Source organism: Lathyrus oleraceus, chromosome 1 (assembly GCF_024323335.1).
Source record: "Lathyrus oleraceus cultivar Zhongwan6 chromosome 1, CAAS_Psat_ZW6_1.0, whole genome shotgun sequence".
In the NCBI taxonomy this organism is placed as follows: Eukaryota; Viridiplantae; Streptophyta; class Magnoliopsida; order Fabales; family Fabaceae; genus Lathyrus; species Lathyrus oleraceus.
The window spans coordinates 71,086,120-71,230,298 of NC_066579.1; the positions used below are offsets into that span (position 1 = coordinate 71,086,120).

General features: G+C 36.3%; 1 protein-coding gene across 1 annotated transcript; it reads right to left on the minus strand.

Annotated features, from left to right (window-relative positions):
* Positions 1–77,345: 77,345 nt before the first annotated feature.
* LOC127115900 (protein ASPARTIC PROTEASE IN GUARD CELL 1) lies at positions 77,346–79,255 on the minus strand. The gene has a single exon (XM_051047321.1). The coding sequence runs from the start codon at positions 79,149–79,151 to the stop codon at positions 77,652–77,654; it is 1,500 nt and encodes a 499-aa protein (XP_050903278.1). The 5' UTR covers positions 79,152–79,255; the 3' UTR covers positions 77,346–77,651.
* Positions 79,256–144,179: the final 64,924 nt, after the last annotated feature.

Sequence of the window (144,179 nt, forward strand, 5' to 3'; positions counted from 1 at the left end):
AATATATGTAAAAGATGTGAATATGGACAACCTCAACATAATATGTATATGCAGATGATTTACTCATCACAAGAAACAATTGCAATTGGATTGAAAATCTTATATTAAGTATGATAAGTTAATTTGATATGTGTGACTTAGGAGGCCTAACTTATTTCACTGGCCTCAAATTTGATGCAGACGTGAAAGGCTAGGTAATTCACTAGAGAAAGACCATCATGGATATCTTGAAGAGATTTATTATGCTGAACTACAACTCATAAAGTACTCCTATGAAAACAAATTCAAAATTAAGCAAAAAAGAAGATGAAAAATGATCTTATCCATACCTAAGTATCCAAATAGTGAGTTGGAAATTAATAAGATAACAATGTCCAGTAACACTTAGTCTGCGAGTGCTTCTTCTTAGTTTGAAGGTGTGATTTAGGGTGGTACGTGCAAAACACTTTAATACCAGTAAATAAATGAATAAGGCAAGCAATAATCCTTTTAGGTTTTTAAGAGCATATACTTTGGTTTTATCGCAGATACCCTTTATATAAGGGTATTGTTAGTGTTTTCGATGACCTTCGTTCTTCAGGTCCAATTATGACCGTCCAGGTCGACAGATGCCAGTATCTAACTTCTTCTATCATCTGACGACCCTTCTTCAATTTTCTCTTTGAATCAAGTGTTTTTAGGGAAGGTTTATGCATTATCCTTAAGTTATAAAGCCTTTTGCTTTAGCAACAATTATTTCAATATGTATTTTACTTTCCCCCCTTATTTTGACACTACTTTTATTGCAAACATATTTCCTCAAATCCTTAAAACATTTTGCACCAGTGATTTGAGACAATCAAATTAGTGATAGTTGCAGTCAACTTCTTGTAATGGAATCTTATTCAACTAGACTTCAAGTCTACATTTCTCAGCAGATTTCTTGAAGCGGATGTTAAACATCCTTAGGAATTCAATGAGAAATATGAAGAAGATATGGTCTCAAAGTTTAATAAGGTTCTCTATGTCTTGAATTTTTTTTAAGAGTATGGAGTATGAGGATTGCTAAATTTATAAAGCAAAATAGTTATTCCAAGTAAACAATTGAACATGGAATATATGTGAAAGATGTGAATCTGGGAAACCTCAACATAATGTGTATATGTAGATGATTTACTCATCACGAGAACAATTGCAATTGAATTGAGAATCTTAAATTAAGCATGACCACTTAATTTGATATGTGTAACTTGGGAGATCTAAGTTATTTCCTTGGCCTCAAATTTGATGCAGTCATGAAAGGATTTGTAATTCACCAGAGAAAGTACATCTTGGATATCTTGAAGATACTTATTATGCTTAACTGCAACTCATCATGTACTCCTGTGAAAGCAAATTCAAAAGTGATTAAATAAGAAGATGAAAAATGATCTTATTCAAACCGATGTATCCCAACAGAGAGTTGGAAATTCATAAGATGACAATGTCCGATAACATTTAGTCTGTGAAAGCTTCTTCTCGGTTTGGAGGTGTGATTGATAGTGGTACCTGCAAAACACTTTGACACCAGTAAATGAATGAATAAGGCAAGGAGTAATCCTTTTAGACTTTTAAGAGTATATACTCTGGTTTTATGGCAGAGACCCTTTATATAAGAGTATTGTTAGGGTTTTCTATGACCTTCATGTAGTTGCATGTCCCTTATGCATTTAGGGGGAGCACCACAATACGGTATTATGTTGCTTTACTATTGATTTCATTTTGATTTACTTTCGACTATTGAGTCTCCTTCGTGATTCCACCTCTCTGGATCAATTTTTGAAATGATTAGTTTTTAGCATACATAAAGCATTGGTTAGGTTTAAACTTAATCATGCCGCTTTTAATCAGTTGCATGATCCAGTGGAATAGGCGCCATATATGTTATTGATTCAATTTAGGTGGAAAGAAAAATCTCAATTTTTTTTAAAATTATGAAAGTTTGGAATTTTGGGTGTTTGATTTGAATCAAGCATAAATCCTGATTCAAATCATTTTGGACAGAGATAAACCCTCAATTTTCAATAAATTTGATTTGAATCAAATTTTACACATGATTAGAATCACCCAACTTTGGTCCACCTCTGTCAGAATTGATTCAAATCAATTTATACACCTGATTTGAATCAGACAAATTTTCTATGTTTTTCATTTGGCTCAGCCTTTTTGATTTGAATCAGAAGTAACACATGATTTGAATCACCGAATCTTTGATTTGAATTATAATTTTCTCTTAATTCGAATCAACTAAAAAATGGGTCAAAAATCTATTTTTATTTTATTCCATTTCACTTGTTCATTTGATTCAAATCATGAAATGCTCTTTATTCAAATCTAACTAACATTTTCAACCATTTTTATTGCTTAATCTCAAGCACATATAAAATCTATTTTTCATCATTTCTCATGTAACAAATCAACAAATTCATATTCATTTTTGTATGATTATGTGAAAAATAAATACCCTTTGTTTTTGAAAGTTCAAGTTCTTGCTTTAACATTCTTATAAATCAGCTTCAATTTGATTCAAATCTTGATAACGAAATATTTTTAATTGATTGAAGGAGACACACTCTTGAAACTAATTGTTCTTGAAGAATTGGTGATATTTTTAGGTAGTTTGCAATATTGAGGTGATTGTCATTGGTGTTGACAAATTCAAAAGAAAAGTAGGAAGTTCTTCTCTCCAGATTGCCTTAATAGTGATTGTGTGGAAGGCTACGGACAAGGCGGAGTACTTCTTAAACCTTCAGAAAATTCATTGCTCAAGGAATCGGTAAGTTCAATAGATTGATTGCTACACACAAAGGCTTGGAGAAGATTAGTGATATTGGAGGATTTAAGAAACATTAATCGAGTAAAGATTACACATAAGAGTTTGACATTACATTGTATACAAGTCAAGATCCAGATAATAGATTTTATTTTTCTCAGCATTATTGTGGATTGGAGATTGTATGAACTCTTGCAAATATTTTCAAACAAAAAGGAACAGTGCAAGTTCTAATGGGAAACCATTTAAGAGTGCACGTAGGTAAAGCGATGACGAACGTCAAAGCACTATAAATCTCGATGTCATCTCTCTCTCTCTCTCTCTCTCACACACACACACACACACACACACACACACACACACACTCTCTTGCATTTAATTTTCGTAGAATTTGCATGCTTAGGTATTTCAATTCTAGCATAGTTTATCGTTTATTCAATTGGTATCGGTTTATTACATATGCTTAGGTTTTGTTAGAATTGGGTACCTTATCGAGCTGACCTATATCATTTTTTACACATAACATACAAATTATGTGACAAAATCAGATCATTTGTATTTTATACAGAACATAACACAAAATACCAAATTTACATTGTTTACAAAACCAAATGTACAATGCTTACAATACTTACAATGACATTTGGGATACACATAACTTCTACAAAGAGAACCTATACATATTTGCATATATAATGATAAAACATCTATACAATGCTTACAACAACCAAGAAAAACTATTGTTTATGAGATTCATGATAAGATAGGAAGGCATCGGCCCAACGTGATCGAATATTATCTACATCTTCTTGTGGGAATGATGTTTCGTCGCCAAACCCCTATGATTTGAACAAAATTTAAATTATGATAAAATAACAAAATCAACATTAACTTAACAAATATACATAAATTACATATATATGGATAACATTAATACCTTAAGTCATCCATTGATAGTGCTCCTGAAGACAATATTAAACATATGTCTCATAACATAGTATCCATATTCAAAGCTTTCAGGTTCTTTTCGCGACTATAAATAATGTTCATATAGGTACTAATTAGCACAAATAATACATTAGAGAAAATAAAAGAATATCAAAAATCATAAGTAATACTTACATGTGGTTTTATGAACTTTGACTTTCTACCTTGTAGATTACGTTTCATAAAATTGTATACCTTCATAGTTTTACATGTTGATAAAAATTAAACATGAATACAAATTATTCAAAACTAAAGGTAAAATTTGAGTATTACAAATAATATCACTTACCCGCTCAAAACCGTTTACATATTTTCATCAAGTTTATAGTGTAACGAGCATAACATGACCACAATATTTTTCTTCGAACATAAAATGATTAGTTTCCATTGGTTCCTACATAAACACTCAGAATAATTAATAATGTGTGTAAAATTGATTTATAAATGAAAACACAAATTAAAGCATATACTTACTTATGGAAAAACGATGCTAGATAGAATTCTTTATTCTCACTAACCAACTTATTTGTATGTACATTTGGATAGTGTTTGTTGCATTACCTCAAAACTGAATGTTCAATGTATCTAAGAAACAATATTGTTTCAATTTCCTTTGAACACACATTTCATGCAAGACCCTAATTAAAAGTTAATGCAAAAGTCAAATTTTTATGTTAAAGCATGAGAGCAAAGAATATAAATTGAAATCACCATAAAAATTATACTTACGAGTATCACAATTGTATTACAGGTATGCCCAACCAATCATCTGTCTTCAAAAATTCTACAAGGAAAATATTATGAAGTATAAAAGATTGTTGTGGTTCATGTTTTAATTTGAACTCAGTGAGTTCTGGAATCTCGTCTATCATTCTTGATAGTCTCCGAGTGTTATCTGCTTGCGGTGGTGTGGTATTAATATTCTGATGCGAGACATAACAACTATCTTTCATACTTGTACCACTCATAACAACTTTCTCAACTACTTTCTCATGCATGTCTAACTAATTTAGAATTGGGTGGTTGAGCACACCCATTGATTTCAATTTTTGCATCATAAAAACAACTGAAATACAATATAAAAGTTAAAATACACAAACATTAACAAGAACATAGGACACACATATTTTAAATTAGACTTATACCTCAATCACATCACTAGTACACTTCTTTCATTCAACCTTAGCCAACCTCTCTCGCTCCACTCACATCTCCTGCAACATCTTCTCCTGCTCCTCCTATGATATCCTCTCTTTCTCCTCCCACAAATACTGCAACATCCTCTCTCGCTTATGCTTCAACACCCTCTCCCGCTTCTCAAGATGCACCCTCTCACGTTCCTCCCGAGTCCAATTATCCATCGCCTCTTCAGTCCACTTCTCCCGCTTCTGTCCTAATACCTCACCTATCTTTTCAATAACTATCTCTTCAATTTATCTCCTACTGTTTACTTCGTTAATTGGTTGTAATGGTCCAAAAAAAACTTCAAGCCGACCCTTCTTCCAAGACCAAATACACGCTGTAGCGATAAATTCATGATCATCAAGCTATGGATAAGCTAGACGTCAATAAAACTAGAGTTGCCACCGCGCTTTTATTGTTTCCAAAGGAAAAGGGATAAGTACGAACAAAACCCAAAAAATAAGAAGTTTTCAAATCAAAACTAATTAAATGCCAGAGATTACAGGTAAGGGGGTTGGTTACACAGAGGGAAGGTGTTAGCACCCAAAGTGTCCTAGGTACTCCTAGGGAGCCCTTTCTTGTGTGCATATGTGTTTTTGTACAAAATGATGTTTGCAATAAATAGAGTGGAGAGATGAGAAAATAATTCATTAATTATATTTTTTGTGTTTGACAAGACCTTCGGACTTGTGCCTACGTACCAACATAAAATGAGGGATCAAAACCTCGTAGTTCGTGGTATCAATTTCAAGAGTTGCTTTTAACAAAATTTTACGTTTGAAATAGGCACAAAGGGCCTAAAAATGTTTGAATGAGTGTTAGTTCTTTTTGGCTTTTGAAATTTTAAGTCGAGTATAGTTAAGTTCATTTACGAGTTTGTTTAAGAAAGAGAGTTAAAAAATGCAATGGCATAAGGCTAAAGTTTCTAATTTGCAATAAATCTAAGCTTAGAAATCACAAGCAAAGAAGATTTTAAAAAGGAGGGAGAGATTTTGAAATTAAAGAAATGGGGAGGAGATGAAGAGACTAATCCTAAGCACAAATTTAAAAGATGAGAGTTGAAAAGATCTGACCAATGGGCTATAATTCAATAAACAAGAATGTCATATAGAAACCCAAATTTACCTTGGAATTTAGAATCAAGCAATATCAATACACAAATAGAAATATGAAGAACAAGACATCAAATAAAGATAGCCATATCCAAGCTTAGCAACTCCATGATTTTCTTTAAAGTTTCCCATGTATCAGATGACTTCAAAGGTAGGCATTAGACACAGGTTCAAAATAACAACTTCAATATGATCATGTTGCAGATGAACTCAAATGGATCTTCAATATTATATCAGATGACTGTTCACTTCACAAGCACTTGGTTTTCATGAAAGTTGGCATTGGCCAAGTCCTTTGCATAGGGAGTGTTGCCTAATTCTAAGTCCATTGTCTCAGATCAAATCCAACAGTCCATACAAAAATGTTTTTTAAGGTTTTTGTTCTTATTATGTACATTAAGAATAAAAGACCACAAACACAAAACAAGTATATACAAACACAATATATTCACAAAGTATGGCTCAAGTGAGCACAGTGAAAATGACATTAAAATAAACAAATTGAATGGTATGAATAATGGCAAATGAATAAAGGCTTGAAATTAAAGTGCATAAAAGTAAATGGCCTGAAATTAAATGTTAGTTGTTAGTTGATTAGAAGTTAGTATTGATTTTGCTTTTGTATTGTTTAAGTCATTCTTTGGAGAACACTCAACCTACTTATCACAAGCATGGATCCTTGAACTAAGAAATCTTCCAAAGGAAGGAAAAAAGGCCAAGTTTCCACACAATACCATGAAAGAGGGGAGACTTACAATCTCACTTACTAGAATGATATGCCTTTTGTGTTACAAATTTAGCGCTATGTTAAGCAATCGTAATTAGACTTATGTAGAAGTCACAACTATTTGAGGTCGGACAATAGAATTTTGGTGTTAATGCATGTTAGAGACATAATATAATGGACTATCCTCATAAAACATACCACACACAAAAAGAATATGCAAAGTGGTGGACCTAATCTCATCCATACTCATGTTGATTTTGCAATCAACTAGCCTTAGGATATTGAGATATCATAGGTCCATGACATGAATGAATAAAGAAGGGGAATGAGATGAAGAGGGAGGGAGAATGGAATCAACACAAATTGGTCAAAGGAGGACTTTTACCAAATTAAGATCATTCATTCATTTTGGGAGATGAAATGTACATTTCATTAATCCCCTAAATTCAATGGTCTTAACTCAACAAAGTCAAATCAGCCTTGACCAAGGCCCAACAACACAAGTCAAACTCAACAAGTCAATAATAGAAGCTCAACACAATTTATTTGACATGTAATCAATTAAAAACAATTAAAAAATGCATTAAATTAAATTATGGTTTGCCAAATTCCTAAATCCTCATCAAAACACCAAAGAAATGGCAATGAGATTTATCATAGGTCAAATAAGGTCAAAGGACCTTGGAGAAAAAATTTCATTAGTTTTTGAAACTTAAAACTATTTTTAAATAATTAAAAATATTCAAAAAAATCAATTAAATCATGAAAAATATTAATAATGATCCAAAAAATAATTTTAATTCAGAAAATAAAAGAGAAATTTATTTAAATTTTTTTGGTGAAACTCTCATATTTTTTGGATCAATATTAAAATTAATATGAATTAATGAAAATAACACAAATAAAATGAAAATCAAATAATAAGAAAAAACGTGGACCACTTGATCTCCCTCATTAATTGACGTGGCAGATCAAGTGGCCACAAACGCGCAATCCATGATGGACTCTAGTCAGCACGCCACAAACAAGGTCATTCAAACCAACACATGTGATTAGATTAATTCAAACAGATCATGTGGCTCTGGACCTTGCCAACTCATCCCCGGAGCAAAGCTCTGGTCTCCTTCTCAGGCGAGCCTCGCCGGACTGGTCCAATCATAACCATCACTAGAATTAAAAATAAGGACATGATTTTAAAGTAAAAATGGCAGTGAGAACGAATCTGGCCTCAATTCATCCTAACTCCAAGTATATTGAGAGATACAAGGAGTTGAAATTTGAGGTGCATGATCTGAGTTGCTTCGATTTGACCTCAAAGCAACTCAATCTTGTTGCCTACATTGGTAGGACTTCAGACAACCAAGGATCCAAGAGAATTATGGAGAATTGAGTGAGAATCGAAGAGATGAAGTTTTCTGAAAAATACCTTCAATGCAGATCTGGATTCAATTATTCTTGCTTTGGCTCATTCTTGATCTTGCTAAGGATGCTTGCAAAAGTAGATTAGAATGCATAAAAGGTATTGGATTCCTGGAGTTTTGAATCTCAAAACAGTGAGATTCCAACTCAATTTCCAAAGGAAATTCTCAGGTTTATCCTCTCAAATGGAAGGGTTTGGTGTTTGGGATCAAAGCTGGCGCGAAGGAGTCCTAATTTCTGATGCATATGGTCTCTATTTATAGCTGAATCAAGTGATATTTGCACCCTTGAAGTGAGTTTCCAATTTTGGCAATGAGTGATGCATGGGTGCACGGGCGTGTACAGGCCCATGAGATCATTCCATTTGGTCCATAATTGAATGTCAATAAGTCTAAAATTAAATTGGAATGCTAGGCAATTGTGCATGGATGCTTGAAGTTTGATCTTTGCCAAATGATGATGCAATGTTCAAGCCATACGCAGGCCATTCAAATCTTGTCCAAAATGGATGAATTTGGACTTTTTGGAAAGGTTAGATCAAGAGGAACAACTTTCATGTTGAACACTTTTTCATTTGAAGCTTTCATCATGATGGATTTTGAGGTGGAAGTTTGGAAATTTAAACATATAAATTTTTTTCCTAAGTGTCAAGCCATATGTTCACTTGTTCCACCTTGGCTAACTTTTTATGTGAGCTTCAAATGAGAAAAGTTCCTTCATCAAAGTTGTATCTATTTCAAACTACTTAAAAATGGTAACATATTTGACCTCATTTGGATTTGATATGAAGGAGTTATGCATTTTTGAAGTTGAGGAAAATCACTTGTTCAATGGTATTGTTCCAAAATGACCTATAATGTATCCTCATATCACATGCTCATAAAAGTTGAATTAGCTCTTCCTCCAAACATAAAAGTTGAAGTAGAAACCTTGAATTTTATTGTGAAACTTGGAAATATTTCACATCATAAAATATGAGCAAGTTATGGTCTTGGGAAGTTGACCTCCAAATTAGGGTTTAGACAAAATAACCTATAATCTTTCACCATAAAAAATGAATTTCCAAGAAAAACTAGCTCTAGACCTCAACATGAAAGTTGTTTGGAATAGGATTTAGAGTAAAGTTTCTTTTGGAATAATTTTAATATGATAAAAATTGTAGGAGATAGGGTCTTGGGGACCCCAGTTTTGATCAGATGAATTCCTCTGGTCAACCATCATCAACCAACTTGCTAGCTTACAATTATCTTGACTTTTGGGACTCATGGGAGATTATATATGCATAATATGATGAAATTTGAAGTGTCACTTGAAATATTTTATTAATTGTTGAAGAAGCTTGGTGAAGAAGTTACACAAGACATCCATATGAATTAGGGTTTCCACTGCAAACCAATTCCAAACTCTTAATGAATTCTTGATCAAAATATTATGTGAAGCTCATGGGGATCCATATATGATGTCTAAAGCTATTTTAGATCAAATCTTGATTGAGCTCCTTTCCATGAGGGTTTTGAACCCTAGATATGAGCTTGATAGATCAAAGGTGATCATGTGCCTCACCTACAAAAGAGTTAGACAAATCCAAATACATGTTTTTGGTATTTTGGTTAGTAAAGATGATAAAATACAAAGTATGATACAACCAAATTGTGCTTGGTGACCTCTCCCAATGTAAACCCAATGGGTGAGGGGTAAGGAGGATGCCAAGGTGTGATCCCAATGCTAATGCATATGATGAGATAGCATGAGGGATCTTAGGGTTAAAATTGGGGTCTTACAGCTGCCCCTATTTAAGAATGTTCTAACTGAGGAGATGAAGGTTGAAATCTTCGCATCGACTCAGTAGAATGAGCTTAAATAACAACATAAAAGCAAATTTTGGTCCCTAAGAGACCTCATGATGCGTACGATATGAATGTTAAAAATAATTCTTTGTGGGAAAATATTGTCCCAAAGGAAAAGAATCCGGAGAGACCTAAGGTCCGCAGGAGCATAATGCATTCTATAAGGAAAACTCACTGGGGAGACAAAGACTTTGAGGGGATAAAAGGTTGTGCGTAGGCCAGACTACGACTTAAAAACTTCTGGGGGACTCGAGGGATTCCACGAAAATAAATCAATGGAAAGACTCAGCCGGGGAATAAAAGGAATGTCTGCAAGGGAAACGGGTAGATCAGAACAAAATTGAAATACTCGAACCAAGCAGGAACAACGATTTCACTAAGGAAATACACACTTAAACTCGACTGGGGAAGAAAAGATCTTTAACACATGAGGAGCAGAAATAGATTACCCATTACCGGTTACTGGGTACGGGGATAACAAAGTCTGATATGGAGGACATCCGTTACCGGTTAGGGAAAACATATCAAGGATGACTCACTGAGGGCCGCCAGGAGGTGTATTCATTACCGGTTAATGGGTAAGAATAACTGTTGGGGAAAGACAAAATAGGATTTACAACTACCAGTTACTGGGCAGAAGACCAAAGAGAGAGAATATTCGTCACCGGTTAAAGTGAAAATATCAAGGATAGACTCAGAGGAAAGAAAATGTGTCATCAATTAAGATGAACATATCAATGATTAACTTGCCTGGGGATGTTAAGGAGGATACCCGTCATCGGTTAAGATGAACATATCAAGGATAAACTCTGCAAAGGAGAGAAAAGCAAGATTTACAACTATCGGTTACTGGGCAGAAGACCACAAAGAAAAGGAAACCTGTCATCGGTTAGGATGAACATATCAAGGATTAACTCTCTGGGGGGAACAAATAGGGATTACAACTACCTTTTTACTGGGTAGAATACCAAAGAGAGAATATCCGTCACCGGTTAAGATAAACATATCAAGGATAAACTCAAAGCAGGGGGAGAAAATATTGGTTAGGATGAACATATCAAGGATAAACTTCCTGGGAAACGTGAAAACGATTCCGCTGGGGAGAAAGGGGTTACTTTTGCCGAGTATTGGGCAAGAAGTAACAAACTGCAAACTAAGGAGAATACTACCAGTTACTGGGTAATAAACTCTTAGGAGACCAAAAGCATCTATCTAGAAAGAAACGGTCAATCAAGACTCAAACCAATGAGGTAATAACTCAAGGGGAGTGGTTCCATCCAGATACTCAATTGGGGAGGAAACTGAAATAATAATCATCCACGAGGAAATAACTCAGTGGGGAAAAGGAGGAAGGTTAAAGTCTTTCTGCTTAAGGGGCTAACACTCTACAATTGAAGGAGGGAAGACACGCCGAACATGCACGGGGATAAAGGACCACCAAAGCAGAGAGTTCAAAAATGCAATAATGCAATAATGGAAGCTATATGAGTGTATATGTATATGTATATGTATATGTATATGTATATATATACGTATATGTATATGTATATGTATATGTATATGTATAGGTATATGTATATGTATATGTATATGTATATGTATATGTATATGTATATGTATATGTATATATGATGATTATGCTGACAAAACGATCACAAAGGATAGAAAATGTCATTGGTTTGAATCATCGATACAATTTCTAGCCAATCCACAAAGGAGGGAAACAACTGCTGGAGAAAAGATCAGGAATCTCAATGGCTCAAACCTAGTTGGGGAAGAAAGGAGGAGATCTGCTGAGGAAATTGCTATCAACTCCGCGGGGAATTTTAGGTCAAATCCATATCAAATGGGAGACAACCCTGCAGGGGATCAACACAAATAGCTGCTCAAAAACCAGGAGGAAACTCTGACTGGGGATGAATCTGATGGCGACTTGTGGGGAACCAGAGTTCTGCCGAAACCATGCAAACTGCTGCAATGCAATGCCTACAACTTGAGGGAGGACGATCATAAACTCAGCTGGAGAAGATGAATAACTCGGCTGGGGACATCAACAAACACCGAATGCTAACACGCTACCGAGGATGAAAGAGGAATCACATCAACTGCTTGGGGAGAACCAATAATTCTCCTCATTTATGGCTTACTTCTTTCAAACCACTGTTGATATTCCTTTTAATGAAATCGATTTGCTTAAAATTAATGCTTTTATATGTTTAAGAAAAATATGATTTTGATTAAAATTTTAATTTCAAAAATGATCATAATAAAATTTAAATCTATTTGGCTGAATTAAACAAGAGTAGAAACAATTGGATAAAAGTTTAACTATATTTAATAGAATGGTAGTCTGTAAATGACAAGACTCCATAGATCTTTACAAAAGTTTGAAAAATGGTAATTTACATGTAAAAGGGATACATTGAATACAATAATCACTAATCCTTCTACCAACTCTTGATATCCACTGTGCTCTTGGCCGCTACTGGGGATTAGAATCCGACAATATGCTCAAGAAGGTCTTCAAAACTGAAGATCCGCAGGATGCAATTACTTGCCATAATCCCTAATTTTTGCATAAATTGCCCCAAGGTGGGGTACTCAATTTATCGGGACAATTCTTTTCTGTTTTATGTCTCTAACTTTTGCCTGGATCGCCCTTTTGGGTTTCCAATCCACCGAGATGCTCCCTTTTTGCCTAAGCCGCCCTTTAGGGTTTTCAACTTAGCGAGTTGTTCTTTTCTTTTTTAGGCAAAGTATTTCTTGACTGCATCTGCGTTCACAAGACGAGTGAACTCTTCACCATCCATATTTGTAAGAATCAAAGCACCGCCTGAAAAGTCTCTCTTAACAACATATGAACCTTCATAATTAGGAGTCCATTTGCCCCTAGAATCTGGTTTGAAAGATAGGATCTTCTTGAGCACAAGGTCACCTTCTCTGAACACACGAGGTATAACCTTCTTGTCAAAGGCTTTCTTCATCCTTTACTGATATAATTGACCATGACACATGGCCGTCAACTTCTTCTCTTCAATCAAATTCAACTGGTCATATCTAGTCTGACACCATTCAACTTTGGTCAACTTGGCTTCCATCAGCACACGTAGTGATGGGATCTCAACCTCTACGGGGAGTACAACTTCCATGCCATAAACAAGTGAGAAAAGGGTTGCCCCTATTGAAATGCGGATGGCTGTACAATACCAGTGCAAAGAAAATGGGAGCATCTCATGCCAATCCTTATATGTCACAACCATTTTCTGGATGATCTTCTTGATGTTCTTATTTGCAGCTTCAACAACCCCATTCATCTTAGGTCTGTAGGGAGAATAATTATGATGTGCAATCTTAAAGTCTTTGCAAAGAGCTTCTACCATATTATTATTCAAGTTAGATCCATTATCAGTAATGATCTTACTTGGCACACCATAACGACATATAATCTGATTCTTGATAAACCTCAAAACAACTTGCTTGGTTACATTCGCATAAGATACCGCTTCAACCCATTTCGTGAAGTAGTCAATAGCCACCAAAATGAAACGATGTCCATTCGACGCTTTGGGCTCAATCATGCCAATCATATCAATTCCCTACATGGAGAAGGGGCATGGGGAGGAAATGACGTTCAACAGTGTCGGAGGAACATGAATTTTATCTGCATATATTTGACACTTGTGGCATTTCTTCACAAACTTGCAACAATCAGATTCCATTATCAGTCAATAGTAACCTGCTCGCAACGTCTTCTTTGCCATAGCATGTCCATTGGAATGAGTACCAAAGGAACCTTCATGGACTTCTGTCATCAACAAGTCTGCTTTCTGTCTATTCACGCATCTGAGCAAAACCATATCGAAGTTTCTCTTGTATAACACATCACCATTCAGGTAGAAATTACCGCCTAATCTTCTCAAAGTCTTCTTATCTTTCAAAGATGTCCCAGACGGGTAAATCTGACTTTGGAGGAAACATTTGATATCAAAATACCACAGCTTCTCATCTTTGGCTTCTTCAACAGCAAACACATGAGCTGACCTATCAAGACGCATCACAGTCAGATTGGGAACCTCAACCCAATATTTCACTATGATCATTGAAGCCAATGTTGCAAGAGCATTTGCTATCCGGTTTTCATCATGAGGGATATGATGAAATTCAACATTTGTAAACAAAGTTGAAATCCTCCTCGCATAATCTCTATATGGTATTAAACCGGGTTGATTCGTCTCCCATTCACCTTTGATCTAATTCACAACCAAAGCTGAATCTCCATATACGTCCAAATACTTGATTCTGAGATCAATGGCCTCTTCAAGCCCTATAATGCAAGCTTCATACTCTGCCATATTATTTGTACATTTGAAAGTCAATCTAGCTGTAAATGGAAAATGCGTGCCTTGAGGAGTAATAATCATTGCCCCAATGCCATTATCATACTGATTAACAGCTCCATCAAATACCATGCCCCAACGGGAACCAGGTTCCGGCCCTTCTGCAAGCAATGGTTCATCACAATCTTTCATTTTCAAGTACAAGATCTCTTCATCAGGAAAGTCATACTGCATTGACTGATAATCTTCAATGGGTGGGTGAGCCAAATGGTCAGCCAAGACACTACCTTTGATTGCTTTCTGAGATCGGTATTCGATATCATACTCTGATAACAACATCTGCCAACGGGAAATCCTCCCAATTAAAGCAGGCTTCTCAAAAATATACTTGATTGGATCCATTTTAGATATCAACCAAGTAGTATGATTCAATATATACTGGCGTAGATGCTTAGCAGCCCAAGCCAATGCGCAACAAGTCTTCTCTAGCATAGAATACCGAGTCTCACAATTGGTGAACTTCTTACTGAGGTAGTAGATAACATACTCTTTCTTTCCAGTTTCATCTTGCTGACCAAGAACACAAGCTATACTCTCTTCAAGCACAATCAAATACATGATCAACAATCTTCCTTAAACAGGCGGAGACAGAATCAAAGGCTCAAGCAAATACTCTTTGATACTGTCGAAAGCTTTATGGAAGTCTTCGGTCCAATCACAAGATTGATCTTTCCGAAGAAGCTTGAATATAGGTGCACATGTGGCAGTCATGTGCGAAATAAATCTTGAGATTTAATTCAAGCGGGCGAGAAAACCTCTGACATGTTTCTCAGTTTTGGGCGCCGGCATCTCTTGTATTGCTTTGACCTTGACATGATCAACTTCAATACCCTTCTCGCTGACAATAAAGCCCAACAACTTACCAGAACGAACACCAAATGTATACTTATTGAGATTCAAGCGAAGTTTGTACTTCCTCAAACGCTGGAATAGTTTCAACAAATGTTCAATATGTTCTTCTTCATCAATGGATTTGGCAATCATATCATCAACATAGGCTTCAATATCTCTATGCATCATATCGTGAAAAAGAGTAGTCATTGCTCTTTGGTAAGTTGCACCAACATTCTTTAAACCGAAAGGCATCACTCTATAACAGAATGTTCCCCAAGGTGTAATGAATATGGTCTTCTCCATATCTTCGGGTGCCATCTTGATCTGATTATATCCGAAAAATCCATCCATAAACAAAAAGACTTTGAATTTAGTCATATTGTCTACCAACATATCAATGTGTGGCAGAGGGAAATCATCTTTCGGACTGACTTTATTCAAATCTCTATAATCAACGCACATACAGACTTTTCCATCCTTCTTCGGAACATGCACAATATTGGTCACCCATTATGGATATTCATCAGTCACAAGGAAACCGACATCAATATGCTTTTGCACTTCTTCTTTGATCTTCACTGCCATATCAGGATGCGTTCTCCTCAACTTCTGCTTGACTTGCGGGCATTTTGGCTTCAACGACAATCTAGGCTCCACAATCTCAGAATCCAACCCAGGCATGTCTTGATAGGACCAAGCAAACACATTTGAATACTCTCGGAGAAGATCAATCAACCCCTTCTTAACCTCAAGACACAGCGAGACCCAATCTTGACTTCCTTCACATCATCCTCGGAACCCAAGTTGACTAACTCAATCTGCTCCTCGAATGGCTGAATGGCTTTTTCCTCATGCTCAAGTAGACGAGACAGTTCATCAGATACCTCTTCATTACTTTCCTCCCCAGCCTTAAACACATGGAATTCAAAATTTAGAGAAGGAGAATGATTATTGTATTCAATGGGTTTAGAAACCAACCTGCATAACGATTCGATATTTTGATTTTAGAGAAGTGAATTGTGATCAAATATTATGCAGATGGACAATTTTATTTATTTATTTATGTTTTTTGGGATTACCATTTTTCAAAATAAAGCAAAAAGTAAAAACAAAAACATCATAGATGTGGATGAATAGAATTATATTTTATTGATGATCAAATTTGAAAATGCCAAACAATGTTCACTTCTCCCTTAGGAATAGGAGAAGGATTTTCAAAAACAATAAAAGCAATTACTTAGATCGATGCATAATAACAGGAATATCAACAGCAGTCCAATTGTTGCACGTTTTTCCATGCGTCACAAAATTGGCGCAGTCTTCGTCTTCATCACCCTCGATCACATCAACTAAGTGTTGTTCATTACCATGAATGAACCCTCCGCTACAGAAACTGGGTTTCACATCTTCATCTCTAGCCACAAATGAACCTTGTTGGAAACCCAAATCGACTCTACTCTTGTTGTCGGAGACCTCTACCATCTGTCCCCACTGATCAGACTTACCATCTTCAATAATTCTCTGTGCATCTTTAAATGAGGACATGGGTGCCCCAACTCTCTTTTCCTCAGCGATAGATAAGGCTTGGAACGAAGTTCCAATCTCATCCTCAGCTTCTACATAAGAGAAAGATGACAGGTGGCTTACCAACAAAGCCTTCTCCCCACCAACAATAACCAGCTTACCATTCTTGACAAATTTGAGCTTCTGGTGCAACGTTGAAGTAACTGCTCCTACCTTATGTATCCATGGCCTTCCTAACAAGCAGCTATAGGCCGGGTGGATATCCATTACTTGGAAAGTAATTTGGAAATCACTCGGACCTATCTTCACAGGAAGGTCCACTTCACCGATCACGGTCTTGCGAGAACCGTCAAAAGCTTTGATGATTACACCACTATATCTCATCGGAGCTCCTTGATATGACAACCTTGACAGAGTTGATTTCGGAAGTATGTTCAATGAAGAACTGGTGTCAACCAACACATTTGACAGATCGTCCTCCTTGCAATTCATCGAAATATGCAGAGCCAAATTATGATTTCTACCCTCCTCGAGGAGTTCTTCATCACAAAAGCTGAGTTTGTTGCAGGAAGTGATGTTAGCCACAATATGATTAAACTGATCCACCGTAACATCATGTTCCACATAAGCTTGCTCTAATACCTTCTGCAATGCTTCTCTGTGTGCTTCAGAGTTCATAAGCAGAGATAACACTGAAATCTTGGAGGGGGTTTGGAGCAACTGCTCCACCATATTGAACTCGCTCTTCTTAATTAATCGGAGTACCTCATCATCAATGATGAGAAATCAATCCACTGGATTCACCAGACTGACACTTTGGAACACTAACAGAACCTATCACAAGCACATCAATCTTCTTATTAACAGATATATCTTCCACATTCTTAGGGAACACCGACCCAAAGACACGACAACTATGGGTCACCTTAGTAACATCAGTTATACTCACAACAAAACTGGTTGTAGGTAAAGGAACCTCTTGACCATTCTCTAACATACTAACATTGTACTGATATGGGACATCCTTATCGGATGCATACGGGATGGGACCCACTAACCATATAACCAACGGCGATACCGATCTATTGCTGACATTGTTACTACTGCTGCTGTCAAATTGAATCACCACTCTCTCTGGTGTCTTGAATACTGGCACTATTACATTTACATCGTCATTCGCGTGACGGGACTGGAGAATCTGAATCATACCTTCATCCATCAACCTCTGGATGTCTCTCTTCACAACCACACAACCTCGGGGATTGACACTGCAAATCGCACAACCATCATGGTCATGCTCACAATCGCTTACCAAACAGATATCCTTGTGCATCATCACCAAGGACCTTCTAATGAAGCGGGCATCAAATACCTTGAACTCCCTAGGACAACCATCCACCATATTGACGAAGGGTTACCATGAGCAGGTAGTGGATTAGCTTTGACGTTCGACGCACGGTCCTCAAAGGACACCATTCCACTATTAACCAGCTTTTGGACTTCATACTTCAGGGGGTAGCAATTCTCAATATCATGTCTGGGAGCCCCTTAGTGAAAGGCACAGAAGAGTTCCAGTTTGTACCACCATGGAAGTGGTTCAGGGATTTGAGGTGGATTCCTTGGTTGCAAAAGGTTCTTGAGAACCAATGATGGATACAATTCATCACATGTCATAGGAATAGGGTCAAAAGAGACCTTCTTCCTCTCGAAGTTTTGTTGTTGTTGATGATTGTTAGTATTGTTGTTGTTATTGTAAGTGTTTGTTCGTTGTTGTGGCGGTTGTTGACGTTGTTATTGAATTAGTGTTGATTGATTGTTAGAAAATACTGGAATAAAAAATGATACTTGATGATGATTTTGACGGGGTGGTTGACTTCTTCTTACATGAGGCCTCCTCTGCCTCCCAGCAGATACTGCATTGGTCTCGTTCTCTTTATTCTTAGCGAAACTATTACCGTACCTCTTGTTGGACGAAGCTTTCTCTTTAGATAACCGTCCCTCTCGAACACCTTCTTCTAGCCTCATCCCCATGTTTACCATTTCGATAAAATCACTAGGGGCACTGACAATCATCCTCTCATAGTAAAATGATCTCAAGGTCTTGAGGAAAATCTTGGTCATCTCCTTTTCTTCCAAAGGAGGGGTAATCTGAGCGGCAAGCTCTCTATATCTCTGAGCATACTCTTTAAGCGTCTCCTTATCCTTCGGAGAAAATGATCTTAACTGATCCCTATCCAGCGCCATATCCACATTGTATTTGTACTGTTTCACGAATGCTTCATCCAAATCATTAAACGTGCGGATGCTCGCACTATCCAAACCCATGTACCACCTCAATGCGGCACCGGTCAGACTGTCTTGAAAATAATGAATTAGTAACTGATCATTATCAGTTTGCATCGACATCTTTCTAGCATACATGACGAGATGGCTGAGCGGACAAGTATTCCCCTTGTACTTTTCAAAGTTAGGGACCTTGAATTTCATTGTGATTTTAACATTTGGAACCAAGCAAAGTTCCGCAGTACTCCTACCAAACAGATCTTTACCCCTCAAACTTTTCAATTCCTTTCGCAGCTCAAGGAATTGGTCTTTCATTTCGTCCATCTTCTCATAAACATCAGGGCCTTCAGACGGCTCAGAATGATAGATGGTGTCTTTAACACGGGGTAACGTATGCACAATTGGTGGTGGCACAAACATGACCGGGCTAGATGTCGGCATGGAAGAAAAAGTAGGCGCGAAACCTTCAGGCACAAAGTTGGGGGACATTCCTCACGGGAATCCGGCCGGCATGGAAGGCGCAAAGTGAGCAATAGTAACGGGAATGGTAGAGGTAGCAACCTCGGAAATAGCAGTCCTCTGAGGAGGAGGAGTTGCAGGCGTTGGAGAAGACTGACTCTGAGCAGCTAACAATGACTCCATCATGGCAGTCAAGCGGGCGATCTCGTCTTTCAAGTCTCTGTTCTCTTGCTCTAGATGTTCCATGGTCCTTGAGTGATTGGCGCGGGCATTGTATCGATGAGTCAGCTTGGTTGAAGCACAAAAGAAATACCAATAAGACATCTGGCGAAAGAGAAACCTGTTATGCAAATGATGCATGAGATGCAATGCTTGATTATTTTTATTTTCAAGGAACTTACTATATATATATATATATATATATATATATATATATATATATATATATATATATGATAATAACAGTTGCAATAATTTGACTGACCATAAAACCTCTTTTATTTATATAATTGGAAGGATTACACTAAGTACAATTTCAGAAACCAAAATACAAGATAAGAGAGAAGGAAACTAGTCATCCTAAGGATCTCTAACAACAATGTCAGAAGATCTGACTGTAGGCGTATACTTCCTTCGGATGCGTCGAATCTCGGACTCAAAAGAAGTCTTCATCTGAGTCTTCTCAAGGACGAGTTGATTAACAATCTTCTTCCAAGCGACGAAAGGTTGAGGCATACTAGAGGAAGATGAAACCTCTGGTTCTATCTGTCTCTTCGTTACTCGGTCTTCAAGAAGCTTAATAAGTGTGTCTTTGTCCTTAGACTCAAGCTGCAACTCCTCATGTTTTCTGCTCAAAGCATGGAAACGCTCTTCCCACATATCCTTCTCTCACTTCATCTTGGCGAGTGCGTCTTCCAACTCCTCTACATCTTGGTTAGGGAGAGTTAATGGCTAAACCACAACCATAGACATAGGTCTTTCACAAGCATAAGGCATCTTCAATTCCAAAGCTCTCTTCTTCACCCAAGTAGTGTAAGCTTCCAAATCTACACAATTGCACGGACCAAGCTCGGATCTTCCTTTCCTATGCACATTATGCCAAGCTTGCACAATCTTCTGCTTCAAATGTTGGGGATCTTTACCCTCTTGATAGAAAATACCTTCTAACTGAGTGTTATTAGGTTTGTATCTCAATGGGAACCCAAGTTGACTACGAGCCAAAGCAGGGTTGTAGTTGATTCCTCCTTATGTACCAATGAGAGGCACATTAGAGAATTCACCACAACAATCAATAATCTCCAAACTGCTTAATGAAGGATCATACCAAACTATATCATCATGAGTGAGAGACATAAGTCTCTGAGACCACTGTAGACATTGTTTATTCTCCATAAAAGCAGGCGTCTAAGGCAAGTGCGAAATAAACCACTTGTACAGAAGAGGGACACAACACACAATCGTTCCACCACCCTTAGAATTCCTTAGATGCAAAGAGGCACATGATTTCCAATCAATAAGATTCTAATGGCATTAACATCAACAAAATCGTCAACGTTAAGGAACAAAGCTAAACCATAGATGAACAACACAAAGATGGCTTCGAAAACATCTACACTACTGACTTGAGCAAAGGCAGTAGCTTCCTTGATGAGGAATTCAGAAGTCAACCCAAACATTCCCCCTTTCTTCACCCAATGAGCCTCTATCTCAGACTTCTTCAAGTGAAGAGCTTCATCTATAAGATGAGATCTAGGAATCTCCTCCAATCCACAAAAGGGCACTTTGCTAGAAACAGGTATTCCCAAGAGATGGGCATACTTCTCCAACATAGGCATAAGCTGATAATCGGGAAAAGTGAAGCAACGATAGAGAGGGTCATAGAACTGAACCAACACACTTAAGAGTCCTTCAACCACACCAGCAGACAAGATAGATAGAAGCTTCCCATGACGTTGTTTGAAGTCCAAGGGATCTAATACAAAAGATGACAACTTCCTTAACTCTTTCAAATCGGGACATCTGAAACTGTACTTCTTAGTGTTCCTTCGTCCACAATCCATGGTCTGAAAATATTTGCAAATAAGATCTCAGTTCCTTGAAATTTTTGGTGTGATGAATGTTATGATGCCCATGAATGCATGAATGCAACAATCACAAATAAGGGATCACACACAAGGAAATCGAACAAAGGTCAAGGGATGAATCAAGTCATTGTCAAGACCAATTATCCATTTTGGTGGATTATAGTTTACATCTCATCAACACCCAAGTTCCATTGATATTGACAAGACTTGATTGGATCAACCAAGAATCAAGGGTTTATTGTGAGTGACGAGCATGAAGTCTTGGTAAGAACCATCCCAAAGGAGTGAACTAAGGATAAAAACCTGTAGATCATGTTCTAAAAAGTTCCCAGAGTCTTAATTCCATCTATCGGATATTACAGGTTAGGATGACTGACTCATCAACCCATAATATTCTCAAGAGAAACTCGTCTGAGTGTAGTATCGCGTAACAACTGTTATCAAGTCTACACTTGAACAGTCTCCACACTACGTCTTAAATAGGCCAAGAGGGGTTAAATGTTCTACGGTCCTCAACTTCTCGGACCTCAAATCAGAGAAAGTAATGCCTAACTGTTAATACCTTAGGATTGACATTAATTTTGTAAAACAAATAATGTAATCACCTCTGTTGTTTTAATATGTTGGGTTGAAGAAGTTCAACATCTGGACCAACATGTCATGTACGATGTCACGACATCATGACTGTGACATCGCACATGTGTAGAAAACTGAATTAATTAATTCAGTTATATACTCTGGGATTAGTGAGGATATTTGGTGAATATCCTAACTTTCATGTGGAGGTCTTAAAGACTCAATCAGAATATATAGGCTCTAAATATGGAGATATATATGGAGATATTTTGGGAACTAAAAGATTGAAGACCTTGATTGTAGCAGAAGTTTCTGCTGACTTTGTAACAGCAAAGAAGAAGTTTGCTGCGATTTCTGCAGGCCCAAATCCAGTTGGGTGCTTAGGTTATAAATAGCATAGTGTAACCTAGGATTTTTAAGTCTCAAACAATGTAAAAATTAGGGGTGCGTGTGAGGTAAACCTCCCAACCTGTGGGAAGGTTACCATGTGTTTCTCAGTGCTCAAAGTTGAGAATTTTTGTAACTCAAGCCTGTAGGTAAGAGTTGTTATGGTCTTGAACGAAGATGTGAAGCAAGTTCAAATTGTTTATCATTAATTTAAAATTGTAGTGATAGGAATGGAAACTGGTGGTTTCTATCTAGGAGTTCCTAGGTATAGATTGCATTGGGTAGGGATTAAGTGAAGAGTTGTAAACGGGGGAGTTTAACTCTGAATTAATACTGCTGATAGTGGATCTTCTTCCTGGCTTGGTATGCCCCCAGAGTAGGTGATGTTGCACCGAACTGGGTTAACAATTTCCTGTGTTTGTTTTCTTCCTGCATGTTATAATCCTGTCTGCCATAACTCAGCTTGTATTTCAGTCTGCTTATCAAGATAATAACAGATCAGATACATAGCATACTGTTTGAATGTCAATCAGAATGTTTTGACATTCATCATTGACAACATATACTGAATAATAGGCAGGTTGGTTTTTCTGCTTTAGTTCAGTATTTATTTCAGTCTGTTCTTCAAGAGGATAACAGACCTGGCCAAAGGATCATTGTCTAAATGTCTAACTGGATGTTTTGACGTTTATCACCGTAAGTTGATAGTGAAGTATAGACTGGTTGGTCTGCTACAGTACAACATTTAGCACAGTCTGTTTTCAGGAAAATAACAGACTTAGCATATGGTATATGTTCTGGTTGTCAAACTGAATGTTATGACATTCATCCTAGACAGCATATGCTAAATTGTAGGTTGGTTAGTTTTTCTGTTTCAGCAGTCTTCTCAGGCTATTCTTCAGGAAGTCAACAGCTGAGCTAAAATCCAGGAAACTAACAACTAAGCTACAATTAATGAACCTAACAAATAGCCTATTTGTTAGTACCCTAATATGTGGAAATTAGGTTAACTTGTTCAACCTTTATTTTAGGAAATACAAGTACAAGGCCAGCAAACTGTAATACTGTAACAGGTGATGTTCAAATCACTACTGAGACATCATGCTGATAGCTGTGCAGGTTCAATAGAAGTTAGTGCTATGGTTGATCTCTGCTGAGTCTCTCTACCAGATGGACATAACTGAGTGTTCTTCCTTTCCATGGTGATACAGTAGCAGATGTCGTGACATCTGTAAATGTGTGCATATTAGTACTGGATGTTAATTGGATAGATATCTTGCTGAAGTGGTAACAATGTTGGATCAGATGTCATGACGTGGAGTAGAACATCTGAACTCTGACTAAACCAGAATTTCACTAACCACAAATAACCCGTGTGACATTCATAACTCCAAAAGGGTCTCCACTGAGTAGATGGGTCTCAAGCCAACTTGTTAAGGACTACTCCACACAAGTCGAACATGACTATACCATCCTCCTATCTTAATTTGCACTCAAGTTCGGGTTAGAACTTATCTCACCACTCAAAGATCACCAAGCACAACAAGCAAATTATATCATACAAACAAATATACAAATATCAGATATACAATTATATACACACAAAAAAGTAGACTAAACCCACTAGGGGCTACTCCCCAGCAGAGTCGCCACTTAATTTTTATAGCGGTAAATTCATGATCATCAAGCTATGGATAAGCTAGATGGATCAAAACCTCGTAGTTCATGGTATCAATTTCAATGTGTGTGAGTTGCTTTTAACAAAATTTTAAGTTTGAAAGAGGCACAAAGGGCCTAAAAAGGTTTGAATGAGTGTTAGTTCTTTTTGGCTTTTGAAATTTTAAGTTGAGTATAGTTAAGTTCATTTACAAGTTTGTTTAAGAAAGAGAGTTAAAAAAAGCAATGGCATAAGGCTAAAGTTTCTAATTTGCAATAAATCTAAGTTTAGAAATCACAAGCAAAGAAGATTTTAAAAAGGAGGGAGAGATTTTGAAATTAAAGAAATGGGGAGGAGATGAAGAGACTAATCATAAGCACAAATTTAAAAGTTGAGAGTTGAAAAGATCTGACCAATGAGCTGCAATCTAATAGAAAAGAATGTCATATAGAAACTCAAATTTCCCTTGGACTTTAGAATTAAGCAATATCAATACACAAATAGTAAGATGAAGAACAAGGCATCAAATAAAGATAGCCACATCCAAGCTTAGCAACTCTATGATTTTCTTCAAAATTTCCCATGTATCAGATGACTTCAAAGGTAGGCATTAGACACAGATTCAAAATAACAGCTTCAATATGATCATGTTGCAGATGAACTCAAATGGATCTTCAATATTGTATCAGATGAATGTTCACTTCACAAGCACTTGGTTTTCATGAAAGTTGGTATTGGCCAAGTCCTTTTCATAGGGAGTGTTGCCTAATTCTAAGTCCAATGTCTCAGATCAAATCCAACAGTCCACACAAAAATGTTTTTTTAGGGTTTTTGTTCTTATTATGTACATTAAGGTTAAAAGACCACAAACACAAAACAAGTATATACAAACACAACATATTCACAAAGTATGGCTCAAGTGAGCAAAGTGAAAATGACATTAAAATAAACAAATTGAATGGTATGAATAATAGAAAATGAATAAAGGCTTGAAATTAAAGTGCATAAAAGTAAATGGCCTGAAATTAAATGTTAGTTGTTAGTTGATTAGAAGTTAGTATTGCTTTTGCTTTTGTATTGTTTAAGTCATTCTTTGGAGAACACTCAACCCACTTATCACAAGCATGGATCCTTGAACTAAGACATCTTCCAAAGGAAGGAAAAAGGCCAAGTTTCCACACAATACCATGAAAGAGGGGAGACTTACAATCTCACTTACTAGAATGTTATGCCTTTTGTGTCACAAATTTAGCGCTATGTTAAGCAATCATAATTGGACTTATGTAGAAGTCACAACTATTTGAGGTCGGGCAATAGAATTTTGGTGTTAATGCATGTTAGAGACATAGTATAATGGACTATGCTTATAAAATATACCATACACAAAAATAATATGCAAAGTGGTGAACCTAATCTCATCCATACTCATGTTGATTTTGCAATCAACTAGCCTTAGGATATTGAGATATCATAAGTCCATGACATGAATGAATAAAGAAGGGGAATGAGATGAAGAGGGAGGGGGAATGGAATCAACACAAATTGGTCAAAGGAGGACTTTTACCAAATTAAGATCATTCATTCATTTTGGGAGATGAAATATACATTTCATCAATCCCCTAAATCCAATGATCTTAACTCAACAAAGTTAAATCAACATTAACCAAGGCCCAACAACACAAGTCAAACTCAACAAGTCAATAATAGAAGCTCAACACAATTTATTTGGCATTTAATCAATTAAAAACAATTTAAAAAATGCATTAAATTAAATTATGGTTTGCCAAATTCCTAAATCCTCATCAAAACACCAAAGAAATGGCCATGGGATTTATCATAGGTCAAACAAGGTCAAAGGACCTTGGAGAAAAAATTTCATTATTTTTTAAAACTTAAAACTATTTTTAAACAATTAAAAATATTCACAAAACCAATTAAATCATGAAAAATATTAATAATGATCCAAAAAATAATTTTAATTCAGGAAATGAAAGAGGAATTTATTAAATTTTTTTTTGGTGAAACTCTCATATTTTTTGGATCAATATTAAAATTAATATGAATTAATAAAAATAACACAAATAAAATGAAAATCAAATAATCAGAAAAAACGTGGACCACTTGATCTCCCTCATTAATTGAGGTGGCAGATCAAGTGGCCACAAACACGCAATCCATGATGGACTCTAGTCAGCGCGCCACATATAAGGTCATTCAAACCAACGCTCATGATTAGATTAATTCAAACAGATCATGTCGCTCTGGACCTTGCCAACTCATCACCAGAGCAAATCTCCGGTCTCCTTCGCAGGCGAGCCTCGTCGGACTGGTCTAATTATAACCATCACTAAAATTAAAAAGAAGGACATGATTTTAAAGTAAAAATGGCACTGAGCACGAAATTTGGCCTCAATTCATCCTAACTCCAAGTATATTGAGAGATACAAGGAGTTGAAATTTGAGGTGCATGATCTAATTTGCTTCGATTTAACCTCAAAGCAACTCAATCTTGTTGCCTACATTGGTAGGACATCAGACAACCAAGGATCCAAGAGAATTATGGAGAATTGAGTGAGAATCGAAGAGATGAAATTTTCTAAAAAATACCTTCAATGCAGATTTGGATTCAATTCTTCTTGCTTTGGCTCGTGCTTGATCTTGCTCAGGATGCTTGCAAAAGTAGATTAGAATGCACAAAAGGTCTTGGATCCCTGGAGTTTTGAATCTCAAAACTGTGAGATTCCAACTCAATTTCCAAAGGAAATTATCAGGTTTATCCTCTCAAATGGAAGGGTTTGGTGTTTGGGATCAAAGTCGGCACGAAGGAGTCCTCATTTCTGATGCATAGGGTCTCTATTTATAGCTGAATCAAGTGATATTTGCACCCTTGAAGTGAGTTTCCAATTTTGGCAATGAGTGATGCATGGGTGCATGGGCGTGTACAGGCCCATGAGATCATTCCATTTGGTCCATAATTGAATGTCAATAAGTCTAAAATCAAATTGGAATGCTAGGCAGTTGTGCATGGATGTTTGAAGTTTGATCTTTGCCAAATGATGATGCAATGTTCAAGCCATGTGCAACCCATTCAAATCTTGTCCAAAATGGATGAATTTGGACTTTTTGGAAAGGTTAGATCAAGAGGAACAAATTTAATGTTGAAAACATTTCCATTTGAAGTTGACATCATGATGAATTTTGAGGTAGAAGTTTGGAAATTTAAATATATCAAAAATTTTCCTAAGTGTCAAGCCATATGTTCACTTGTTCCACCTTGGCTAACTTTTTATGTGAGATTCAAATAAGAAAATTTCCTTCATTAAAGTTGTATCTCTTTCAAAGTTCTTCAAAATAGTCACAAATTTGACATCATTTGGATTTGATATGAAGGAGTTATACATTTCTGAAGTTGAGGAAAATCACTTGTTCAATGGTATTGGTCCAAAATGACCTATAATGTATCCTCATATCACATGCTCATAAAAGTTGAATCAGCTCTTCCTCCAAACATCAAAGTTAAAGTAGACACCTTGAATTTTATTGTGAAACTTGGAAATATTTAACATCATAAAATATGATAAAGTTATGGTCTTGGGAATTTGACCTCCAAATTAGGGTTTAGACAAAATGACCTATAATCTTTCACCATAAAAAATGACTTTCCAAGCAAAACTAGCTCTAGGCCTCAACATGAAAGTTGTTTGTAATGTCATTTAGAGTAACCTATATCTTTGAATCATTTTCATATGATAAAATTGCAGGAGATAGGGTCTAAGGGACACCAATTTTGATAAGATGAATTCCTCTGGTCAACCATCATCAACCAACTTGCTAGCTTGCAATTCTCTTGACTTTTGGGACTCATGGGAGATCATATATGCATAAGATGATGAAATTTAAAGTGCACGTTGAAATATTTGATTAATTGTTGAAGAAGCTTGGTGAAGAAGTTACACAAGACACCCAGATGAACTAGGGTTTCCACTGCAAACCAATGCCAAACTATTGATGAATTCTTGACCAAAATATTATGTGAAGCTCATGGGGATCCATATATGATGTCTAAAGCTATTATAGATCAAATATTTATTGAGATCCTTGCCATGAGGGTCTTGAACCCTAGATATGAGCTTGATAGATCACAGGTGAGCATGTGCCTTACCTACAAAAGAGTTAGACAAATATGCAAAGACATATTTTTGGTATTTTGGTTAGTAAAGATGATAAAATACAAAGTATGATACAATCAAATTGTGCTTGGTGACCTCTCCCAATGCAAACTCAATGGGTGAGGGGTAAGGAGGATGCCAAGGTGTGATCCCAATGCCAGGGCATATGATGAGATAGCATGAGGGATCTTAGGGTAAAAATTAGGGTCTTACACACGCCTAACATGCTCCTCGATTCCAATCGCTTACTAAGATGTTACGATGATCTTGTGGAATGAAGATACCAACACTGTCTTGTTCAACCAGTACATCCTACAACACATATAAAAGTTCAATGACCTTTACCAAATTAAATTAACTAAAATAAGTAATATTGAAAAAGGTATCTCCTTACAATCTTTTCAGCCACTTCGTGTGTAGCCTCTAATGTGAACTATCCATTTATCATGGTGTGATGGTGGAGATGGATTACGATCAAGGCTATTAGAAGGATCTTCAAACTCTAGTTATCTATGTTTTCTTTTTTCATTAATCATTTTCTGTTCAAGTTTATCATATACTCCACGAGACAATCTACGTGGATAAATATTTCTAGCTCTATTCTCCTTTCCTTTTTGGCTCTTGGCTAAGAAATCATGAGTGGTGTGATACTTTACAAAATCCTCCTAAACTTTCTTATCAATAAATGAATACTTCACGTATGGAGGATCTACGTTATCCACTAAACTTTATAAAATCCTCCTAAACTTCCTCCAATGTGATTTGCCTTATACACAAGGACTTAATCCACTATAATCAACAGATTATAATAAACACAAAGAATACCCTTCTTTGTCTTCTCAAAGATCCAATTCTAAACCTTAGTTTCCTCAAGGACTCACAAAGAAAATATTTCTTTGTCTTCTCAAGGATAACCTCCTTAAGGAATCAAACAAACAATTTGAATACAAGTTTATGTGTTACAAGATGCTTCTTCAAAAGCAGATTTTACACAAATGAATAATAAATACTTAAAGAACACTGAATACAAAAGATGAGCTTTTCACAAAGAAAATTATCTTGTGTAGTTCAGTAGCAAAACGCGAGCGAAAAAGCGAGAGTTCTTCAAGTGTCCAAAGCATGCTTATATAGTGCCACCATCACACCGTTGGAGGGAAAAATAGGGATAGCTCCTTGAGCGTCTGTCCACTGTTAGATGAGAAAGAAATTATACCACGTACGTCCTTTCGCCCATAAAATTAGTGATAAGTGTGATAAATAGTACAATCCTTGCCCATGAAATCAGGTAGTGGAAAGGTTGTTCAATTTGTACTATGTACTATTTTATTCGGTTCCCATTTGATCTTATCTTTAGATTCATTGGCTTCTGATAAAAGATGATTGAAGCATGAAGTGAAGAAATAGAGAGCTGGATTCAGAAACTTTAGAACCTTGACAACGTCAGTAGTCTGGCTTGAGTTCTTCAGTGTCTTCATAATCTTCAGAGTCTTCAGAAACCTCAGTCAGAACCTTGATAACTTCAATCATTTGTCTTGAGATCTTCAGAATCTTCAGCTACTTGACACAATTTTAGAAGCTTGCCATTCTTCAGAAACTTGTTAATTAGAGTCACGTCCAGAAGCAAAAAAACTGAGAGAACATTACAACAGTAACATAGTGTTTCTTCAGAATCTTCTGATGGGTGAGATAACACAGAAGCAGAAAGAACATTGCAGCAACAATATTGACATCTTTCAGAACTTCTAATTGCAATGCAGAAGCGAATTTGGAGCACAAAGTTCAGAAATTGATGATGTTACACATCATATGATCAGAATCAAACCTGTTTGTTAAAGATACACAATAACAAATTATTAGGATGCCAAAATTTCTCTCACACAAATACAACGTTGTTACCATTAAAACTCAAGGTATAGATGCATAACCAAATCTTGTTCTAACATTATCCTCTAGAACAATAAACACTTCCTACATTTATATAATAAAGTTGATATTGGTATTAAACCAAAAAAATAAATGGTCATATTGTAAAACAAATAAAAAAACTCATAATAAATATTGTAATATCAGTCCATATGCTATCTTTCAAATCACTGTCAACCTCATTCCAATTATCTATCAAAATACTCACTTTGCTTCTACCTTGTAATGCCATGTAACCCTTAAAATCATCAGTATTTTCACCATAATCCTTACCGCTTCTCAGATCAAAATCAACTAGGGAGCGAACACCATTTTCAAGGGCTTTTTAAACCTTGGTACACATCGTGACACCTCTAGTTTTTCTTTTACTTTTTGTATTAATAGAGGTTGCAACAGAGGTTGTATGAGAGGAACTTGTCGAATCACCCATGTCTGTGTAAATTAAGAAACATACTAACTAGATATATGGAAGAGAAATACCATAGAGTAATACTAACTAGATATATGATGAAACATTTCAAGAAAAATAACATATATGGAAGAGTTACGTACATTTCAATGGTATTAATATTTCTATAAACATTTCTAAAACCAACACCATAATGGGTGACAATATTTCTAACAACATTTCTATGAACTTTTCTAAAACTAAAGTCATTTCTATAAACAATTAAGTTACGCACCTCAACATGATGACAAAGCTTCTAGTTGATGTTGGAAGAGATGATATTCGAGTTGATGTTGGAAGAGTTGACTTTGAAAAAAGATGATATTCGAGTTGATGTTGTAAGAGTTTTGATAAAAATTGCCTAGGGTTTTTGTGAAGAGAATGGCGATGAAGTTAGAGTGTTTGAAGATAGGTAAATGAAAAGTTAGAGTCTAGTTCTCTGAAGTATTCATGCAATAGAACAAACACGTTGGGTTTTAGGGAAAACTGAGAGAGTATCTTAATTAAAAAAATGTTTTAAAAAAACATAAAATCACCATAGCACCATATTATGAGAAATAATTTAAAAAATTATCACGTCGATTTTTATAAAAAAATCAAGGTAATAGATTAATTAATAATTAAAATAATATATAAAAAATTAAAAAGACATTTGAAAATGTTGATGCAACATATATTACCCCTCGATAGATAAATATGACTTAGGATAATACAAATTAAAAATAAATAAAAAAGGGAAAGTCACCATGTGACCCTAAATCAATTAAAAATAAAAATGAAATATAAAATGCAGTAATTGGGATTCGAAGTGAGCACCCTCGTAGTATATTCCCACATTTAACCCCTCTGGTACACTTAGAATAGTGATAGGCCGAAAGAATACGACTATACCAAAGTAGTATAAAAAGTTGTTGTATCCATAAAGACCAAATTACAAGTACCGGTGTCTATTACTTCTATGTGTATCTAAGGCTACACAAAAACTAGCGTTTTGTGCTAAAAAGAAATAATGATATTAATTCGATGTTAAAGTAAGAGATTAAAAAAATGATTCATAATTATCAATTTTACTCATACAAATTTCAGCCCTTAATCATAACGAGAATTATGTTTTTTTTTTGTAGAAAATACTAAATTAGTGGGAACACCCACTTTCGTCGGCGTGTCACTGGACCTTAAACCTGCAAAATACCGGGTTTTATAGTGTAAATTTTAAGCTTAAAGTTGTTCTACAAGATAAAATTAGTTTCTCTATTAATTAAGAGATGCTTTCGCTATCTCAAAATTTAAAGTTTGAATTTTAAGGTCGGATACCGTTTCCACCCTTTTGGAGTGTAACGATCTCTCAGTGCTTCTACTTTCGTAATAAGAATTTTCTTTTTAAATCATAGATTACAAAGCAACACTTTAATTCTCATTACAATTAAATAACTAAGCAATTCTCATAAAACTGATTGGTAAAATAATCCTCATGTTTCAGACTCTAAAACAGATTACACAAACATGGTTAATAAGTTTACAAAACATGCTAATAATGAATTCATGATAAAAAAAACAGTAAAGAATCGAACCTAGAAATAATTGAAATTGGCTTTGAAATTAAACGTGCTATGAAGGGAGACTTTGATCTAAATAAAGCAGCAAAAATAGCAGAAAATAACTAAAGAACTTGAAGAATTATAAATTGTATAAAACTCAAAAGTGCATAATTGTAATGCTTGATTTTAAAGTAAATATAATGAATTGCATGTCTATTTATAGTGAATTGTGCACTCTAAATGCTCCAGAAATAATCTAGAATCATGGGCAAAACTTAGAGAAGTGGGATGAAACTGCAACTGGAAACGTAAAAAAATTTCTGGGACTGGACATCATGATGGGCATCATGATGCATGACATCCAGCCTGTCATGATGTGAGAGTTTTGATTTTTAACTCTATAGCCATGACGAGCGTCCGCATGGCTGAAAGGATGACTTATCATAGTCTTCAAGTCTTGTTTCTTCCTTCACGCTGGGGGCCATGACAATTTTCTCCTTCTAGGGCATGATGGGCGTCATGATAGCCCGTCACATATTCCATTTCTTTTATTTTTCTTTGCTTATTCTCCATTTCTTTCCACAATCAATGTCGATTGTTTAATGTCTGCAATTTAAAGTAAAAATCCAGCTTATTGCAATAAAAGAAATGTAAAACAACATTAAAAATACTGAAATCGAGCTAATTAACACAATGAAAATACTTATTATCAAATAGCCATGACGAACTCCATTGATGCCAATTGACAAATTAATTGATGAAAGGATGGTTTTAATCCATTCACAAAATATTTGAGAGAAGTCAAACTTGTTGAGAACCTGCATGACGAATGTCCAACTTATGGTTTCAAAGGCTTTGGCAGTGTCCACCTTGAAGGAAAAGTTGCCACCATAGTTATTGTTGTCCAATATATTGATTGCCTCAGATGCTAAACATGCACACTTTTTGATGTTTCTTCCATGTATGAAGCCTCTTTAGTCCTTGGAGATGAGAATTTAGATGATTGGATCAAGACTAACTACTAAAATTTTGGATATAATTTTAAACTTGAATTTACCAGAGAAATGGGCCTAAACATGTCCATAGTTTTTATATATTTGGTTTTAGGTATAAGGATGACCATATCGGCGTTACAGTTAGGAAAGAATCAACCAATCTTGAAGAATTTAGCTACCATATTGCAAATTGTAATACCCCAAAATTTACCCTTCATTTTTCCTGGAAAAAAAAAACGAAAAAAAAAACGAAAAAGAAAAAACGAAAAAAAAAAACGAAAAAAAAAACGAAAAAAAAAGAAAAAAAAAAGAAAAAAGGAAAAAGAAAAAAATTTATTTAATTAATTAATTAATTAATTAATTAATTAAATAAATAAAATAAATAAATAAATAAAATATAACAAATTATTTTGGACTTGGGGTCTCCCTCATTTGAGCCTATTACCCACGAAAATCAGTCTATAAATACTGAAGTTTCAGTAGAGGAAAACACACTTGGAGTTACACTGGGAGATTCACTTGAGAAAAAGGGAGAGAAGCAAAATACTCTGAGGTTTCCTTGGAACAAAACCCTGAGGAAAAAGATAGTGAGAGAAGACCTGACAGAGAACTCAGAGCAGCCTCCAAACCCTGAAGGGAACTCAACTTGTAAACCTCACGGGTGCAACTCAATTTCAATCAAGCTCTCCAATCAGGTTTGCCCTATATCCATCATCTTTATGCCTTTTATTTAAATGCTCTAAATGTATGAGGTATTATGGGTGAATTTGATACCTTTTTTGTGAGCCTTTTGTGAATTTTGATGGAATTATTCATGTGGTTACATTTTGATTTAGGGGCAACTCTGGGTTACCCTATTTTGTTTATTCTAACCTGTCTTGTGTTTCCATGGCATTGTTTTCTCTTGATTTCATCCTGCTGCTCTAACCCTTTGTCGAGTTTTGTGAGGGCTCACATGGCTTTCGCAGAGACACTCGCGTGGTTTCCCACTTTATTTGTGGGATACCCCCTGGAGTTTTATTCTGATTATTCGTGTTGACTGATTTCCTTTGACGGTCCAGCTGGAGACATTTCAGGGTTTCTTGCCCCTTTAACTGCTATAGCTTCAGATCTTTATCCGTGTGGTAATTTTTTCCCTTTCTCATACTTTATCGCTTTCTTAGCTGGAAGACCTCGATAGGAGGCAATGTTTGAGCCCCTTGGTGGCATTTTACTTTGAGATACATGTTTTGTGTTTTGTAATCATATCCCTGCAGGTAGCGCGGTTCCTTCGTCAAGGACTGCCTGTTTGCCCTCGAGCATCCCAAACCCTAAAACCCAAAGCAACACGTTTACTCCTTCTACTACAGGCGAGTAAGTCTCCAAAGGTCGAGCATCCGGTAGATTGCGTAGTAACGTCGTTCGTCCAAAACCCAATCCATAACCCCGTAGTTAGCCGAATTACGGCTTGCTCTGATTCTCATTCCAGATGAGATACGTAGGCATAAGACGCGATGTCTTAGCGAGCACACATCCTCCCAACCCATAGGTCAGCCGAGCTACGAAGACTCTGATTCTCATATTCAGATGAGATACGTATGCAGTGGATGCAACATCCGCGCGAGTCATTTTCATTCAACCCCTTTTTTTAGTAAATAAACACATTAGGTAAACCCACCCCCTTTAGACAAAAAAACCACAAAAGTGGATCCCGTAGAGTACTACGGATGCGTAGGGGTGCTAATACCTTCCCTTCGCATAACCGACTCCCGAACCCAAGATTTGGTTGCGAGACCCCGTCTTGTCCTTTCCTTTTTCAGGTTTACTTCGAGCGTTTCCTTTCCCTCCTTTGGGATGAATAACGCACGGTGGCGACTCTTCTGTCTTTTTCTTTCGCCGGTTGTTTTTTTCGCGCACTGTATTTTTCAGGTTGCGACAGCTGGCGACTCTGCTGGGGACCCTAAGAAGTTGACCTCTTGCTGGTCCATCTTCCCTAAGCGAGTCCCTCCTAGCTTTCGTAGTTTGTTTGTGTATTGGGTGTTCATGCTTTTGTACAGTTATTTATTTACCTGGTTTACCTTATTACATTGTGTACATATCATTGTTGTATCTGTTGGTTGGCTATGGCTGCTTGGTGATCTTTGTGAGATGAGTTCTATACCCGAACTTGAGTGCACTTAAGATAGGAGAATGGCATAGTCCTGTCAACTTGTGTGGAGTATTCCTTAGCGAGTTGACTTGCAAGCCCATTCACTTGGTGGAGGTCATGTTGAGATCAATAATGTCACATAAGTAAGCTGTGGTTAGACATTACTTGTTCCAATATAGACCTAAGAAGCCAAGGACCTTAGTTTACCTAACCCATCTTGGCCTATTCGTAGGACGTAGTGCGAAAGTCGTTCAAGTGTAAGATTTGATACGATTGTTACGCGATACTACACTCATAAGAGTCTCTCTTGAGAATATTGTTGGAATACGAGTAGTCGTTCCTCTAATAATATCCGAAAGATGGGATTATGACTATGGGAACCTTTTGTAGAACATGTTTGGCAGGTTTAAACCTTAGTACACTTCTTTTGGGTGGTTCTTAACCTAAACTCCATGCTCGTGACTTGCGACAAACCCTTGATTCATGGTTGATCCGATCAGGTATCCTTAATATCAATGAAACTCGGGTGTTGATAAGGTGTAAACCATAATCCGCCGAAATGGGTGGTTGATATTAAGGATAACATGATCCATCCCATGACCTTTGTTTGGTGTGCTCTTGATTTCTCTCCAGATAGTGCAACCTGACAGATGTTCAAGCAGATACAGCAATCCTGATTGACATACCACTGCATTGCATTCACATCATCACATCATTTGCATTCATATCATTTAACACATGTTTATCCTTTTCAAGGAGGTTTAAATCTTCTTCTTGATTCTAGTCGGGGTTTTCTTCTTACACTGTTTATCAAATGTGAGACTGGAATCAAGGGGGTAGAATACTTTTGGAATTGATAAACATGTCATTGCATTTGCATAGTCATCCGCATGTCTTGCATAACAGGTACCGCCACAGTGTTCTCAGTTTGTTTGGTGTCCCACTAGCAGGATAGCTGACTCAGGCATTCACCGATACGGTACCCGAAGGAATCAACAGAGAGCGATGGAGAGCCTACAAGAAGAGCTCGCCGAGATGAAGATTCGCATGAATCAATTCATGGATTTGGTTCAAGGGGTGGCTCAAGGACAGCAGGAGCTTAGATTGTTGGTGCAGAGGGATCCCCCTATTACTCAACCGGAGACGTTGGCTGATCCTCCAGCTGGAGAGGCTAATGGACCCAATGGACCGGGGCCTATCCCAATCCTACATGTCACCTCCGGTCAACAACCCATTCAGAATGGTCAAGTCTCTGCAGTCAACGAAGAAGATGGGGATAGTGATTGTGACATTGACAACTGGGTGCGTCCGAGGATCCCAGATGAAGTCATCAACAATTGGTCTTCTGAAGAGATTATCCAAGTCACTCTTCTTGAAGAGTAATTTTCTTTGTTTATTCATGCATGTCCAAGTCTTACGTTCCGCCCAGGGCGTAATGACTCATTGTAGGGCCCATCTATGTGACACTTGCATTTTTTATCATAAATAAAGGACGTCTTTTTGCATTCAAATATTTCGTTCCCTGTCTTTCTATTTTTGCAGTTTTTCAAAATAAATAAAAAAATAAAAAAAATGGCAATGTTTCGTTTAGTTTTCACTTCTTGTTCACACTCATAAGCACATACCATCACTCATGCAGATGCACAACACCGGATCCTATTGATAACGGTTCTGCTATGGCTCGTTTCGACTTTGAAAATCCAATCTTTCAAGCTGAAGAAGAGGGTGATGAAGACTGTGAACTCCCTGAAGAACTTACCAGGTTATTAAAACAAGAGGAAAGGGTTATTCAACCGCATCAAGAGTTTGTTGAAGTGATTAATCTCGGCACCGAAGACGCCAAGAGAGAAATCAAAATAGGGGTTGCTTTGGAAGATAATGTGAAGAAAGGGCTGATTGAATTGCTGCAAGAATACGTTGACATCTTCGTCTGGTCTTATCAGGACATGCCTGGGCTGGACACAGACATCGTGGTACACCGCTTGCCTCTCAAAGAAGGTTGTCCTCCGGTCAAGCAGAAGCTCAGAAGAACAAGACCAGAGATGACTGTCAAGATAAAGGAAGAAGTGCAAAAGTAGTTGGATGCAGGGTTTCTAGCAGTCACCAATTATCTGCCATGGGTTGCAAACATCGTCCCAGTACCTAAGAAGGATGGAAAGGTACGGATGTGTGTCGACTACCGGGATCTGAACAGAGCTAGCCCTAAAGATGATTTCCCATTACCTCACATCGACGTTTTGGTGGATAATACAACTCAGTTCTCGGTATTCTCTTTCATGGATGGCTTTTCTGGCTATAACCAAATCAAGATGGCACCAGAAGACATGGAAAAGACAACTTTCATAACCCCATGGGGCACCTTCTGCTACAAGGTGATGCCGTTTGGTCTGAAAAATGCCGGAGCAACATATCAACGAGCTATGGTAACTCTGTTCCATGATATGATTCATCATGAAATCGAGGTTTATGTGGATGATATGATTGCCAAATCTCAGACAAAAGAAGAACATTTGGTGAATTTGCAGAAACTGTTTGAGAGTTTGAGGAAATTCAAACTGAGACTTAATCCGAACAAGTGCACTTTCGGGGTGAGATCGGGAAAATTGCTGGGTTTTATTGTTAGCGGAAAAGGGATTGAGGTGGATCCTGACAAAGTGAAAGCAATACAGGAAATGCCAGAGCCAAGAACGGAGAAGCAAGTCCGTAGTTTCTTAGGGAGGTTGAACTACATTGCAAGGTTCATCTCTCACCTAACAACCACGTGTGAGCCAATTTTCAAATTGCTGAGGAAAGATCAGGCTATCAAGTGGAATGAAGATTGTTAAAGGGCTTTCGAGAAGATAAAAGAGTATCTACAGAAACCTCTGATCCTTATACCTCCAGTTCCTGGGAGACCTCTGATAATGTACCTATCAGTGACTGAGAACTCGATGGGGTGTGTATTGGGACAGCATGACGAGTCTGGTCGAAAAGAGCATGCCATATACTACCTTAGCAAAAAGTTTACCGACTGTGAAATCAAATATTCGCAGCTTGAGAAAACTTGCTGTGCTTTGGCCTGGGCTGCTCGCCGACTGAGACAGTATATGTTGAACCATACTACCTTGTTGATTTCTAAGATGGATCCAGTGAAATACATATTCGAGAAGCCGGCTCTCACCGGACGTGTTGCCCATTGGCAGATGATTTTAACAGAGTATGATATCCAGTATACGTCACAGAAGGCCATCAAAGGGAGTATTCTGTCAGACTACCTTGCCGAGCAACCGATTGATGATTATGAACCGATGAAGTTTGAATTCCCTGATGAAGACATCATGTTCCTCAAGATAAAAGACTGTGAAGAGCCAGTTGTTGAGGAGGGACCTGATCCAAACGAAAAGTGGACTTTGTTGTTTGATGGGGCTGTCAATGCTAGAGGAAGTGGAATTGGCGCTGTTATTACTACTCCGAAAGGTGCCCACATACCTTTCACCGCTCGTTTGACTTTTGAGTGCACAAATAATGAAGCTGAGTACGAGGCCTGTATCTTGGGTATTGAGCAAGCCATTGATCTGAGAATCAAGACTCTGGACATCTTCGGAGATTCAGCTCTGGTGATTAATCAAGTGAATGGTGATTGGAATACTCTCCAGCCCACTCTGGTCCCCTACAGAGATTACACGAGAAGACTGTTGACTTTCTTCACAACAGTAAAATTGTATCATATACCTCGTGATGAGAACCAGATGGCAAACGCACTTGCTACTCTATCCTCCATTATCAAGGTAATTCGTTGGAACCATGCTCCCAGGATCGATGTGATGCGCCTTGACAGGGCCGCGTATGTGTTTGCTGCTGAACTGGTAGTCGATGACAAGCCCTGGTATCACGATATCAAGTGCTTTCTGAAGAATCAAGAGTACCCTGCAGGGGCATCCAACAATGACAGAAAGACTTTGAGAAGATTGGCAGGCAGTTTCTTCTTGAACAAAGACGATGTGTTGTATAAGAGGAACTTCGACATGGTTTTGCTCAGATGTGTGGACAGACACGAGGCGGACATATTAATACAGGAAGTTCATGAAGGTTCCTTCGGTACTCATGCCGGCGGACATGCAATGGCTAAGAAATTGTTGAGAGCGGGTTATTATTGGATGACCATGGAATCAGATTGTTTCAAGTATGCTCGGAAGTGTCATAAATGCCAGATTTATGCTGATAAGGTGCATGTACCGCCGAATCCTCTGAATGTGATGTCTTCGCCGTGGCCGTTTGCTATGTGGGGCATTGACATGATTGGAAAGATTGAGCCGACTGCTTCCAATGGGCATCGCTTCATCCTTGTTGCCATCGACTATTTCACCAAGTGGGTCGAGGCAGCGTCGTTCGCGAATGTCACCAGACATGTGGTTGCCCGTTTTATCAAGAAAGAAATCATTTGTCGCTATGGGATTCCCGAAAGAATCATTACTGATAATGGTTCTAATCTCAACAACAAAATGATGAAGGAGTTGTGTCAGAACTTCAACATTCAGCATCACAATTCTTCCCCTTACCGCCCTAAGATGAACGACGCTGTTGAGGCGGCAAATAAGAACATAAAGAAGATTGTGCAGAAGACGGTCGTCACGTACAGAGATTGGCATGAGATGCTACCCTTCGCCTTGCATGGGTACCGTACTTCAGTACGTACATCGACCGGGGCAACCCCTTACTCCCTGGTGTATGGTATGGAAGCAATCCTACCTGTTGAAGTGGAGATTCCTTCTCTAAGAGTCCTGTTGGATGTCAAGTTAGATGAAGCTGAATGGATTCGGACAAGGTTCAATGAGTTGAGTCTTATCGAAGAGAAGCGAATGGCAGCCATTTGTCATGGGCAGTTGTATCAGAGTCGGATGAAGAGAGCTTTTGATCAGAAGGTGCGTCCTCGTTGTTTCCAAGTCGGAGATTTAGTGTTGAAAAGGATCCTTCCTCCTCAGACAGATCACAGGGGCAAGTGGACTCCTAACTATGATGGACCGTATATTGTCACCAAGGTTTTTGATGGTGGGGCTTTAATGCTTGCAACTATGGATGGTGAAAACTTCACTTCCCCTGTGAACTCAGACGCAGTTAAAAAACACTTCGCATAAAATAGACCCACTGGACAGTAAAAAAGAGTAGTCCAGGCAAAAATGGGCATCCCGGCGAACCAAGAAAATGAAAGGGTTCGGGCAAAAATTAGGGACAAAAAAAAAAAGATTGTACACCCGGTAAGTTGAAAACCTGAAAAGGCAACTTAGGCAAAAATGGGTATCCCGGTGGATTGAAAACCCGAAAAGGGCGATCCAGGCAGAAGTTAGGGATTAAGCGAATGACTGCGTTCTGAGTAGTTCTGAATCTCATCTCGTGCCAATGACTGGAAATTTTTGAAGGATAGGAAACAGTCCAATCACTCTTTCAGAAAGCTGATCATCTGGAGGATCTTGAAGACGGGCAAGTCATAGCAGAATTGGAACCCAATAGAAATCCATTTCACATTGCCATTAGATTAATTTCTGTTTTTATCTTTTGTGCGATTACCTCTTTCCAGGGATTTCTTCCTAATGTAAATGCCTATTCAGAGGTCATTCAATCAATAAAATCATGTTACTCAGTATATCTCTGTTTTCATTTTCATTTTACTGTTTTGTTTGCAAAAATGACGTCCGATTTTTGATAAACATTGCATCATGACACATAAGGGCTTTACAGGTACATGCTTAATAAACATTTAAAATTGCTGTAAATTTTAAGTGCTTTGGATCGTCTATTCAGAACAGATACCCTCGGGGCATTTCCTTAAAATTCCCTGCAGATGATCGTGAATATCTTCCCCAGTGAAGTCACCAACAGACAAATTCGGTGTCTTATCCCTGCAGAGCTGATCAGAGCGTTGGATTCTTCAATCCCCAGCAGTTTCTCACCATCGTACTTCCCTAAGCGGTTGTTTCAGGACATACACTCCCCAGTAGAGTTGATAGTACCAGACTACATATCCCCAGCGGAGTTGACAATGCCAGACTGTATCTTCCCAGCAGAAGTGGCTGCTCCTTAGAGTTCGATGCCAGATCGATAATCCCAATGCCAGATCCATGGTTTCTTTTCTTAAAGCAGAACCTCGGTACCGTATCAGTGTTTGCTCCCCCTGCTGAGTCATCTCTCGCAAATCGTGGTTGCCAGAACCATTGTAGCTTTCCTCAGCAGCAGACTTCCAATGCCATTCTTTCCCCGATCAGAGTCTCGGTATGGCCAGAACACCGCATGGCTAGTCATCTCCCCACAGAGTTCATTGTGGTGTGTATCTCCAGCAGCCTGGCCAGAGCCCAAAGGATGGTAATCATTTCCCCAGCAGATCCCCTTGCCTCGGCTTGACATTCTACCCAGCATTTCGCATCCCTGCATGTAGAATCATATTGCATTGCATCCTTCCAAATTGCGTAGCATTTCCATTTTCATGGAGCATTACGCCATTGAAAAATTCAAACATACGCATGTAAGCATAAAACATTCTCGGTATCCCAAGTGATAAGCTAGAAGTTGTTTCCAGTACTCAGACTGAAGATTGTTCATGACTTACCTTTGTTATCCCCAGCCAGTGTCATTGGCCCATGCGCCGCCTCTATTATCATTCCCTATTTCTGCCAATGCTGACAGGCATGAAGTTTTCCGATGTTCAGATCGAAGAAGTTCCCGACGTTCAGGTCGATGCAACTTGTGGCATTCAGGCCAGTTTTCCGGTATCCAGACCGAAGTGGCATTCAGGCCAGTTTTCTGGTATCCAGACCGAAGTGGCATTCAGGCCAGTTTTCCGGTATCCAGACCGAAGTGGCATTCAGGCTAGTGTTCCGATATTCAGATCGAAGTGGCATTCAGGCCAGTGTTTCGATGTTCAGATCGAAGAAGTTTCCGACGATCAGGTCGATGCGACTTGTGGCATTCAGGCCAGTTTTCTGGTATCCAGACCGAAGTGGCATTCAGGCCAGTGTTCCGATATTCAGATCGAAGTGGCATTCAGGCTAGTGTTCCGATATTCAAATCGAAGTGGCATTCAGGCCAGTTTTCCCGATATTTCGACCGAAGTGGCATTCAGGCCAAGTCTTTCCGATGTTCAGATCGAAGAAGTTTCCGACGTTCAGGTCGATACGACTTGTGGCATTCAGGCCAAGTCTTTCCGATGTTCAGATCGAAGAAGTTTCCGACGTTCAGGTCGATGCAACTTGTGGCATTCAGGCCAATTTTCCGATGTTCAGATCGAAATCCTTTCCAGTATTCAGACTGATGAGCGACATTCAGGCCATGGTTATTTCTGTGTTACCATTTATTTTGGTATCCAGTTTAACATTCTTTTTCGATATTCAGACTGACTCTCACCGTATCAAACGGATTCTTCTTTCAAGACCACCTCTTTGCCGATTCTGACAGACATTGTTACTTCACTTCACTTCAGTGCAAATTTTTGGGCTTTTATTATATTCAATCCCTTGATACCTCGAAAGCACGAAAGCAGCTGCCATCTTCTTTCCGGGTCTCCAGTTGATTGAATAGGGGCAGCTGTAATACCCCAAAATTTACCCTTCATTTTTCCTGGAAAAAAAAAACGAAAAAGAAAAAACGAAAAAAAAAAAAAAGAAAAAAAAAAAAAAAAAGAAAAGAAAAAAGAAAAAAAATTATTTAATTAATTAATTAATTAATTAAATAAATAAAATAAATAAATAAATAAAATATAACAAATTATTTTGGACTTGGGGTCTCCCTCATTTGAGCCCATTACCCACGAAAATCAGTCTATAAATACTGAAGTTTCAGTAGAGGAAAACACACTTGGAGTTACACTGGGAGATTCACTTGAGAAAAAGGGAGAGAAGCAAAATACTCTGAGGTTTCCTTGAAACAAAACCCTGAGAAAAAAGATAGTGAGAGAAGACCTGACAGAGAACTCAGAGCAGCCTCCAAACCCTGAAGGGAACTCAACTTGTAAACCTCACGGGTGCAACTCAATTTCAATCAAGCTCTCCAATCAGGTTTGCCCTATATCCATCATCTTTATGCCTTTTATTTAAATGCTCTAAATGTATGAGGTATTATGGGTGAATTTGATACCTTTTTTGTGAGCCTTTTGTGAATTTTGATGGAATTATTCATGTGGTTACATTTTGATTTAGGGGCAACTCTGGGTTACCCTATTTTGTTTATTCTAACCTGTCTTGTGTTTCCATGACATTGTTTTCTCTTGATTTCATCCTGCTGCTCTAACCCTTTGTCGAGTTTTGTGAGGGCTCACATGGCTTTCGCAGAGACACTCGCGTGGTTTCCCACTTTATTTGTGGGATACCCCCTGGAGTTTTATTCTGATTATTCGTGTTGACTGATTTCCTTTGACGGTCCAGCTGGAGACATTTCAGGGTTTCTTGCCCCTTTAACTGCTATAGCTTCGGATCTTTATCCGTGTGGTAATTTTTTCCCTTTCTCATACTTTATCGCTTTCTTAGCTGGAAGACCTCGATAGGAGGCAATGTTTGAGCCCCTTGGTGGCATTTTACTTTGAGATACATGTTTTGTGTTTTGTAATCATATCCCTGCAGGTAGCGCGGTTCCTTCGTCAAGGACTGCTTGTTTGCCCTCGAGCATCCCAAACCCTAAAACCCAAAGCAACACGTTTACTCCTTCTACTACAGGCGAGTAAGTCTCCAAAGGTCGAGCATCCGGTAGATTGCGTAGTAACGTCGTTCGTCCAAAACCCAATCCATAACCCCGTAGTTAGCCGAATTACGGCTTGCTCTGATTCTCATTCCAGATGAGATACGTAGGCATAAGACGCGATGTCTTAGCGAGCACACATCCTCCCAACCCATAGGTCAGCCGAGCTACGAAGACTCTGATTCTCATATTCAGATGAGATACGTATGCAGTGGATGCAACATCCGCGCGAGTCATTTTCATTCAACCCCTTTTTTTTAGTAAATAAACACATTAGGTAAACCCACCCCCTTTAGACAAAAAAACCACAAAAGTGGATCCCGTAGAGTACTACGGATGCGTAGGGGTGCTAATACCTTCCCTTCGCATAACCGACTCCCGAACCCAAGATTTGGTTGCGAGACCCCGTCTTGTCCTTTCCTTTTTCAGGTTTACTTCGAGCGTTTCCTTTCCCTCCTTTGGGATGAATAACGCACGGTGGCGACTCTTCTGTCTTTTTCTTTCGCCGGTTGTTTTTTCGCGCACTGTATTTTTCAGGTTGCGACACAAATATCATTCTCAATTATGTTACAATATGTATGGAAAAAGACTCCACCGAATTTATATGGGCTAGGGGCACTATTATTGTGGAGACTAAAAACTGCATTGGATATCTCCTCTTTGGAAGGAAGAATGGTAAGAAATTTTTTCATGTGAGTGTTAACTAGAGTCAATATGACCTCATCTACAAGTTTTGAGTCTTCAAAGTTATCTACAAGAAAAAAAATGTTAGTGAAATAATTAACAACATGACCTACCATTTCATCAGAGTCATTTAAAACTTTATCCCCATATTTTAGGAAGGAGATAATGTTTCTTGATCTTTTGATTTTTTTCCATCCTATGAAAGAATGTAGTGTTCCTCTCTCCAATATATATATATATATATATATATATATATATATAGTCGTGTCGCTCAAAACACAAAACCCCAACATCTCTCTCTTCCACATCCAGCATACTCATTTCTCTTCTTCTTCCATATAACTCGCCTTTCTTCTTCTTCATACTAAAAGGTAATCAAGTTCAACATTATTTCTTCTTTATATTTCTTCTTTTTCTTCTTCTAAAAGGTAATCATGTTACTCATACGCTTTCTTTCATTTTTCTTTGTATAGATTCTAATGTTCATACTTTTGAAGAACTTTCAAGATACATGATTCCTACATACGCTTTCTTCCATTTTGATTTCACATGATTTTTGTGTATTTTGTGTTTTCTCTACTTGGATCTCTGTTTTTGAAATGGTCAATTCGTGTTTAACATATCAAAAGACAATATAAATGGGAAAGTAGTTACCACATCTATTCCAAATATGATTGTGTTATTCTTAATTTTTTTTCAAAGTTTCCATATTTCGTTTATGGATCAAGGAAAGATGTTATACAACTCATTTCTCTTCCTTCATCTTCACATTTTAGGTACGTGCATGAGACTTTTCCATATTTTATTATGTTATTTATTTCCTTTTTGTTGTTATATGTTGTATGTTGTTGATAAAAGTTATATGTCGTTGATGATTTAGTTTTTGTTGATATATATTATATGTTATTTAAGGTATGTTATTGCTGATAAAAGTTGTATGTTGTTGTTGATTTAATATTTATTGTTATATGTTGTATTTTGTTTAAGGTGTGTTGTTGTTGATAAAAGTTGGATGTTGTTGTTGATTTAGTTTTGGAAAAATTACACTAGAGGTCATTTAAGTTACTTTTTTTGTAACAGGTTGGTCCTTTAAGTTTTTTTATAACAACTTGGTCCTTTATGGTGATTTATACATCATTTTTATCATATTTTGAACATATAGAAATGTGTGACTGATGTGTTTCTGGTTGCACATAATCATTTTCATACCATTAAAAATAATTGCATCCACAGTTAGCACCTTCGCTATGTTAAAAAAGGATAACGGTGCACATGTTTGGTAACTTAAAAGTCCAAGTTGTTGTAAAATAAACTTAAAGGACCAACCTGTTACAAAAAAGTAACTTAAAGAACCTCTGGTGTAATTTTGCCTTTAGTTTTTGTTGATAAAATTTATATGTTGTTGATAAAAGTTGTATGCTGTTGTTGATAAAAGTTGATGTTGTTAATGATGATTTATATGTTGTATGTTGTTGATTTTTAATGATATACCTTGTATATTGTAGCTTTCACTATGTTAAACCAACACTTCTATTAGATGATTTTATTATGTCATATGTGGTTTGAGTGTTTTGCCAACCCGTCACTAACTAAATAACCTTTCTAATTGAATTATAATTTTCTAATGTACAAATTTAAGTTATTTTAGAAAATAACTTACATTGATCATGGTTTTTCAAGCTTTCTTCCTTGCATTCTATGTAACTTTCTCCCTCTTTGAGAGTTACAACTTGGTTTAATACTTGTAGCTCTTCAATCAACACTTCATTCTTTACTAGTTCAATGAACTAGTAGAGAATAAAGTGTTGGTTGAAGAGTCACAAGCAGTAGACCTAATTCTAACACTTCAGAAAGCGAGTGATATACATAGAATGAAAGAAAAAATCTAGAAAACATTGATCATTTTAAATTGTTATTCTAATATAACTTAATTTGTCAAATTATTAATTTCTATATCACATTGAAAGGTTATATGTTTGGTGAGTAGTTAATGAAATAAACATTCCACATATGTTATAATAAACTTAAAAGAACATATCATCATAGTTGAAAGATAAAACTATAGTGAAAGGTTGTTTAAACAACAAAAATTACATTGTTAGGTATCGAACCCAAGACCTTTAAACTTTTTACAACGGTTATTTAAAACAACCGTGGTTATAGATAGTGCACTTTCCAGATTTCTACCACGGTCACTGGACCATGGTTATAAATAACCCACTTACAATCACACCCTTCCTAACAACGTTGTTCAACTGTTATTATAGGTCTTTCACAACCGTGATTATATGTATTTTTCGTAGTAGTGATTGGGAAACCGACAACAGGAGCAAACAAGCAATTAGAGATGAATTATTTAAACAAGTAAAACAACATATAGGGAGTGAAATTAGCCTCTAGCAGGATAGGATGGTGATCATACTTCAATCTAGACAAAGTAGAGATTGTCATAGCATAACTGACAGTTAACCAACGATGATTATAGAAGGATCTATCAAGTATCCTTTCCATATAAGCTCTAACAGTCCTGCCATTAGACCAAGTGAATGTGGAACCTTTTGTAGGAATGTCCACCTGGTTGTTTTGGTATGAATAGACTTTAAATTGATTATTATGAGTTCTGTTAGGACTATGACTCATGAGCACCTATTATTAAGTTGAAATCTCCTACAAAGCACAAAGGTATAAATATGGAAGAGTGACTTATAGGAAGCTCTTTCCATAACCTTCTTCTGGATACATGGCAAGTTGAGGCATAAATGAAAGCTATTCCTATTTGGATATCATCTATAGATAAAGTAAAAAAGACATGTTGATATGAGATAGAGGTTGTGGATCAACAAACTTATTTCAAATACACCAAATGTTTGGAGCTAGTTGCTCCCTAGAGTTGATTGCAAAGACTTTAAGGTCTAGCATTTCCAAAAAGCCAAAGGGAAGTTCATTATATTCATCCAAGGTTTTGAAACAAAACAAAGAATTGGTTTATGAGTTTTAATAATATTTTCAGAGCCAATTTTATGGGGGAATTGGCTAGGCCCCTAACATTCCAATACAAACACTTCATAAGGAAGGTTTATTTGGACCAACTTTTGAACTGGTTGAATAGACCTCCATAGACTTGGATTCTTGCCTCAATTTCGTTTTTTATGATTTGGATATAGAGCCCATTGCAAATGGGGCAAGTCTGCCTCTGAGTAAGATTCTTCTTCTGAAACATCATCCTTGTCTTTAAAATCAGTCATGTTGGCACACTATTTCTTTAGAAATGCTTCATTTTTGTCTTTAATGTCTTCTATGATATCAGTAGCATTACGTTGCATTGCATCAACAAACTCTGATCCATCAAAGATAATGCTTTCAGTTATTTCTATCCCCATCTTTATCTTTTGAATTATTATTATTATTATTATTATTATTATTATTATTATTATTATTATTGTTATTATTATTATTATTATTATTATTATTATTATTATTATTATTATTATTATTATTATCTAAAATACCACTGCATCCACATATTTAGCTATCAATCATTTTATCATATCATCAACAACAATAATGGCACCAGAGTCAACCTGAGTTGCTTGGGTGTTTGAACCTTCTTTCCCCGTTCCACTAATTTCTCTTACATTAGGAGGAAACTCTGTTTGCTTCTTCTGATTCAAGTCAACTTTATTTGTGTTTGGTACATGCTGTTTATCTTTGGCCCTTGCATTGTCTTTATGCATTTCTCACATTTTGCTTTTGGCTATATTAATGTTTGTCCCTGCTTTCCTTTTACAATTGTTGTCTGAATGACTAATAGTATTCTTGAAATGACAACACGCATGTAATCTTTCATATTCAATTTCCACAAAAAATGTGAATCTTATTCTTTCAATTAATATTTTATAATTTTAAGAAGATCGATATCGACTAAGACTCTTATATAGTGTCCAAAAGCTCGATTAAAAGGTATTTTAAGTGGAAACAATGCATATTGGTGTGCCAATGCTCCTAACAATGGAAAATATGATTTTGGATCTCCAATATTGTTGGGAGAGCCTGTGATTCCTCACCCAAACTTGAGTCGAGGTCATGTTAACATTGTTTGGTATAAAGTCTCTTGTTCAAGAGAATAACTTCAGCATTCCCAGATTCAGATTCCTAGAAGTTATTGGCCTAATCATGTGAACATCTTCTAAGCTCGAGAATGAGAGCTTAAAAAATATTCTCCCAATGAAAATGATACCCCATTTTCCAATGGAATGTCATAATGTTACTAGTTTACTACGAAAGCTTAGTACAATGAGAGGGAAAAACCTTTTGGCCATAAAATTCTTTTATGGAGGTTATGTTTACGAGAATCCAGAGCTAAAAGGTATTCATCTTTTGTGATGGATATGAAGAGCCTATCACTCTTAATACATGAGACAAATAATTGACTTATTGGAATATTGCACATGTTGCCCAGAGCTTCAGCAAAAGAATTGTTGGCATTAGGTTTGGTCGTGAAGAACATCTTTACAATAATAGTGTTAAATTGTAATTCCTTGTGTCGGAGCAGGTTGCTTCACACAGGATTTCAACTTAGGCCTATTTTTAGTAGTTTTAACTATTTTGGGCTTTTATAGTTTTGGGCTTTGGCTTAGGGAGTAAGCTAACCTAAATATATAAATAGAGTGAGTAACCCCTATTCTTAATATAACTCATAACATTGTATTCACAGATTTTTGCAGTTGCAAAGTGAATAAATAAGTTTTCCACAGGTTATGGACAGAGAGAAAACTCTGCAGAAAATATTCTTCTTCCTCTCCAACGTTCTTTTCTTTCTTTCTAAATTGTTCTTTTCTTTTCATTATCATTGTGTGGTTGATAACAATATTGTTCATCAAAATTGATAGAAATTCTCCATAGGTTGTAGTGGATTTCCAATATCTGGTATCAAAGTTTAGTTTAAGCGATTAGTGGGAAGAAAATCACGATGGCAATGAATCATCCAAATATGCATTTTCCAACAAATCTTCCGATTCTCAAGAATAATAATTATGAGAATTGGTGCAAGCAGATGAAGGTTGTGTTATGTTATCAAGATCTTTGGGATCTTGTGAAGGAAGGAGTAACAACACTTGCAGAAAATGCGACGGATCAAGAAAGGGCTACACATAAAGAATTGAAAAAGAAAGATTATAAAGCTCTCTTTATAATCCATCAATGTGTTGATCCAGATAAAATTGAAAAGGTTAGTGATATAGAGTCAATGAAAGAAGCATGGGAAAATCTGGAGAAATCATTTGGAGGCGCGAAAAAGGTGAAAGAGGTGAGGTTACAAACATACAAAAGGACGTATGAATTGCTTTAGATGGAAGACAATGAAAGCGTAAATGATTTCTTCACTAAGGTTACGAAATTGGTGAATCAAATTAAGGTATATGGAGAAGTGTTGACATCATGATCTGTTGTTGGAAAGATCTTGAGGTCGTTGGCTCCAAAGTTCGAGCACATGGTAGTAGTCATAGAAGAGTCAAAAGATTTGTCAAAACTGGCCAAGGAAGATCTTCAAGGGACGCTTGAATCTCATGAACAAAGAATGGCTAAAAGAGCTGCATGAAAGTCGAAGAGTGGTGTGGCTTTGCAGGAGGAATCAACAAAAGGAAGGAAAGGTAAATGAAGCTGGAATGACAACAAAGGAAGATGAGGCTACAACAATTCGACTGGTTGAAATCAACAAGAAGGAAACTGGTCGAATCAAAGAAAACCCTGTAACCAAGGAAACCAAAGAAGTGGTGTTGCAGGTAAAGGAAGAGGTGGTGGTCGAAAGCCAGACAAGAGTCACATTCAATGTTACAATTTTCATAAGCAGGGTCACTATTATAGTTATTGTCCAGAAAAGTAGAAGAATCAAGAAACTGATGCAAAGCTGGCGAAACATGAAGAAGAAGAGATGTTGCTGATGGTTACAATGAGAGATGAAGAGAGATTCAAGGATCAATGGTACTTGGACTCAATATGCTCATTACACATGTCTAGAAGGAAAGATTGTTTTGTCAACATAAAACCCTCAATGAAAAACATGGTAAAATCTATGGTCGAAAGACAAAGTGGTCGAAAGCTCAAGATTATGAGGACTTATGATGGTGGAGAATATGTGTTGAAAGACTTTGAAGCATTATGTGTGAAAGAAGGGATTGTGCATGAGGTGGTGCCACCCTACACTCCACAGCAGAATGGAGTCACGGAAAGGAAGAATAGAACCATCATGAATATGGTGAGAAGTATGTTGAAACGCATGCATCTACCCAAAAAATTATGAGGAGAAGTTATATCGACTGCAACATATATCCTGAACAGATGTCCGACAAAGAAGATAGAAGGAATCACGCCAGAAGAATGTTGGTCTGGTGTCAAGCCTAGCTTGATTCATCTAAAGGTGTTTGGATCTATAACACATAGACATGTGCCAGATCAGTTGAGAAGAAAACTTGATGATAAGTCGAGTCAGATGATCCTGATAGGATATCGTTCGACTGGAGGATACAAGTTGTTCGACCCAGTGAACAAGCGAGTGGTGATCAACAGAGACGTGATCGTAGATGAGATTAAGGAATGGGATTGGAATGAGAATGTTAAGAAGGATTCAATGAGAATCTTATGTGATGAACCAGCTAGTGAAGTCGAAATAGAAGCTCAACAAGAAGTCAGAAGTGAAGCAGACCCAAGCAGACCTCAAAGAACAAGACACATGCCTGCAAGGTTGCAAGAATGTGTGATTACATCAGATGATGTGGTCAATGAATAAGGTGATTTGGTACACTATGATTTCTACGCAGATGTTAAACTAGTTAATGCAGTTGAGGCATTGAAAGATCCGAATTGGGTGAAAGTAATAAACGAAGAACTGAAGTCAATTGAAGTCAACAACACTTTGTCACTTGTCGAATTGCCCCAAGACAAGAAGGCAATCGATGTTAAGTGGGTATATAAGGTGAAGTTGAATCCCAAATGAGAAGTGACTCGACACAAGGCGAGACTTATGACGAAAGGATTTCTTCAGAAAGAAGGAATCAACTTCGACGAAGTTTCTGCACCTGTTGCTAGGATCGAAACAATCAGGTTGATTGTTGGTCTAACAAACATGAATAACTGGAAGATGTGTCAGATGGATGTGAAATATGCATTCCTGAATGGCCCCCTTAAAATAAGAAGTTTATGTTACACAACCAGCTGGGTTTGTGAAACAAGGCAAAGAAAGAAAGGTGTACAGGCTGCATAAAGCCATCTATGGACTTAAACAAGCTCCAAGAGCTTGGAACAAGAATATATATGACTTTCTAAGAGAGAAGGAATTTGTGAAGTGCACAACTGAACATGGAGTATATGTAAGAAGAAATAAGAGTGAATTGCTTATACTATGTCTTTATGTCGATGACTTGTTGATAACAGGTAGTTGCAAGAAGGAGATCGAAGACTTCAAAGGTGATCTCAACAAGGAATTCAAAATGTCAGATCTGGGTGACATTTCATATTTCCCTGGCATCGAATTCTACAAGAGTGGTAGAGGTTTGATGATGCATCAAATAAGGCGTGCAGGCGAAATACTCAAGAGATTTGAGATGCAAGATTGCAACCCAACTTCGACTCCAGCTGAGCCCATATTACAACTGTTGAAAGATTCAAATGAAGATGATGTCGACCCAACCCAATATAAAAGACTTATTGGGTCACTTCGATACCTTTATCACACAAGGTCTGACTTATCATACATTGTAGGTATGGTGAGTAGATTCATGCAGAAGCCAAAAGTATCACATCTAGCAGCGGCGAAGAGGATACTAAGGTATTTGAAAGGAACTCTCGACTATGGCATTTTATTTCCTGCAACTGATGAAGGAAAAGAATGCAAACAGTGGGATACACCGACTCAAGTTGGTGTAGTGATGCTGAGGATCGAAAATCCACTGTTGGCTACGTGTTTATGCTAGGTGGTGCACCAATTGCTTGGAGTTTGAGAAAGGAGCCAGTAGTGGCATTATCATCGTGCGAAGCAGAATACGTAGCTGCTTCCCTTTATGCATGTCAAGCAACGTGGATGGTGAATTTGGTCGAAGAGATAACAACAAAGAGTCATGGAGCAATTGCCATGAAGATCGACATCATATCAGCTATCAATATGACAAAGAATTTGATAGCACATGGTCGAAGTAAGCACATCGAAATGAGGTTCCATTATCTTAGAGAGCAGGTAGCAGATGAGAAGATAAATTTGGAACACTGCAGAACTGAGAATCAGATTGCAGACATCATGACGAAGGGAGTGCCGATCAAAGTGTTCAAAAGACTAAGAGATATGATGAAAGTAGATAGCTTAGACACAATGAATTAAGTGGTGAGTTGAATTGTAATTCCTTGTGTCGAAGCAGGTTGTTTCACACATGATTTCGACTTAGGCATATTTTTAGTAGTCTTAACTATTTTGAGCTTTTATAGTTTTGGGTTTTGGCTTAGGGAGTAAGCTAACCTAAATCTATAAATAGATGAAGTAATCTTTACTTTTAATATAACTCATAACATTGTATTCACATATTTTTGCAGTTGCAAAGTGAATAAATAAGTTTTCCACATGTTGTGGAAAGAGAGAAAACTCTACAAAAAAATATTCTTCTTCTTCTCCAACGTTCTTTTCTTTCTTTCCCAATTGTTCTTTTTTTTCATTGTCATTGTGTGGTTAATATCAATCTTGTTCATCAAAATTGATAAAAATCATCTATAAACTATGATGGATTTCGAACAAATAGAAGGAATCATAATTTTTTTTAACATAAAACGTGTTTTAGTGGTATTCATAGTAGAGATAATGATGAATATTATACTAGGTCAACAATATTCTAGAAAAGTAAAAAAATCGCCTGAGCCATTTGAAATTGATAATCTTCTGTTCCAATAAATATCTCCTTTATTTGTGTATCAAATAGATTCCTATTAATATAATTTCTACAAACCTTTATTGTATTTAATCTTAAATTACAAACATTCCAATCTTTAAAACTTTTAATTAAGTCAACACCAAGCAACTCCAACATGTTTTAAGTTATGCATTTTTATATTAATTAAATTATAGTTACAATAATATTTTAAGTAAAAATAAATAGTATAATTAAAAATGGGATATGTTCCACTCTATTTCAAAATTGTTAGCCAATTCACAAAAATTAAAAATTTGTATGAATAAAAAATAGAGTTAAATGTTTGTATTGAAGTACTATTAACTTTTATTTGGTGAGTTTAAACTGACAACTTGTGTGAATCAAATTTTTAACAACTGACCTAACATTTTTTGACGAAGTAATATATATATATATATATATATATATATATATATATATATATATATATATATATATATATATATATATATATATATATATATATATAATATATATATATATATATTATATATATATATATATATATATATATATATATATATATATATATATATATATATATATATATATATATATATATATATATATATATATATATATATATATATATATATATATATATATATATATATATATATATATATATATATATATATATATATATATACTTACGTCCATTAGGTATAAATTCCTCTTTATGTCTAAGTGAACAATTATTTTAAAAACGAAATTTTTTAAGAATATTTTTTTTTTCTTTTTTAACCATGGCATGCCAGCAAATCGTATATACATTTTATTAATTTAAAAAAGTAAAATAGTTAAGAGTAATGAAGATAATATTAATTAAATAATATATTAAAATAATTAATATTGTATTAAATTGAAAGGGTCAATGAAACAATTTTTTCCATTAAATAATTGAAATATTTTAGATTGAAGAGAGTATTAATTCAGAGTAATGTTTTTAAAAATCCTATCGGAGATCGAACCGGTGAAACTTACGATTTAATATTTAATTGGTTCAATCGATTAAATCTACTATCGAATTGTTTATTAAATAAATTAATAATATAAAAATAAATTTCATAAATATCTCACACATATTCATATATTCACAATTTAATAAAATAAATATTTTAAAAATTCATTATAAGTTTAATATAATAATATCGATAATACATATAATAAATAACATAGTTCTACACTTCATTTCAATATTCATTTGAGAATAATTTGATTAAATTAAAAAATTACAATAAACTAAGTTAAATTAATAAAACATAATAATTAAAATAAAGTTTAAATAATTAAGAATATCTAAATTACGATAAAATATAAAAAAATATATAATATAATATATTTTATCAAAAAAATGAATTTGAATTGAACTACGACAAATAAGTCTTAATTGACAACAACAAATAATATTGATTTGAACGACAATCAATATTGAATTGCATATCGTGATTATGACGACATGATTATTATGAAGTGTGGTCGAAAGAAAAACTATAATGGAATCATAAAACTTAGAAATTTTTATAGTTGTAAAAAATACGATTTTTTTTTGTGATTGAGAATATACGTTAAATTTTGATATTGAAATATTAAAATTTATAAAAAAAAATTAAAAAATGGTTAATTTGATAAATTTTTTTGAACCAAATGGTTTTACAAAACCGACTCGGTTCTTTGGTTCGAATGATTTTGGACAGTTCAATTTGTTTTTTTGATTTTACTCCAATTTTAACCCACTAACGATTTTGAAAGATTGACTCAACCAGATTAATTTCCGATTCTCGATCCAACCGACTGAACCGACCGATTCGATCCGATTTTTAAAACATTGATTTAGAGGACTGTCGGGAGCTATGTAAACAATACTAATATAATATATTTGTTATGAAAAAATCTAATTTCACAATTAATTATTTAATTCTCATAATTTAATAAAAAAATCTTATAAAACAAACATATTAAAATTGGTTAAAACCAATGCTTTTATTGAAGTTGGGAAATTGCAGGAAATGGGAGTGAGTTCCAGCTGTTGAAAACAGAGGATAACATCAGCAGTCAGTCTTAATTCCATCCGTGAATCAATGCATTATTTTGCCGACAATCATGGTTAGTAATAGTATTACATGGACCCGACCCTACTATTCTTTATTTATGGGATCACATAATACCCTTGTCTTTACGGCTTTATCCATCAACAATACTCAACAAATTACTTCATATCCTAATCTAAATATAAAATCCTTTACAGGCTAGGGGTCGGGACAAATAATTAAATTAAATAACATTTAATTTAATTTAAATAAGTATGGTTTTGAGAATTTTATGAGGTTGGAGCATTATTATGAGGTTGGATAATGAGTTTCATACTCATCCCGAACTCAATTTATCAAACTCTGAAGGATCGTTCAAGTCAGAATCGTTATGGCAATGGACGAATTTGTTACAGAAAAGTTAAAAAGTTGAAGCAGTTACAAATGATTAATGTTTACAAAAATCTATTAATCAGACATCTTCAGTATTTAGGGAAGGGCAAGATTTGTGATATAAAAAGACTCTCAATACCAAATAAAAAAGGGTATTTGATCGATGAATAACAAAAGAAAAGAGACACGTGAAAACCTTGGACCACCAATAATGGTGGTCATAATTCCTTAACATATCTCCTGACAGATAGGAAGATTGTGATCCTACCTGACCAATTTCAGCGAGATTTATCCAAATGATGTTTTAGGAAGAATATTTGGCGTCCAACGTGGGGCTCCATAAAACTCTCTCGGACCGTACGATCAAACCTAAACAATAACTTTTTCATGGTAAATGAATTTCCAATTTCACAAGATTTGTCACTTGAACATACCATTTCACTCTACATGACGAGCCCTTAAACACTTTATCTCCTTGTTGAGTTCATCCGTCAACCACCACTGATAAATATTTGATCGAACTCGACATATCAAGATCCAGGAGAGCGTGCAATTGAACCCATCATGTGTAGACCCATGAACTTTGTCAAATTCGCTTGACTCGACAATTCAGATCTAGAAGCATCCAAACAAAACCTTCACATATCCCAAGATGGTGATATCATCATGCTTAACTTAAAGTCTTTATTTTACTTGTATCATAGGACGACACCAACCACAACCATCTAAATCATGGTTTGCTGCTCACGACAATGTTGAAGGATGTGTCAGACCAAGAATTTGTCGAGAAGCGATCTATTCATCTCCAATGTTGAAACTAGCTCCATGACAGACTAAATTGTCCCGAACCTTTGGCAATCTTCTCAACCTTGACGAGCTCAACATCATAGTGTCTATCTTATGAGTAAATGGAATGCTATAAGTTTGTTCCAGCAACGCTCGTGGCCCGGTCTAGCTCGACTGTAGATCGCGATAGCTTATGTTCAAATAAGTGTTACTTTTTGTGTTTACTTTAAGAACTTTGATATTCAAATTAGTTTCAAGAGTACTCTCAACGTGTTTGATTTAATGTCACGTTCGTGGTTTCTTATCTAAAAGTTGGCTTTACCTTAAAGTTAGTTATCCTAAGTTTACATTAAATCGAATATCAATTTTGATGTCAATGATAATGACAGGAACGGAAAGTTCAGTGGACATATGTGATGAACAAGATTTTTAAAGTCTGTATGATAGTTTGTACCAAATAATGCAGGGGATGAACCGAATTAGGAAATATCACACGATTGTTACTGATATACCGAGCATTGCAGGACCTAATATACTGCAAAACACTATCATGATAATACGGAGTCGGATAGCAGCTTAGACGCTATCCTTGAAAGATAAGTGATCCTCACACATTACATTTAGCTTATCGTAATTGACTGTTGTTTTTAATTATATTATCTATCACATTTGAAGATATGTTTTCTGATCAATGTCAATATTGTAAGACAAGGTTAACCGGTAACTTTGGTATCTGTCTTGGAAAAATTGGCCTCCATATGTAGGCTAATGTAATGGTTATGTTTGCATGATGTAAATATTATGAAGAAGTACTTGTTATTCACAAATAGCTTGTCCAAGAAGAAACTGCCTAGTAGCAAAGTTGTGTCATACTGGAAGGACACTAACTTCATGCCTTGGCTATAGGTTGATTCGATTTGCTTCCTCATTCCGATGATAAGTTAACCCCTTTGATATTTTAATAACTTTAGCCTTTAGAGTAGTACGGCCGCGTAAGGACTAAGTGAGAAGACGAAGAAAATAATATCCATCTGACAACGTATCTAAAGCAGCCATAGTAAAGAAACACATAACTTCAGTTGCCGCATAAGTACTGGGTTTTTGTCTCACCACTCGTTGAAGCAATCCAACCCCTTTGATTGGTGCATTTTGATGCACCTTCTTCTACTATTTTACTTAGGCAACTTTATAGTTTATTCTATTATTTTTACTATTTTAGTGTGTTTTTATATACGTTTATTTCTGACTTTATTTTATTTTCGTACTTTCCCCCCAGCTTAAACAGTTATTTGACACATTATCACTATGCAAATCATAATTTGAGCTTAGAGAATCGGATTAACATTTTCTAATATGTGTTGGAAAGCTAAGAGAAAATGCTACGAGTTTTATGTTGAAGTAAAAAGCTGATTCAGAGTAAAGGAGGATCTAATAATTCGTTGAAGTTCCATACTTAATTAAAATAGTTAGTTTGGGCCGGTTTTTGTAATTTTCGGGTCGGTTTCCATAAGGGCCCGAATTTCCCTTTTGTTATAAGAGAAAACTAGTTGCTACAGTAATCCTATTCTGAATTTTCACGATACAATATTGGTTTTACGATTCATGGAGAACTAATCACCAAGGATTGACCTACTGATTCATGTTTCCGTCAATACTTTGAGGTTTTATATTTTTGATCCAATTTCTCTTCCCTTTCAATATTCTTCTATATATTTTATATGCTTAATTTGAATTATATATATTCATATTGATTTATTTAGATTGGTTTATGTTCCTTGATCTGTATCGCATTTTAGCATTGCTTTACTGTTAAATTGCGTATGTTGAATCATATTTGCTTAATTCGTGAGTGTTGAATTTGTCTGCTTCATTCAGATGATAGGAGTGTAAACCGTTTAGTATCAATTTCGCTTGTTAATTGACACTGTAATCGAAAGGGATTAGAACCCACTTAGGATTTTGGATTTATAATTACTGATGACAAGTTGGGAAACTGAACAATAGGTTGGCTCGTTTTAGCTTATTTCATAATCACTTATTTTTCCTATATTCTCAATTGAATCTAAACCTCCTCCCCCCCTTATTTTTCTTTATTTGGTTAATCTTGCCAAGAGTCCTTGCGATACGACTCGAGTGTCACTTCCATAACTACATCATTGTTTTACTCGTTTTTTACCCGTGTGCAACATCAGATCAAATTTGTACCGTTGTCGAGGACTCTTGTCGATTTTATACAATCTTAGAGTCATAGATGTTGCATTTCAGCATTCTTGCTCTAGCTTTCTTGCGTTCTGGCCTTTCGCATTTTAGCATTAAAAAGAATTTGTTTTAAGGAAAATCGTCTCAATTATTTCGATTCTTTGTCGATTCATTAGAAAAAAATCAAGGCTCTAAAGCCTCTATTTAGGAACTAAATAATGGACGACCTCTTAAAAATCAGAAATTCCTTATTTTTCTATTTATTTTGATTTATTTTCCGTTTTCATATTTTCAAAAAAAACCGAAAAAATTTGTGGAGTCCTATTTTGATTTTATTTGATTTGTAGATATATTTCCAGATTTTATTTGAACTGTTTTTCATTTTTTTCAACTATTTTTCTCATTAGGGATATTGTTGGTATTTTCATAATTGTTGCATTGCTGACTCATGATGTGTAACTAATAGTGATTTTGATTTTGTGTTCTCCTATAATTTATTTTATTCTTATTTTGAGTATTTTATTATAATATGGCTGAACAAAAAACTTTAAGAGAACTTGTTGCACCAGATGTGAATTATAATGCATTTTGTATTGAATATTCTGAAGTTGTTGCACCTTTTGAATTGAAATCGGGTTTAATATACTTGTTGACAAGGTTTATTGGTCTTGCAGGCCAGGATCCACATAGGAATTTAAAATAATTCCAGGTTGTGTGCTCTACACCATTGAGGCCTCAAGGAATAACCGAAGATCATGTCAAGCTCAGAGCACCTCCATTCTCACTACAAGGTGCTGCGAAATATTGGTTATATTATCTTATGTCAAATTATGTTACAAGTTGGAATAATATGAAGAAAATCTTCCTCGAAAGATTTTTCCCTACTTCAAGAGCTTTTTCAATCAGAAAAGAAATATGTGGTATTAGACAGGTTGACATGGAATCATTGGTTGAGTACTGGGAGAGATTCAAGCACTTAGTGTCGAGTTGCCCTCACCACCAGATTTCTGAACAATTGCTAATACAATACTTTTATGAAGGATTGTTACCTATGGACAGAAATATCTTGGATGCTGCTAGTGGATGAGCACTTGTTGATAAGACCCCAAGTACAGCTAAGACCTTGATTGAGAACATGGCACTAAACCCCCAACAATTCACAACTAGAAACAATTTCGTGGTTCTAACAAAAGGAGTGCATGAAATTCAAGCTTCTTCTTCCAACAAGGCTTTAGAAACCAGAATTGATGAGCTTACTTCATTGGTGAGAAAATTTGCAGTAGGAAAAACTCAATCTGAAAGATTATGTGGCATTTGCACCTCTCATGAACACCCAACAAATACTTGTCCTACTTTGCAACAGGTTTTAAATTATAACTTGCCTCAAGCATACACATCAAATATTTATAACCCTCAAATCAACAACCAGTACATAAATAACAATATTCCTGATCTATCCTCTAATATGTATCATCCCAACTGGAGAAACCATCCAAACCTTTGGTATGAGAATCCATCCACACCATAATCTAGTCAACAACAGTTGATGTTACTGAAGGAGAATTGCGGTCCAAAACGCAGCGGAAATTAAAATTTCTCCTTTAGAGATCCTTACGAATGGTCATGATCAGTGATAGAATATTTACCTCTTGTGATGATCGAAACCTTTGGTGCTGATCTCTTGTGACGATCAAAACCTTTGATGCAGATCCACGAAACGATCATGAACGGGTTCCTACAATCTTAGTGCTAGCTGGTTCCTTCAATCTTAGTGCTAGCTGGTACGAATGAAGGCTTTGAGTGAGAGAGAGAGAGAGAGTGAAAACGAAAAGAATGCAACCGCAATTAATGCTTCTGCACAAGGGTTCTATTTATAGAGCCACTTGTGTGGGCTTCAAGCTAAAAGCCCACTTAAGTGTATTTTGGCCCATATCTTATAATATGCCCAAAATCACTTAAGCCCATGGTACCTTACCATATTTCGTATTCTACTCAAGTACACCGTACCTTATGATGTTCTATAATTCACTTAAGGGCACCGTACCTTACGGTATTCCTTAGTTACTCTATCTCTTATCAATCCGTCCTTTGTGTGTGACCCTGTAGGTTCTCGCGACGTTGGCAATTATATTAAATCACACATTTAATATAATAAACAGTGAGCGGTATCTAGCAACACATCACTGCTACCCAAGACACGAAAATGTCATGTGATCTGACAATTCCTTCTGTGATAATAATTATGTGTATAATTACCCTTTTTGCCCTTATGTCTATATTGAACACAAGGCATAGACCGTGTCATCCTTGTCCAGTTCAATATTGGGCCCATAGACATTTATCCTGTTATGCAGGATGGGCAAATTCCATCTAGGTCACTCATGTCCCTCAGCATGCTTCATGGAGTACCCATCAACTGTCTTTATGGTTATCCAGTTACGGACAACGTTGGATCAGCAATAAAGCACTCGACTCTACATCTAGGGTCCATAGTGGTTTCAGGTCGAAGAGTGGTATACACCATTATCACCATGAGAATAACTTATGACACTTTGCATAACTTTCTATATAGTATTCTCATAGCGGGTCAATCCGGTATAAATATTACTCCTAATATTCATACCTATGTTTAAGACTTGATAACTCTTTATCCATGACCCATGAGATGTGATCATCAGTCTACAAACATAATAGTCTTAATGCTTTAATGTTATCCCACTTCACACTAAAGCTCGACTACGGATACTTTAGGAATAGTGTCCTTATGTTTAATGTGTTCTCATGATTAAGTCACACTTAATACATTAAACGGACTATCTATTCCAGGGACTTCATTAATCAACCATAATAAAGAGAATGCCTTTTATTATTCGATACAAGTACCAAAATGTATTGACCTCTAGGGTTTACACCAACAGTTACCACTGCCACCACCACAAAAACCCTCACAAGTAATCACTTATGCACCTCTCAGACCTTCACTAGAGGACCTTGTCAAGAAAATGGCTGTAAATAGTCTCCAATTTCAGAACCGAACAAATTCTAGTATTCAGAACTTACAAACACACATATTGGACAACTTGCCACTTTAATAAATGTCATGCAGCAAGCTCAAGGATCGAACCAACTACCTGTCCAAACAATAGTGAATCCAAAAGATCCTAATGTGAGTGCAATTTCCTTGAGATCCGGAAAAGTTACAGAATCAGCCCCAGAAAAAAATAATAAATTGTTAGTGTAACACCTGAACCTTTTGTTGTTATTGAGGTTGAAAAAGAGTACGTACCACCAATCCCTTTCCCACAAAGAATACTGAAAAATAAGAAGATTGACGAGGAAGACACACACACACACACACACACACACACACACACACACACACACACACACACACACACACACACACACACACACACACAGAGAGAGAGAGAGAGAGAGAGAGAGAGAGAGAGAGAGATTTTGGATTTATTGAGAAAGGTGGCGTTGAATATTCCACTACTTGATGTGATTAAGCAGGTTTCAAAATACGCAATTTTTTTGAAAGATTTGTGCACACATAAGATGAAGATTACGGGAAACGAGAGAGTCAATTTGGGACGAAATGTTTCATCCCTTATTCAGCTTAAATTTTCACCTGAAAAGATAACTGGTTCAGCCCTCAATCAGGCCATGCCACAAGAAAGCAAGGACCCATGAACTTTTTCTATTCCATGTACCATTGGAGATAGTAAATTCAAAAATTGCATGTTAGATTTATGAGCTTCTTTTAATATTATGCCTACTTCTATTTTTAAAAATCCAGATCTTGGTCCTTTGTAGCATACAAGTCTTACTATTCAGTTGGCAAACAGGAGCGATGCTCACACTATTGGAGTAGTGGAAGATGTGCTTGTTCAAGTAAATGACTTGATTTTTCCTGCAGATTTTTACATTCTGGACTAGTATGGAGAAATAGATTCAAGCAAATAACCAATCATTTTGGGCAGATCATTCATGAAAACAACGAAAACAAAAGTTGATGTTGACGATGGAACCATGTCCATGGAATTTGGTGACATTGTTGCAAAATTCAACATTTTTGATACTATGAAATATCCCTTAGAAGAGCATTCTATTTTTCAAATAGATTTGCTTTCCGATTTTTACATTCTGGCTGCCCCAACCAAACCGTCCATTGAACAACCACCTTCTCTAGAACCTAAACCACTTCCTAAAGATTTATATTGTTCATCAAAGGTCCAATTTGAGCAGGAAGAGAAATTATTGCAAGAACATAAGAAGGGAATCAGATGGACCTTGGATGGAACGCATGATATTAGCTCATCCATGAGTATGCATAGCGTCTCACTTGAATATGGAACAAAAGTAGGGAGGAAGCCCCTTAACCCTTTGATTCTTGATGTTGTGAAAAATGAGATCACTTTCACGTGCCCATTCGATACTTTTACTTATCGAAGATCCTTCTTTGAACATGGAATAAAAGACAAAGGCACTACTAAAAATTTCAAGATCAATGGAAACTGTCCAAAGCTACTCCATGAGATCCCCATTTTGGAAGAAGAGATTGTATAAGATCTCTCTTTGGGAAAGACTACTTATGCGATCATATGTGCACCTTTACTCCTCGGTATGTTCTTTTCTATCTCTCATCTCTCTTATTTTATACTTATATTCTTTCATTGAGGACGATGCATGTCTTAAGTGTGGGGGAAGGAATCATTTACTTGTGTGTTTTCTTGTTTTTCATTTACTTACTTATTTTCTTATTTATTTTTATAAAAAAATTGCATGCTTTTTCATTGGTTTTGGGTTTGCAAGTGTTGTGTGAGTAATTTCTCTATTTTATTGATTAAATACTTGTTGTGTGGTGTGATTGATTTTCTATGCATTCTTAGTATGATAAGTATGATTAAATGTTGAATTGTCCATCATTTGTGGTAGATCATTTACCTTGTGAGATTTTGAGCCTAGTAATGGATAACATTAAAAAAACCCATATTTTTATTTTTTGCGTATTTCACTCATGTTTGTTAGTCTCTAGAACTTGAATTGACTCTTGTTGAAGCTTTTTGTTTACTTGTGCACACTGATATGATAAAGACAAGTTGTTTTTTTTTAGCCAGTTAGCCAAAAAGTCAACCCTGAATATATCATCTATTATTTGAAAACCCTTTAGCTTATTATCCAATTCTTTGTTTAAAACTCATTACAAGTCGAAAAGTGTAAAACAATGATATTATCCTATTCAAAGGGTTGAAAAAAAATATTGTTTTGAGTTATTTGGGGTTGAAGTAATATAGCTGTGATGTTTCAAAGGTTGGAAGAAAAGAAAAAAAATATAAAAAGAAAAAGAAAGAAAAAAAAAAGAGAAAAAAAATTGGAAAAAGAAAGAAAGAAGAAAACTCTTGTCCTTATTGTATTCCTTCTGAAAGAAAAAAAAGTATAAAAAAAAGAAAAAGAAAGAAGAGAAGAGAGAATGCAAAAGTGTTGTCTGAAAGTGAGTGAAATATTTTTAGTTCAACTCACATAACTCTTTTAAATTTTCTTTTGACTCTTTAAATTTTAGCCTAGAACCCCCTTATGACTTATCTCACCCGTACCCTGGTCAATTTACAACCGAATAAAAGTCATTTTGATCTTTGTGTGCATGTAATTCAATTGCAGATGTTAGATTTTTTTCAAATTTATGGTAGTTCTGATTTTCATGTTATGCTTTGAGTGTAAACAATCAACCTAAACACTTGAGATTTGAGTGAATTTTATCTTGTGAGGATCTTGCTGCTTATAATGTACTCCTTGGTAAACTATCCTTTTATTTGCTTTGACTGTCACAATTAGTTGCTCACTAATTCCATGTTCTTAAAACTTAGAATTAGAATTTTCTTGCACTTTGTGTCCTGAGAACTTTTGGAATTGCATGTTTTGTTTTGGTCTTATTTTTCTGTTTGAAATTTTGAATTTCTAATTTTGCTCAGAGTGTAAAAGTTCAAGTGTGGGGAAATTTAATCAGTGCATTTTGATACACTTTCTTCTACTATTGTACTTAGACAACTCTAAAGTTTTTTCTATTATTTTTACTATTTTAATATGTTTTTATATTTAAGTTTATTTTTGGCTTTATTTTATTTTCATACTTTATTTTCAGCTTAAACAATTTTTTGATACATTGTCATTATGCAGACTATAACTTGAGCTTCGAGAATCGGATTGAGCTTTCTAATATGCATTGGAAAGTTAAGATAAATATATATAAGTTTTATGTTGAAGTAAAAAGCTGATTCAGAGTAAAGGAGGGTCTAATAATTCGTTGAAGTTCCATACTTAATTAAAATAGTTAGTTTGAGCCGGTTTTTGTAATTTTCGGGTCGGTTTCCATAAGGGCCCGAATTTCCCTTTTGTTATAAGAGAAAACTAGTTGCTACAATAATCCTATTCTGAGTTTTCACGATACAATATTGGTTTTACGATTCATGGAGAACTAATCACCAAGGATTGACCTACTGATTCATGTTTCTGTCAATACTTTGAGGTTTTATATTTTCGATCCAATTTCTCTTCCCTTTCAATATTCTTCTATATATTTTATATGCTTAATGTGAATTATATAGATTCATATTAATTTATTCCTATTGGTTTATGTTCCTGTATTTGTATCATATTTTAGCGTTGTTTTACCGTTAAATTGCGTATGTTGAATCACGTTTCCTTAATTCGTGAGTATTGAATTTGTTTGCTTCATTTGGATAATAGGAGTGTAAACCGCGTAGTGTCAATTTCACTTGTTAATTAATACTGTAATCGAAAGGGGATTAGAATTCACTTAGGGTTTTGGATTTATAATTACCGATGACAAGTTGGGAAACTGAACAGTAGGTTGTCTCGTTTTAGCTTATTTCATAATCACTTATTTTTCCTGTATTCTCAATTGAATCTTAAAACCCCCCTTTATCTTTTCGTTATTTGGTTAATTTTTCCAATAGTCATTGCGATACGACTCGAGTGTCGCTTCCCTAACTACAACATTATTTTACTCGTTTTGACCCGTGTACGACAGCGGAACCAGAAGTTCTACCCGACAATGTTGTTGGTGAGAGTAGCTTCTATACAGATAAGTTCCTCAGTTCCATTCTATTTGGTTCTAATATTTGTTATCACGTTAAGAACTTAATGCCGGAAATTGGTTTTGGGATTGATCTCAATATGTTGAATTTAATCTCTTATTTTAATGATTGACTTTTCCCTAAACATAGATTACTCAATTTCACATTAAATCGAAGAGGTTTTTAGTTCCCTGTTTATTATGGGAATAAACACTCATAAAAGTCAAAAATGCATTATGAAACTGACTAGACCTTCATGAATAGTGATGAACATGAGCATACTTTAGTGATTTTCTGTGAAGTATTTTATAAAAATTGAACATATTGACAAACATTTTGTAGGACCTAATATGCTGCAAGACCTAGTACATATCGAAGACATTCATTTCGATTATGATTAAAGCATACCCTTAGAAAGTTGCCTCTTGATGGAAAAACAAAAAAGTGGCGAAATGAACAATGTCAAAAAATAGATAGCAGTCGCTATATGGTGCGAAGACATCATAAAGAATCACGCGGAACGATGCCGTCACCGAACCATGTTCAAAGGTATCTTTCTTTTGTTTTTCATTCATGGTTAAAAACATGGAAGCTAGGTGAGAGTTGAGTCAAGTAATCAAAACAACATTGATAAATGTCAATGACAATAGAGTTGTGCATGTGAATGCGGAGTTCATGGTTTGTAATTGCACTTGCTAGTTTAGTAGTACTCTGTTAGACTTGTTTGTCATATCTTGAATGTCATACTAATTATACTAAAGACATGAATTATTTACCAAAGGAAGGTGTACATCACAAAATTTTAGTTGGCCAACCGAGGTATGAGATCAAGGAAACCTACTTGTGCACCCGAGCTCTTTGAAAATGAATTGGAATAACAATCGAGTAGAGTGATGTCAACAGACTGGATTGTCATGCTACCATTTACAAGTCGGAACCCTGATAAGACATCAAACCTACTAATCGGAAGTTGGGTAAGACACCAGACCTACTAATCGAAATTCGGTTAGGACATCAGAATAAGCAGGGCGAATCCGGCCTCTTATATAATAAGAATGATCCCATTGGTAGAGATTGGGACTGATGATAGCACCAGGATGCCATTTGAAAGGTCATAAGATACGGTTATTATATGATACATTATAGCAAAGAGTTATAATTATTGAAGATACAACCTTTAAAAGGCAATTATAAGGGATGACAAATGTTATTGACATGAGAATTTACAAAGGGTATGAAGAGTAAGGAAAAGGGAGAAGGATACCTATAAATAGGAGGATACTTGGAGGGTAGAAAGCATACACTAAACGCAAAAATCTCACATAACAGACACTCCTACAATTCATTTTAGGCTTTTCTTGAACTATAACAAGGAAGTCAACCTTTTAGTGTTTTTAGCAAGACCATTTGGCGCCCACCATGGAGCCTCGATAAAACTTGCCCAGGCCACACAAAAACCATCACTAAAGCATTAATACTCTGTCCGAACGATATTAGGATCATCTCCCAGTCGAAGTGACCCATCTCTACCGCCATATATAACTTAATTGCTCGCGGTGGTAGAAGCACTTCGTCAATAAAATGAAGCCTTGCAAGACAGTATCTAAGTCTTGCAAACACAAAGTTTCCAAGATAGAGATATAGAGGAGGAGCCATTGGACTCTCAACCTTTATCCAAAGCTATCTAGGATGATCAGGTTGTAGAGAGCTTTAAGCCACCATAATTAGTGTTTTTCAATGGTAAGACGGATCCCCAAGAGCACATTATTGCATTAACAGTCAAATGACCATAGTAGGAGCTTTTGATTCACTCAAATGTAAGCTCATGGTCAAGACCTTTAACAGGAAAATAAGGTGAAATGTAACTTCATTGAATAGAAAGCATCTCATCTTAGAGAGAATCCCGTTTCAACAGGCAAATAAGGTGAAATGTTAACCAATCTTTTGTCGAATATTTTCTTTTCTATATGATTAACTTCAATTAAGAAGTAGCTTTGATCTGCTTAGACATTTTCGACGATGCCATCAGGCCTCCATATATCAATTTTCTGGTGTAGAGTTGAAGTGATTGCCTCCACACCATGTACTCATTCTCGACCTATCAAAAAATTATAACTTTCTTTGGATGAAATGACTACAAACAACATTGGTCTTACAATTATACCTACAACAATGTCAACTTGAATAACTCCTAAGGACTTGATCGTCTTGCCTTCATATATGACAAAACCATATTGTGAGGCCTTAAATTTGTATTTGTCTTACCAATTTTCCTCAATAAGGACTTTGGCATTAAATTAATCGCAACTCCCTCATCGAGTAAGACTTTATTAACAGATACTCCGCCAGCGTTAGCCCATATAAAGAGGGGCTTAAGGTGTTGTTTCATTCCTTTATCATACCTATTGAAGATGACCTTTTATTTTTCTACACACCATTATTCATTAAATAATAACATATAGACTTATGTTTTACTATCTCTTCAGCAAGACAACCATCCTCTTCCTCTATTGCTTCAATAATTGTATCAAATTCTATAGGTAGAACAGAAACGATGTTATATATTATGTAAAGTTCATCTTCTGATCTAGATTCAAAATTATCAATAATCATATCATCATCTTCAGTTGGAATGAAATCCTTGCCTTTGGGCTTAACCACTAGTAGAAGAGGGGAAAAATATTTCCTTCATGGGTCTCTTTGTCACTCGATCATCTGTTAGTGTTGGGGATTTGCCATTATTACTTGACTCTTCAATCTTTAAAGCAACTTTACTTTTTAAGTTGGTGCCTCCTCCACCAGGTTATGGTCATGGACTTTTTACCTAAGTAATTCTTAGAAGCATATGAGTAATTCTTCGACACCTAGGAATTATCATGGTATGATGAACCTACGCCAACTTTAATCACCTTCCGTTTTTGTCAATCAACATTGGGTTTGTTCGTAAGTCGAATCCATTCACCAAGAGGTGGAACATAAGTCTTTTTCTGACTTCTCCACTAACGTGAAGGTTCTTGGTACTTCTTGTAATGAACCCCCTTTTTCAAAGGAAAATTAGGGTCTTCTGTCATCTCGAATTCGCTTCCTTAGTTGTCGAGGCTTTATATTTTTTAGGCTTTTTGTTTCCTCTTTATCAAACATTGTACTGCAGCAAGGACATCACAATACTTCAAAACCTTTGATTTTGTACCGGTTCAAAAATTCGATTAATTCCTCTTTAGCTTTTGAGTATCCCACTTTGTTTTTGTCAATGCAATTCATCCTACTCACTTATTTAACCTCCTTGTTGAGATCTTCAGTAGTCTCGACCATCATGATCTCTACAGCCTCGACGCGATGTGCCTGCTGAACTTGTAGAGGGCCTGTGTTTATTTTCATTGATGTCTTAGGTTCATCTTCAAAATTTAGCCTATCATCCTTTAAAGTGTCTTGCACCAAATCCCTTAAAAGAACACATTGAGACATTTTATGACCAAGGAAGTTATGGTATTTGCAACAAAAAAAGCTTTTCTTATTCCTATGTTCTAATGGTTGCGTCTTTAGACCTTTTGACACTATGATTTGGTCGTCGACAACTAGAAGATAAAAATTTGATCACATTTAGTTATATCCAAAGTATAAGTTTTTGGGATAAACTTTTCATTTCTACTTGGTTCTATATGGTTCTTTCCATCAGAAGGTCTATAAGACCTTACAAACATATGGAGGTCTTGGCTGCAATTCTTCCAGATTAATCTCATTTTCTTCAATGTATTCAAACACTACGTCAAGTTCTTGATTATTATCATTTGTTTCTCCATAAGCGAATTTTTATTTCCAAGGGTGTCGATTTATTTTGGACTTTTCTAATCTCGTTTTTCTTCCTTCAGGTGTTCAACTTGTCTAACCCTATAAGCTAATTGAGCCATATCCCTTAGATATTTGGTATTTAGCTTGTTTATAACAGAATAGCCTAAACCACCTGCAGCTATTTCGCCTAGCTCATATTCAAGCATTTGACTAAAGCACATTGACTTCAGATAATATTTAGATAATCACATATTGGTTCAGACAATTTTCATTCACATTAGCTAACTCTTTTAGGCTATTTTTTTACTGTCCCATATAAAATTGCTCATGGAGAACACATTATAGTTGGTTACAATTATATATGGAAGTTTGAGGAAAGAATAGTGAACCAAGTGAAAGTGTTATTCGTCAGAGAGTTTGCGAAGTATTTCATCTTTAAACTTTTGTTATTAGCCAAATCATCAGTTTCTGTCTGGTATCGAGCAATATGTTTGATAGTAGACTCATTAGTGTCACCTACAAATTTAATAAACGTAAGGATTTTCCAACCCATGAGAAGTTCAATTTGCACGACATAATGCAGAAACGAAATTTGGCACATAAAGATCAACATTAAGACCATTTTGAGTTAGGATTTGTTCAACAATATTGGTTGTGTTATCCCCCCCCCCCCCCCCCAAAAAAAATTGTTTTGTTGGACTCTCCCAACTATTTGATCTACATATTCATTCCTATTTACCAATATCACATTTTTAACTACCCAGATTTAGGTTGTTCGACTAGTTGGGGCGCAACTTGCTATTGCACTTGGTTATTACGGTCTGGCTGAATTGGTGTTGGAGGGGCACCAAATAAGTCATCAATTTGACCCATTTGATGTGTTAATTATTTGTAACTATGATTTGTATTTTGGATCAAATGATTTAACATTGTACCAATTTGTCGAGTAAACATATTAACCATATCATGGTTATTATCATCCATATGTTTCCTCATAGCCAAGAGAGAATTATTAGTTAAGGGTGGCATAACCTGAGGGATGTATTCCAATCTTCTCTGAGATTGACCTATTCGACTAGGGCTGTTTAAAGCAAATCCTGATGTAGGCAACATCCATTACGTTACCTGTGTGCATCGACACATTCATTTGTAGGCTTGGTATCATTATACTTGACATACCATATGGGTACTCGCAACCACTAGGGGAAGTATAAAACTTGGAAGGAACGGAGGCCTAGTACCTCCTAAAGTGGTAGGTGTAACTACAGGATTAACAAGAAACTAGTTTGTGGTATTGGTGATATCACCATTTACGGTGTCCTAGTCGAAACTAACGTCTGACTCACGACATGAGCAGTTACTCCAACAGTTGTTAAAGTACTTGCACCACCAATTATCATTCCAATTAGTTGTTCTTCCATATTTGGGGCTTCGTCATCAAACACCCAACAACAAATCCCCGCCCAACAATAATGTCAACCCATCCAAACCCAACAAACAACCTCACATTTGGAGGGTGATGGTGTGAGGTTGGTCGTTGGGTTTGGATGGGTTGACATTGTTCTTGGGCGGGGATTTGTTGTTGGGTGTTTGATGACGAAGCTCGTTGGCATAGATCAATCAAATACCTTGGCTTAGACACAAACTATGGCGTTGTAACCGACCTAAACCATGTCATATAATGTTGAGTTGGTCTAGCACCATGTATGACTGACTCGTTTAAGATGTGTTTTCATCGATTCCTCCAATGACGACACATCTCTTTTGCGAAGTCTCTCTAGTCGGAATAATCCCATTGCCCATCGACTCTTTGTTGATGCCAATCTCCCAAACACGTGGAGGTTCTGGAATTTGTCGTTGCATGCCGAATTGCAGTTTTACACGGTCACTTTGGTGCATCTCCATAGTAGTGAACCGTATAATTGGTGTTTTTGCTGTCCAAACTGCATCATCATCATGGTTAACCTGATGATCAAGAGCCATATATGGCCTCCAGATAAATTATACAAGAATATGACATGATTAGATTATATGTAATTGGATTTTTTTTAAATCAAATGTAGAGTTGTGTAGTAGTATTACATTGTCTGGTCCAATATGGTCTAAAAGATTGCGATAGACTACTACAACGTGTTTCAGACACCTGTTGTAGTTCATCCCTTTACCTGACCGCATAGATCGAAAATATTTGAAAAATATTATTTACAGTTAGTTGTAGTATAAAGTCTAATAAATTAGATGGTAAAATTTTAAACGTACTTTGTTGTAAAGGTGAATATGAATGACTTCTCGTTGACCGGGGCGAGTGACGACAATCTTGACCAACCCCATGCTTGTAGCAGATAGGCGCAAGAATAAAATATACAAGTATTTTTTTTTTGGCATTTTTACACAACGAACTATATAGATGGGACAAAATAGTTGAATCCCAACTATATGTGCTTACCTTATTTATGTTTCGTAACAACGACAAATACATAATATTTACCATATTACAAGTACTTTCAGCAAATAAAAAATTACCAAATAAAATCATAATATAACACTAAGCTTTAATTATCTTTTTATACTTGGTAGATTCTTCGTTTAATATTATACTTTCATAATATTGTTTAAGATATTTTAAATTAATACCTTGATCCCTAGCTTGACCAGAAGTCTCTCCCGTAGTTGTGTCTTCACACAAAGGGGCGCCCAACAATTCATATCATATAGAGTTATCTTGGTTAAATATACCATTGACGACCTTACCATCGATACGTAAACCTAACAAGATGTAGACGTCATCAAGTGTGACAGTACACTCACCGAAAGAAAGGTGAAATGTGTGGGTCTCGGGTCTCCATCTCTCTAACAAAGCAAGAATAAATTTGTAGTCAACCGAGTATGAGACTATGTAGAGTAAATTACCAAAATCGCATCCTCGAATATATGGTTCTATCAAGGATCGTGTGGTACATATTCATGTACACGACATCGAAATCTCTTTGGGTCCTAATAAAACATAAGTAAGAAATAAGTAAGAAGAAGTAATAAACAATAAAGACATTTTGTTACGAAATAAAAATAAGAATAAGAATAAGTAATAACATACAAATGTCGCAATATCATCCATTGTTCCTTGATGTTCATCACCCATAGTCAATAGAGACATAATTTATAGAGATATTGACCTTGGCAGAGAGATTGGATGTTGCAGAGATTGCATGTTGTATAGGTTGAATGTTGTAGAGGTTGAGCGTTGAAGGTATTGAGTATTGTAGGTATTGAGTGTTACATATATTGAGTGTTGCAGATATTGAGTGTTGTGAGTTGCTGCAATATTTATAGATGAGATAGGTTGGTAAGTTGCCTCATGTGATGTATAAGTGTAGGCGCCCTTGGGAATGGCGCATGCCTTTTACTTTTGCATGCATGGTAGTATGCGCCAAAGCTAAGGGTGCATGCATGTGTTTAAGCATGCATGAGAGGAGGCGCCAAAGATAAGGGCGCATGACTTTCTTTATGCGTCATTGATAAGGGCGTCTTCCTTGGCTTCTTAGGGAAGAAGCATCTTTGCAGGCGCATGCCTTGGCTTATTAGGGCACAAAATCATGCAGGCGCATGCCTTGCCTTGTCCTGTCTCTGCATGGAATCCTGTAAATTCTTTACGTGATCAATACACTTGTCTTGTCTTCTGCTGCCTTCACCGTCTACCCTATTTAACTGCATGCTAATATGTGATCAATGTACTCACCATCAAACACTAAACTTACATTTTAAATAAATGTCTTCATCACCATATTACATGATCAGTGCCCATACCGATGGTGAAATATTTAAGCATCACTTATTCGTTTTTTGTTTTTGCAACACAGAAGTAACTCGGTTTACAATAAATCGACGATCAAATTTTTCATATTTGAAACAAAGAATACAAAAGAATTTACAGTGTAGTCAGGTGGGACAAATCATCTACAAAAATCTAGTGTTCTTTGCAGACAACCAAGTAAAGTTTTATCAGTTGAAGATTCGGGATGATGATGATGTTCATCATATGTTTGTTAGTCATGAACAATCTGGGTACAATGATATAAAGTTATATATATTAACACAACAACATCAAGTGTCTCAGTTTGTTGATCCGTCATAAGTGTTTTGTGAAACTAATGTCGACGAACAAGCTGAAGTCAATGCTTGTTGATGAGGAAGAAGAAGAAGCTGAGTTATTGGTTGATTCAATGGTGAATGATGAAGAAGAAGAGTCATTACCAGCTAGTCATGTATATTGTCAACCTCAACACATGACAAGCTTGAATTTAGGTGCAGATGAACCTTCGTCAAATATATTTTACAATCCTTATGTGCAAATTCAAGGATCATTGAAAAAAGGAGACACATTTAGCACAAAAGAAGACTGTGTCAGATCCATTAAAAAGTATCACATAGAATTATCAACTGTTATAGGGTTGATCAAACTAATGCAACGAGGTATAAGATTTATTATCAAAATAAGCTCTGCATGTTCCAGTTGCTAGTATCTTACTGGAAGAGGAGTGATTCTTGGGAGATTGGTTCTATGGGTCCAGTTCACACATGCTTAATCATGAACCCAATGCAAGACCATCGCAAACTCAGCTCTCAGTTAATATGTGACAAAATTTTATCTGTCATTAGCGATAATCCGCCGTTAAAGGTGAGTATAATAATCTCGCATATTGTAACACAATACAATTATACTCCATCATACATGAAGGCTTGGATAGCTAGGACTAAGGCAGTTGAAAAACGGTTTGGCAATTGGGAGGAGTCTTACAAACAACTTCCAAAATACTTGGTGGCTCTTAAACATTATGCTCCAGGGACTATTGTCAATTTAGAAATGCTGTCAGTGTATACCCTAGAGGGGTCTTGTGCTATTGATAATGGAATATTCCATCGAATCTTCTGGACGTATCAACCATGCATCAAAGGTTTGCTTTCTGTAAACCTATTATACAAATTGATGGTACATGGTTGTATGGGAAATAGAAAAGAATACCACTGATGGCAGTGGCACAAGATGGCAACAACAATATTTTTCTAATCGCCTTTTCCCTAGTTGAAGGGGAGACTGCTGAGGGATGAAGGTTTTTCCTAAAAAATCTCCGATTGCACGTTGCTCCTCAGCCTAACTTATGTTTGATCTTAGACTAACACCCTTCAATAATGATTGCCTACAAAAACATTGATAATGGCTGGCAGGATCCTCTGTCAACGCATGTCTACTGCATTAGACATATCGCTCAAAATTTTATGCGGGAGATCAAAGACAAAACATTGCGGAAGAAGGTTGCCAATGTAGGGTATGCATTAACATAACCTTCTTTCAAACACTACCACGAAGATATTAGATTGTCAAACACAGATGCAATATGGTGGATCAACAATATTCCATTTGAGATGTGGACTAGGGCATATGACAACGGTCAACGTTGGGGTCACATGACAACAAATCTTGTGGAATGAATGAACTCTGTCTTCAAAGACATCAGAAACCTACCTATAACCGCTTTAGTGCAAGCAACCTATTTCGGGCTAGGGGTGTTGTTTGAGACCAGACGTTCCAAATGGAGTGTAGTGTTACAATCTGTGCAGTTGTTCAGTGATGCTTCAATGAAATTAATTAGAGAGGAAGCTGCCTAAGCTAACATACATGTGGTCACGGTGTTTGACCGTACTAAAGATTGGTACAGTGTTGCTGAGTTCATGGATCACAATGAAGGCATGCTGAGGGGACACTATAGAGTGGAACTAGATAGAGGTTGGTGCGACTGTGAAAAGTTTCAAGCCTTTCGTATGCCCTGCTCCCATGTCATAGCAGCATGTTCAAAGGTTCGAATGGATCCATCTTACTTACTAATAGCAAAAGAGGATTACTGGCCTGCATATCAAGGGGGCATTCTATGGCACAATGAAATAATGCAAAGAAAGAAAAAGAGTCGCCCAAACAACACCCGTATTCGAACCAAAATGGATACGACGAACAAAATGGTTAGATTATCTAGTTCATATCGTCAACCCGGTCATAATCGTACTAACTGTCCCAATGTTGGAACAATCACAACAAGATAATTTTGATTGTAACTCTTTTGCCTTATATTAAAAACAACATTTATTTCACATGATAACTTTGTGAGGAAATACCATCACAAACAAATACAACACATAAACAACAACACAACAAATAAATTACCATTACTAATAAATACAACACATAAACAACATAACTATACGATTACAATAACATAACCATGCGATTACAACCAACAAAATAATTTTGAACATAGTATACGTCATCCTGTGGACGTCTCTATCAATCTTAATATCCACCCATATACGAACTTCTCCATTTTGGTTGAACGTGGACTCAAGCCATTGAATTTTTCTGATCCTTTCACCATCTGCAATTTCTCCATCTAACCAACGGTTCAACGTCCTATTAAGACGTTCAGACGTTTCTATATTCCAAAGTTGGATCTTTATCGGAGGTTGCACTGCTGAAAAGATTAAATCACCATTTTTCTTGTAAATATATGAGTATTTATAAATGGTTAAAAAAATGAAGAAGATTGAAGGAAAATGAAGAAAATAGAAGGAGGGTAAGAAGTTGTGTGAAAAATTATGGGAGATGCTCGGTATATTTATAAATCAGCACACACATGCATGCGCCATTACCCTATGCGCGTCACACACACATGACACATGCATGCGCCAATGTATGTGGTGCACACTCTCATGCCTACATGCATGCGCCAATGCATGTTGTGCCTTCACATGCTTGGCTGCATGCATGCGCTAAATGCTTGAATGTTTCATTTGAATGTTAATTGGATGCACTAGTTCAACTAACGCATCAATACTTAAAGATGATTATCTCCGTAATTAATTTAAAAAATAGTTATTTTAATATTAAAATTAAAAAAATAATTATTTAAAAAAAAACACTTTTTAATCCTATTTATTTTCAACTAACTTATCTATAGAGATAAAACCACGTTTAAATACAAAATATGAAAAGACAAATATCCATCACCTTCTTTATTTATTATCCAAAATAAATAGAAATAATGGCACCCAACACATCCCATGTGAAATTGAATCTCATATCATTGTCGTCTTGTTAGCCACGTGTCACACATGCAACCCCTTCATAATATATCCCCACAAAGTAACTACTAATCATTTAACTAATCTTGAGTGTAAACAAAACTATTTTCCATAATAAAAATTAACTAAACACTAACTTTATAAATAATAACACTAATTTATAAACCACACAATCCAAAGGTAAATATTAATTTGGGTACATTTATATTACCACCCAAACAATACAAACCAATGCCTTTTTCACTATATGCTTTTCACTAAACTTACATTACAAACCCATTATCATAACAATAATAAAAATCTAAACCCTATTAAGTGCACAATTGTATTTTGTCGAGTGTAACAAAATCAACCTTACAATTAACTATTATGATAATATCATAATTATAATCAAGATTTGGGATTAACTAACCAACTAACTAAAAATTTAGCACTTATTAGGAGAAAATCCCACTAAATTATTTGCAAGATCAAAGCTGACACGTGTCCCTTGTTGTTGAACATTCCCAATAATTGACAACGCCGACGATGTCGGAGCAAAAGCAAAACAGAAAATTCCGGAGGAGTCTACCGGAATCAAGTAATTCTTCGCCGGTAAATCCCAAACTTTATCACCGCCGAAATGAAACGACACCGTTGGAACACGCACGCTTTGTAAGTTCGACAAATCGTAGCAAGTATCGAAAAGCGCAATACCGTCGGTTAAACGCAGATTCTGAGTCAATCTTTTAAACTCGTCGCGAACTGAGTTATAAGCTTGAGTCTGCAACCGAGTGATGGCAGTTCCCGAGTCAACGATGATTCCTCCACTACCGGTTTGATCCACCGAGAAAATCTCGGGTGGGACAGATACCATCTGACCTCCGACGCTCATTCCGGTGATCTGAACGTAGTAGAAAGTGTCGAGTTTTTGATTTCTTAACAACGGTGCTGTTACTGAGTCAGCGGGTTTTAGTGAGTTGAACTCCAGTGTTGACGATTTATCCGAGTTACGATCTACTAAACAGTACGAAAACGACGACGCTTTGATCTGCGAAGTTAACGAGAGGGCCCCACCACCGAGACCGAGTAAACCAGCAGCACCAACGAATAAACCTTCGTTATCATGCCCGCACCCGATTGCGACCCGATTAATCGACCCGGAAGAACCAAACGACACCGTTTCAGTCATGTATTCACCGACGGTGAAAGAACCGTCACCGTAGTTAACTTGATAGAGACATTTACCGCTACGACAAGCGGAAACTTCTAGCTTTTGACACTGTTGTGCTTCGCAGGTTAATGATTCGTAGGTTGAAGATGATGTCGGGTCATAAATCGGGTCGGTTTGTTGGTAACATTCGGAGCATGGTTTGCATTGGATCCAGTTCACGTCGCTTCCTGTGTCGAGAACCATGTAGTAGGGTTTCGCGGGTTGACCCACTTCGAGTCGGGTGAAATACTCGCCAGAGCCTTGACCCGTGCCGGAGGAAACTGGAGTTGAGAGATCTTCTTGTTGGAGCTCTACTTGGGTCGGGTGAAGATCCGATTTTTTGATGTTGTTGAGGGAAAGTTTGAGTTTTGTTGTGAGTGAGTTGACTCGGGCTGAGTCACGAGCGAGTCGTGCCAAGACTAGTTTTTTGTAGTCTTTGTGATGTTCATTCAAAAGGGTTTCTCTTGGGTGTATGAGAATGGAGAAGGAGTTTGAAGAATTTGAAAAGGGTTTGTGTTGGGTGATTTTTTCTTGATTATTAGATGATTCTAGAAGATTTTTATTAGGGTTAAAGTTAAGGACTTGTTTGGTTTGGTGAATTGAGGAAGAGACATCAAGAAGAGAAGTGTGAGAAGGAGTGATGCGAGAGGAAGTTGGAAATGAGAAAAGAGAGATAGTAGTGATGAAAAGTGATATGGTGAAGGTGAAGGATAGAAGTGATTTTGAAAAAGCCATTTTTTTTAGGTTATGAGAAAATAGAGTGAGTGAGGGAGTGTGGAGTTGAGTGCTTGCTTTATTGGTTTGAAAAAAATGAGGAGAGAGAAGGTGATTGGATCTATTGATTTGTTGGTTGGTAGATGAAAGTGTTAAAGTGAGGAAAATGAGTTTGGTAAAATGGTAATGTAGCTAATTTTAGGATTGTAAAAAGTTGAGGATCAATTTGTTGATTTGTCAAAAAGTAGAAAATTAATTGATCGAGGGTTTTGTTTTTAGCATTGGACTACAAAAGGTTGAACCTTGACAACTTGATAAATTTATATTAAAGAAATGGAGTATTATTTAATAAAATAAAGTTCAAATGATTTTTTTTATAAACAAAAAGTGTATTAATGTGAGAATAAGAGTTACTCTACCTTAATATAAAGGAAGCAAGACTAAAAAGATATCAGACTCCACTTAATGAAAATCAACCCCTTAATTAGTCATAAACTCCTATTGCAAACCATTAACCCCTTAAATCTTAACCCCTTAAATCTTGCACCTATCCATTCCCATGATAAAAAATTTGTTAGGGAAAAATCTCAATCATTTTTGTTATGACAATCATTAAAAAGAATATTGTTTCTAATAAGTCAAATTGATCAATCAAATGAGATGATAATATCACATTGCTCTAGCCTTTCAAGATCAATCGAATTCAAGATCTTATCTCAAATTAAAATTACCTTCGGAGATCCGATAAAAATATGACAATGAAATTCTTTTAAGTTTAGACACAAACACAAATAATATATTTTTTTAGAATCCAATATGATTCCAAATTTGATAGTTTATCTCTTATTTAAAGTCAAATAACATCAAATTTAAACTTGGAGGTTAGATAAAGCATTTACTTTCCACAAAATCTTCAAAGCAATGGTCAAATCTTAATCAATATGGAAAATCTACTATTGACATAAAAATCAATCTCTAAGAAACAAATTTATCTAAGAAACCAGCAACATTATGCCACCAAAAATAACTATCGGTCACAACACAAAGAAGACTAATATTACCCAAAACATGATCCTTAATTCTCATTCATTACATTTCAATGTATATCTATCATCATGGTTTGTAAAATTAAAAAAATTAAAAATTCAGAAATAATATTAACTTACCTTTACGGTTCGTGATTTTCTTAAAAAATAAATAACAATTCCACATTACTTGTAAAATTTGTTTTACTAATAACTCAGTAATATATATCCACCATAAAAAGTAATATACATCCACATCTATCTCATTGTAATCCCTTTCATTTGTTCATTTAAAATTTTCAATATTGGATTTATCTAAATAACAGCATTATACTTTATTATCACACAATATCACTATTTGTTACATCATTGGAAAATGTCATCATCTATCAAGATGCTGATAAACTGAAATTGTTAAACTTTATTAAGTAAAAAAATTATTTTATCAATTTCTCATTCATTTTATGTTTTTGGCTTAGTTAGCTGAAAGATGGTTTATAATTTACACTCAAGAAATGCTTGATGAAGAAAGTGAAATTAAATTGGTATGAGTTAAAAATATAGATAACAACATTTTTCTTAAGCTTTCGTGTGATTATAATTTATAACATGCTAGTAATAAGAAAGAAGGACGCAAAGTAATTTATTTTTGATGAGTTTATTTATTTATTTATAATTGAGTACACATTTTAAACTCATGAGTAGGCCAAGGTGAGTTTTCTTATGTGACCCATGGATGTGTTAAGAGCAGTGGTAGTAGATATGATAGTCATAAGTTTTGGCAATTTGGTTGGTGGTGACTTCTATCCAAAAGTTATGACAATAAATATTATTTTATATTTTAAATTAATATGTCATATATTTTATATATATTTTTTAAAGTAGTATCATAGGTCAATTGTAGATAAATTTAAATAGAGAATCCCAATATGCAAATAGAAATGATAGACCATGAGAGTGATAATTCGCTCATTTTGAAAAGAAGGATCACGAGATTAAAAGTAGATTCATAATGGAAGATAGGTTAAATTGAGTGAATGTAAATGCTTGACTCTTGGCAGCTCCTTAGAGCAATCCCACACGGATTAGAACAATGTAATTAATATAGGATTTTTCTTATGTAACTTTTCTTATTGAATTAAATATTTTATACTAATTTTCATCCTAATGATGATATAAATATATGAATTATCATAGTTGGTTCGAGTAAACGCGTTCGCGTAAAGAATTTTTAAAATTCGTCCGCAATTAACATTAAGTTTCACTAGGTTGGTTCGATTTTTATCTAAACAAAAAAAATATCCGATCCAAACACTATGATTTGGTTTAAATTCTAATTTAATTCGAATCTGCATGATTAAACTGGAGGTCCAGTTCTAATTTTAAAATGGATCAAATTTTTTATTAAAAAAATATAATTATAATAATTAAAAATAACATATAAAAAAATATAATTTTATATTAATAAAAATAAGATTTAATTATAATTATTTTGACTTTTTTCATATTTTTCTAATGTATTGGATTTTTATTATAGATTTTTTCAATTATGTTAGCAAATTGGACTTTTCAAAATTGAGGACTTCAAAATTAGAGGCTCTGTTATTTATTTATTTATATATATATATATATATATATATATATATATATATATATATATATATATATATATATATATATATATATATATATATATATATATATATATATATATATATATATATATATATATATATATTAGCACAAAGTTGAAGATGATGGAAAATAAGAGAGAGAACTCTAACTAACTTTGATAACATAATTGATAAAAAAAATAATTACACTACAAAATATATTTACATACTGAATCACACTTAATTTATATACTATCAGAATCACCTACTAAATATAATGCAAATTACTCTAAATGCAACTAAAATGAATCTGAATTACAACTAACATCACCCCTTAATTCATATTCAGTTATCTAAAATCAACAACATCAATTTCATCTCTCAAATGAATAAAGTGTTCAGTCTTGATTGTTTTGGTCAGAACATCTGCAAGTTGCTTCTGAGTGCTACAGTGAATAACTTCAAGCACTCCACTATGAACTTGATTTCTCATAAAGTGAAACTTTGTGTCAATGTGCTTGCTCCTTTCATGCAACACTGGATTCTTGACAATGCTTATAGTTGATTTATTATCAATCATAAACTTCACAAGCTTGTTCACCTTGACCTTTAGATCCTACAACAAGTTCATAATTCAAACAACTTGACAAACTAACAAAGCAACTGCAATGTACTCAGTTTCACAGGTTTACAATGCAACCACTGGTTTCTTCTTGGAGCACCAAGAAATGGAATCTCCCAGATACTTGAAAAAATATTCATAAGTACTTCTTATGTCAACTCTGTCTCCACATCAATCAGAGTTTGAATAGCATATCAGCTCTGAATCAGATTCAACACCAGAAGAGAACAAAACTCCATACTTAGAGTCCCCCTTAATATACCTCAGTATCATGACAGCGACTTGGTAATATGACCACTTTGGTTTGTTCATAAACTTACTCATCATTCCAACTGCATAGCAGATGTCAAGTCTGGTGTTACTGAGATATCTCAATGAGTCAACCAACTATTTGACAGTTGTAGCATCTACATCATCACCTTTAACATCAGAATCCAACTTGTGATTTATTTTAGGAGGTGTGATTGATGACTTGCAATTTATTAGCTCAAATCTCTTTAGAAGCTCAAGTTCATACTTCAGTTGATAAAAAATTATACCCTTATCAGAGTATAAAATCTCCATCCCTGGATAATATACCATATTTCCTAGATCAGTCATCTCAAACTCATTCATCAGCACCTTCTTGAACTTAGCTATCTCATCTGAACAACTCCCTGTTAGCAATATGTCATTAACATAGAGACACACTATAATCATATTGTTATCAGATGTATGCTGAACATAAACACCATACTCTATATAACATTTTCTAAATCCTTGAACCTTGAAAAATGAATCAATTTTCATATTCAAAGCTCTAGGAGTTTGTTTCAGTCCATACAAGACTTTTATGCAACTTGTACACCATCCATTCCTGATCCTTTTCCATAAACCCAGGAGGTTGTGACATATAAACTTACTCTTGTAAAGGACCATTCAGAAATGCAGATTTCGCATCTAAATCTATCAGAGACCAATTTCTATTAGCAGTTATAGCAATCACCAATCAAATTGTTTCATGTCTAGCTACATTTGCAAACACCTCAAAGTAATCAAATCCATATTTCTATAGAAATCCTCTAGCTACTAACCTTGTTTTGTGTTTTCTAATTGATCCATCTGGCTTCAGTTCCAACTTGTAAACCCATCTTATACTTATGGATTTCTTGTTCTTTGGAAGCTCGGTTATCTCCCCAGTATTGTTTCTTTTTATAACATCAAGTTCTTTTTTCATGGCCTTCAACATAATGCTTCAATTTTGTTCAGGAGAAATATAAGCATAAACATAACTTTTCGATCATGCTATACCTAGTTTCTGCATCATTTAAAACCCTACTGAGGTAGTAAATGGCTCTTTCGACACCATTATCATCCTCTTGTGCTAACATGCTCCCTAAGGTTTTATCAGATGCAGATATGTATAATCTCATACTTTTATTTCTACAAGGTGGCGTCAAAATTGGTGGATGGCTCAAGTACGCTTTGATCTTATCGAACACCACTTGCTGAGCTTTCCCCCATTCGAACACTTCCTTGTCGAGTCGAAGCAAAGGTGAAAATGCTTGCGTCTTCCCACTAAGGTTTGAGATGAATCTCCTTAGCAAATTGATCTTGCCCAGTAGTGACTGCAAACCTTTCTTCGTTGATGGTGCTTTCGCTTCCATGATGGCTTTGGTTTTATTCTGGTTTACTTCGATCCCTTTTTTATGGACCACAAAACCTAGAAAATCCCCAGCCTGCACACAAAAAGCACATTTTAGAGGGTTCATTTTTAGACCATATTTTTTCATTCTTTCAAAAGATATTCGAAGGTGGTCTATATGACTTTTCCCTGAAATAGACTTAACAACAATATCGTATGTATATATATATATATATATATATATATATATATATATATATTTGCATAAAAGTTTCTATGAAATCATGGAAGATCGAATTCATCGCCCATTGGTAGGTTTGTAACACCCATTTTTCTACCCCAAATCATTTAGCATATAATCAGAGTAAATAAGTACGCATATAAAGAAAAGGGCGTCACATCGACGTTTTCGAAACTTAAAACTTTCAAAAACCAACAATACACCTAGTCATTCAAAATAACACATTTCATCATGAATATTCAAGCAATATGCGTTCACAGCGGAAAATAAAGAATACTCATGTATTTCATAATATGACCCATGTCCCATACCATGGTCATCTTCGAATAAAATAAAACAATTAATGACATAAAGCATATCAAAATAAGATACGAGTTCAATACCACTAATCTACCCAGTGTTACATGACCAGAGCATTGACTCATTACCTACTTTCGAACTAAATACGGAAACTCTCCAGCTATTCTTGAGCGAGTTACCGTCCCCCTACTCCAGCAATACTACTCTATAGTATCTGCACGATACCCATGTAAAGGTAACATTCAAACAGAAAGGGTGAGAATTCCAAAATCATTATGAAATAGCATAATAAGGCACAATGAATTAAAACACAATTTAAGAATTCATCACACGTGGTATAATCACGTCAATAATATTAACCAACAAACATCTCACATATTTCAAACGTACATCACATCCACATCAATACATGCATTCAATGATCACATAATTATAGACGACTCTATGCAAGACAATGTGACTCTATGCATGTGGTACCTCAATGTGAACTCAAAGTTTCACCGCTTTCCGATTCAATATCTAGAATCCAAGCCACGCTTCCGATCCGGACAAGACCAAAGGCCTACGTCTGTTTCCAATGAAGGATCACCGCTTAATACTACGCCTAATCCCAATTAAGGATTAACGTCTGCTACATCTGTTTCCAATGAAGGATCACCGCTTAATACTACGCCTAATCCCAATCAAGGATTAACGTCTACTCATGTGAACCCACAGTTTCACCACTTCCACAATGAAGTCAACCATGCTATGAATGAATGCACACATACCAACACATATGCAATTAAGACCATCTATATACCGTCTTAACATCCCACATATCACCATGACTCACAATTGGTACATATACACATTCATCACAACACATCAATTACGATTACATGTACACATCCATAACCATAAATCATTCACAATTCAATAATGTTATACATACACATTCATACAATATTTTATTCACCAATATATGCCAACCATCAAATAGGTACACATAGATTTCATTCCAAAACGCACACAACAATTAAATATCAATTTTTCAATATTATAACAGTGTTAACCGGTTAACGCCCTGGGTTAACCGGTTAACGCAAAACAGAATGCACTCCTAGGCAAATTTTAACAGTGTTAACCGGTTAACGCCCTGGGTTAACCGGTTAACGCAAGACAGAATGCAATTTTTCATAAATCGTAACAGTGTTAACCGGTTAACGCCCTGGGTTAACCGGTTAACGCAAAACAGAAAGCTGTTCCTGCGCTAACACGAGGGCGTTAACCAGTTAACGCAAAACAGAAAGTTGTTCCTGCGCTAACACGAAACAGAATGCAGATTTCCCCGCATTTTTCATCGTTGGAGGACTTCCGGACCTCCGATTTCGATTCCGTAAAAAGCTACACGTTCAGAAAATCATGACTCATCCAAATATATATTCATTCACAGTTTTAGCATAATTTAATCATCACAATTCAAGAGTATTTATCAAGACCTAATAATTCCAAAACCATGCCAATTAAGGATTTCAACCTAAAACATGTTCCTACCCATTGACCCAATCATACTAACCCACAATGATAAGGATTTCCCCCCTTACCTTGTCAATTTGATAGAAACCTTGACTCCTTTCGCTTTTCCTATCCTCTTTCTCTATTGCCTTCAGTGCTCAAGTGAATTCTAATTCTCACTTCCTTCACTCTTACTATTTATAATAGTATTCTAGTTGGGCTTAACTCCTCTAATTTACTCACTAGGCCCAATAATACCTAATATTTAAATACCTCCATTTAAATTTAAATATTAACCACTCACTATGCAACCAAGTTAATTAATTAATTCAATTATTTAATTATTTCTCATATCCACTAGATAATGAATTAATACACCAATTAATTAATTAACACTCTACATGATTAAATTAAAATTATAATAATAATAGTATAATAATTCAATACTAAAAAAAAATGGGCTGTTACAAGGTTTCCCCCGCATTTTTTAAACCGAAAGGCATCACTACCCATTCATAGGTGCCTAAGGCTCCAGGGCAACGAAATGCTGTTTTGGGGACATCTTCTTTGGCAATGAATATTTGATTATACCCAGAATACCCGTCAAGCATGCTTAGATATTTGTAACCTGCAGCGGAATCGACCAACATTTCCGCCACCGGCATTGAATATTCATCTTTTGGGGTTGCAATATTCAAATCTCTAAAATCTATGAAAACCCTTAACGTACCATTCTTTTTTACCACCGGCACAATGTTAGCTAACCATTTGACATACCTGGAAGTACGAATGAAGTTACAACGGAGAAGTCTTTCAACTTCCTCCTTGATTTTCGACAATATCGCTGGGGAAAATCATCTTGGATTCTGCTTCACCGGCTTCTTTCTAGGTTTGATCGGTAGTTTCAATTCGACCAGCTCCCTGCTTAAACCAGGCATTTCATCATAGTCCCATGCGAAGCAGTCTTTAAACTCTCTTAGCAACTGGACCACTTCGATCTTGAGTTGAGGATGAATGTTGGTGTTGATGTAAGTTGGCCTTTTTATTACCCCCCTCTCCCAAGTCCACTTCTTCGAGAGGATCATGAGTGAGCATCTTAATATTGGTCGCTAGCGGGTCCTTCTCGAAACCCAAAGACTCGTAATCATAGATCGCGTCAAGCCTCCGGTCTTGCTCTTCGTCTTGACCTTCGTCAGGTGGTCTTGGGTCAAAGTCTTTACCAGGACCTACTGGTGGAGAAATTTCACTGGCTTCGACAACCATGTTTTTTACTTCGGCCTCTAAGGCCAATTGTTGCTTGTTTTCGGCTATGTAGGCCGAAATCCTCTTTAACGCTGCAAACTCAGTCATCATCATTGAATTCACTTCCCCACCCCGTGGGGTCAATTCCGGATACTCCTAAATATCCAAAGTTGTCTTTGCCCACTACCTCTCTGTCACACCAGAAACCATAGTGAGGGTGGAATGATAAGGAACAGTAGGCGTTATCTTTAGGGGTGGACACAAACTCAGCCGAATCACAAGGGGCTATAGTGGCTAAGTGCTTGTCGAATTGGCGTCTATCGACATGATTGATAGGGGTTTTGAAATACCCCTAATCTGCCTCTATATTTTCAACGATGTCATCTGGACGCCAAATTATAGTCCTCTGGTGCATCGAAGATGGGACGACTCACTCCATGGATCCATTCTCTTCCCAGTAACATGTTGTAGTTTGCCTTCATTTCCACAATCATGAACATTGTAGACCTAATGACCGTTCCAACAGTCAATTCGACTTGGATAGCCCCCAGGGTGGAACTACTTTTCCTTCATAATTGGTTAACACCATATTATAAGGTTTGGCATCAGTGTCATACTTGCCAATTTTTGCCAACATGCGATGGGGCATCAAATTCACAGTCGCTCCACAATCTACCAATATTTTATTAACTAGGATGTTTTCGACTTTTCCGATGATGAAAAGGGGTTTCAAATGGCTCTTCATGGTGTCACTGGGTCTCTTGAAAAAAGCATTCTGCTCCTCGACACAGCCATTGTTCATTATATAGTAACATACCGATTTATGGGCAGTCATTTCCCTTTCGGTAATACTGTCATTATCATCGACTTCGGTGATCCGATCGAATTCTCTGGGAATCACGGATACTACTCCGACCAAAATGTCTAAGGAATCCTCCGAACCATAGTCGAAGTTGTCAGTTAATAACTCATCTTCGGCAACCATCTGATTTTTTCCGTTCGTCTTGTTTGAAATCTTGGGATCTCTTTTGGTGAAGTTAGGGCCATCCTTTCTCTTCACCATCACGTTGGTACTTGATTCAGCCTGGTCCATTTCGCTAGCTTCTCTTTTGTCTCTTCGCCTTCTTTGTTCTCTTCTCCACTAGGATCTCGTCATGGGATTCTTTCCTTTATAGTTTTCAGACACATGTGTGGTCCTTTTGTCGGACCGAAATTCCTGGCGGTAGGCCTGCGATGAACCCCTTTCAACCTCGAAGTTCTGCCACTTGCCATGGCCACGTTTCTTACCCTCAGCCTGCTTGACCCACTTCCCATCTGATCCTTCAATGCTTGGCTTAAAGGTCATGGGTTGGAAGTTTCGTCCAGCTTGCTTAGTTTCACTCAACTTCACCATGGGGCGCCTAGGATCAGGATATCTCCTGGGATCAAAGAACCTTTCTGGCTTACCTGCTTGATTATTATGGATGGCTTTATGTCCATTTTGGTGATTCACTCTCCTAACCCCCTCCAAATTTTGAGCTGCCCTTTTGTCGAAGACAACACTGCACCTGGGGCATAACATAACTTCCGATTTCTTCTTTTGGCACCTTTGGAGGAAGTCCGACAATGTTTCTTCCTCCTGAGGGAAGGCGACCTTGTTGTATTCCTCTTGTTTACCTTCATCATCGGCTTCCATTGAGACTTCTCGAGATACCTCCACCATATTAACTTTCATGTGGATATCCTCAATAATAACCAAGTTTTGGAATTGTTTTTGAAGGCCATCAGTGGCCTTGTCCATCCGAATGAAATTATTAGTGGTTTCTTTAGTGATCATCACTAACTTTGAATTTCCAGCATCCTCGACATCTGAGGCTTCAACATTTTCTTTCTTGATGTCCTCTGTACCCCTTAGGGCCAAACCGTCAAGAGGTGCTTGCTCGGAGTATTCATGTATTTTAACCATGACAGACCTATGGACAAAGTCTTTAGTAACTTCGGTCATACAGAAATCATCAGCAACTTCAATGAAATTCACCTCCTCTGGCTCAGTATAATGAGCTTCATCAATTTGTAGAGGATCGGAGTCGATTTTCATCTGGCTCCATGGCTTATCACCGAACTTCAGTCTTCCCTCTTGGATTGCATTCTGCACCAGATCCCTGAAAAGAAAACATTGAGACGTTTTATGACCCAAAACACTATGGTATTTACAAAACCCTTGTTTCTTTCTTTGTTCTAAAGGGGGTACTTTAGCCCCCGAAGGTACTATCATTTGACCATCTTTAACGAGTAAGTCGAAAATTTCGTCACATTTTATAACGTCGAAGGTATATGTTTTCTTAGGAAACCTGTCATTCTTATCAGGTTCGACATGGTTTTTCCCGTTCGAAGGGGATAAAACATTGCATGCATATGGTGGCCCCTGTGTCAATTCAGCGAGATCGATCTCAATATCATCAAAGTCTGGAACTTCATGACCTGAGTCTTCATGATCTTTCCTAAAATCGACATAGGTTACCCTTTTACCTTTGTTCCTCCTAGCCTTTTCTTCTTTTAAACGTTCTACTTGTCGAACTCTGTCAGCCAACTGTGTCATATCCCTTAGGTATCGAGTATCCAATTTCTTTCTAATCGAATAATTAAGGCCCCAACGGCCATTTCGACCAACTCATGCTCTGGTACTTGCGTGAAACACCTGGCATTGAGTAGTCGAAATCTATTCAGGTAGTCGTCAATTGGCTCAGTGAATTTTCGTCTGACACTAGCCAACTCTTTCAAACTTATCTACGTTTGCCCCATGTAGAACTGTTCATGGAACATTCTTTCTAGCTGGTTCCATGAATGCATCGAATTTTGGGGCAAAGTTGTGAACCATGTGAAAGCATTCTTTGTAAGAGAACTTGGAAAAAAATTCATCCGAAGACTCTCGTTATTTGACATATCTCCAGCTTCGATTAGATATCTCGCCACATGTTCGATAGTAGACTCAGTAGTATCCCTAGCAAACTTGGTGAATTTGGGGATTTTGGTCCTCAGGGGCACATCTGTCTGTAAGACATATTCTGCTAAAGGCGACGTATAATTTGATCTTCTAGGGCCAAAATTTACCCCATTTAGAACCATAATTCTCTTGACTATAGTTGTTAGGTTATTATCTACTGCCACATCATCATGTCGAACTTGCCGTATGATATCATCGACATTTTGATTCCTATTTACCATTAACACCCTTGGTTCCCTAGGTACATGTGGTTCGATCCTAGGAGGTACTACTATACCCCATTGATTTTGTGGGATCTGGTTAATGGTGAGGTCCTCCTCAAACGTGGGCTCTTGATTCTTTCTTACCCAATCCCTAGGCAGGGGACACTTGTGTTGAGGTATACCAAGAAACTCAGACATTCGAGCCACTTGTGTCTTCATCTGTTGATTCGACTGAGTTGTATTCTGAATCAGAGGATTTAGCACAGTGGCCAAAGTTTGAGTTAACATCTGGACCATTTCATGATTACTTTCGTCCATTTGTTGCCTCCATTCCGCCACAGAATTATTGGTAAAAGTGGGTAATTGTACTAGGTATCTTAGACCTAACGTTTGATTGGTTTGACCCGCGTTTATCCCAGACCCTTGTACTGGTGAATTTATGTTAGCTGCCGGTTCCGAAAAAGTAGAACCCATGTTTTGTAGATTATCCATCATTGAAGTTGGCATTTCATACGGCTGTTCTCGACCGCTAAATGGTATTGAAAAACCAGGGGGTACCAACGCCCTATTTGGGAGGTCCCTAATTGGTGAAGGAGTGTGGGGAGGTCCCCTAGGTCCAACGTAAGTCAAAATTGGTTCAGAATGGGAGATCGAATGTGTAGGCATCGAACTCACCATAGACAAAACTATTTCGGACGCATGCGTTGTGCCCGTGTTTGTCCCTATCGAAGAAGAAGGAGGCACTATGTTGTTATTTGACGGATTTTGAGAATTCTGACTTTCTGGCGGATTCGTATTCGCCATCCCCGTCTGTGATTCTCTTCCTATTCGTCGTTCGTCGTTTATGGCTATTTTACCACTTCTTAAAAGCATACAACGACTCTTTTCTCAAACAGAACTTAGCAATAAAAAATGCTACAAAATACGTGACGTTAACACTGGTCCCACCGGGTGTGCCAATTTGTTTACCTTGAAAAATGGTAAACAACCGCTGATCTTCCAAATTTCTAAATTTGGTCACTCATAGGATCGATTAGATTGATCCCAGGACATGTGCTAAGTGTCTCATAAACGTAATAATAATAAATGATCAAACTAAACATCAAATCAGAGTATTAAAGAAAACTAAGGACAAAAGAGTGACTTAAACGAAAAGAAAAGCCTTAAATTAGCATTGAGAACTAGCTTAAATTAGCGTTGAGAACTAGTAAAGAAAAATGAAGTAAACGATGGGAATTGTAAAAGGATTGAAAGTAATCAAAAAGGTTTGTAAGCACTGGAATCTTTAAGACTGTAAGGTAAAAGTTTAAGGTAAGGAAAGGAACTAAGGATCTTTAAACTTGCAAATGACAAAGTAAAAGTAAAGTGTTTGAAAGGAAAGAACAAGGAAGAATATTTCTGAAGAAAGAGTAAAGACAGATTTATAATGCTTTGAAATGATTAAACAATGGTGTAGATAACATACATTCTGCGTTTTACAGTTCTTCTTCACACGAATACTTAGTAAATTTGCAGATTTTGTACACAATTTGACACACACTTTTCTAACACTAAGACCCTATATTTATACTAGATCGAAATAACCGCTTTGATGGTCCTTCAATAACGTCGATACACGTGGCGCCCTGCATGCGAGCGTTCACTCCCTCTGCTCCACGCGTATCCTCGCGGTTTCTAACGAAGATAATCTTCCCTCCTTTATTTAAATTTCAAATCTCTGATCGAAACCAGTTTCTAACCGCTCCTTAAGGAACTTCTCCGAAATTTCAGCTATAAGCTTGATCTTTATCCAATCAGCTAAGCCGATCTACCCCTAGCTGGTCGAATCACTTCTTGGTTGAAACCAGCTGCGCATATTTTCCAATTTTGGTAATTTGGGGTGGGTGTCGAAAATTTGAGCTAACAAGAGGTCACACCCAAATTGAATCACAAATTTGATCAAGTCATCATCAAAATCAATCATCAATTTTGTTGGATTAGGATTTTCACCCCATCAACACCCAAGATCCATTGAGTTTGATGAGACTTGAAGTCAAAATCATCATGATCCAAGGCCAATAGAAGTCCACAAGGTCAAACAAATTTAAAATGTAATTAAATAAAATAAAAATGCATTAAAGGTATTTTTAAATGATTTTTAAAATGGAAATAAAATGGAAAATCCAAAAAGTCCTTTAAAACACCAAATAAATGGCCAAGAACATTATGGAAGGATGAAAATAAAATGAGAAACATATAATAAAATTTTCAGAATTTTAAAATGCAGAAAAGTATTTTTAAACCAATTAAAACAAAGGAAAAAATAGAAAATTCATGAAAAATTGAATATTAATGAAATAAAATGTGGAAAAATAAAAATCAGATGAAGAAAAATAAAAGAGAATTTTTGAAATTATTTTGGGATTTTTTGGATAAAAAATGAAATTACTACAAATTTTTAAAGAAAAAGCAATTTAAAATAAAAAAAAGAATTAAAATCAGAAAAAACCAGGAGCATTGTCACGCCTCATTAATTGACGTGGCAGATTCAACACTCCAAATGATGAGAAACACGACGGAACACGCTGCAATCAGAACACATGATCCAATTTGAATTTAACCAATCAAAACATTTCAAATTGCCAACGTGTCTGGTCCAAACTCAGACCGCCTGAGAAATACTCTGGTCATCTTCTCCGGTGAGCTCTCACTGGAGTTTTATCTTTTGGTAACTTCAAGACACGGGACCACCACAATTGTGATCCTCTTCTCATCCTGAATTCAACCTTATGCCTCAAATTCATTTATGTGAACTAAACAAAGGGAATTTCAAAGAAGTTTCAGAAATAAGCAAGCCACGAAAAATTAAATTAAATAATGAACATGATCAATCAACACCAGATAAGTTATGGGAAAGCATCATATAATGAAGCACTACATTGTGGTAACTTGTTTGAGTTCAAATGATGCTCATAACTACCTTGTCCAGATGGTGATCAGAAGTTGATGAAGCTCGATCTGGTTGGAGAAATTCAGAAAGTCTCAGAGCTTGGGAATTGTTGCAAAAGTTTCAGAGGATGCCGTTGGAGCTAATAGAATCAAGAAATGGATTGAAACGGGCTGAAACTCAAAACACGATAGTTGAATTTTCTGGAAAAACTTCAAGTTGCAGCAAGGGTTTCTTGGCTCTCCAAAGCTTACAAATGAAGGCAATAGCTTCCTCTATTTATAGGGAATGTGATTGGATCCAAATACATGTGGAATGATGTTGAATTCGTGCAAAACAAATTTGATCCATGTGTGTGAAAAGTGTGACTTGAAACTCCTCAAAACACAGCCAAATGATGTGTTTTAAGTGTCAATTAACTTCTGGAGGTTTGTTAAAACATGTTTATAACCAAAACACTTGCTAATTTGGCTTGGAATTGAGTTTAGTCATGATCAAATTTTGGGAAATGGTGATTTCTTCAGTTTCAAGTTACCATGTTCAACTCAATGGGGAATCCTACTCAAGAGGCTTTTTGATCCCATTCTTTTTGCAATGTGTTAACATCATGGCCAGGATTAGAATGAGCCAAGAAAGATTGCATTTGGATGTTTGAGCATAAAGTAATGGTGTGTTGAAGTTGGCATAAAATACCAGTTCCATAACTTAGAAAAACTTGAGTGCTTCATGGCTGAAAATGACCTATAATGTCCCAATGAATTCCATGGCCTTCCAAGCATAATTTGACCTTGGTCCTTGAAGAAAACTTGTAGAGGGTATCACCAATGGCATTGTGCAAAATGAATCAACGTCATATGTTGAAAATTGAAGAAGTTATGATCTTTGAAAGTTGGCAAAAAGTCACTTGAAAATATGTCAAAATTTCACTAAGTCCACAGATGACCTATAATGTCTCCAAACTTTTGATAATCCTCCAAGCATAATTGGCTTTTGTCATGTAAAGAGAAGTTGTAGATGAAGGAGAATAGCGATCCAAAACGCAGCGGAAATTAAAAAAATTCTCCTTTAGTGATCCTTACGAATGGGCATGATCTGTGATAGAATCGTTACCTATTGTGGCGATTGAAACCTTTGATGCAAATCTAAGGAGCGATCACGAACGTTGAATGGTGACAATGCCTCAACTCAGTCCACGCGAACGGATTCCTTCAGTCTCAGTGCTAGCTGCTACGAATGAAGGCTTTGAGTGTGTGTGAGAGAGAGAGAGAGAGAGAGAGAGAGAGAGAGAGAGAGAGAGAGAGAGAAACAAAATTTCATCTGATACAATGCTTCTGCACAAGGGTTATATTTATAGAACCACTTGTGTGGGCTGCAAGCTAAAAATCCCACTTAAGTGTATGTGGCCCATATCTTATGATATACCAAAATCACTTAAGCGCATGGTACCTTACCATATTTCGTATTCTACTTAAGTGCACCGTACCTTACGATGTCCTACAATTCACTTAAGTGCACCGTATCTTACGGTGTTCCTTATTTACTCTATCTCTGATTAATCCGTCCTTTTGTGTGTGACCCTGTAGGTTTTCATGGCATTGAAAATTATATTAAATCATGTATTTAACATAATAGACAGTGAGCGGTATCTAGCAACACGTCACTGCTACCCAAGACACGAAAATGTCATGTGATATGACAAATCCTTTTGTGATAATACTTATGTGTACAATTACCCTTTTGCCCTTATGTCTATATTGAACATAAGGCATAGACCGTGTCATCCTTGTCCAGTTCAATATTGGGCCCGTAGACACTTATCCTGTTACGCAGGATGGGCAAATTCCATCTAGGTCACTCATGTCCCTCAGCATGCTTCGTGGAGTACCCATTAACTGTCTTTATGGTCATCCAGTTACGGACAATATTTGATCAACAATAAAGCACTCAACTCTACATCTAGGGTCCATAGTGGTTTCAGGTCGAAGGGTGGTATACACCACTATCACGATGAGAATAACTTATGACATTTTGCATAACATTCTATATAGTATTCTCATAGCGGGTCAATCCAGTATAAATATTACTCCTAATATTCATACCTATGTTTAAGACTTGATAACTCCTTATCCATGATCCATGAGATGTGATCATCAGTCTATATACATAATAGTCTTAATGCTTTAATGTTATCCCACTTCACAATAAAGCTTAGCTAAGGATACTTTAAGAGTAGTGTCTTTATGTTTAATGGGATCTCATTATTAAGTCACACTTGATACATTAAATTCCATCTAGGTCACTCATGTCCCTCAGCATGCTTCGTGGAGTACCCATTAACTGTCTTTATGGTCATCCAGTTACGGACAATATTTGATCAACAATAAAGCACTCAACTCTACATCTAGGGTCCATAGTGGTTTCAGGTCGAAGGGTGGTATACACCACTATCACGATGAGAATAACTTATGACATTTTGCATAACATTCTATATAGTATTCTCATAGCGGGTCAATCCAGTATAAATATTACTCCTAATATTCATACCTATGTTTAAGACTTGATAACTCCTTATCCATGATCCATGAGATGTGATCATCAGTCTATATACATAATAGTCTTAATGCTTTAATGTTATCCCACTTCACAATAAAGCTTAGCTAAGGATACTTTAAGAGTAGTGTCTTTATGTTTAATGGGATCTCATTATTAAGTCACACTTGATACATTAAATGGACTAGCTATTCTAGGAACTTTATTAAACAAACATAATAAAGAAAAAAAAACCTTTTTATCATTAATAAATAATCCGATACAAGTACCAAAAGTATTGGCCTCTAGGGCTTACACCAACAGTAGATGATGTTGAGAAGAGTCATTTGCGAAAAAGGGCATTTAAAAAGGTTGAGAATCAAATGAGTTGTGATCCTTGGGACTTTGACTTCAACTTGTTGACTTTTAGGTCAAACCTCTTAGAACAAGCTTGTGTATTTGTACTTTCCTTGCATTCCAAAGCACATGGGCGATCATATGAACTCAAAATAAGGTGTCCTTGATTGTCTCTTGATTATATTGCTCAAATCTTAAAGTTACTTGTTGAAGAAGACCTGGAAATAAACACACAAACCTTAGACTTTTCTTGAGAAGTAAGCCACCAAATTTTGAGATGCTTTTGACTTGAGGAGCCCTACCTTGCACAATAAACTTAAGGGAAACAAGACATATTTTTGGTATTTTGATTAATGGTTAGATAAGAAATGAACATAAACACAAAGGTCAACAAAGAGGTACTTGGTGATCCCGGCGAGAAGCAAACCCAAAGATGGATAGGGGAATGGCCAAGATGTGACCTTGTTTGTATGCAAAAGATGCAAATGAGATGTGGAATCTTAGGATTAAAAATTAGGGTATGACATAAAGTAATCAAACTTCTTACAACAATAGCATTGAACCTTCTTCTTGTCAAACTTCTTCTTTCCTTCTTATGTTTCTTCTCATCAGAGTTAGAGACTTCTGAATTCTAATAACCAGCATCATATCTCTTCTTGACTTCTGACCAAAACAGCTTCTGATTCTTCTTACCAAAATATGCTTTTATAGCCTGCTCTACCTCTCTTTCGGAGTTTCTCTCTGTCAGACGCAACTCTTATGCCTCTAGACTATTTTGCAGTTCTTCAATTCTCATGGTGGTGAGGTCTTTATTGTGTTCAATTACTACAACAATATAATCAAACAGAGGAGTAAGTGATCTCAATACCTTTTCGATGATTACTTGTTCAAAGAGAGTCTATCCAAAAGCTTTCATCTCATTTGTGATCAAAATTATTCTGGAGATGTAATTAGGTACCTTCTCATTTTTACTCATGTTGAGATTCTCATATTGCTTACGTAGAGATTGAAGCTTCACCTTCTTCACTGATGCATCACCACCATAACAGCTTACCAGTGTGTCCCACACAACCTTCGTCGTTGTTGAATTAGCGATCTTCTCAAACACATTCATATCCACACACTGATGGATATAAAATAAAGCCTTTTGATCCTTCTTCCTTGCTTCTCTATGCGTGTTTCTTTGTGCTTTAGTTGCATTTGTTGCAACTACTGTGTAACCGTCATTGACGAGATCAAGAACATCTTGGACTCCAAACGTCACACACATCTGATTCATCCATCAATTCCAATTCTTTCCATCAAAGACTAGAAGCTTTGTGTTCAAGCTACTGTTTTCACTGTTCATCTTCGTTATTGTGCAAAACACTCAAATCTCACTAACACTCGTGTTTCTCAATCCCTCATAATCAAGAAATGTGATTCAGTTTCAGTTTTTGAACTTCAATTCACCGTGAATTTAAGAAATGAAATCAATCACACGCGTCTCACGTACACTCGTGTTTCCTGATCTGAATCTGAATCGGAGCTCTAGATACCAATTGTTTGAGCATAAGATTGAAGATGAAGAAGATGATGAAAGAGAAGAGAGAGAACTTTAACTAAATTTGATACCATAACTGAAAAAAAAAGGTTACACTACATAATCTGTTTACAAACTGAATCACACTCAGTTTGTATACTATCAGGACCACCTACTAAATATAATGCAAATTAACTCTAAAAACAACTAAAATGAATCTGAATTACAACTTTTATATATATATATATATATATATATATATATATATATATATATATATATATATATATATATATATATATATATATATATATATATATATATATAAAATTAAATTCGTTGATATTAAGTGTAAGTCTAAAAGACTTACATCAAATCTCAATAATTAATAGGAATAAATCAATCGATCATATAAATAGCATTTAAAAAAATAACTATTTTGTTTACTTCATTTAATATGATAATTTGATTGAATCCTATTAATGGTTAAAAATTAGTGTAAGACTTTCAGACTTATATCTAGTGTCAATGAATCACAATATATATATATATATATATATATATATATATATATATATATATATATATATATATATATATATATATATATATATATATATATATATATATATATATATATTGTTTGGTTGTCATGGCAAAGTATTAATTATGTTAAAATGTGAGTTAAGAAGAAAATGGATTTCTATTTCTTAATGTTTATCTTTGTGAATTTGGCCTTACAACTGTAGATGATGTTAGGTTGCATATACTCATACCATTAATGAACGGTGGATGCATTGCATGTCACAAGAAACATATTTAAGTCACTCAAGGACAGTGGTCCAATACTATTATTCTATAAAAGTAATGACCTAACTTCAAATATAGACATTTAGATAAGTTCTGAAAAAGACTTATATAATATATCATTTATATTCGAACAGTTTTTAGAAGATAGAAGCTACTATTCTTTTTATATAAGGGAGAAAAAAATACACTTTTTTATTTATTTATAAGAAAATTACAATTTATAAATAAAAATCATTTTTGTTAGTAAAAATAATGCATATTTATATAATAAAAAAATTAAATATAAACATCCATTATCCACGTTAATCTTTGGAGCTCATTTGATTAATCTTTGGAGCTCATTTGAATCATACTTAATTCATCGACTCGAATAAGTGACGCGTCGGGTAAGAGTTCAATATTTCATTTCCATAAAAATACTCAATCACTATTTAGAATGATAACTCCCATGAAAATAATGATTACCTATAATATTGCACCATGGATGCCCTCATTGAGAGAGTGATTGCTACTTCATCATCTAAATCCAAGATTCAACCTAAGAACGATCGGTGTAAGTTCTAGAAGTCAACCTACTTCATCTTGGTTGACTTCTCATAAGCTAGTGTGGTTATTCACTTGTATTACATTAAGCTCCTTACATGTGTCTCCTTTAATGACCTTTATGTATTAGACGTTCAATCTCTCTCTTTAACTAGTGGAGACCATTTGTATAAGGTCGTTAACTTTATGATACTTGCACCATTTGTTTGGATCGCTCCCTATCACCTATTTTCTTGGCATATGGGGGTGGAATGGGTCTACTATGATATACTTATTGTAGTATTTTTACCTCTCGGAGTATTTATAGGTGTGAAGTTATCTATCGACTTTTGTGTTGCTTTGAATGTGTTCCTATCTTGGATGGGCTGGATGATTGAATTCCTGTGAGTATTTTGATGATTTAGGTTTCTCAATACTTTGCTCCTTTGAATCTCTTGCTCTTTTACAAGTGTTACTCCCTTGTCCTTTTACATAGCTTTCTATTGTTGCCATGATCTCCTTTATTGAATCTACTAGTTTCTGTGCAAGTGACTCATTAAAATGTCTCGCCTTAAGGGCATTTTGGAAAGCCCCTACGAACTTTTGTTGATTAGGGTGAACCATCTTAATAGTTTCTTCATTAAACCTAGACAAATATTCTCTAAAGGATTCATCATTTCCCTGAAGAATATTAAATAAACTAGTTGTCAAATATATTCTATGCTTGCTCGCTGAGTACCAAAGAATCAACTTCCTGGTGAGATGCTAGTAGTTGGTTACAGAGAATCTCTCAAAGTTCATCTACCAACTTAAAATAGTTTCTTTGAGTTTTCCTGCCAAGAGTTTGCATATGATATAATCTTCTACTCCAACTATGGAGATTTGGGTATTGAGGCATGTGACGTATTCTTGAGGGTCACTTTTTTTTATCAAAGGGTGTTAATGGAGACGACTTGAAACCTTCACGGAAAGAAGCATCCAAGATATCCGAGGATAGAGGTTGAGGATTCAAAAAATCTTCCTTTTTCTCCACCATGACTGATTGTTGCCTGTAGATCATGTTCTTAGATTCGTGATCCCATCTATCAGATACTATAGGTTAGGATGTCTGACTCATCAACCCATAGTATTCTCAAGAGAAACTCGTCTGAGTGTAGTATCGCGTAACAACTGTTATCAAGTCTACACTTGAACAGTCTACACATTACGTCCTAAATAGGCCAAGTTGGGTTAAATGTTCTACGGTTCTCAGCTTCTCGGACCCCCAATTTAGAGAAAGTAATGCATATCCACGACTTACTAGTGTGACATCAGTAACTCCAAAGAGGTATGCACTGAGTGGGGGATCTCATGTTAACTCTTTTAGGACTATTCCTTCAAAGCCAACATTACTATACCACCCTTCTATCTTAGATTGCACTCAAGTTCGGGTTAGAACTTGTGAGTGATATCCCATATTATGAGTTTTCGAGTGATGTCAAAGTTTGTGATAGAAATGTAATTGGATATTATTTCAAAAAGATCTCTAGCATGACATAGCATTAAAATAACAATTGAGAAGAATTTTGCATCATTAAACTATCATTTTTGTGTGCATATTTTGATGTTTTGGATCGACGCATGAGTTGGTGTCTCGATACATGTCTAAATTGTATTTTTGAAATTCAATTTTGGTTCAGCATGAATCGACTCATATGGTGATGTATCGATACATGTGAAATTGTTTTTCTCAAAAATCAATTTTCCTTCAGTATGTATCGACCCATCGATGGTTGTATCGATACATGGCCTGTCAACCTTTTCGTTTTGTGTTTTCTATCAAACATGTATAGACCCATTTACTCATGTATCGACTCATGCTGTATTAAAATTGTGAAAAATTATTTTTCATCCCAGTATGGATCGACCCATACCCTATGTATCGATACATCATGATACATTCATTCTGGCAAACGTTTTTGTTACCAAATGTATCGACCCATTGGGTCATGTATCGACTCATGAGTCAATTTTTACACACATGTATCGACTCATGCATCGCATGTATCGACTCATCCAACTAAAATTTTATGTTATTTTCTGTTATAAGTAGTAAAACATTAATCTTTTCGCATAACACATGAAAACATTTTGAGAGCATTTTTTGTGTGAGCAAGAAACCTGAAAGATATTTTGTCTTCATCATCTTCTCAATCATCTTTTCACATCCAATCACATTGAAACATAATAATAATTGTGCATTGCATCAAGAGATCTTTGAGATAACGTTCAACTGTAGGATTTGTAATCGAAGCTGGGTTGAAGGGATACAAAGGGGGTTTCTATGAAAAACTAGAAGGTTTTCCATCAAGAAAGGATCGTTTCTTGGGGGTTTTCATCAAAGTCAAGTGGATCTAATTCAGCCGTAGCGAAGGGGTTCGGAAATCTGGGAGATTTCGCAAACAAGTAGTGGAGTTGAGGATTGATCATTGATTTTGAGGTTCAAGACTTGATCGGATCGGATCAAGCGGGGTTAAGACAAATTCAACATAATCGGTGGGATTGGTGTTCGTTATTTGTGTTGTAACCTTGTAACCATTTGCAACATTATAGGAAATAAGATCACAATTTCGATTTTGAAATTGAGGGGAGACATACCCACACGCGAGGACGATAGTGGGGAACTTCCTTACCAAACTCTTTGCGTACAATTTTCTACGCTTAATCTCTTTACTTTTCTAGCGAGTTTATCATTCAATTGTGGTGTTAAATTTTCTATTAAATGATCCTACATTGGCAAAAGATTTCTGCATAATTGAAAAATAGTTTTTGTGTTTTTATTTGATAAAATTGCTTTGACAACTCCATTAACAATAAGGATCATTAAACATTACACACCAACTGTTTGATAAAAGTGTTCTGCTTATTTTTGTTCATTGGAATATAGTGATGTGTGTGAATTTAATTAAAATGATTATCCAAGCGTGTTTATTTATTATCGTCATATTGTTATCCATCGGTTTATCGCATGTCCGATTTTCTAGTAGTCGATTCAGAATAGACGAAAATCGATTCGGGATTGCGCTTTTCCGCTAGCCTTTAAAAATCAATTAAAAATTTTAAAATTCGTGATTTATCTGTGGTGATCTATTCACCTCCCTCTCGATCACCTACCACACCGTCTAACAAGTGGTATCAGAGCGCTGGTTCGCTAGTGCTCTGTATCTTCTCGTAACAATATGGCTTCTGAACCAAAGGGGGCTTACAATAGAGCTCCAGTTTTCAAGGTGAAAATTACGGCTATTGGAAAGACTGCATGCGAGTACACATAAATTCCATAGAAAGGAATGTATGGGTTGCCATCCGTGACGTTCCTTTTGAAATTACTATGAACAACATGGAAGACAACATTGTACCAAAACCAGAGGCACAATGGACTGCCGACGATGAAAAGAAGTGGGTGTACGATTGGAAAGCCCGAAACATTTTAATTTCAACATTTGGTGTTGATGAGTATTATAGGGTATCCCATTGTACGACTGCCAAGAAGATGTGGGACGCGTTACATGTTGCCCATGAGGGAACTAATGAAGTTAAACAATCCCGCATAAACACACTTACTCAAGAGTTTGAACTCTTTCGCATGAAACAAGGAAAATCCATCTTCGACATGCAAAAAAGATTTACTCATCTCATTAATCGTTTAAATGCACTTGGGAGCCTATTTCCAATGAACTTGCTACTAATAAAGTGTTGAGATGTCTTAGTAGTGAATGACAGCCTAAAATGACAACTATCAAGGAAGCAAATGACCTTACCACACTCGACATCACAACTTTATTTGGTAAGTTAGAATAACATCAACAAGAACTAACAAGACTTGAAAATTATGAGAAGAAGATTAAAAAGGAAAAGACTAAAGACAAAGAGAGTGAGAAGAAGTCCATAGCTCTTATGGCTTCTAGCTCTAAGTCCTCAAATAAAGAGCAAAGTGATAGTGACTCAAGTAGTGACGAAGACTCAGATGATGAGGAAATGGGACTGTTTGTTCGGAGGTACAACAAATTCATTCAAAGGAATGGAGTAAAGCACTCCGACAAAAATCTCATAAATTTTCGAAGACAATCCAAAATATCTAAACAAGAAGAGAACAAAAAGGATAAGGCAAAAGGATCTTGCTTCAATTGTGGTAAGGTATGGCACTACAAGCCGAATTGTCCTTAACTAAAGAAGGACACGGGAAAAGCTCCACCAAAGAAATACAACAAACAAAGAAGGGTATACATCGCTTGGGAAAGCGATAGTGAATCGTCAAGTGATGAAAGCTCAACTGATAGTGATAAGACGACCAACCTATGTCTCATGACACACATCAAAGACAAGGCTTACCACAAGAGCCTAAACAAAGAAAAGAAAGTAAGACATACCTACTATAATGATTTCTCTTCTATGTCCTTTTCTGAATTAAAAATAGCTTTTAAAAAATTGCATACCGAGGCATTAGTAGCTTTTAAGAGATTATCCTCCGATAAACAAATCTTTTCATTTTTGGAGGGTATAGTCTATAAAATCGAAAAAGACTTAGGGTCTGTTTGAAATACTTTTTAAAAATAGTTTTTATTTTATTTTCAAATATTAAAAATTAAAAAACCTGTTTGATAGACTTGTTTTTTAAAACAGTTTTTAAAAATTAATTTCAATTTTTCAATTTTAAAATCTAAAAAAGTAAAACAGTTTAAAGATGTTTTTGTTTTCAATTTTGCTTCTTAATTGCCAAATGAATTAAGAATAAAAACACACGCAAAACTCATTATTTTAATTAATGGCAGAATGATAATTAATTATACTTTTTTACTCTTTTTTATTTCTTCAATCTCTCACCACTAGCTTGTCACTTCATCTGTGGTTTAATGCATACCCCCACTCCATTCTTCCCTTGTCACTTAACAAAATAATTATGTATTAATTTTTTAAATTATCAAATTCTTTTTAAATATTATAATTATTAATAAAATAAAAATATTTATTCATTTTAATATATATATATATATATATATATATATATATATATATATATATATATATATATATCTTTTTTATTCAAATAGTTATAATATAACCAAAAATCTTTTGATTATATTACATTTAATATATTCAGATATATTATAAAGAAGAAAAAAAAAAAAAACACACACACATATATATATATATATATATATATATATATATATATATATATATATATATATATATATATATATATATATATATATATATATATATATATATATATATATATATATATATATATATATATATATATATATATATATATATATATATAATTACTGTACTTAAATTATTAAATTAATATGTGCATGTACATATTAGCTTGAGTTTTATATTCTCACAAAATATATCATCGGTATTTTAATTTTTATTTCTTAATATAATAAATATGTTTCAAAAATTTAATTATGAAATAATCATTTTTGTTTCTTTTTAAAAAAAATAGTTTTCAAAAATTAGAGGACCAAACAAATTTTCTAATTTTCTAATTTTAAAAACATTATTACCAAACAAATTTTTATGTTATTTTCTTTCTAAAAAGACCTTTTTAAAACTGATTTGTAATACATTTTTTTAAAATTAAAAATAAAAGTGATTCAAACGAGCCCTTAGAATCTCTAAAAGGAAGTATTGTAGAAAATAAAATTGAAAAAGATGATTCATGGCTTTAGAAAGAAATTAGAGGACCAAACAAATTTTCTAATTTTCTAATTTTAAAAACATTATTACCAAACAAATTTTTATGTTATTTTCTTTCTAAAAAGACCTTTTTAAAACTGATTGGTAATATATTTTTTAAAAATTAAAAATAAAAGTGATTCAAACGAGCCTTTAGAATCTCTAAAAGGAAGTATTGTAGAAAATAAAAGTGATTCAAATGATGATCCATGGCTTTGGCATAGACGCCTAGCGCATGTTAACTTCGATTTGCTTAATAAAATTGTGTCCAAAGATTTAGTAGTTGGTCTTCTAAAAATAAAATTTTCAAAAGATCACCTATGTGACGCATGTCGAATGGAAAACAAACGAGGGTGTCCTTTAAATCAAAAAATGTTATTTCTATTTCACGCCCCCTCGAGCTTATCCATATGGACCTCTTTGGCCCTTCTAGGACAAAGAGTTTAGGTGGTAACTACTATGGATTTGTATTGGTCGATGACTATTCTAGATTTACATGGACTATATTTTTACATAGAAAAGACGAAACTTTCTCTGCTTTTACACGTTTTGCAAAACTGTCCCAAAATAAAATAAATTCAAAAATAGTTACAATCTGAAGCGGTCATGGATGGGAGTTTCAAAACTACCTCTTTGTTGATTATTGTGACAAGCATGGAATTAAGCATAATTTTTCATCCCCTCGTACTCCATAAAAGAATGGCGTTGTGGAGCGCAAAAACCGTATTTTAGAGGAGTTGGCTAGAACTATGCTTAGTGAGGACGGTCTACCAAAATACTTTGGGGAAGATGCTATTAGCACAACTTGTTATGTTTTAAACAGAATTTTGATTCTCCCTATTTAAAATAAAACCCCTTATGAGCTTTTGAAAGGGAGAAAACCTAACTTGTCACATCTTCATGTTTTCGGTTGTAAATGCTTTGTTTTAAATAATGGTAAAGAAAATCTTGGAAAATTTGATGCAAAAGCGGATGAGGGTATCTTTCTTGGATATTCTCAATCAATTAAAGCATTTAGAGTATACAATAAACATTTACTTACTATTGAAGAGTCGGTTCATGTTTCTTTTGATGAGTCTTGTCCGAAAAATGTCGGAAAAAGGTACTTCTTTTGATGACGCAGATATATCTTCGGAAGACGTACTCAAGGATGTTGTTAAGGGAAGTGATCAGCCCAAAACAGTGGACATTGAGAAGGAGGAAGATATTAGTCATATAAAAGATGAAGAGGAAAGCTCGGCTGAAGTGAATGATCTTCCATCGGCTTAGAAATCCTCAAGAGACCATCCTATTGACAATATACTTGGAGACATCACCAAAGGAGTGACGACTCGTTCTAAGTTAAGTAATTTCTGTTATCATTTCGCTTTTGTTTCTCAAGTAGAACCTAAAAATACCAAAGAGGCCTTGATTGATGAATTTTGGCTAATGGCCATGCAAGATGAGCTTAATCAATTTAAAAGAAATTATGTTTGGGAACTTGTCCCTCGTCCACGAGACCATCATATCATTGGCACTAAGTGGGTTTTCAGGAACAAACTTGATGAAAACGGAATGATAACCCAGAATAAAGCCCGGTTAGTGGCTCAAGGGTATAACCAAGAGGAGGGAATAGACTATGAGGAGACTTATGCTTCGGTCGCTCACCTTGAGGTTATACGCCTTTTGGTTGCTTATGCATGTGCTAAGAATTTTAAGCTTTATCAAATGGACGCAAAAAGTGACTTTCTTAACGGTTTCATAAATGAAGAGGTATACGTCTCACAACCTTCGGGTTTTGAGAATGATGAATATCTAAATCACGTTTTAAAATTAAAGTGTGCTTTATATGGTCTTAAACAGGCCCCTCAGGCTTGGTATGAAAGACTTAGTAAAAATTTAGTTGATCATGGATATTCAAGAGGTAAAGTGGATACCACTCTTTTCATTAAACATCAAGGAAAGCATATTATTTTAGTTAAAGTATATGTAGATGGTATTATTTTTGGTTCAACTAGCATGCACTTGGTCAAAGAATTTTCTAAGGTTATGCAGGGTGAGTTTGAGATGAGTCTAATGGGGGAGCTAAACTACTTCCTCTGTCTTCAAATTAAGCAACTCGACGAAGACACAATCGTGTGTCAAACAAAATACTGTAGAGAGTTGCTAAAGCACTTTGGAATGGAAGATTCAAAGTCCATCAACACCCCTGTGCCTACCAATAGGAACTTAGACAAAGATGAACATGGTAAGAGTGTAGATGTCAAGAAGTATAGAAGTATGATTTAATCTCTTTTATATCTTACTGCATCTATACCCGACTTCATGTTTAGTGTATGTATATGCGCTCGGTATCAATCGGATTCTAAAGAATCTCACTTAAAAGCTATAAAACGCATGCTTAGATACCTTCACGGGACATCCAAGAATGGGTTGTGGTATTCTAAGGAAAGCGATTGTAGTTTAGTAAGTTACTCCGATTCTGACTTTGCCAGGTGCAAATTGGATAGGAAAAGCACTAGTGGCACATGTCATTTATTTTCAAACTCCTTAGTGAGTTGGCATAGCAAAAAATAAGTTTTTGTTGCTTTGTCAACCGCCGAGGATGAATACGTTGCAACCGGTAGTTGTTTTGCCCAAATTTTATGGCTAAAACAACAATTACTTGATTTTGATATACAACTCAAACATATTCCCATCAAATGTGACAACACAAGCGCCATAAACCTTACTAAAAATACAATTTTACACTCTCGCACTAAACACATTGAGATTAGACATCATTTTCTCCGTGATCATGTTGAAAAAGAAGATGTTGTGTTTGAACATGTTGATACTAAAAATCAACTTGCCGATATTTTTACAAAACCACTCGCAACTGAATCATTTTTTAACATTCATCGGGAGTTAGGAATTCTAGATATCTCAAGTTTGATGTCATAAGAATGAATTTTAGTTATTTATATGTATATCTCACCACTCTATTTGAGATCTCTTTAAGCTTATGAATATGCATCTTCAATGTTCATCGAAAGAGGTAACTTCGTTCCTTTTATATCTCATTGTAAACTTTACCTATGTGTGTACTTAAGTTGTTCCTTTATGAGATATACTCATATGCTTGATAAGTTGTGATTATCTTATACGTGTTCACTTCCAAAAATTTCGTTGATTGCATTAATAAGTCTTTCAATCTAAATGTTAAAGTGACTCATCGATAATTCTTTCATCTTGTATATTCATGTGCTCATAAAACATGTCATATGTTGTATTACATGCATTCATATGTTTGTAAGACCCCAATTTTGACCCTAAGATCCCCCATGGCATCATAACATTGCATTTGCATCTTGCCTCAAGGATCATGGAATCTTGGCTCCTAACCTTTGGGTGGGAACACTTGTGAGTTGGTTTGATATCACCAAGCATTCTTGAATTGTATATTATTGCTTTTCTTACTTTGTTTACTAACCAAAAGCACAAAAATATGTCACTAACATCTTTGATTTTGTAGCTTGAGCAATCATAAGATCCAAGGCTCCTATGAGACCCTATGCTCATTGATATGGCCAGGTGAAGGTGAAAGCAAGCATGAAAATGGTTCCAAAGCTCTCATTCATCATATATGCCTCCCAAGCATCTCAATTTATAAATTTGATCAAAGCAAACCAAGGGGTTTGAGGATTGTTTCCCAAGGAAACCCTAATTCATCTTAGCATCAACTCTGCCTTGCTCATGAAGCAACCTCAACCCATGATCAAATAAAATAAAGGGAAGTTCTTTCACTCATCATTTTATGCATATTTGAGCTTATTTGAGTGTCCTCAATCATTAATTCATCAAGATTTGAGGCTTGGACTTGAGAAGTTGATCAGTCAATTCATCTGACTATTTTGAAGTACACTGAGACCTAACTTTTAATGTGTTTGTCAAATGGAGATGACCCCAAGAGAAACAATGTTCTTAAGAACCATATGAACAACTTTAATGTTCATCAAAAATTGATTTTAAGCTTGGAAAGTCATCATCCATTTCAAAACATTATAGGTCATTTTGACTGAAACCCTAATTTTTGGTCACCTTCCCAAGGACATAACTCATTCATTATTTATGATTTTGATGTGGGATCAAATTAATTGGAAAGTTTAAGACGTCTCCTTCATTTGTTATGTTGAACAAATTTTCATAATCCTAAAAGAAATACATGTGATAATGCAAAACATTATAGGTCACTTTGGACTAAATGAATTGAAATGTGAAAAAGTCCAACTTCAAGTGCCCATAACTTTCTCATCAAAAATCCAAATGATGCAAAATACGAGTCTAAATTGATTGTCTTGAAAAGGTCTACAACTGTGGTGTTGAAGGTTTTGTCATTTGGAGCTTGCATCATTGAAACAGAAGGGCTTAAAGTTGGCCCATTTTGGAAATTTTCACATACACATGTTTTGCACCTTGCACTTTATGACCAATTTTCATCAATTTACCAACTCCAAATGAAGTTTTGTTCAACATAACAATTGATCCTCATGTCAAGATATTTTCAACCATTATCCATAAGGCCATGTTTTATTTTTGGAAAAGGCATTTTCGAAGAGGAGAAGAATTTGGTACAATTATGGAAACTTGATTCAAACTCATTGCATGATCCAATTACATCTCATATGCACGTCCAAAACTCATTTTCTGATGTTAAGCTTGCCAAACCAATAGGATTTGGGCCCTCCATGCGCCTGTACAGGCCCAGGCATGAAGGCCCTCTTCATTCATGCACATGAAACTTTCATGCATTGCCTTGCCAATTGCTATAAATAAGAGTGCTTGGATTCATTATTCAACAACCTGAAGGCACCTGTTATGCTGCAAAACTCAATCCATAGCCACACCTAAAGGAATTCTCATTTTCTCTTCAAAAATTCAGATCTGATTTTCAACTACATTGGTTGATTTTCAGACTCAAAATTCCTTGACCTTGCTTTATCTTCATCTCAAGAGTGAACTGTAATCCATAGCTAAGAGGAATCATGCTTTCCAGATCCACATTTCAGAGGTTACTACACAAACTTTTCTTCTTCGAAACACACTGATTGTAGCTTGTTTCTTGCATTTATTCTCATCAAAGGCAATTGAACTGTGCTTTTAATTTTGAAAATGCATTGAGTTCAAGTTGAACACCATCATTTTCCACCTCTAATTTCTCTTCCCATGGAGATCTAGAGTGAAAATAAATGGTACAGGGGTGATGTACATCACCCCAGCTTTCCATTGATGTATAGATCGCCTCATTTGGTTAGGATTTTTTCTCCGCAACTCTCGCCGGAATCTTTGGTCTCGCGGGAGCAGACGGTGGTGTACACCACCGTCTGCTTGCCAGATCCAATCTGAGTCGTGCGATGCATTCTCCAGATCTAATCTCATCCTTCCATTTTTATGACTTTTTTAATGGCCTTGTGTTTCTCATTGACCAAGGTGTTTGGTGCGCGCGCATGCCTGGACCTTTGGATGTGCCATCTCAATTAATGAGCCTGAATCCAACGCACCACATTATTTAGCATTTATCAATTTCTGATTTAATTTTCTTTTATTTCATTTTAATTCAAAAAATCATATCTCTCTCATTTTTAATTCCAAAAAATATGAGACCAATTGCATTATTTCTCTTTTAATTTCTAGTTTCTAAAAATTATTTTTAATATTTTTTATTTTATAATTTGATATTTTTTATGAATTTTCTCTTTTCTGTTTATTTTTAATTCATTTTAAATAGTTTTCAATGTTCAAAAAATACAAAAATATTTTCTTAACCTCTTTGAATGATGATGAATCTATGAAAAATATTCTCATCAATTTATTAATTGATTTGAGATTTATTTGAGATTTTAGTTCAATTAGGTTATTTTTTATGCATTTTAATTGATTAAAAATAGTTTCTGATTTTTAAAAATGCTGAAATTTTTTGTCAAACTTTGTTTGACCTTGTTGAACTTGGGATGATCCATTTGGATTTTTCAAAGTTGATTTGAAATGGATTTGAAGTTTGACCTTTAATTGTTTATTTTAATTCAAGTATTAATTTAATTTTGAAAACTACCAAAAATATTTTATTTATTTCTTGACTTCTAAGTTTCATTTTGCTTCTGTTTACTAGTGTTTGACCTTGATTCCATTTGTCTTTGGTCAATGCAATTTGCTTATTTCATTTGAAGTTCAATTAATGTACATTCTTATCCATCTTCTTCTTCATCTTTTTTCTTTTTGATCAATGAGTTAAAGATTGGTGGTTAGCCTTGATGTATGAGAGGTTTAACCTTCCTTGATTCAAATCTAATTCATCTTTATCATAGATCAAGTGAATGGCTTTGCATTAAGGATAGGTTGCTTCCTAATCAAGCAAAGAACCTAAATCAATACAAGATCATTTCTCATCTTCTTTTGGCATAACAAGTTGTAGGAGCTTGATTCACTAATCAAGATCTCTAACTTGTGTTTGTTACCTATATTTTTATGGACCGGTCTCAGATAGGTGTGACTACTACATTAGTCCACTTACAATTGCTTAACATAGCGCTAAATTGCCTTATGGCACACTAACACTAACTATTAACCATTAACATTTAATTCTTGCACTTTATATTAATGCAATTTAATATTCTTGTACATATTATTCATTTGCTTTTGCCCTTTACTCACTTGAGTACATGTTTATGTTAATGCAATTTGCCTTTTGCTCACTTGAGCACATAATTGTATATATATTATTGTGCTTGTGTTTTGTGTTGATTGATGTGAACCAAATGCACATGGACAAAAGGACTTAGACTTTAGGACATTCCCTATGCAAAAATGGAGTAAAAAGGCCTTAATATGGAAGATGAACTGGAAGGACCTAATCTCTAAACTCATTCTTGTCCATTCATTGTTTGCCTTATGGAACTTTTTGATGTGTGTGTTCTTGTGCTAGGGATTCCCATTTGAGCCAAATTGAAGAACCATTGTCATGTGCATCCAAAGATGAGAGATACAAGAGCCATTGGAAGATTCCTAAGAGCTTCCTTGATTGATTGATTGCTTGAGTATTTGCTTATTTGCTTGCTTATTCCAAGGGATGGGAGCTACTTGGATCATCACTATGATCTCAAGAAGGGAACTCCATTTGTGGTCTTATTTCTTTTCCTTCACCTTTGTATGTTTAGGATTTAGCCATTCTTCTTCTTCCTTCCACTCTAACCCAAGCCAAAACTTTTGTGCAAACATTAACATTTGTTTTTAAACATTAGAAACCTAAGCATTATGCTTTTGATTTTCAAACTTTCTTTTCATAATACTTATTTTGAATTGAATCCTGAAGTCAATTTTGACCATATTTTGTAAATACTTTTCTTTGGTAAATATAACTCATTCAAATGTTTTGTGGTTTCAATGGCCACTTCTTATCAAAACTTTTCATAACCATTAGCTATTAGGTTTGAGTTATCCTTGAGGTTGATATAATACTCACCTATATTCTTAATGATGGACAATGAGTCTTCCATGCTTATTATAGGGTTAACCCCTCACTAGCACGTTGAAGCTATCCTCACATGGTGGATTTGTGGTTTTAGGTTGAGTTTTCTCCCTTGGATAACAAAATACCTTAAGGGCTTTTGGACCAATCAATTCACCAATTTCTTTTGAGATTTTTATCCCGAACTACGAGGTTTTGATCCTAATCTTTTTTAAGATGGTACGTAGGCAGTGGGTTTATCCATTCAAACACAAAAATTGTAAATAATTTGTACATTTTTCTCTCATGCCCCCAATCATGTTTGCACAAATGATTTTCACAAATACCAACCTACCTTACAACAAATTGTGAAAAGGGCTCCCTAGGAGTACCTAGGATGTTTTGGGTGCTTAAAACCTTCCCATTGCATAACCAACCCCCTTACCCCGATCTCTGACATTTTTATTAGTTTTTTATTCGATAAAACTTCTTGGTTTTTGTTCGCTTTCTAACCTTTGCTTTGGATAAATAGAAGTGCGGTGACGACTCGATTTGTATGATTTACTTTTGATTTAGTCAATAAATCTAAAGGTAACGAATACCCCGCTACAGAACAGTGGCGACTCTGATGGGGAACATTTGCCTAGTGGGTTTTGCCTACTTTTCACATTTGTTGTATTGTATTGTATATTATTTTTGTGACATATTTTTGTGCAATTTGGGATTACTGTATTGTATGTAATGATTGAATTGCTTGATATATTAATTCCTTGTATGCTTGGTGATCTTTGTGAGATGAGTTCTATACCCGAACTCGAGTGCACTTAGGATAGGAGAATGGCATAGTCTTGTCAACTTGTGTGGAGTTATTCCTTAGCAAGTTGACTTGCAAGCCCATTCACTTGGTGGAGGTCATGTTGGGATCAATAATGTCACACGAGTAGTCGTGGTTAGGCATTACTCTTTCCAATATAGACCTTAGAAGCCAGGGATCTTAGTTTACCAAGCCCATCTTAGCCTATTTTTTAGGATGTAGTGCGAAGGTCGTTCAAGTGTAAGATTTGATACGATTGTTACGCGATACTACACTCATAAGAGTTTCTCTTGAGAATATTTTTGGAATACGAGTAGTCGTTTATCCGATAATATCCGAAAGATGGGATGATGACTATAGGAACCTCTTGTAGAACATGATTGGCAGGTTTAACCCTAGTACACTCCCTTTGGGCGGTTCTTAACCGAGACTCCATGCTCGTGACTTGCAACAAACCCTTGATTCATGGTTGATCCGTTCTTGTGTATCCTTAATATCAATGGAACTTGGGTGTTGATAAGGTGTAAACCATAATCCACCAAAATGGATGATTGATATTAAGGATGACTTGATCCATCCCATGACCTTTGTGTGGTGTGCTTTGCTTGATCCTTGAGTGTGATTGTTGCATCCATGCATCCATGCACCCATTTGCATCCATATCACCAATAATGAGAAAAGTTTCAAGGAACTTAAGAGGTTTATTTGCAAATTTTCAGACATGGATAGACAAAGAAGGAATACCAAGAAGTACAGTTTCAGACAACCCGACTTGAAAGAACTAAGGAATTTGACATCCTATGTATTAGATCCCTTGGAGTTTAAGGCTCGTCATGGGAAGCTTCTACCTATTCTGGCTACTCAGGTGGATGAAGGTCTGATGAGTGTATTGGTGCAGCTCTATGATCCCTTGTACCGCTGCTTCACATTTCCGGATTTCCAGCTTTTGCCTACGCTTGAGGAGTATGCCTATCTTGTGGGTATACCTATTCTAGACCAGTTGCCGTTCAATGGCTTAGAGAGGGTTCCTACTTCTCAAGAGATTGCTGATATGTTGCATATAGATGAATCTCTGGTTGGTGCTCATATGACTACCAAAGGTGGAATTCAAGGTCTCCCTTATGAGTTCCTCATTGCTCAAGCTACTTTGTATGGGAAGGCCATGAGTGAGGACGTCTTTGAGGCCATATTTGTGCTTCTCATCTATGGGCTAGTGTTATTCCCCAACATCGACAAGTTTGTGGATGTGAACGCTATTAGGATTTTCTCTACTCTTAATCCCGTTCCGACTCTGTTGGGCGACACTTGCTTTTCTTTGCATATGAGGAATGCAAAGGGTGGTGGTACCATTGTGTGTTGTTTGCCTCTGTTGTACAAGTGGTTTATTTCGCACTTGCCACAGTCGGTCGCCTTCAAGGAGAACAAAGGATGTCTACGGTGGTCCACGAGGCTTATGTCTCTCACTAATGATGATATCTTTTGGTACAACCGTGTATACGATGGTGTGCAGATTGTCAACTCTTGTGGTGAATTCTCCAATGTACCTCTTCTTGGTACATGTGGTGGGATTAACTACAACCCTATTTTAGCACGTCGTCAGCTTGGGTTCCCCTTAAAGGATAAACCTAATAACATTCTGTTAGAGGGTGTGTTCTTTCAAGAGGGTAAAGATCCCCAAGGCTTGAAGGGCAGGATGGTCCACGCTTGGCGCAAGATCCATAGGAAGGGAAGGAAAGAGCTTAGTCCGAAGAACTGTATTGCTTTGGAACCCTATACCTCATGGGTGAGGAGGAGAGCTTCCGAGTACCTTATGCCTTATGAGTATCCGAGACCTACACCTTTGGTTGTGGCTGGGCCTTCAACCCTCCCTGACCAAGGAGTAGAGGAGTTGAGAGACGAAGATCGTTCGCGTGCTTGGGTCCGTGAGCGAGAAGAGCTACTTCAGCAGCTTAGAGATAAGGATGCTTTGATAGAGTTTCTGGAACATCAGGTTATTGACGAGCCTGATGATGTGATGACTTCTCTTCTTCCTCAGTCTTCCAAGTTTTGGAAGAGGAAATACGATCGACTCGCCAAAGAAAAGGCAGATATGGAGGCAGCCTATGAGAGAGAGGTGAAGAGGCTTTGTGCAGCTTATCTTCCGGTCTCCAGAGCTTTAGACGATTGTTTCTAGGGTTCCATAGGATGTTCATGTTCCTTCTCTCTTGTATTGTATATTGGTTACCAAGACTGTACTTTTTTGGTGTAAAAATTTTCCAGATATTGTTGATATGATATTTCCATATATGTCTAAATGATTAATATTTCAAATATTTGCAAATAGAACTCTAAAGTTCCCCTAATAAATAAAATAAATCATATGCACAAGCATTGCATGCATCATGTGCATAAGCAGATTTTGCTCCAGGCTTCTTGTTCAATGGTCTAACTCTATGTTCTTCATTTATTTTGAAGACAAGCTGACTCACCGGTACTACACCAGGGCCAACTCTTCAAGATTGATGGATCACTTAGAGCAAGAAAACAGAGAACTCAAGGAGGAAGTGGCCAGATTGACTGCCCTGATGGAGTCTTTCATGGCCGCCCAAAGCCAGTCGTCTCCAACGCCTTCAACTCCTCCCTAGAGGACAATCATCTCTGAGATTGCCTCTTCAGCAGTGCCTGCTGCCAGCGCCCACTTTGCGCCTACTGCTATGCCAGCCGGGTTTCCCTGGGGGACGCCCGCGAATTTTGTTCCTGAGGGTCTCGCCCCAACGTTTGCTTCTCTGCCGGCATCTAGCCCGGTCCTCTCCGTTCCACCTATGGTTGTGCATACTATGCCAAGGGTAGACGACACCATTTACCACTCTGAACCGTCTGAAGGCCCAGATGTGTATGAAAAGATGGATGCTATGAACGATCAGTTTCTTAAGCTCCGCAAGGAACTCAAAACTCTTAGAGGGAAGGACCTCTTTGGCAAGTCTGCTGCTGAACTCTGCCTGGTTCCTAATGTCAATATCCCTGTAAAATTCAAAGTGCATGACTTTGAAAAGTACAAGGGAAATACTTGCCCTCTCAGCCACTTGGTTATGTATGCGAGGAAAATGTCGACTCAGACCGACAATGATTAACTCCTCATTCACTATTTCCAAGACAGCCTATCCGGTGCCGCCCTGAGATGGTACATGGGTTTGGACAGTGCGAACATCCGATCCTTCAATGACTTTGGCGAAGCTTTCTTCAAGAAATACAAATATAACGTGGATATGGCTCCAGATAGGGATCAATTGAGAGCCATGTCCCAGAAGGACAAGGAAACTTTCAAGGAGTACGCCTAGAGGTGGCGAGAACTAGCTGCACAGATTGTGCCTCCGCTGGAAGAAAAAGAAATAACCAAGATCTTTCTGAAGACCTTGAGCTCATTCTATTATGAGCGGATGATTGCCAGCGCTCCTTCTGACTTCACCGAGATGGTGAATATGGGGATGCGTCTGGAGGAAGGAGTCAGGGAAGGGCGCCTGACTAGAGAAGAAGGCTCTTCTGCCAAACGGTATGGGAATTTTAGAAAGAAGAAAGATGGTGAGGCACATGCTGTGACCTCCCATGTTAAATCAAGAAGACCCTTTGTGAAGAGGAAGACCGTGCGTCCCGCCAGTAACCAGCATCAGGTGGCTCATATAGCACCTGTTTTCAGAGAAAACCAGCACTATCAACATAATAATAACCAGCAACATCAACAATATCAACAACAATAGCACCGTCCTCAACAGCAGGCCTACCAGCCTCAAAACAATAATCAGACCAGTACAAGCTATGAGAGGAAAAGGGTCACTTTTGATCCTATTCCCATGACCTATGTCGAGCTTTATCCCTCTTTGATAGAGAGGAAACTGATCACTCTACGTGACCCATCGGGTATACCTACCAACCCTCAGTGGTGGTATAAGCCAAAGCTACATTGTGTTTATCATTCCGGTGCTCCTGGACATGATGTGGAGAACTGCTACCCGCTGAAGATCAAGGTTCAAGACCTTGTTAGGAGCGGTATATTATGTTTCAAGGACGTAGGTCCTAACGTCAATAAGAACCCATTGCCCGAGCATGGGAAATCTGCCGTCAACATGGTCCAGGGTTGCCCTGGTAAATATAAGGTCCGATATGTCATCCATATCCGACAATCTTCGGTCGAGATGCACAGACTGTTGTGTGAATACAATCATTATGAGCATGACCATGACAAATACCGTGTTTGCACTATCAATCAGAGGGGGTGTCGTCAAGTCCGAAAAGACATCCAAGAAATGCTGGATGAAGGTGTAATTGAAATACTTCAAAATCGCGATGGGGATGATGAAGTTAATGTGATATCACCAGTGTTCAGGATCCCAGAGCCTGTTGTCATCCGATATGATAGCAGCAAGCAGAAGGCTTCTCCCTCTCTCATAATCAAACTAGTTGGCCCTGTGCCATATTCTTCTGATAAGGATGTCCCCTATCGTTACAATGTTGTGGCATTGGAAGATGAGAAGGAGGTGCCCCTGCCCTCTACCTCTGTTGTTAACATCGCTGATGTCAGCGGCCTGACCCATATTGGTCGCGTTTTCTCGGCTCCGCCGAAACACCAGGCTGACACCAGAAGGGCTGATGTTGCTGATAGTGTTGTTCGTCCGGTTGGAAATTCTGCTGTTTCTCCGAATCCAGCACTTGTTGTTAATAAACTTGCCACCGCTGTAAGAACTCATGTCCCTGCTGGCCAGAATGGCACGATGAAAGAGGACTATGATGAGATGTTGAGGCTCATCAAAAGGAGTGAATACAATGTTGTAGATCAGCTCCTACAAACGCCATCAAAGATCTCTGTGCTATCTTTGTTAATGAACTCAGAACCACACCATGAAGCTCTGCAGAAGGTGTTGGATGTGGCGTATGTAGACCATGACGTCACAATAGAACAATTCGATAGTATTGTTGTAAACATTACTGCTTGTAACAATCTGATTTTTTGTGATGCTGATCTCCCCGAGGAGGGAAGAGACCACAATTTGGCACTTCACATCTCCATGAGCTGCAAGGATGATGCCATGTCTAATGTGCTGGTAGACACTGGACCATCACTGAATGTGTTGCCAAAATGCACTATGGCTAGATTATCATACCAGGGGCCTCCCATGAGGCAGAGTGGACTGGTAGTAAAAGCTTTTGATGGATCCCGCAAGACTGTGATTGGTGAGGTTGAACTCCCAGTCAAGATTGGACCAAGTGATTTCCAGATCACTTTTCAGGTCATGGATATCCACCCATCATATAGCTATCTGTTAGGCAAACCATGGATTCACGAGGCAGGCACCGTGACATCCACCCTACACCAGAAATTGAAATTTGTCAAGAACAAAAAGCTGGTGGTGGTAGGGGGAGAGAAGGCTTTCCTGGTTAGCCATTTGTCTTCCTTTTCTTATATCGATGATGAGGACGAAGTTGGGATGCCATTACAAGCTTTGTTTATTGCTGAGCCTTCAAAAAAAGGAACTTCTTCATTTGCATCCTACAATGATGCTAAGTTGGCCATTGAGCATGGCACAACTACTGGTTTAACACAAATGATCAAGATGGAAGACAATAAATCCCGGGCTGGCATAGGGTACTCTTTGGGCACTTTCAACAAGCATGGGCTGTTTCAGAGTAGTGGGTTCATCCACACTGGTGAAGATCAAGAGGCTGCTGTTATTGTGGAAGAGGATGCAGAGGAGGATTCTGGCAACTTTGTCATCCCTGGAGGGGTCTGCAATAACTGGGTCGCTGTTGATGTTCCAACAGTTGTCCATAAGTCAACGTAATGTTCATTTTTGTTCAAAAACCCTTCTCCCATGCCAAAAGGAGAAGTGATGACATTGTTGGCCCATAAATACAATGATATTCATTCAATAAATTCATGTTAAAGGTTTGTTTTTCCAAATTATTTTCACTTTTTGCTTTTTTGCATGAAATTGGTGATCACCATAAAACCCTAAAAAAATAGAATAAAATCAATCTTTTCATCTGCATAATGATTTGCCTTGTTTGAATTCTAAAATCTCTTTTATATCCAAAATCATTATGCAGGTTGATCAAACCAATTGAACATAATGATCCAACACCATCTCCCAAATTTGAGTTCCCTGTATTTGAGACCGAAGAAGATGATGTTGAAAAGATTCCTGACGAGATTACCCGTCTACTTGAGCACGAAGAGAAGATCATTCAGCCGCATCTTTAGAATCTGGAAACAATCAACTTGAGGTCTGAAGACTGTGTGCGAGAAGTGAAGATTGGGGCACTCCTGGAAGAATCTGTGAAGAAGGGGTTGATCGAGTTGCTACGAGAATATGTCGACGTCTTCGCCTGGTCATATGAAGACATGCCTGGTCTGGATACTGATATCGTGCAACATTTCCTGCCTTTGAAGCCTGAGTGCGTGCATGTAAAGAAAAAGCTCAGAAGAACTCATCCCGACATGGCAGTGAAGATCAAAGAGGAAGTTCAGAAGCAAATTGATGCGGGGTTTCTAGTGACTTCTACATATCCTAATGGGTGGCCAACATTGTGCCCATGCCTAAGAAAGATGGAAAAGTCCAAATGTGTGTGGACTATAGAGACTTGAATAAAGTTAGTCCGAAAGATGATTTCCCTTTACCACATATTCATATGTTGGTAGATAATACAGCTAAATTCAATGTCTTCTCGTTTATGGACGGATTTTCCGGATATAATCATATCAAAATGGCGCCCGAGGATATGGAGAAGACAACATTCATCACACCTTGGGGAACATTTTGTTATCGAGTGATGCCCTTCGGTTTGAAGAACGCCGGAGCCACGTATCAACGAGCTATGACTACCTTGTTTCATTATATGATGCACAAGGAGATCGAGGTATATGCTGATGATATGATTGCAAAGTCGAGAACGGAAGTAGAACATGTTAAGCACTTGTTGAAGCTTTTTTAGCGTTTGAGGAAGTATAAGCTCCGTCTGAATCCAAACAAGTGTACATTTGGAGTCCGTTCCGGCAAGTTATTGGGCTTTATTGTCAGTGAGAGAGGTATTGAAGTTGATCCTGCCAAGGTCAAAGCAATACAAGAGATGCCTGCGCCCAAAATGGAGAAGTAAGTCCGAGGTTTTCTTGGCCGCTTGAATTATATTTCCAGATTTATATCCCACATGACTGCCACATGTGCGCCGATATTCAAGATCCTCTGGAAAGATCAGCGTCATGATTGGACCGAGGATTGCCAGAAGGCCTTTGACAGTATTAAAGAGTATCTGTCCGAGCCGCCGATTCTGTCTCCGCCTGTGGAAGGGAGACCCTTGATTATGTATCTGACTGTTCTTGAAGATTCTATGGGTTGTGTCCTTGGTCATCAAGATGAAACAGGGAAGAAAGAATATTTTATCTACTATCTGAGTAAGAAATTCACTGATTGTGAGTCTCGATACTCAATGCTTGAGAAGACATGTTGTGCTTTGGCTTGGGCTGCTAAGCGCTTACGCCAATATATGTTAAATCATACGACTTGGTTGATATTCAAAATGGATCCAATCAAGTATATCTTTGAGAAGCCTGCTTTAACTGGGCGGATTGCCCGTTGGCAGATGCTGTTGTCTGAGTATGATATTGAGTATCGAGCTCAGAAGGCTATTAAAGGTAGTATCTTGGCTGACCACTTGGCACATCAACCAATTGAGGATTATCAGTCAGTTCAGTACGACTTCCCAGATGAGGAGATTCTGTATTTGAAAATGAAAGATTGCGATGAGCCTACGCTTGATGAAGGGCCAGAGCCTGGTTCCCGATGGAGTATGGTGTTTGATGATGCTGTAAATCAATATGGAAATGGTATTGGGGCAGTGATTATTACTCCTCATGGCACACATTTTCCTTTTACAGCGAGGCTAACTTTCAAATGCACGAATAATATGGCGGAGTATGAGGCATGTATTATGGGTTTGGAAGAGTGTATTGATCTTAGGATCAAGCATCTTGATGTTTATGGTGATTCGGCCCTTGTTGTTAATCAAATTAAGGGTGAATGGGAGACGAATCAGCCTGGCCTCATCCCATACAGAGATTATGCGAGGAGGATTTCAACGTTCTTTACTAAGGTTGACTTCCATCATATTCCTCGAGATGAGAATTGGATGGCAGATGCTCTTGCTACACTTGCTTCTATGATTGTAGTGAGACTCTGGAATGAAGTCCCCAATATCACTGTGATGCACTTGGATAGACCGGCTCATGTATTTGCAGTAGAAGAAGTGAAAGATGATAAGCCATGGTATTATGACATCAAATGTTTTCTTCAGAGTCAGATTTACCCGCCTGGGGCATCTGTTAAAGATAAGAAGACTTTGAGGAGATCATCTGGTAGTTTCTACCTCAATGGCGAAGTGCTTTATAAGAGAAATTTTGACATGGTTCTGCTTAGATGCGTGGATAGACACGAAGTAGACTTGTTGATGACTGAAGTCCATAAGGGTTCATTTGGTACTCATTCCAATGGACATGCCATGGCAAAGAAGATGTTGAGAGCAGGCTACTATTGGCTGACAATGGAGTCTAACTGCTGCAAGTATGTGAAGAAATGCCACAAGTGTCAGATTTATGCGAATAAGATTTGTATTCCCCCGACACTTCTGAATGTGATTTCATCACCATGGCTTTTCTCCATGTGGGGAATTGACATGATTGGCATGATAGAGCCGAAAGCATCCAACGGTCACAGATTTATTCTCGTAGCAATTGATTACTTCACCAAGTGGGTTGAAACGGCGTCATATGCAAACGTGACCAGGCAGGTGGTCGTGAAGTTTATCAAGAATCAACTCATGTGCCGTTATGGTGTGCCAGACAAGATCATTACTGATAATGGATCTAACTTGAACAATAAGATGATGAAAGAGTTGTGTAGCGAGTTCAAGATTGCACATCATAATTCTTCTCCTTATAGACCCAAGATGAATGGGGCTGTTGAAACTGCTAATAAGAACATTAAGAAGATGAATGGTTGTTACGTACAAGGATTGGCATGAGATGCTGCCATTTGCTTTGCATGGTTATCGTACATCTGTCCGTACTTCAACAGGGGCAACCCCTTTCTCTCTTGTTTATGGCATGTAGGTTGTACTCCCAGTAGAGGTGGAGATCCCGTCAAGGAGCGTCTTGATGGAAGCCAAGTTGACTGATGCTGAATGGGTTCAGAGTCGTTATGACCAGTTGAACTTAATTGAAGAGAAGAGATTGACTGCCATGTGTCATGGTCAGTTATATCAACAAAGGATGAAGAAAGCCTTTGATAAGAAGGTCAAGCCTCGTGTGTTCCGAGAAGGTGACCTTGTGCTCAAGAAAGTCTTGTCTTTCGTGCCCGATTCCAGGGGTAAGTGGACTCCAAAATATGAAGGTACATATGTTGTTAAGAGAGCCTTTTCAGGCGGTGCTTTGATACTTACAACTATGGATGGGGAGGATTTCACTCGTCCTGTGAATTCAGATGCAGTCAAGAAATACTTCACCTAAAAGAAAAACAGAATAGCTCGCTAAGTTGAAAACCCAAAAAGGCGGCTTAGGCAAAAATGAGCGTCTCAGTGGATTGAAAACCCGAAAGGGGCGATCCAGGCAAAAGTTAGAGACATAAAAAATGAATATATATATATATATATATATATATATATATATATATATATATATATATATATATATATATATATATATATATATATATATATTATATATATATATATATATATATATATATATATATATATATATATATATATATATATATCCCGCTAGATTGAGTACCTCACCTTGGGGCAATCTAGGCAAAAATTAGGGATTTGGCAAGTAACTGCATCTTGACAAGACTTTTTCTACAAGCTGTCTTTTGTCAAAGAATTTCGCTCAGTCATCATCAACTGAAGCTTCAAATACATCAGATTCAGAGTTGGTGGAGAAATGTTCATTATGTTCAATGTAGCCCTTTTCCAATATATATCACGAATTTCAAATTTGTAAAGATCCACGGAGTCTTGCCATTTGCAGACTACCATTCCATCAAATAAATTTGAGCCTTTATCCAATTCTTTGCACTCTTATTTGTTTCTGTTCAACAAATATTTTGCATGTTTTAATTGATAAATATCATTGTTTTGAATAAATAAAAAATTTCACAAATTGTTTTTAAACAAAGTGAACATTCACAATGACAAAAAAAAGGATAATTGGGGCATCTTCAGTGCTCTCCCAAGGATAGTATGATCTCCAAAAGGGTAAAACATTTGTTCATATTCCCAGAATACTTGTGTCCTCTTCATTATCTTTCAGGTTGCCTCCTTCGCGAGTGCAGAAGAAGGTTATGCACCACCAATTCCCCAGGGAGTCTGGAATTTTGGCCCCGGTTTGTTTGGAGAAGTATATCTCTAACACCCCACCAAATCCCCAGAGGTTTTGGAGTTTGGCCTTAATCTTCTAACTCCTCGGTGAGGCTGGATCTAGCATCTGTGTTATCAATTATATGGTTGTCATCCCTTGGGTGGATAGACCTAAAATCCCTTATAAATTGATAAATTGACATGCTATCTTTTTGAGGAAGTTGGTCTTCCCTCATTCAGATTGGAATTCCCCAGCATAGTGAGCAAGAAATCCCCAGCATGAGTGGAATTCTCAACAATTTGATTTGTAGCCTCCCCCCGCGGATTCGCCTACATGAATATCCAACAGGTTTGACTTTGTTCATCCTCAGCAGGGTTGATCCCATTTCAGCTCCTCAGTATGGTCACCCAGCAGGATATCTTCAGCTGAATCACCTACAGGTAGTTCCCGATTCAGTCCTTAGCATTGTTTCCCTAGAACTTGTTTGTTGTTTCCTCCTGAGCAGAGCGGGTGATGAAAATGTTTATCTTTTCATCCCCGGTGGAGTAGTGTTGCTCTTCTTCTCGACAGAGATGATTTATCCAGCAGTGCAAGGAAGTGCGTTGGTTTTGAAACTTTCTGATCGGTGGTTGTGCTCCACAGAGTTTCATCATTCCCCTGGATAATTTCCCTAGTATAGCTGCTTCTACGACGGATCGTATCCATGTTCAGTTCCCCAGCCAAGACTTTGTCTGATTTCAGATTGGTGCTCTTCGGTCGAAGTCTTTTTATTCCCAAGTCGAGTAAGATTTGTATTTCCTTATGGAATCAAATGTCCATCCTGTAATCGAGTTTGCTTTTCCAGCCCTCCTTCGGATGATGAGTGTTTTGGGAATATTCCCCAATTCACGCTTGGTTGGTCACCTATTATATTCCCAGTAACCGGTATTCCTGGTGTTCCTTCCCTTCTGCTCCTTATTACGACTTTGGTCCCCTTGTGGAGTCAGATTTTCCTGAGTTGAAATATACCTTTTCAGGTCTTCCTCAGATGTTCTGGATGATTGATATCTCTCACCCTTATACCGGTCTTAGATATTCATTCTCTCCGAGCATGTTGTTTTCTCACCCTTATACTGGTGTTTGATCACATGTCTCTTTGAGCTTATTACCCAATAACCGGTAATACCTCAGTTGCTTTTTCCTCAGCGGAGTCCTCTTTGGACATTCCCCGTCGGAGTCCCTTGGTGGATTTCTCCAGCCTGAGTCCGGATTTTCATCCGGAGTATCCTTTATGGATAGTTTTGCTGTATTGGCATATTCCCTAATACATGCATCGTTGCGTCAGATCGAGTCTTTCCATTGATTTATTTTCATGGAATCCCTTCGTGTCTTCCAACAAGATTCAAGTCGTGACCTGCTCACGCATTTTACTCCCCCATTTCAACTCCCCAGAGTCTCTGTCCTATTTATGAGTGTATTACTCATATGGACTTTCAGTTTCTCCTGACTTCTTTTATTCTTTGTGGACATATATCCCCACAAAGTATTACCTTTTGCATACATGCATTTGCATCATGAGGTCTCTTAGGGACCAAAATTCGTCTCTTTGTTATTATTTAAGCCAATTCTACCTCGTCGAGACGAAGATTTTAACCTTCACTTCTCCGGCTAAAATGACCTTAAATAGGGGCATCTGTAAGACCCCAATTTTGACCCTAAGATTCCTCATGGCATCATAACATTGCATTTGCATCTTGCCTCAAGGATCATAGCATCTTGGCTCCTAACCTTTGGGTGGGAACACTTGTGAGTTGGTTTGAGATCACCAAGCATGCTTGAATTGTATATTATTACTTTTCTTACTTTGTTTACTAACCAAAAACACAAAAATATGTCACTAACATCTTTGGTTTTGTAGCTTGAGCAATCATAAGATCCAAGGCTCCTATGAGACCCTAATGCTCATTGATATGGCCAGGTGAAGGTGAAAGCAAGCATGACAATGGTTCCCAAAGCTCTCATTAATCATATATGCCTCCCAAGTATCTCAATTTATCAATTTGATCAAAGCAAACCAAGGGGTTTGAGGATTGTTTCCCAAGGAAACCCTAATTCATCTGTGCATCAACTGTGCCTTGCTCATGAAGCAACCTCAACCCATGATCAAATACAATCAAGGGAAGTTCTTTCATTCATAATTTTATGCATATTTAAGCTTATTTGAGTGTCCTCAATCATTAATTCATCAAGATTTGAGGCTTGGACTTGAGAAGTATATCAGTCAATTCATCTAACTATTTTGAAGTACACTGAGACCTAACTTTTAATGTGTTTGTCAAATGGAGATGACCCCAAGATAAACAATGTTCTTAAGAACCATATGAACAACTTTCATGTTCATCAAAAATTGATTTGAAGCTTTTATAGTCATAATCCATTTCAAAACATTATAGGTCATTTTGACTGAAACCCTATTTTTAGGTCACCTTCCCAAGGATATAACGCATTCATTTTTTATGATTTTGAGGGGGGATCAAATGAATTGAAAATTTTAAGATGTCTACTTCATTTGTTATGTTGAAATTTTTTTCATAATCCTAAAATAAATACATGTGATCATGCAAAACATTATAGGTCACTTTGGACCAAATGCATTGAAATGTGAAAAAGTCCAACTTCAAGTGCCCATAACTTTCTCATAAAAAATCCAAATGATTCAAACTTTGAGTCCAAATTGATTTTCTTGAAATGGTCTACAACTTTGATGTTGAAGGTTTTGTCATTTGGAGCTTGCATCATTGAAACAGAAGGGCTTGAAGTTGGCCCATTTTGGAAATTTTCACATACACATGTTTTGCACCTTGCACTTTATGACCAATTTTCATCAATTTGCAAACTCCAAATGAAGTTTCGTTCAAAATAATAATTGATCCTCATGTCAAGAGCTTCCCAACCATTACCCATAAGGCCATGTTTTATTTTTGGAAAAGGCATTTTCGAAGAGGAGAAGAATTTGGTACAATTATGGAAACTTGATTCAAATTCATTGCATGATCCAATTACATCTCATCTGCACGTCCAAAACTCATTTTCTGATGTTAAGCTTGCCAAACCAATAGGATTTGGGCCCTCCATGCGCCTGTACAGGCCCAGGCATGAAGGCCCTCTTCATTCATACACATGAAACTTTCATGCATTGCCTTGCCAATTGCTATAAATAAGAGTGCTTGGCTTCATTATTCAACAACCTGAAGGCGCCTGTTATGCTGCAAAACTCAATCCATAGCCACACCTAAAGGAATTCTCATTTTCTCTTCAAAAATTCAGATCTGATTTTCAACTACATTGGTTGATTTTCATACTCAAAATTCCTTGACCTTGCTTCATCATCATCTCAAGAGTGAAATGTAATCCATAGCTAAGAGGAATCATGCTTTCCATATCCATATTTCAGAGGTTGCTACACAAACTTTTCTTCTTCGAAATACACTGATTGTAGCTTGTTTCTTGCATTTATTGGTTTGGCTGAAGTCCTCTCATCAGAGGCAATTGAACTGTGCTTTTAATTTTGAAAATCCATTAAGTTCAAGTTGAACACCATCAATTTCCACCTCTAATTTCTCTTCCCATTGATGTATAGATCGCCTCATTTGGTTAGGATTTTTTCTCTGCAACTCTCGTCAGAATCTCTGGTCTCGCCGGAGAAGACGGTGGTGTACAGCCGGAGAAGACGGTGGTGTACACCACCGTCTATTTTCCAGATCAAATCTGAGTCGTGCGATGCATTCTCCAGATCTAATCTCATCCTTCCATTTTTAAGACTTTTTTAATGGTCTCGTGTTTCTCATTGACCAAGGTGTTTGTTGCGCGCGCATGCCTGGACCTTTGGATGTGCCAGCTCAATTAATGAGCCTGGATCCAACGCACCACATTATTTAGCATTTATCAATTTCTGATTTAATTTTCTTTTATTTCTTTTATTTCATTTTAATTCAAAAAATCATATCTCTCTCATTTTAATTCCAAAAAATATGAGACCAATTGCATTATTTCTCTATTAATTTCTAGTTTCTAAAAATGATTTTTAATATTTTTTATTTTTTAATTTGATATTTTTTATGAGTTTTCTCTTTTCTAGTTATTTTTAATTCATTTTAAATAGTTTTGAATGTTCAAAAAATACAAAAATATTTTCTTAACCTCTTTGAATGATGATAGATCTATGAAAAATATTCTCATCAATTTATTAATTGATTTGAGATTTGTTTGAGATTTTAGTTCAATTAGGTTATTTTTTATGCATTTTAATTGATTAAAAATAGTTTCTGGTTTCTAAAAATGCTGAAACTTTTTGTCAAACTTTGTTTGACCTTGTTGAACTTGGGATGATCCATTTGGACTTTTCAAAGTTGATTTGAAATGGATTTGAAGTTTGACTTTTAATTGTTTATTTTAATTCAAGTATTATTTTAATTTTGAAAAATACCAAAAATATTTTATTTATTTCTTGACTTCTAAGTTTCATTTTGCTTCTGTTTACTAGTGTTTGACCTTGATTCCATTTGTCTTTGGTCAATGCAATTTGCTTATTTCATTTGAAGTTCAATTAATGTACATTCTTATCCATCTTCTTCTTCATCTTTTTTCTTTTTGATCAATGAATTAAAAATTGGTGGTTAGCCTTGATGTATGAGAGGTTTAACCTTCGTTGATTCAAATCTAATTCATCTTGATCATAGATCAAGTGAATGGCTTTGCATTAAGGATAGGTTGCTTCCTAATCAAGCAAAGAATCTAAATCAATACAAGATCATTTCTCATCTTCTTTTGGTATGACAAGTTGTAGGAGCTTGATTCACTAATCCAGATCTCTAACTTGTGTTTGTTGCCTATATTTTTATTGACCGGCCTCAGATAGGCGTGACTACTACATTAGTCCACTTACGATTGCTTAACATAGCGCTAAATTGCCTTATGACACACTAACACTAACTATTAACCTTTAACATTTAATTCTTGCACTTTATATTAATGCAATTTAATATTCTTGTACATATTATTCATTTGCTTTTGCCCTTTACTCACTTGAGGACATGTTTATGTTAATGCAATTTGCCTTTTGCTCACTTGAGCACATAATTGTATATATATTATTGTGCTTGTGTTTTGTGTTGATTGATGTGAACCAAATGCACATGGACAAAAGGACTTAGACTTTAGGACATTCCCTATGCAAAAATGGAGTAAAAAGGCCTTAATATGGAAGATGAATTGGAAGGACCTAATCTCTAAACTCATTCTTGTCCATTCATTGTTTGCCTTATGGAACTTTTTGATGTGTGTGTTCTTGTGCTAGGGATTCCCATTTGAGCCAAATTGAAGAACCATTGTCATGTGCATCCAAAGATGAGAGATACAAGAGCCATTGGAAGATTCCTAAGAGCTTCCTTGATTGATTGATTGCTTGAGTATTTACTTATTTGCTTGCTTATTCCAAGGGATGGGAGCTACTTGGATCATCACTATGATCTCAAGAAGGGAACTCCATTTGTGGTCTTATTTCTTTTCCTTCACCTTTGTATGTTTAGGACTTAGCCATTCTTCTTCTTCCCTCCACTCTAACCCAAGCCAAAACTTTTGTGCAAACATTAACATTTGTTTTAAAACATTAGAAACCTAAGCATTATGCTTTTGATTTTCAAACTTTCTTTTCATAACACTTATTTTGAATTGAATCCTTAAGTCAACTTTGACCATATTTTGTAAATACTTTTCATTGGTAAATATAACTCATACAAATGTTTTGTGGTTTCAATGGCCACTTCTTATCAAAACTTTTAATAAACATTAGCTATTAGGTTTGAGTTATCCTTGAGGTTGATATAATACTCATTTATATCCTTAGTGATGGACAATGAGTCTTCCATGCTTATTATAGGGTTAACTCATCACTAGCATGTTGAAGTTATCCTCACATGGTGGATTTGTGGTTTTAGGTTGAGTTTTCTCCCTTGGATAACAAAAGACCTTAAGGCTTTTGGACCAATCAATTCACCAATTTCTTTTGAGATTTTTATCCCGAACTACGAGGTTTTGATCCTAATCTTTCTTAAGATGGTACGTAGGCAGTGGGTTTATCCATTCAAACACAAAAATTGTAAATAATTTGTACATTCTTCTCTCATCCCCCCAATCATGTTTGCACAAATAATTTTCACAAATACCAACCTACCTTACAACAAATTGTGAAAAGGGCTCCCTAGGAGTACCTAGGATGTTTTGGATGCTTAAAACCTTCCCATTGCATAACCAATCCCCTTACCCCGATCTCTGACATTTTTATTAGTTTTTGATTCGATAAAACTTCTCGATTTTTGTTCGCTTTCTAACCTTTCCTTTGGATAAATAGAAGCGCGGTGGCGATTCGATTTGTATGATTTACTTTTGATTTAGTTAATAAATCTAAAGGTAACGAATACCCCACTACAATGTTATATATACATTACTTATAACATTTGTCTCTCATCACCATAGAAACTTTAATACGTGTTTATCTGTACATATGCATATATAATGCATATCATACCATGTTTTAGTTTCATCTCATTATGTTGTTTGACTTATGTTATTTTGACTGTATGATGTAGTTTAATTCTCGCACCTCTTAGCAACTTTTGTTTTGTAATTCCGTCTTATGTTAAGAAAGTTTACTATATTTCCTATTTAGTCACTCTTTGTGAGTGCATTTGTGTTTTTGCCTTCCAATTGGTTGTTCTTTGTGAATGCCTTTTGTTCTCCATTATGTTGCGTATGCCTTCATATTGTTACTCGTTGATATTGTGATAATAGATATGATACTACTAACACAACATGCATTGTCTCTTTTTGATGTTGACAAAGGGGGAGAAAGATTGCATGCTCAAAGATCTTATGCATAAACTCGGGGGAAGCTTACCTCGTTCATCTACCTTCCATCACAAGACTTGCAATTATTTATCATCATCAAAAAGGGGGAGTTTGTTAGTGTTATCCCATATTATGAGTTTTTGAGTGATGTCAAAGTTTCTGATAGAAACGTAGTTGGAAATTATTTCAAAAAGATCTCTAGCATGACATATCATAAATAACAATTGAGAAGAATTTTGCATCATTTAAATATCATTTTTTTTTTTGCATATTTTGATGTTTTGGATCGACGCATGAGTTGGTGTATCGATACATGTCAAATACGTGTTTCTGAAATTCAATTTTGGTTCAGCATGAATCGACTCATATGGTGATGTATCGATACATGTGTAATTGTTTTTCTAAAAAAAATCAATTTTACTTCAGTATGTATCGACTCATCGATGGTTGTATCGATACATGGCCTGTCAACCTTTCTGTTTTGTGTTTTCTATCAAACATGTATCGACCCATTTACTCATGTATCGACTCATGCTGTATTAAAATTGTGAAAATTTGTTTTTCATCCCAGTATAGATCGACCCATACCCTATGTATCGATATATCATGATACATTAATTCTGAAAAATGTTTTTGTTACCAAATGTATCGACTCATGAGTCAATTTTTACACACAAGTATCGACTCATGCATCGCATGTATCGACTCATCCAACTAAACTTTTCTGTTATTTTCTGTTATAAGTAGTAAAACATTATTCTTTTCGCGTAACACATGAAAACGTTTTGAGAGCATTTATTTGTGTGAGCAAGAAACCTGAAAGATACTTTGTCTTCATCATATTCCCAATCATCTTTTCACATCCAATCACATTGAACCATAATAATCATTGTGCATTGCATTAAGAGATATTTGAGATAACGTTCAGCTGTAGGATTTATAATCGAAGTTGGGCTGAAGGGATACAAATGGGGTTTCTCTGAAAAACCGGAAGGTTTTCCATCAAGAAAGGATCGTTTCTTGGGGGTTTTCATCAAAGTCAAGTGGATCGAATTCATCCGTAGTGAAGGGGTTTGGAAATCTGGGAGATTTCGCAAACAAGTAGTGGATTGGAGGATTGATTGTTGAATTTGAGGTTCAAGACTTGATCGGATCAGATCAAGCGGGGTTAAGACAAATTCAACATAATCGGTGGGATTGGTGTTCATTATATATGTTGTAACCTTGTAACATTTGCAACATTATTGGAAATAAGATCTCAATTTCGATTTTGAAATTGAGGGGAGACGTACCCACATGCGAGGACGATAGTGGGGAACTTCCTTACCAAACTCTCTGCGTACAATTTTCTATTCTTAATCTCTTTACTTTTTTAGCAAGTTTATCATTCAATTGTTGTGTTAACTTTTCTGTTAAATGATCCTACATTGGCAAAAGATTTCTGCATAATTGAAAAATAGTTTTAGTGTTTTTATTTGAGAAAATTGCTTTGACAACTCCATTGACAATAAGGATCATTAATCATTACACACTAGCTATTTGATAAAAGTGTTCTGCTTGTTTTTGTTCATTGGAATATACTGTTATGTGTGAATTTTATTAAAACGATTATCCAAGCGTGTTTATTTGTTATCTGCATACTGTTATCCATCAGTTTATCGCATGTCCAGTTTTCTAGTAGTCGGTTCAGAATAGACGGAAGTCGATTCGGGATTGCGCTTTTCCGCTAGCCTTTAAAAATCAATTAAAAGTTTTAAAATATGTGATTTCTCTATGGTGATCTATTCACCCCCCCCCTCTCGATCACCTGCCACACCGTCTAATAGAACTTATCTCACCATACAGAGATCACCAAGCACAACATACAAAGTATCACACAACAATATACAAACAACATCAAATACAAATATCCACATAAAAAACTAGGCTAAACCCACTGAGGACTACTCCCCAGTAGAGTCACCACTTAATTTCTATAGCGGTAAATTCATGACCATTAAGCTATGGATAAACTAAACGTCAATAAAACCAGAGTCGCCATTGCGCTTTTATTGTTTCCAAAGGAAAAGGGAGAAAGTACGAACAAAACACAAAGATAAGAAGTTTTCAAATTAAAACTAATAAAATGTCAGAGATTACAGGTAAGGGGTTGGTTATACAGAAGGAAGGTGTTAGCACCCAAAGTGTCCTAGGTACTCCTAGGGAGCCCTTTTTGTATGCAAGTGTTTTGGTTAAAATTATGTTTGATAAAAAATATAGAGTGAGGGGATTAGAAAAGAATTCATTAATTATATTTTTGTGTTTGACAAGATCTTCGGTCTTATGCCTACGTACCAACATAAAAATGAGGGATCAAAATCATGTAGTTCGTGGTAAAAATTTCAAAGTTGGTGAATTAATTTTTATCAAAAGTTTAACAGAAAAGGCACAAATGGCCAAATACTTGAATGGGGTTTTTAGTTCTTTTTTGTCTTTTAAAAAAAGTTAATATGGTTAAGTTCATTCACAAGTTTGATATAAGAAAAAGTTTTAAAAATTCAATGGCATAAGGCCAAAGTTTCTAATCATTAAAACATGTATAAGTTGAAAAACACAATCAAAGAAGATTTTGAAAAGAGGGAGAGATTTTAAAATTAAAGAAGTGGGAGGAGATGAAGGGACTATCCTAGACAAAAATTAAAAGTTAAGAGTTGAAAAGATCTGACCAATGGGATGTAACCCATAAGACAAGAATGTCAGATAGAAACCCATTTTCCTTTGGACTTTTGAGTAAGCAACAAGCATAAGCAATATCCAAGCAAAGCATATGAAGACCAAGGCATCAAATAAATATAGCCATAATATCCAAGCAAGCACTCCAATGGCTATCAGTCTTCAATGTCTTCTAATGTATCATATGCAAATTTTCTTTGTGGTAAACTCAGAAACTATCATCAGACATCAATAATAATAATAGCAGTATAATAATCAAGCACAAAATCAAGGGGACAAATGAACCAGAAGCACCCAAGGTTTGCATCATATGAAAGCCACAGTCAAGGATAACTCAGTCTCAGATAGTGGCATTGGCCAAGTCCTTAAAGCATAGGGAAGTTGCCTACTCTAAGTCCAAAAGTTCAGATCAAACCCAACACTCCACCACGATATTTTTTAGGGTTTTTGTTGTTATTAACTATTTTAAGGTCCTAAGACCACAAACAAAACAAAACCACAAGTACAATATATATACAATCACAAGATATGACTCAAGTGAGCAAAGTGAAAAAGGGCTGAAACATAAACAAGTTGCATGAAATGTAAATGGAAATGAATAATAAAGGTACTGAAATTTAAATTTCATTAAGTAAATGACTTGAAAGTAAATCAACATTAATAAGGAGTTAGTCAAATTTTAGTGAAGAGTTTGATTGTTTAAGTCATTCTTTGGAGAACACTCAACCATCCATTCACAAGTATGAATACATGAACCAAGACATTATCCACGAGAAGGGTTCCAACTTGGATAAACCAACAAATATGCCACTAGCTCTCATGAAAGGAAAAAAGGTCAAGTATTCACACAATGCCATGAAGAATGGGAGACTTACAATCTCACTTACAAGAATGTTATTCCTTTTGGGATAAATTTAGCTCTATGTTAAGCAATCGTAATTGAACTTATGTAGAAGTCACAACTATCTGAGGTCGTGCAATAAAGATTTTGGTGTTAGTGCATGTTAGATACTTGGTACAAAGAACCAAACTCCTAAAACACACCACACACAAAGATAAAGATGGGATATACCTATCTCAATCCATTATAACACAAAGATGAGCATCGACGCTGCCGCTGGTGGCGCGTTGATGAACAAACCTTACCCTGAAGCTTGTGACCTAATTGAGGATATGGCACAAAACCATTACCAATGGGGAACTGAACGAGCATCAATAGAGAAAAAGGAGACCCAAGGTGGAATACATGAGATAAGCTCTATGGACATGACGCAGGCGAAAATGGACGCTTTGGCCCTTAAGGTCAAACATATGTCTACAAACACTAACACCGCAACGGTAGTCCATACAAAGTGTGAACTTTGTGGATCTAAAGGACACGAATCGGCGGAATGTAACCTTTTGAACGACCTGAACACCGACCAAGTGAATTACGCCCAAGGTAACCCATTTTCAAACACTTACAACCCTGGATGGAAGAATCACCCGAATTTTTCCTATAAAAACCAGAACCCTATCCAAAATTATGCACCTCAGAGACCACAAGGTTATCAAGCCCAAAAACCAAATCAACCTATGCAAGTTGTGCCCCAGAAGCCTAACCTTGAAAAGATCATGGAGAGCTTTATATCAGGCCAGACTCAGCAAAATAAAGAATTCCTAAACCAGAACATTCACGTAAATGAACTGATAACGCAATTAGGGATCAAGGTTGATCAGATAATAACTCACAACAAGATGCTTGAAACCCAGATCTCACAGGTAGCATAAAACCAAGCCCCACAAACTACACCTAGAGGACAATTCCCTGGACAACCTCAACTCAACCCTCGAGGGCAAGCTAACACAATCTCATTACAAAGCGGGACCGCTTACGAAGGGCCTCATAACCCAGCAATGAGCGAGTCAAAAGCTTCTAAATAAAATATACCTACCAACCAAGAAGAGGAACTGGTGGAACCCGAAAAACAAACCGATCAAGAAGGAGAAGCCAAGGATAAAACTTACAAACCACCACCCCCGTACAAACCACCAATCCCATATCCGCAAAGACTTAAACAAACCAAAATCAATAACCAATACCAAAAATTTATAAAAGTAATAGAGAAGCTTCATGTAGAGATTCCTTTTACCGAAGCCATCACCCAAATTCCATCTTACGCCAAATTTCTCAAAGACATCTTAACCAACAAGCGTAGGCTTGACGATCCCAAACCCTTGGAATGCAATTTTATTTCCGAGAGTAAACTTGCCAAGAAGGAGAAAGACCCTAGTAGTTTTTCTATACCTTGCATTTTAGGGAGCCATGTGATCGGCAAAGCTTTCCTAGAATTAGGCGCTAGTGTGAGTTTAATGCTCTTAGCTGTGTGTAAAAGGTTAAACTTAGGAGAATGACAACCAACTAAGATGTCCCTCCAATTAGCCGATAGGTCTGTTAAGTATCCTGTAGGCATTTTAGAAGACATCCTAGTTAGGATCAGTCAACTTTATATCCCAACATACTTTATGGTCAAGGATATCAAGGAAGACGACGATATCCCTATCCTTTTAGGTAGACCATTCTTATCAACATCCAGAGCTATAATAGATGTTAAAAAAGGAAAATTAACTTTCGAAGTAGGGGATGAAAAGATAGATTTTTTTCTTTCAAAGTTCCTGATGGCACCAATCATAGGAGACGCATGTTACGCGATTAATATATAGATGAATGCATAAGGGAATTTGATCAAGAAGAACCTGTGATCGAACTATTTTCAAACCTGAATGAAAGGGATGACGAGCTAGAGGAAACGGAACCTCACACTAACGAATGTTTGGATCTTACTCCAGACCTTTCACCAAATTCTCAAAAACCAGCTCAAGAACTTAAGGAATTGCCTAAGAACCTAAGATACGAGTTTTTGGATAAAGAAATGAACCATCCAGTAATAGTTAGTGCCGCCTTAAACCACGACGAGACAAACCAACTCCTGAATGTTTTACGAAGATACCCCTCTACCTTAGGATACAAAATCTCTGATTTAAATGGTATAAGCCCATCCGCGTGTATGCACATGATCTTACTAGAGGAAGATTCAAAACCTTCCAGAGAACATCAGAAAAGAATCAACCCTATAATGAGTGAGGTGGTAAAGAAGGAAGTCCTTAAACTGCTAGAAGCTGGTATAATCTATCAGATTTCCGATAGTAAATGGGTAAGTCCTGTACATGTGGTACCCCAAAAGGGAGGCATCACAGTCGTGCAGAACGAGAAGGGCGAGCATGTAGGTAAACGTATAGAAGGCGGATGGCGTATATGCATAGATTATAGGAAGCTCAATAAGGCAACTAGGAAAGACCATTTCCCCCATCCATTCGTAGATCAAGTGCTTGAGCGTCTTACCAGACACTCTTACTTTTGTTATATGGATGGATATTCTGGATTTTGCCAAATACCCATACACCCCGAGGATCAAGAGAAAACAACCTTCACATGTCCTTACGGAATGTTTGCTTACAGACGAATGTCGTCTGGACTCTGTAATGCGCTAGCTACTCTTCAATATTGTATGATGTCAATCTTCGCAGATTATCTCGACGGAATTATAAAAGTATTTATGAACGATTTCTCGGTATGTGGATTCGACTTTGAGAATTGCCTCATTAATCTTGAGAAAATCCTAGGGAGATGCGTAGAAGTTAACCTTGTGTTAAACTGGGAGAAGTGCCACTTTATGGTTAAAAAAGGCATAGTGTTAGGACATATAATATCTGAAAGAGGCATTGAGGTCGACAAAGCAAAGATAGAAGTGATAGAAAACCTTAACCCTCCTAAGACAGATAGAGAAGTCCGTAGTTTTCTTGGACACGTCGGTTTCTACCGACGCTTCATCAAAGATTTCTCTAAAATAACAAAACCCCTGACCGGCCTTCTAATGAAAGACGTTGAATTCATTTTCAATGAAAAATGTATCGAAGCCTTTAATCAGTTAAAACAAGCATTAATTTCAGCACCCATTTTACAAACTCCGGATTGGACTCAACCCTTTAAGATAATGTGTGATGCCAGTGATTTCGCTATAGGAGCTGTTTTAGGGCAAAGAAAAGATAAGAAATTACATGTAATATATTACGCTAGTAGAACCCTAGATGCCGCTCAACTAAATTATACAACAACAGAGAAGGAACTCCTAGCTGTGGTCTTTGCAATTGATAAATTTAGGTCTTATCTTGTCGGATCTAAGATTATAGTCTATACAGACCATGCAACTATCTGTTACCTTATAAGCAAAAAGGATGTGAAACCTAGATTACTCAGATGGATCCTTTTGCTACAAGAGTTCGACTTAGATATTCGAGACAAAAAAGGAACATAAAATGTAGTTGCTAACCATCTTTCCAGACTAGAACATTTGAAGCCAGACCATTTACCTATAAATGATGATTTCACCTATGACAGACTGATAGCTACGTTAGATACCGTTCCCCTTGAACCTGATAGAGACAACTTTGTGACTGTTTCAGAAATTAGCAGAGTACCATGGTACGCTAATTTTGTGAATTATCTAGCCATTGATATCATACCACCTGACCTCAATTATCAACAAAAGAAGAAGTTATTTAAAGATATAAGACATTTCTATTGGGACGAACCACTCCTTTTTAAAAGAGGAACAAATAACATCTTTCGATGTTGCGTCCCGGAAGAAGAAGTCAGAAATATCATAGAGCATTGTCACTCTTCACCCTATGGCGTGATGTCCATACTTATATTGTCCAATGTGACCGGTGCCAGCACGCTGGAAACATCTCAAGACGCGACGAAATACCTTTGAAGAACATCCAAGAAGTGAAATTATTTGACATTTGGGGTATTGATTTCATGGGACCTTTTCCATCTTCGATGGGAAACAAGTACATTTTGGTAGCCGTTGACTATGTGTCCAAATGGATAGAAGCTATAGCCTCACCCACTTACGACACAAGAGTAGTCATCAAGATGTTTAAAAATAACATTTTTCCCAGATTTGGAGTATCACGACTTGTCATAAGTGATGGTGGATCACATTTTATATCCAGGATATTTGATAAACTCTTAAGAAATTATGGAGTAAAACACAGAGTAGCAACACCATATCATCCCCAGACTAATGGTCAAGTGGAAGTATCTAACAGAGAGATTAAGCAAATCTTGGAAAAAACTGTTTCAATATCCAGAAAAGATTGGTCTGAAAAGCTAACAGAAGCATTGTGGGCTTACAGAACTGCTTACAAAACCCCTATTGGAACTACACCACACCAGTTAGTCTACGGGAAATCATGCCACCTACCCTTTGAACTCAAGCACAAGGCATATTGGGCCATCAAGACCCTGAATTTGGATTACCTAGCATCTGGCGAGAAGCGAATCCTCGATATCCACAAATTGGAGGAACTCCCCCAGAACGCTTACGAGAATGCCATTATATACAAAGAAAGAACCAAAGCATGGCATGACAAAAGGATTGTGAAAAAGGACTTTAATATAGGCGAATCTATTCTCCTTTTCATTTCGAGATTACGACTTTTTCCAGGTAAGCTGCGTTCAAGATGGACAGGCCCCTTTAAGGTTTCCAAAATCCTAAAATCCGGAGCAGTTGAAATCCGGAACAATTCCTGTAATCCGTTTGTGGTAAATGGACAAAGACTGAAGCAATATCAAGGAGGTGACATCCCCACAGAATGCCCTGGCCATACTCTGACCGACCCTCCGGTTCCTACCTCTGATATATAAAGTTCGAATCATCAAGCTAACGACGTTAAACAAGCACTGCATGGGAGTCAACCCATGATTTCTTTTCCTTTGCTTTACTTTTACTATTTCAATTTTTATTTTTATTTGTTATATATATATATATATATTATATATATATATATATATATATATATATATATATATATATATATATATATGTTTAGACTAACATTTACAATATTTGCGATTTCAGGTGTCCTCTGTTTTTAACCTAACTTTTCAGGATGGAGAATTTCGACACTATGCCAACGATCTTTCGTGACCTAGTTCAGGAGCAGCGCTACGCCATGCTTTCCCAGCGTCTAATGCTGCCCACCAGATATCTTGATTCAAGTTGCATGAAGGCATTAGGCATTGAGCCTAGTGTCAGGCATCTGTGCAATCAGTTGCAATAGGATGAGTATACTGATGTGATGCATGTGACTTACAGGAACCTCACTTTGGAGTTCTTGAGCTCGCTGAACTACGAGCCCTATGCTGGTCACGCTAGTGATGGTAGCTGCATTAATTTCAGGTTGTTTGGGACAGAATACACCTTCAACCGCAAGCGTTTAGGTGACTTGCTTGGATTTCAGATTGCTTATGATGCCTCATCTGAACTCCCCATGAGCTATTTCTTGAGTAGAGACGTTGAGAAGTTCTAGAGTGACGTTACATGTGGAGGTAGCCCTGACCCTTCCACCCAAATCTCTAACAAGATCCACAATCCTGCCTTCAGATACTTTCAGATGATTGTTGCCCACACCTTTCTGGGGAAGAGTGACCCTAATACACATGTAAGTGCTGAAGAGATTTTCTTCATGTATTGTACCACTCAGTCATGCCCAACAGATTGCAGAGCTTTTCTGATTGAGAGTCTCTATCTTAATGCTCGCTCCGCTGTGAGCCCTATACACGTTGGAAGCACGGAGACTCATATAGCCTCCGCCCTAGGACTTGATAGAAGACTATTTCACCTGACGTCCTACTGCAGCTATACTTTGATGGATATTGACTTTTGTCTGGACCGTGGCCTCATGAGGAGATCTTCCTTCCAACCGGATCAATACAGGCTCTTGATCGAGGGTGAGACTATTCACTACTTTACTTTACCGGACCCTCAGATAACCTGTGTCTATAATCAGGTCAACTGGGCCTATGCCATAGAAGGCCAAGGAGAGACGGTCGACGAGTAGAGAATCGCACCTACCAGAATAAAAGTGCTCACCAATAATCCAAATCTTCAGAGTTCAAGCATGCATTCTGAGCTGGTTAAGCTCCGTATGGAGATAGCCCAGCTTCGCCAGGAGCTCGCTGACGTTGCTTTGCAGGTCAAAGTATCTGACACCACACATGCCACTGAAGCCGATATACTGAATAACGAGATCGCCGACCTCCGACACCAGATCGCAGAGCTTCGAGGATACGAAGTCGAGGAGACTCCACTATACCCTGAGCGTTGATGCTATCACCGACCGAGAGATGCCATTTGATTTACCTGTTTCCCATTGTTTATTATTTATGCTTGTTTTTATTGTTCCTTTTGACTTTATGCTTGCTTTTTCTTTCCTAGGATCTCTCGACCCGTGACTTATTACTAACTCTTCATATATATATATATATATATATATATATATATATATATATATGCATTGTTATTATTATGTTTTTATGTCCATTTTATTTTATCTCACTTTACTATTTTATTATTATGTTTGACGAGTCATCTGTGTAGTGTATCCGTATTTCTTCCATTTCTTTAACCTTACCAAAAAAATTGTGAGCTAAGACAACAGTCCATCTTAAATATTCAGGATATAAGACAGGTTTATGACGGGATGTAAAAGACTTGGGAAAACTTTTTCTAAAATTCGATATTGTCTTAACACCGTAGGCTTCATGATTATAAGAGTCGATCCCGATACCCCATATGTTGTGGCCCTAATTTTTGCTCCAAATAAGTCCTTAAGTAGTTTATCCTTGCAGTCAGCTCCGGCTTAAGCATGCTCTACGTAGGGGACCGATGAATATAAGTGAATGATCACAAAAATTCCTGCTTTGTTCTCAAGTTGTATGAAAATTCGAGCTAGGTGACTCTCACACGGTCATTTAACCCAGCAAAATAAAGATATTTACGAAACATGCAGAAGAAGAAGAAAAAATAAAATAAAATATATATATATATATATATATATATATATATATATATATATATATATATATATATATATATATATATATATATATATATATATAAGAATATGCCTATTGTTGGTTGATTCAGGGGTATCTGGTGCTGAACTTGGTAGGGTGGATTATGATTCAATCCCTCACAACTGCAAATTGGGTTAAATAAAGGGGTTATACCAACTTATGTACTGAAGCCCCATCCTTAAGATCATAATCACTAACCAGTCACCTTACTATGAGTATGTACGGATAACGGGCTTAATGTGATTACACCTGAATGAAAAGGACTTGAAGAAGACGAAAAGAAGGCCTAGGTATGGTGGGGTGATGTGGATTGACTTATATAGGAACGAAGCCTATGACAGCATTTGCGGGAAGTGTCACTATAATATCCTTAGTTTGATTCGTTAGTACCTAACGATATATTCCTTGAATGGACTTATAAGCTTTTTAGCCTTGAATTAACTCTGGTTGATACTGTTTTTCTTGCACGAACTATAAAGAGTTTTTGCTTGAGGACAAGCAAAGGTTTAAGTGTGGGAGAATTTGATCACACTGAATCACACCGTGTTTTTGACTCGGATTTCACATGTTTATTAGGTCTTTATTATTATTTTGCTTGTGTTATGCTCTCTTTTATGTTGTTTTCAGATATTTAGCTCTTTCGGGACCCTTTTAGAAGAAACAAAGCAAAAAGACCAAAAATTAGGGTTTTTCGACAAATATTGTACACATGGCGTTATGCATAGCGACCGCTATAGGAGAAGCCATGACTCATCAGCCCTCAACCAGGAGGTAACCGCCACGATCCCATAAACTTACCCATTTCCACACATGGCGGGCGCCATGAAGGGGTGGCGGGCGCCACCTTTGTATTTCACGTTCCCACTAAGGAGAAGTTGAAGGGCACCATGGTCTTTGCAAGCTGCTGAATTCCTCTATAAATAGGTCGTTCTAGTTCATTTCCAAATGATCCAACTTAGTTTACAACACTAAGACTATATTTATCATCTGTAAAAACGGTAATCCGTCACATCGAGGGGTTATCGCACCTTAGTGAGATTGAGTTGGGGCACTTTGATTCTACTGACGTCTTTATCTTCAGAGTCAAAGGTTTATTTTCCTTGTACCAGATTTAAAGCCTCCGTTTGGAGCAGGTTCTTATTTAATCGCTTTTATTTACTTTACTTGTCATGCTTTACTTTATTTAATTACTTGTCATGCTTTACTTTATTTAATTTCCTGCTATACTTTACTTTATTTAATTTCTTGTCTACGCTTTACTTTATTTAATTCCTGTCATTGTCTTTACTTTATTTAAATTTCTCGCCATTATTTTTATTGCTTGTTTTAATTATTTTACACGCTTTACTTGTTCTTTACGCCTTACATTCTAATACAACTTTTCATCATGATGAATATCATTGTGTTTGTTTATATTACTATGTCTGGCTAAATCTTTCAAAGGTTAGAATGTAAGGATCACGGTTAAAGAGATGTTTCACATATTGAATCTGTAGAAATGCTTTAAAGGCTGTTTTGTTTTTTAATTTGAGTTTTCTGAAACAAACTTGGTTAGTTTTAACTACTCAAGGAGTGCGAAAGCACCCTGGCTTAGTTAATTAGGAATTTTAATCACTTTAAGGAAAAACGATTTTTGAAACTGTTTTCGGACGCGTTGATAGATTTAAAATCAGGAAACTCCTTGGGTAAACTTTCCAAATCAAAATCACTTTTCAACTAAGTTTACGAGTCTTATTTCTTAAAAATAAGTTTACTACTTTAGCGTTCTGCGCACCTTTTATAAGTGACAATAAAAGGCCTTAATTTAAGGGTAAACTCGGTTCTGAATACGCGAAAGCGATAGTTCCTGTTAAATGGATTCTTTTCAAGAGTAGAAAATATTGCCCCATAAGTAGTTCTATTTAGACAATCAAAACATTGTTTAACTGACGTGAAATACATTCAAATCTGTCTTTATCTGCACTGTATTTATTATTTTCTTTATTTATTGTTATTTTGCAACATCAATATCTCTTTTATACCGCCTTAGATAAACATCGTAATGATAGTAATCGATAGATTAACGATTTTGTCTCTTTGGGATCGATATTCTTTTATATTACTCTGACACGATTCGTGCACTTGCGAATAGAGCGACCAGTCACCATGAAACTAGCCATGGGTAGCTCCAAAATTCCATGTTCAAACCCCAAATTCAACCAAGTTTGATTCAATGCAACACCAGATACTGAAATTAATGAAAAGTAGTGAGCCAAAAGCCTGAAATCATGTGCAAAACAGGTGCCATACATGAGCCTAACGCAAGCCAAATCACGTGAGAATCACGAGCACAGGTTCAAGGAAAATGACACTAGAAGACGAAATTGGAGATCCTTCTAGAATGCAAGTGATTTCCACATCATTTTGAAATTATTAGCACATAAATTGGAGTGGATTAGATCATGTTTGCCAGCTCACCGATCCAATCCTTTTCACACAGGCTCCCAGATCTGAATCACACAAATCTCAGTCCAATTCATCACCACTCTTCATCCATCACCTTATCTATAAATAGAGGAAGGTTCTCCATAAGTACCCTAATCTTCCAAGCCACTAAAACATTGTCGTAATCATTACCTACCTCCTTCAAAATAGAGCATACGGTCAGAGTAATTTATGCACTTTCAGCTCAAGCCAAACACCCTAACATCTTCTTTGGTCATCCCTGAAGCTAACCAGATCGAGAACCACCACTGAATTATTCTCATATGAGCTCTGCAACTTCGTCGGAATCTGCATCTGAGACCTTTTTTGGAAAAGTATAAACCACCATCAATTCACTTGAAACTTGTTACTAGTGTGTTCACCCTGCCTCACTGTGCATCTCCCCTAACATATAAGTATCTCTTGTTGTTTATCCATAATTTAATTTTTAAATTAGGTTTTTTGTTCTTCACGATGTAAACCTAAATTCTCCATGCTCAGTTTAAATCAATGGATTCTGAGCATAAAGGAAGTATCAGTGATCCAAGCCAAGTGCAATGAACCCTTGTTTGCGCATTGAAGCTATGAGACGCATGGTTTCGATTTTCATGGTTTGGAGG

Coding starts and splice junctions, on each gene's coding strand:
- LOC127115900 (XM_051047321.1), bottom strand. CDS start 79,151: ATGGCTTTTTCAAAATCACTTCTATCCTTCACCTTCACCATATCACTT.